The sequence below is a fragment of the Rosa rugosa genome, chromosome 6 (genome assembly GCF_958449725.1).
Source record: "Rosa rugosa chromosome 6, drRosRugo1.1, whole genome shotgun sequence".
NCBI classification, from domain to species: domain Eukaryota; kingdom Viridiplantae; phylum Streptophyta; class Magnoliopsida; order Rosales; family Rosaceae; genus Rosa; species Rosa rugosa.
The window spans coordinates 45,999,537-46,121,432 of record NC_084825.1 but is presented as its reverse complement, the minus strand read 5'-3'; the positions used below and the strand labels follow the sequence as shown (position 1 = coordinate 46,121,432).

Sequence of the window (121,896 nt, the reverse complement as noted above, 5' to 3'; positions counted from 1 at the left end):
CCATTCAGTTTTTAGGTACTAGTGTATAGATCGTCTCTGCAAATTTTCAGCCAAATTGATGATCATTAAGGTATCTAACTTGCTTAAACCAATGGACGGACTGAATCTGTCAACCTGAACCGTACTAGCTTTAAGGCAGTTATCAATGCCTTAACAATCATCATTTTGGCTGCAAATTTGCAGAGATGATCTAAGTACCTAAAAACTGAACGGTCAATATGTGGATATGCGACCGAAAAGTGACCCAAAACTCAAACTTTACACGTTAATTTCAAAGCGGAGCTCCTCTCTAGATAGGATCTGTATATATATACTTAAGGGTTTTTGGCTCAAAATATTGTCTAGACTTGAGCCCATATAGCCTCCTACTTTCTTTCGCCCCTGAGAACGTATCTATCCAGACACTGTGGATGGACGTAGACCCTCCCTAGATAAAGAATCACTCTTGATACATTAAGCTTAATCCTGCTTATTAAAGAGACATAAGCTAGGCATTTACACAAACACTCCACACATATACGCATAACCAGCACTTTCAATAATCAAAGAGAAGACATTAATTGAGATGTTGATGCGGTAAAACCGTAGGGATCAATACGATTGGAGAAGTGGAAATCGACCAAATCTCCAAGTTCAAGTTCAGACATACGAAGGTAGTCATAGTCTACCCACCAGGTAGATCGATCATCAAATCAGAGAGATAGAGTACCCACTTTAATTTGACTGTAATATATCACTTTCATTTTCAATATGCATGTATTACAAAGAACATGTGGCTTAGCTATTTCTTTCTCCAAACCATTATATATATATATATGCATGGCACCCAAAATGGAATTAGTTTTAGAGAAGATCTTGCGTGGGGCACCCGTAGGGACACGTGGTGAGGAGGGTCAATCACTGCCCAGCAGGGGGGTGTTTTGGATATTTCACTTTAGGAAGCAGGGGCAGTTTTGAAAGAGATGAAAAATTTCCTTTGTTCTGATTGGGTAGCCGTAAGGCCACGTGGTGGGGAAACCGCCACCTAAGTATTTGCCTTACTTTTAGCACTACAATCATTAGCTAAAAATATTAAGTCCAGAAACACTTGATGAATCATGAATGTAACATCTCCCAAAAAAAAAATATAATAATAATAATAATACCTATCAGGAAACAAAATGGAAGAAAATATAGTTGAGGGAACAACGAGTCTATATAATTTGATTATTTAAGTTGCTGTCATGTCACAGTACGTAGTTGTCTTCACATTAATACTTATTCTATCTGCATCATGGGTTATTCTATCTGCATCATGGACTCATGGGTGACATACATATGATGATATACGACGTATTATATGATTTATATCTTATAAAAAAAATACACCCAATTTACACGAGTGTAAAGAACAGTATATTAGCTAGGTTCTCAACATAGCGAAATATAAAAAAATATATCGTATTTATCCATTCATATTTATATCAATGTTTTCTATTTTGTAAGACTTACTTTTTTTAATACGTTGATTGAATGGTATTTATATTTACAATTGTAAATCAAGTTTCCAATTCTCCTCCAAATTTTTTCTGTTTAAATAAACAAACAAATGAAATAACTTTTTATTGAAATAAATGACTACATTGTAAAAGTGCTTTCATGCATTGATTAGTAATAACACCAGTTCATTAGTAATCCAGTTGCATTGAATATCATGCGCGGTAATGCTCCACCATGAACATTTCAGAGATTTTCTTTATGTGAAATAAAAAAACGTGTTTGGTTCTTATTATTTTGTTTCTTGTAACGTGTTTGGTTTATTTAATTTAGAGTGGACCGCAGCAAACAGCATTTCTCTGTCCTATGGTTCGACAACGACAAATCTTACCAGCAATTCACTACGTAGGGATCAAGACGATCGTGAACGGCCACAAACAAGAAGAGTGACAAACAATGCACAATCACGTGCCTGATTTACATAACAATTATTATAAAGGTGTTTATAGTGTTTTAGAGTAACGAAATTCTGAAATTTGAAGCCGGTATATTAACTTACTGCTTATAACACGCTGCAGTTATATATATGATCCGTAATTATTGCATAAAATTAAGGTAATATATATGTCGAAACAGTGGGGGAAATTGTGAAGGGTGGACAGAAATCACATAATAGGGTTCTTGATCAATAATCACGTACCATGAGAAAGTATTGTTTCACGTAAGGTTATGACTTTTGAGTGATGATTCATATGACAAATCTGGTATATACCAAATCAATACCAGAATAATTATATCACTAGACAGGATATAAAAACCTTTTGTAAAAACCGTTCTATTTTCTACATTTTCTCCAGAAATTAAATAAAAGCAAGTTCCCAGAAGTCTCCTTTCTCAAGCTATACACATATAGTGCATTTGAATGTTTTTGTTTCAATGTGGGAGCATGAAGCAAATTGGAGCAACTTGGATGTTTTGTGCAAGCATACGTGTGTTGGAACCCAAAATCACTTTTATTTAAAGAGAATGCCTACCAAAACTATATCATTCAACGATGGAATAATTTGGATGCTAATGCACTTGCACCCATTACACTATTCATCAACTTTTCATGAAATTTATTATTATTTTTACACCAGTCATTGCGTACTATAAATTAATCTAGAGATTAAATGATAATTTAGAGGCAACATTTTTTTTTTTATTCTAGACGCTCACCGCAGCAAACAGCATTTCTCTGTCCTATGGTTCGACAACGACAAATCTTACCAGCAATTCACTACGTAGGGATCAAGACGATCGTGAATGGCCACAAACAAGAAGAGTGGTGACAAACAATGCACAATCACGTGCCTGATTTCAAAGAGACTTCCATGGACCAAGGTCCACCTGCACCTAGGCAAAAAAATCAGATATTTTGCCACCAAATGCCCCATTTTGCCCTTCATTTTGCCTATGGTCCACCTACACCTTGGTCCATATTAGAATTTTTGGCCTGATTTACATAACAATTATTATAAAGGAGTTTATAGTGTTTTAGAGTAACGAAATTCTGAAATCTTCAATTAACTTACTGCTTATAACACGCTGCAGTTATATATATGATCCGTAATTATTGCATAAAATTAAGGTAATATATATGTCGAAACAGTGGGGGTAATTGTGAAGGGTGGACAGAAATCACATAATAGGGTTCTTGATCAATAATCACGTACCATGAGAAAATAACATGCACTGTTTCACGTAAGGTTATGACTTTTGAGTGATGATTCATATGACAAATCTGGTATATACCAAATCAATACCAGAATAATTATATCACTAGACAGGATATAAAAACCTTTTGTAAAAACCGTTCTATTTTCTACATTTTCTCCCGAAATTAAATAAAAGCAAGTTCCCAGAAGTCTCCTTTCTCAAGCTATACACATATAGTGCATTTGAATGTTTTTGTTTCAATGTGGGAGCATGAAGCAAATTGGAGCAACTTGGATGTTTTGTGCAAGCATACGTGTGTTGGAACCCAAAATCACTTTTATTTAAAGAGAATGCCTACCAAAACTATATCATTCAACGATGGAATAATTTGGATGCTAATGCACTTGCACCCATTACACTATTCATCAACTTTTCATGAAATTTATTATTATTTTTACACCATTCATTGCGTACTATAAATTAATCTAGAGATTAAATGATAATTTAGAGGCAACATTTTTTTTTTTATTCTAGTGAAGAAACTTTATAGGCAATTTTTTTTGTCCAAAGTTTACTTGAGAGATGAGTCAATGACAAGGAATTAGGATTTACCATGAACTACTTTTTGAATCTCTAATGGAGTATGCTTTGGTGAAGAAACTTTATAGGCAATTATTTTTTTTTTTTTCCAAAGTTTACTTGAGAGATGAGTCAATAACAAGGAATTAGGATTTACCATGAACTACTTTTTGAATCTCTGATGGAGTATGCTTTGATGAAGAAACTTTATAGGCAATTTTTTTTTTCCAAAGTGAGTCAATGCTTGAGAGATGAATCAATGACAAGGAATTAGGATTTACCATGAACTACTTTTTGAATTTTGAATCTCTGATGGAGTATGCTTTGGTGAAGCTTTTCTGATTAATTACCACAGAGAAAACATGTGTGGAAAAGCTTGATACCTGAAGTTGTGGCTTCAAAGAAAGAGCCAAAACTAGTGGTTGGAGGCTAACTCAGACTGCCTCTTACTATTTGTACTAAGCAGTAAAGCTGCCTTCAATCATAATCCTCAATCAAATGCCAGATATTCCCTCTTCACAACTCACCATCCCTAAACCCCTTTCCTCTCTTCTTTTGTCCTCCCTACTCTCTCCCATCTTCCACAGCCAGCCAAACCAAAGCACTTAAAAAAGGTGGAAGAACAAAGAACAACAATTTCAATCAAAACCCATCACGTACCATTCTCATTTCTTCACAAATTAACACCACCCCATTTCTTCTCTCCTCCATTATGGCTCAAAGACTCATCCTTTTCTGGCTTTTGCTCCTCTTCCTCTCAAACCCAGCAACCTCCGACGACCTCGAGCTCATGTACAACGGCTTTAACGGCCCCAACGGCAACAACATGACCCTTAACGGCGTTGCAGAGATCGAACCCAACGGAATGTTAAAGCTCACAAACGACACTCTCCGAGTCCTCGGCCACGCCTTCTACTCCTCCCCAGTCCGATTCCGCAACTCCACAAACCGCAAAGCCTTCTCCTTCTCCACCGCTTTTGCATTCTCTATTCACCCGGAGTATCCAAAACTCGGCGGCCACGGCCTCGCCTTCGTAATCTCGCCGTCAAAAGAGCTACCGGGCTCTCTTCCGAGCCAGTACCTCGGGATTCTCAACTCCACAGTCGTCGGAAACTTCTCCAACCACATATTCGCAGTTGAGTTCGACACAGTACAAGACTTCGAGTTCAATGATACTAATGACAACCATGTAGGGATTGATATAAACAGCTTGACTTCTAATGCTTCCACTGCAGCTGGGTATTACGAGACTGGGAATTCGACAAAGAAAGTGCTCAATCTTAAAAGTGGGGATGTGATCCAAGCTTGGGTGAGTTACGATGCAGAGAAGAACCAGGTGACTGTGAAGCTTTCACCTACTTCTGTACAACCTAGAACTGCGATCTTGACGTTTGATGTAGATCTCTCTCCGATTTTTCAAGATTATATGTATGTGGGGTTTTCAGCATCAACTGGGTTGTTGGCTAGTTCTCACTATATATTGGGTTGGAGTTTCAAGATGAATGGAGAGGCAAAGTCTCTGTCTTTGGAGACTCTGTCTAAGTTTCCTAAGGCTAAGAAGACACACAAAGAGGTAATAGTTGGTGTTTCAGTTGGTGCAGCTTTGGTGTTTGTGTTTGCTTGTGGTGTTTTGGGGTTCTATATAGTTAGGAAGATCAAGAACCGGGATGTGATTGAAGCTTGGGAGCTTGATATTGGTCCTCATAGGTTTGCATACAAGGATCTGAAGAAGGCCACAAGGCATTTTAGAGATAAAGAGGTGATTGGGTTTGGTGGATTTGGGAAAGTCTACAAAGGCACTTTGCCAAATTCGGATACCCAAGTTGCGGTGAAGCGTATATCTCATGAATCCAGGCAGGGTTTGCAAGAGTTTGTGTCTGAGATTGCGAGTATTGGCCGGCTTCGCCATAGGAATTTGGTACAGTTGTTGGGGTGGTGTAGAAGAAGAGGAGATTTGCTGCTTGTGTATGACTTTATGCCTAATGGGAGTTTGGACAAGTACTTGTTTGAGAATCCGAGAGCGATTTTGAGCTGGGAGGAGAGGTTTAAGATTGTGAAGGGTGTGGCTTCAGGGCTGTTGTACTTGCATGAAGGTTGGGAGCAGACTGTGATTCATAGAGATATTAAGGCTGGGAATGTGTTGCTTGATGCTGAGATGAATGGGAGGCTTGGTGACTTTGGTCTTGCTAAGCTATATGAGCATGGTTCAAACCCAACAACAACTAGAGTGGTCGGCACGTTGGGTTACCTTGCACCTGAGCTCACCAGGACTGGGAAACCAACTCCAAGTTCTGATGTGTTTGCTCTTGGTGCTCTTTTGCTTGAGGTGGTGTGTGGGAGGAGGCCCATTGAGCAGAAAGCGCTGCCCGAGGAGCTCGTTTTGGTCGATTGGGTTTGGGATAAGTGGAAAGCTGGTGCCATTCTTGATGTTGTGGATCCAAGATTGGAGGGTGAGTTTGATGAGTTTGAGGTGGTTGTGGTGCTCAAGTTAGGCATAATGTGTTCCAACAATGTGCCAAAGGCAAGGCCAATGATGAGGCAGGTAGTGAGGTACTTGGAAGGCGAGGTGCCGCTGCCCGAGGCAGTGGCGTCTCCGGGGGCTTATGAACGGTCAAAAGATGGCGGTGATGGTAGTACTGGTGGTGAGTTTGAGGATTATGTACATTCCTATTCGTATCCTCCATCTTCATATTTTGACAAGGCAAGCACTTGGTCATGTGATGATGGGGATGTTGATTTTGAAGCTGGTTCAAGCTCATCACCTCCCTCAGAACCTGCTAAAGCTGGCGGTAGCTACCCAAGATAGTGTCAATTTTCTGTGTGTTATTTTTTTTGTTCTCTTTTGAATCTATATTTTCTTGCTGAATATTATAGAGCTATCGTAGTTTGTATGTGAATTTGATTATTGTCCTACCCATTCTGGGATTGTAAATTATCTGGTACATGATGTTCCTCTGATCTAGAGTTATAGAAAGCTGCTCTTCTTCCTCTTTGAATTTAAATTTTTTTTTTTCTGATGATAATTTGAATTTCATTTGGTGTTGATGAAATGATTGATTCTAAGTTTCCCTTGTAAATTGTGTTGCTGTCAGAATCCATATGTAAGGTCAAATTGGTGCTCGGTGTAGATGGTATTAACCCAAAATCCATGGACTTAAAGCTATTCGAATCATCTTTGAAACTTCTAGGTTCAATCACATTGAATCATAATTCCCCACATCCTCATCAGTGGAGGTCTCCCTGTCTTGTTAAAGAAGTGCAGATGTGTTAACAAGATAGCTTTGCTTTATTTTAAAGTGAAAGAGTTGGCTGCAAACTTCCAACCACCAAAGTAGACTTTGCGCGACTTTCAGATTAAACATCTTGCAAATGGCAGCCTAATTTTTAAAGCGGAAGATTTCAATTACTATCGGTATTCATTGCAAGTCATATTCACTAGGTCAGTTATCATAAAAAAATAAAAATAAAAAATAAAAAAAAATACTCACTAGGTCAGTCTAAAAGGCTTATGCAGTTATTTAAAGTATCACATCAACAGTAACAGTTCCCCTCCACATGTCATCATCAATCATTATGGTTTAGGAGTTGTGTTGGATGTGAAGACTATAGAGATAATTATTCAAACCATAATAAAAAAGCTTTAGTGAGTTTTCATTTTTAGCTGAATATAGAATCCTATTCTCATGAAAAGCCTATTCATGACAACTTAAGTTCGATGGTTCTTCTGTATGAAACTTGAATAAAAAACCAGTCTTTTTTGTTTCTTTGTTTTAGTTAAAAGGTAGTTTCATGTAATATCAAAACCAGAATGATAGTATATGCATCAACCATTTAGAAACAATCGTCTAGCACTCAATTCGCCTGAGCAAACATGAAGAAGTGACTGCTTAGTTCTTCGACATCTAGAAAGCTCGATACCATACTGACATGGATCTAAATAGTACACCGACAAATTTAACTTAATTTTAGGTTCCTATGAATGAAGTCAAATGTATCACGTTGCCTAGGTTTTTAAGGACATGTTTGGTATGGGATATGGAAAGTCTTCGAGTTGTAGACTATTTCCCAATGCCAAAAAGTAGAGCAGGTTTGAGATTGAAAAATGAGGATTGCGTATCTACCCTGATAACTGAAAAAGACAATATTCGCAAGCAATCAAACAATGCGTAATGAAACTAAAGGAACTGCTCACATGTAGATTAGAACCTTACTAACTCCCAAGTGAAGCAAATATGGATAGAAAAAAGAAGGTGATCAAACATGCTAAAGTTCTTCACTGCATATACAACATTACACTGTGATGATTCTAATGGTTCGAGCGAGTATTAATTACTCGTAAGGTCGTAAGCCACAACAACAGATGAGGCATATAAGTACTAACTAACATTAATGGCTACAAACTATCTGCTTCTAATTATCAGAGTCTCTAAAACTAAAACTACCCGTCTTTGAGGCTTCAAAATTTTGTCAGACATCCCCATGCACATTTACTTTACAATATCGTCACTAGGTTGATTGCAGAGAACAAGGTGGTGATTCGTAACCACGGGACTAGCTCATGGATGCAGTGCTAATGATTTTCTACATTGTCTTCAACAATTTCATTTTCCCCGTCTTTCCCCCTACTGAAAATCTCACCATCATAAAACCCTGCATGTCGACCAAGATAAACAATGTAATTAAAAGAACCAAGCTCATTCAGTAATTACTAACACTCCCATTTCCAGGTATAAAATTACCAGAGCCCAAATCCTCGGCATCATCATTTGAGGGTCCTAAAAGCATCGTGCTAGCAGAGGGTGAGTCAAGTGCCATCCAACTTGAACTCTCAAGGTCTTCCGAGCACACGTCTTTCCCTGTAACCCAGTCTTCAACAATGCTAATGCTTTCAAATGATATAGGATCCATACAATCTTCTCCAATGTTTTTATCAACCCTGTTAGAAAGATAAATTATAATTAGCAACAAGAAATGAATTTTTTCCTCTTCCCATTTTTGGCCCCAGTTGATAAAATCATACAGGCTCAATTGCTTTCTGCTTACATTTGTCTCAGTCGTAGGTTGTACTGAACAAAGACAAGGTCCCTGAGACGTTGGCGCTCTAGGCAGTTCCTTATGCCGTGTGCTTTCTCAAAAGGAATCTGACTTTGCCTATACCCAATTGAACCACAAGTTTGACTGAGAACGCGAATTGCCAAGCGAGCTAGATTTGGGCAACCTCCACCGTATGTTGACCACCATTCAGCTAAGACAAGTATGGTAAAGGAATAAATAGATAGCAGTTGAACAATGGCAAATATATTTCTGTCCAAATATTACTTGCATGACAAATACAGTATGCACAGAAGGTACTTTCCCTTGGCATCAAGAGTTGGACCAAATACAACCAAAAGATCAAAGAGCTTCCGTCTACCAATCAAATAAAAATAAAAGTCCTGGGAGCTTCTTCCAAATGACTATCAATATCTATCAATTAGAGTTCAGAAACAAAGCACAATGATCTAATATATAAAAGTGCTTATAGATGGTCATGTATACTATTTTGATTGAGAAAGGACCCTTCATCCATTGACCTGTGTCTGTAAAGCATATCAAGCAGCTTATATATGTTTCCTTCAATGGTAGAGGTACTCTATAAAGTGCTAATAACTAAAGCACTGTAAGATATGTCATAATATACAGTTGGAATTAAATATCAACTTTAATATAATGAGCTCTCACCAGGAAGCAGAGTGTCTCTTGCCCGAATGGCCATCTTCCTCCGAAAATCCCCGGCAGCATTCTTGTACGAAATTATCTCTTTCATGATTTTATCTTGGACTTTTATATCGGGAACCAATCTCTCTATGCAATCATACATTCCTGACTGGATACTATTATGGATATCTCCTTCAATGCTATAAAATATTTTAGGGTTAAGGTAGAACCCTGCAGTATGAAGAGGAAAATTCCAATGCTGTTCCCATCGATGATCTATAATATTCCAGTACACCATGTACTCCTCTCTCTTGACAAGTTCTTTCTTAATTGCTTCTTTTGCCCGATACATTCCAGCATAAATAAAACCCATTGCAGGCCTCTTCTCACAACCAACCATTCCCAAAACTCGCAAGAGAGGACTTGTCAGACGAACAACCAGGGTGCATGAGGACCAAAATGATTGATCCCTGTCACTTATAAGATCTGACATCTCCAATCCCCCTGGTTCCTTTGAATATGGGCAATCCATCCACTCTTGCGAAGTCACCATGACCTGTAAACAGTGTTTCAGCTCAGCCAGTCGTTTCAATGTTGTAAAGTTTGTACCAGAGCGAGTGACTCCTGGTTCTACTATATCATTGCCAAAAGTGGACCTTCTAACCATATTTAAGACTACATTGTGATTGTACACAAACTTTGTGATGGATCTAGCTTGCTCAATTACTGCATGTATCCACTCAATGCTACAAAAATCCTCAAGCATCAAGTCCAGACAACGAGCTGCACATGGAATCCAATACAGAGTAGGGAATGTATCAGTCAACCTTCTCCCTGCAACTATAAATTGCTCTTCACCACTAGTAATCACTTGAACTACATCTCCTACTCCAACATATTCTACCACTCTCCTAAGCAAATCGTAAAGAGCATCTGAGGAATTTATAATCGCTGATGCATCCACAGATTCCAAAAACACAGTTCCTTCGGGACAGGACACCAGAAAACTTAGCATAACATTATCTAACTCGGTGTTCCACTGATCAACCAAAATAGAGCAACCAGTCCTTCCCCACGTTGCCCTATGTTTATCAATATTATTCCTCGCTTCCTCAACCGAATTCTTCAATATCCAACTCCGAAGATCATGATACGTGGGAGGCTCAACCCCTTGACCTCCCGAAGCAATTGCATCAATCATCGGTTGGAAATAAGCTGAGTTCCCTGCCTCCAGAGGTGCCCCAATATCAAACAAAAATCTCCCAATTGCCTCGTGAACATAACTGTTCACTTTTCTAGAAACCAATGCACCACTATTACAGACACCATGAGCACCATGGGACGATGAAGAGCTTTTCCCTCTCCCCCTCTTCCTCCTAACACTCATTATCCCCTCTCGATTCACCAACAACCTCGAACTAGTCTCAAGTGGAACTCCAGTCAACTCAAGCGCATTATTCACATCACTCTGAATCCCACCAAGTGAGTCCACCTCACCATCCGGTGGGGGAGTAATGTTAGTAATCTCCTCATCAAGCTTCTGCCTATTCCTCTTCTTAACCACAACCCCATCTAAACTCTGCTGCATTAGAGCCCGAACATCCGGCGGAACCCTCAAACAAGTGGAAGCATTGCCCTTCTGGCCTGCAAGGTGTTCCTTAATCCTATGAATCCCTCCACCCCTAAACAACTTGCTACAATATATACACTTGAGCTGAATTCTATCCCCACTCTTAAACATTTGGCAATGTTTCCAAGCCGGGTCATGTTTCTGCGACGTAATCGCCACAGGCTCCATTACCAAACCTGTAGCCATTTCAGAAAAAACCAACCTCAACAAATTAACCACTCCATGTAAAAATTGCCAAAACCCATTACAACACAGTCATTTTTCTTCAATTTTCGATTCAAAGATTCAAACTTTACCAAGAAAATCAATACAAGACTGTAACTTTTTCACTGATTGAATAAAGGAAATGAAAAAAACTGAGAGAGAAATGATAGAGAGCTTACTTGTGTTTTTGGTTTCTTTGAAAGCTTCTGAGACAGAGAACCCAATTTGAGGAACAGAACCGAGTTAAGGTGGTTAAGGAGGATTTTTATAAACCGTGGGCGGGTGACTGGACGGGCCGGTTAGGGTTTGGTTCAGCCGGTTGTGGTGGACCAGATTTAACCGGTGATCCGGTCAGAGATTAGTTAGAGGTTCGAACGGGTTTGGGGAACGAGGTTACCTAACGTTCCGGTTGCCTCGCTAACGAGCCGTGACTAGAGTTGAAACTCGGACCGACCGCCGCCCCGCGAATTGACTGAACCGGCGATCCGTGGTAGTTATTTGTCAAAGCAAATACTTCGTCCGGGTTGCATATTGTAACGCTACAATTGATCAGGTTGAGCATTTGGGTGAATAAAATGGTTAATTATGTTCTAGGTTTTGATCCAAAAAAAAATAAAAATTGTGTTCTAGGTGTCTAGTTAGAAATAATTTTTCTTAGAATAACCTATTAATTATTAATTATTTAAGACAGAGGCTCGAACTTAAGACTTATTTTGATATTGGAAAAAGAAATTGTAATAGATTAAGAGTTAGTTCATGAGTATTTGTCTAGATGATTCAACATTTTACAGAGATAAGAAAAAAAGCAAAGAATGATTCGGTGCATTGAAGTGGAACTAGTTATGTGATCTCGTAATCTTTGACTCATAAACGTAGTTGAGGTGGCGAAATTATTTAGTTCGATAATAGTTTCTTAAAAAGTCAGACATGAGAATTTGGGAGTTTAAGGTGAAGTAAACTCACGATGCTCGAGACCTTTAAATATATTGTTTTTTAAATAATTATATTAAATAAACTTAAAATAAAGATTGCATAGCACAATAGATGAATGCATTCCAATCAAATTTTTTTTTTCTGCAATTAAAAACCAATGTCATGAAAGACCCAATTCTAGAATTCAGATTCATGAGATGAACTTCAAACTTCTTTATTTGAGAATTAAAGAAGTTGAAGTTCAACTAGGGATTCTAATTCTCTTCTATTTATAAATTGTTGTTTTTTGTGAGGCCTTTATCGATGAAAAAATAGTCAGCATATGAATTTTTACTGAAAAAAATTTAATGTCATAAGAGAGTTTGTCAATAAAGTTTCGTCGGCAAAAGTGTGTCCGTTTATATTTTATATTATGGGAAGATTTTGCCCACAAGCAAAAATGAACACCACGAGACTTGGAGCTACATAGGATTTGTAATCCCACTTCAAACTTTGTTGGTGTATCCGTTGAGCCTAATTATGCAGAAGATGATTGATGACTGCTGAGAGTTACATAGGATTTTGTAATTTCACTTCAAACCTGGAGAGGTGGAGCTTACAATCAAAAAAGGTTAGTAGAGCAAAGTGCAAATCCATTCAAGAACTCGAGGCTTGCTCGTTAACAAAATCTAAAATAGAAGAGCCTCTGATAACAATGTATTTTTGTTCGCTTCTTTTTCAGACAAAGGCTCATGTTCATAAGGCTAGTAGATCCAATCCACAATAAATTTGGTATTCTATAATGAGACTCTGAGCAAAAGAGGATGGAATCTCATGCTAAAAGAAGAACTAAAGTTGGAGGTTTTACTGATTACTTTGAAACACTTGCTTTGCTAATTTCAGTCCAAAACGAAAGCTTTTTACATGCAAGTGAATTTTCACTTTTTAGCAAACTTTACAAAATAATACAAAGTAAAAATTGGAACTCTCTTGCAATTGGTAACCGTTATTACATGTGCAGTTGTTCTTTAAAGTTACCACTCCTTTCATGATAGCGTGAAAGAAGGAATCGCCTATTTAAAACACTCTGATCCATCATATCATATCATCAAATGCCAATCTCACAAGTCCTCTGTTTCCTCTGCTTCCTCATCTCCCTCTCCTTCACTGGTATACTCTCATCTTCTTACTTGGTTTCTATAGCAGTTCTGAATTTCCAAGGCTTGCATTATAACATTATCTTTTATGTGTTAATGTGTTGCAGATGGGACTCAACTCATCATAGTGAACAACTGCAAGGAGAGCATATGGCCGGGGATCCTCGGCACTGCAGGCCACCTGACTCCTCAAGACGGCGGCTTCCATCTCCCCAGCGGCCAGCAACTCCTCCTTGACGTCCCTGAGAACTGGTCCGGAAGAATTTGGGGGAGGCAAGGCTGCTGCTTTGATCCAAGCACTGGCAAGGGCTCGTGCCTAACCGGTGGTTGCGCCGGGCTCTTACAATGTAGGGGACTCGGTGGAGTCCCCCCTGCCACACTCGTCGAAATGACACTCGGAACTCCTAAATCCGCCTTGCATTTCTACGATGTGAGCTTGGTTGATGGTTTCAACGTTCCCATTTCCATGGTGCCGATTGGTGGTGGTGTTGGATGTGGTGTTGCTGCTTGTGAGACTGACTTGAATGTATGCTGTCCCCTTGCCTTGGTGGTCAAGAAACAAGGTCGGGTTGTGGGTTGTAAGAGTGCTTGTTTGGCTGCAAAGACAGATAGGTATTGCTGTACTGGGGAGTTTGCAGATCCAAAGAGTTGTAAGCCTAGTGTTTTTGGGCATCTTTTTAAGGCTATTTGTCCCAAGGCTTATAGTTATGCCTTTGATGACTCTACAGGGCTCAAGACCTGTGTGGCTCCTAGGTATGTCATCACATTTTGTCCCCCTAACTTGGGATGATATTTTAGCAGAGGAAACCTCTGGTACTGTTGTCGCTAATTGTCAATGTTATGCAACATTTGGTTCTTTGTTGTCTTTAATTTATTTCCTAGTATTGGAAATTTGGAAGAGCGGCATTCAAACTGGAGCCAGACAGATGTAGGAGTAACTATATCTACCAGTTTGGCCTCAAAAATGGCTAAAATGAGATGATTTATTTTCCTACAATTGTTCAACATATCAAGAAACGCAGCATAATAGCTACAACAGCCTAGCAATACAGCAAAAACAATATTTGTTTTTCTTTGGACTGAAAGTGAAAACAAAACGCCAGTAATTTTCATGATACCTCTGGCGTTTTATCAAAATCAGAGACATAAACCAAAGATGGGCAGCTAAAAAGAAGCACAGACAGCAAAGAATTATCACTGAATGAGCATCAAACACCCAATTAGATGATCTAATATGTCAACATAACTCTATAGTATAAGCAAAGCATTTCATTTCATATAACAGCCATACAGCATAGCATCATCAAAATAACTGAAATAAAAAAATTAAAAAGGATTCAAAGCCTTTAACTGGAAGGTTCCTTAATTAGAAATATAAAATCATCAATACCATACATCAAAGAAAAAAACTTATGGAGGACTCCACCTGGTAACATACTTTTTGTACAGTCACGACCACAAAATCTACTACCGCCTTGCTTTTTACACCCTTAAAACTTGTACACTAAAATTATCTCCTCTGCAGGGGCCTCAGGTGTGTTCACCGTCTGAGCCGCGACTACTCTAAGGTATATCCTCAAACTAACAATGTACAGTTTTTTAAGTACAACCAACAATCTTTATTTTCATTGCTCCTATCCATTTGAATCAATAGACAGAGCCTTTACTAGAGACATGAAACAAAGAGAGAGGGGCTCATATTATCCTCAGTTAGCTGTACAACTTCATTCCCGCGCGCCCCATCTAAGCAGTAGCAGTAGCAGGTGGACATTGTGGAGTCAGGATGCTAATCCTCTTCTCTGCAAAACATTCAGATTTTTGTTAGTTCCCTGCAAATCATATGGCATATGTAGAAAATCATCATTTCTTTTTCAGCATGTATTGCAGAAACTGAAAATTGCATTAATTATTCTTATAGTGGGGAAAACCCAAAAGGTGACTTGGAAGTAATTTTCTGTGTCATATGAAACCATCACTGCAGGTAGAATGGATACAATTACATTTCTTATCCAAATGCTATTTCATTGAAGACAAGATATGCCGAGGTATATGCTAATAGTAGATTCATCACATGAATAGGTAAGATACGCGTGTGTGTGTGTGGGGGGGGGGGGGCAGCATATGCATGTTTTGGAGTATGATAGTTGATCACTAAGTCTCTATATAGTCTGCAAGTGTAGCAGAGCACCCATACTGAAAGCACCATAAACATGTGCATTGATGGATAGGACAACAACATGCAATACAATCAGATAAACGTAGAACATATGAAGTTTGCGTCTCAAGTACAAACAAAGGCAAAGAACAAAATTAGAAATAAAGATGAAAGAGAAAGAAAACAGTACCTCCAGCAGCAACAAGTTTCTCTACACGTGCAACTATATGCTTCCCATAAGTATACTTCTTCAGAGCATTCAGATGAACCTTAATACGGTTAAGTATTAGTTCAAGTTGCTGGTCATCACAAGTTTCCAAAACTTTCTGTACAACATAATTTGCGAACTGGTCCTTCATCATTGCCTAAATTCATACAAAGAAATTGAAGAATGGATATTAGCAGTTGACGTAGACGTGAAATTACATATCTTAAACTCCTAGAAAATCATTATCAGAGACGCACAATATCAGCTAGTGGAATATCTCACAACAACAAAGCAAAGAAATAAATTACAAAAGCTTCAACGTGTAAACGTTGTATGGAAATCTGTCAAAACACTGCATTGACCTTGTTAACCTAAAGTAAAAGGATAGCCATCGATTACAGTTCAGTATCATTCATACTATATGGAAGGATGTCATTTATTCAGTTTAGCAAGATAGATAGATACATCAACCCATAACATGAAGTTGAATGTCATATTTAGCATTGGATGAACACACAACACGAACAGAAGGATCAACTATCTAATCAGGAAGTAAGCCAATGAGTCTTTGGTTTCCAGCCAGTTAGTTTCACCCATGGTTAACCTAAAGGACCACCATTTCAGCTAATTGTATAATCAAAAGATATGGGAAAGTGTATGGAATAGCTTCTTAAGACATAAACTTGACTACAGAGTCAAATATTGAAGATTGATCAATGAGAAAAGACAGGAATTAAAAATATAATTACAATAAGTGAATATGTTCAGAAAAAGTTCATGCTTTAAACTTATAGAGCCAAATAAGAGACAAACCTGAAGGGGTTCGTTTTCATCAGTGGTACCGAGCATCTCAGTTACAAGGGCCTGGCGCTCAGCAAGAGTTCCAAAAGTTAAACACTTTTCTATAACATTGGAGGCAAATTTCTGCTGGCTCATTTGAACAATCTGCCCAGTTAGTTTCCTAATTATATCTGAGCGCTCATCTGGCTTTCCATGCTCCAGCACATGCTGTAAAATGACATATAAATCAATTAATAACTAAGTTCAATGTAATAGATAGAAGTGCAAAACAGAGATAAATACAGCAGCACAAGGGGGTAATATGATTTTTTTTTTTTCAAATTAAATCACAAATTACAATATATGAGTTGGTGATGGTGGGTTGTTAGCAAGTAGGTGCACTTCAGGTTAACATTAAACTATTAGCTTATAGTGCTTAGATTCAACTGTAGTCGCAGCATATTTGTTGTTTCAAGGTTTATGAGTAGCAAAGCAGCTTTGACATGTAAAAGTAATTCACAAGGCAAAGGAACAGATGTGTTGAAAAGGTATTCAGTCAAAACAGATCTGCCCAAAGTTGAAAGAGAACTCGCCAAAAATACAGGCAAATCAAATATATGCGTAAAACAACTCAGCCATCGAGTTCAAGAACTCCCCAAAATGGGTCTATCATCTTTTTACTAAGTTCCATTCAATCCCTACATTAAATCAGTTGATTTTATAAACACCAGGAAGCCTGACAAATATCATTAACCAACATTATAATTCATAATTAAGCTTCAACCCAAAAAGAATGGCTACTAAATCGAGAGTTCTATACGAAAGTACTATATGGTACAAATATCAAGAATGTGCCTCAATGTGGAATTATTCTAACCCTCCCACTATTGAAGAACCAACCAAAGTTGAGCTTAAGATGAGAAGTAAAATGTGGAGAGCCAGATATTAAGCCATGTTACCATGTCATCAATATCCAACCCAAGCTTAGTCTATTGAGTAATGAGGTCCATTGATACTGTGGAGTCTATCTAGCCAATGTGAGATTATTATCTTTATGAAAATGAAATGACAAGATATAAGTTTCCTAGAAATGCAACAAACCTGCACAACATAATTTCCATACTGATCTTGTGCCAAAGTGCAAACAGCATGCAAAATCTCATCCATCATTATCTGCTGCGTTTTGAGATCATGGCAGTGCTCCAAAATTCTCTGTTAGATAAAAAAATATATCATTAAGAATCACAAGTTACACCATAGATGATTGGCAGGCATGCACAGATAAACATGATTGGAAAATGGATATTACCTGTATGACACGACAACCATATGGATGAGTTGACAGTGTCACAACTTGATCATAAAAGGTTGAAACGACAAACTGGATAGCATCTTCAGGTATACATTCAATACACTTCTGGATGACATGGTTCCCATTTTGATCACGAACACAACGCATAATGTGACCATCCAGTTCTGTGACCATTTGAGTCTGCTGGTCCAGATCAACAACTTCTATAGCCTAAAAAATAAAAACGACAGTGTATCAAACCCATGTTCTATGGCATGCATACCATGTAAACAGTTTACAACTTTTTACAAATTCTCACTGAACCATATAAATAAAATTTTGTACTACTATGCAAGTCAAGTTTAGATGATCTATACCTAAGGTCATATCCCACTTCCGTGGAAATAACTGGAGAAAATCCCAAATAATAGTGTTCTTTAAGAGCCTATAAACCTCAGTGATATACCCAAATTCAATTACCTAAAGGCAATTTGCTAAAATCATGCTGCTAACGTAATCCACTAAAAAGAATAAACCTGTAGCATTCCCCCCCCCCCCCCTCCAAACAAAAGTTCAGAACCCATAATAACATCATTAGCGTGCCGCCTCATTAGACATTTTTTGTGTACAAACTTGTATAAGTTCCTATACCTGTTTTATACACAAGAAACCCAAATAGCATATGTGGAAGATAGTCAATATGACATGTCACTGCCACAACTGACTGAACATACCTTCTGGATCACTCGACAGCCATACATTTGAAGACTAAGTGTCAGCACATGCCCAGTGAGCTGGTCAGCCAGTTCTCTAATTTGTGCTGCAGAACCGTGCTCGAAAAACTGAACTCAAAATGCAAAAGTTAGCCATATGAAGAACTATTAAATATCTCTTTTCAACCCTGCACATCATGAACATGCTAGTACACATGACATATGCAACTAGCAGACGAGGGTAAATCAATCTACAAGGGAGTGAGGAATCACCTTCTGAATCACATAATTACCAAACACATCGGTCATCAAAGAAAGGGCTTGGGGCATAATTTCATCAAAAACCATGTTCTTTTCTTCGGTTGTGGCAGTTTCAAGTTTCTGTTGAATGAACCTACTCCCATACTGGTCCGCACTGTTAAAGGAATTGTATGAGTATATTACATTGTAGAGATACTGGAAAGTATTAAAGGGAAAAGTTTAAGAGAGCATCTAAAGATATATACCTGAACTCAACAACATGACCTGAAATTTCTGAAAGTTCAAAACATTTAGTCTTATTGCTCTTGAACTCATCTAGCAAAGAGGATGCAAAACTTTCATCAAAATTTCCACCAGTTTCAGAGTGCCAAGCTCCCATAAGACCTCCACTCATGTTCCTCATCCCCGAAGAAAAACGCAAGTTCCTGTCACTGTGCCTGACAGGACTACCTGGTCCAACGGGAGAGTTTGGAAGAAGGGGACTTCCAGAATAAGACATACCAAGCCCAAATGCTGGATTTCCATAATAACCATGATTCAAGCTACCAGACTTACCCATGTAGGGAGCACCAAACTGTGATTTTTGAGGCGAAAGTAATTGTCCCAGATAAGCTTTTTGCAACCCCAGTAAGTCCATATACATGCCTTCCCTGTCTGCTGTGGGGTCATGAAGGGATGCAAGCTGTGCAGCAGCATACTCATTTGATCTTAAATACTGCAGATACAAGGGGTCCATCAGGGGCATCTGAAGAGCACCTCCGGCAGTGTGATTTCCGCCCCTCCCCATATTCTGCAATTCAGCAGCTGCTGCTAACAAATTTGGTCCCAGAGACATACCTCCTCCAAAGGCTCCAGAGTCCAAGCCACCCATTGCAGAAACAGCAGCAGCATTTTCAAACAAGGGTGGTAAATTACCATTACCCAGTGGGCTCCCCATCATGGAGGGGGACGATGGACTAACAGAATACCCAGCTAACCCATAGTTTGCAAATGAGGAATTCATACCGTCTACATTCTGATAGTGAGAGACTGAGCTTCCTCGGCCATTAAGAGCTGGGGCAGAGGGTCCTCTCAAGTATGAGTTAGCAGAAGATACAGCAGGATTGTTAATTTCAGCTAGCCCATCAGACATCAGTGAAGGGTTGTTCTGGTCCCTCCCAAATCCACTGCCTTTGGCCATATTCTGATAAGAGTGTTTGGTAGACTGGGAAACAGAATGCAAATGATAATTCCCTGAATCAGGCTTGTTCATATATGAATTTTGTTTAATATGGTTCCGATCCCCTTGCATATCAAAGTGGTTATCACCTTGAATCTGTGAATGTGCATGATTCTCTTCATGCATCCTGCCGTTTTTTGACAGGTTCATACCAGATAAGGCAGCTACCAGATCTGCAGACTCTTTCACATTGGATGCGATACCATTATATGAATTTTGACCACCGACACTATTTTTATCAGTGGAAGGAGCTCTTCCTCCTCCAACTGGTGGAATCCGGGGACTAGGAGCCCTAGATACAAGCTGAGGATCTGGTGTGGTGCTTCTTGACAGTGAACCACCTAGAGCAGAAGCATAAGTATGAGAGCCCGAGGAACCAAAGTTCTGGGCAGCAGACATACCCTGCTTATTTCCACCAGAGCGCAAAGCATCTAAAGATGCCAAATCACGATGCATCTGAGCATACTGGGTATCTGAAGTTTCAACACCATCATCAAATGCATTCCGGCTAGCTGGACGAGAAGGGTGCCTTGAGCCAGTTGTATTCTGTATATCATCCTGCATCGCAACACCAAAGGTAAAGACAACAGCTTTGATGAAAATATTGAAAAATCAACCTTATTTTTTCAGTCAAAACAAAAAACAGTAAACAAAATCAAAGTTAACCAGGGAAAACTTCACAAAACCAAAAGACCACAGAGGACCAGATCCCAAAGCACCCCCAACTCATAGTAACAATTCAGACAAGCAACTGTCACTAACACAATTTATGAACTTCCTCATACTTGATAAGAATGAATAACATGTAAACTAAGGTTGAAACATACTCACTTAATAGCAGTACTCATCAACTATTCAACTAGTTCCAACACAAACAAACACCTTCATCAACATAGAAAGATACAGATAACAAAGAAAACCATTCAAGATAGCAACTTTACTCGACTAGTACTACAAACATCGAACCACCTTCAACACCCTATTCAGATTCAGATAACAAACAAAACGATTCAAGATAACAACTTCCCCCAACTAGTTCAACAACACATAAAAACATTCAGATAACAAAGAAAAACCATTAAAGATCAAAACTTTACCTGAAGAATCTCGGCAATACTCTTCTGCCTACTCCCAAGTCCCAACCCGGGCAACCCAATCAGCCCATCTCCGCCCCACTCTCCATTCCTCGCCGCCGCCCCATTCTCCGGCTGCACCGAAAAAAGCGACCCTTCACCGCCACCACCCCTCCCGCCTTTCCTCCTATCCCCAATGCCTCCGACCCCAGAACCTCCTCCGGCGCCGCCCCGCTGCGCAAACCGCCAGTCCTCCTTGGACCTCAGCGGCGGCGGTAGCCGCGGATTGAGATTGACATTGGCGTAGTAGTAGCTATGATAAGCCGGATCAGCCCTTAGCTCCTCCTCGCTCGCAAAGCCATTAACGGCGTCAAAAAGACCGCCGACGGCGTTCAGCGACCCTTCTACGGTGGGTGGGGCCGACCCACTTCTGTATGGATTGAGCTCCTTCTCTCGCTCACTCACTTCTTGCCTCTGCTGACGAATCAGAAGGCTCAAATCTTCACTGTAATCGCCGTTGTTCTTAAGCATGGATCGCATTGACATCTCGGACATCATCTTCGAATACGTATCAGTAACCATGTCAGACACAACTGTAAGAACTCATCAAACAAATTTTGAAGACGATAAACCCAGAAACTGGGGAAAAAGATTGAAGCTTTGAGTTGGGTTTCAGCTGAAAAAGCCAAAAGAGCCCAACTGGGATTGTCGCTCAAAGTTTTGGGTCAGAGAAAACTTGGGGTTTCTTAGTTAAAGATGTGATTTTTATGAGGATCGGATTGAGAGCAGGGAAGAACTGGGATGATGATCAAAAACGGAGGCAGCCATTTTTTTTTTGTTTGCTGAGGAGCGAAAGAGAAAAGAGGGAGGGAGACAGTGAAGTGAGGAAGAGGGCAATGATAAGCACGAGCAGTGGGGGAGTCTGAGCCGTTGGATGTGGAGAGGGACGGCTAGGATTTGTAGTGTTTTAGGGTTCTATATTTCATGGACTAACTGCTGCCTGTTTTGTTTTGGGCTTTAATTTCTATGGATTAACTTGCTAAGCATGTTTTTCACCTCAACAATTAAGGCACGTTTTAGATTTTTCTTTCTTTGTTAGGGTTTCGTGTATTTGGGGGAAGAAATCTCAATATACGTATCTTGTAGTCAATACTAGTCTAAATACTAGTTATGAGAATATACGTGTCTTGTGAATCACATATATTCTCATTCATTCTCCAATCCAAGATTAAAGAGCCATATAATTCATAGAGTAAATCTTGCTTGGACTGCTTTCACAAAAGAATATGTTTGTATCTTTTCAAAAAAAAAAAAAAATATGTTTGTATATTTTCAGTTATGATGAATTGCGCGAATAAGATTTTAGAGTAAAACCCACCACTAGGGTCAAAATTTTCTTGCACCGGACAAAATGATACCTAACTTTTAAAAGTGATCAAAATGATACCTAAATTTTTTTAACGTGATCAAAAGGATACCTAAATTTTTAAAAACAAATCAACTTGATACCCAACTTTCAAAAGTGATCAAAATGATACCTAAAGTTTTAAAAACAAATCAATTTGATACCTCAGTTTATTTTTTTTAGGGCTAAATACTGGTTACTACCCTGTGGTTTAGGTCCAAAATCAATTCAGTCCTTGGACTTATAATTTCATCAAAAACACCTCTGTACTTTCAATTTTGATCTAATAGGATTCATTAATATTCTGTTATGAGTTCAAGTTATAGTTGGATTATTTGTTCAAAAACTATTTATTTGATAGATTTCTAATAGTGGGACTCACTCCAAAATTGACTATGCAGACCACCTCAACACCACATCATAAAACACAGGCCATATATGAGCCACGTCAACAAGTTAAATGACTCAATTGTCGGAAGACTAACAAATTGGACCTATTAGATCAATATTGAAAGTTCAAGGGTGTTCTTGATGAAATTAGAAGTTTAGAGACTGAATTGATTTTAGACCCAAACTACAGGATAGTAGTCAGTATTTAGCCTTTTTTTTTAAACTTCTTTGTTAAATCAAATGCAAAATCAAGCACAAAAATTGAAGTGATTTGTGGTCAGAGGGCCATCAATCATCTATAACCCAATCTTCTTCTTCTATAGAATTAAAAAAAATCTTCCATTCAATTTCAATTCTACCATCGATCGTAGAAACAAATAAAGTTTGGATGTTTCCCAACTTCTAAAGAAACAAAGAAAAATGGGAAGAGAGAGAGAGAGGCAGAGATAGAAGAAGAAGAAGAAGAAGAGAATTAAGAAAGTAAAATAAAAAATAATTGAAAAATAGTTTTTTGTGTAAAATATTATTATAACCCCACAAAATACTGCACAACACGTGATCAATTTTAACAAAAAGTTACAAAAAATTAAACTGAGGTATCAAATTGATTTGTTTTTAAAACTTTAGGTATCATTTTGATCACTTTTGAAAGTTGGGTATCAAGTTGATTTGTTTTTAAAAATTTAGGTATCATTTTGATCACTTTTAAAAATTTAGGTATCATTTTGATCACTTTTGAAAGTTAGGTATCATTTTGTCCGGTGCAAGAAAGTTTTGACCCTAGTGGTGGGTTTTACTCAAGATTTTATTCCGGTAGGAGGAAAAATTTATCATGTGTTTGCATTCCCTCACACTCGACGCCAATGAACTTTGTATTTAAATGTTTTTCTTCATATATAGACTTAACCCTAAATAGATTGAACGAGACCTTTTATTTTTTGAGTAGGGAACTGGATATATTTTTTCTTCTTCTTTTTTCTTTCAAAAGAGGAAGGCCATAATGATGGGATCTATAAAAGATAGTCAATATCAGATTTCATTTTTGATCTTATTTTGGATCAAGTTGATTAAATCTATATGTCGAATTTATGAATTGGAGATTTCATACAAAGTTTTCCACATATATAGGTTCCACTATGATTATAATAATTTGAATTATTGATCATAATATAAATTTGTATTTACCTTTAATGATGAAGCCGTTATAAAATCTCTTCTATAATATTTGACTAACCAGGGGATGCTAGAATTTCATGACTCGATCAAGAATTCACAAGAATTCAGTCCACAGTGATTGATAAAGTTATTACAGACTGTTTTTCAAGGCTTTAGTATAACATATTAAGTTTCGATATAGTACTCTTTCTTTCAAATTTGATCTTATTAAATTTAAATGAGACAAGTTATAACAAGATGTCTAGTTAGAATCATGTTAAGTTGTTTTGTAAATTAAATTCAGTAGTAACTTTGCCACATTCATCCTCTTAATTTATTGGGTCAAAAGCACATTTACCATCATCATGTCTTGTAGAGTTTAGAATATCACCTTCATTTTGGGGAGAGGGGACTTTATCATTACAAAGATCATCCCAACTTGATCAAGAGGATTGTCTGTGTTGCAGAAAAAGATCAGATTTGTTGTTGCACTCGTGGTGTCCCGCCACGTCATCGTGAACAAATAACAATTTTTTTTTTTTGGAATTTGTCATTTTTGGTCGCTTGCTTTGTTTTTCTCTGCAACCTGCAAACCCTTGTTGTACGTATATATGTCATGTTGGCAAGTGCCATTTCCGAATTGGAGTGATTCTTAATTGCTTATCGTCATCTTTGAACTGTAAATTCTTCCTCTGCTGCTGGAAACTGTTTTATCCGAAACTGTATCTCCAACGAATTGAATTAGTTGGAAAATAATTAATTTGACTGAAAGTTCAAGGAAAATTTAATGGTGCATTGAAGCTTATGTTACCTACTGCACAGTAATGTACGTGCTCGTTTAGTTTGTTCTTAACTTGTTGTGTAACCTTTTGTTGACAACGCCCGAAAGCATTCAAGACGGGAGTCGTGTACGTACATACGCATTATTATGTTGAAATTATGCATATAGTGGACAGTACAATATAGCCATATAATGTGAAGGTAAAATCGTTGTGGAATTACAAAACAAGCAGATTTCTGAAACAATCAGAATAAAAGAAATTAAAATTAAAAGCTTGTAAAACTGACAAGAAATTATAATTTTCTATAAGAGATGATGATGTAATTAAAAGTGAAGTTAACATCGCGAAATTATATTTTAAAGATATTGATATTGTCGAAGTGAGTAGCCAAGTATTGACAGTACTATGTGGTGCATATATTATTAACAAAGTCAACATTAGTTTAAAGTTAGTCATCTTCCATTTGGAGTATAGTGAGATTTTCCAACGAGTGCATAGCAAAAAAATCTTTTGTTACGACAAGAGCCTCATATAACAGGACATATGACACATAATTTTTCATGAAGTTTGCAAGCACAGAATAACCTACCTATCATGGTTTCTAATGACAATTCCAATAGCAACACCCAAAATTTGTCAAAAAGAACTATCAAAATAAATATCATGAAGAAGGGATGATAAGATTATATTTTAAATTCAGATAGTACTTTTAAATTTTCATCTTCACATATAAGTTTTAAATAAACATTTCATGCTATTTTTTTAGTGAAAAATACATTGATATAAATTTATTTAGTTATATCTCATTAGAATAATGTGGAATGTTTATTTACAACGTATTCGTCTAGATGAAAATTTATATATACCATATTTTAAAATTAAATGTGTTCGTAATGTTACGTGCTAGCTTCTCGTCCCGCACACCCATACTCAATTTTTTTGTACCACTATAGGTCTCTTGCAAACATCCTAACCCAATTAGCTCTTCTTTATTTCTTATTGTGAATTGTAATTAAAATTTCACAAGCTGGAGAAGTGCAGCCACCCACTAAAATTAAAAAGCCTGTGGAATATAAACTTTCAGTAAATGCAGGGGAACCAGCCAACAAAATAAACCCAAACCACGGGCTAAAGATTAAAGAAGAAGATGCCTTTTCTTATTTGAATACACTATACAGAGTCACACTCTGAGAAGAGAGAGAGAGAGAGAGAGAGAGCGGGGGAGCATGATGACAATGTTAGTTATCTGATTATGTCAGCCAATTAGTTAATTGGTTTAGATTTATATTGGCTAGGGTTTTGCTGAAGAAGAAGAAGGAGAAGAAGAAGCAGTAGTGGATAACGATGATGTTGCAGATGACATGTGAAGCTCGATGATGTGAGTCAAGGTCATTGATCAGTCACTCCCTGGGTTATTAGGGTTAGGAACCCTAATGTCACGTGACTTGTCTGTGCTTCCCTCTACAAGAATCATTATTATGGACTCCACACGTCCGTACTTCGTGTATAACAATAATCAAATCAAAATATCATACCTGCAGAATGGCTAAGTTAACCCGAGAATCTCGAACCCTAGATTAGTTATGCATAAACATTTTGGTTAGGAGAATATGTTGGTTTTTCTAATACATTGCTCAAGTGTCCGAGACTCTTAGGTGATTAGTATTACTATATATGCAAGCATATATTTATAGCAGGAAAGCTAAGCCATTTGTTTATGTTATCCTTCATTCCAGTATTTCAGTGTGGTAATTGATTGGTAGTGTATATAAAATTGAAGATGAGAGGGTGAGGCAGAGCCTCGAAATTTGGCAGAGCGCAATTCATGGCTTAAGTACATGTCACCTAGACCTAGCCGACGTGCTTCAGAAAAAGATACTTGTTGTGAGATTAGGGTTTACAACTGAAACTGAAAATCCAGCCCATTTATTGAACTTGGTGAGAATTCGGTGGGGATTGTTAGGATGGTTTGGGATATAGAGATGCCAGCCCTGGTCTGTTAGGACTATCTTGGGCTTTGAACTTTGAAGTACTAGATATGGTAGGGTGTTTGCCTAATTCATATCGGTCATTTTACAATTACATCAGAATTAACATTCAACACAGCAACTCATTGCGGGTGAACTAATTATGGCCTATTGGTTAAGTTAAAATCAATACGGTGGAGATCACATATTCGAATTTCACTGTCATGAAAATGGATGGGTGCAGGATCAAAGATAAATAAATAAATTGGTATCTTAACAACTATAAATAAAGATTCTCTTTTGGTGTCAAAAGACTTCAAGTCAATAAAATATAAATAGATAAACATAATCGACCAACAAAAAAAGTAAAAACTCTTGATTCATGGCTCGAGAAAATAAGAGAAGATTATAATAGCAGTACACCCCTTGTATCTAATGAGCATCACCATGTCACATCTCCTATATTCGAGCTTAAAGAGTTTGTTCCTATTGTTGATTCAACACCTAGAGACTATGTTCCTACTGCTCCTGCATCCAATAATGATAGTACAATACTCAATGATCCATAGTCAATAATTAAAGATTTTGCTTCTATGCAAGAGCGCATGATACAATTTGAGTAGGTATGTTCTTTTGTCTTAGACTTTTGTTATCAGATTTCTATCAAACATTATAATATTGGATTTTTGGGTCAGTTGGCTATTTGATTATTTGAGATATGTTTATTACATGATGTGGATTTGATTATTTGAGATATGTTTATTACATGATGTGGTTTAATTTAAGAAGAATAAAATATGTTAATTGTAACACTTAGAAGAATTAGTAAACTTTTATTAAAATATATGAAGTATTTTAATTAATCCACCTCATTCTAAAAAACTCAAAACATACCCATATTATGCTGAAAAAGGTTTTCGGTACTTTCTCATCCTCCTTCTTTTTTCTCATCCTCCTTCTTGGGTTAACAAGAGGTTTTCATTGTCTTCAAACCAAACCTTTACCTAACTATAGCTTTGAGCCGAAAAATATTGCATGTCAACTTGACAGGCCAAATTTATAACCAGCATGTTTGTACGCAAGAAGTTAGCAACACTAGGTTCTCAGTTTTCTAACCTAACTCCAGCTGGTTTAATTCTTCTTGATTACAAGCTATGTATATATAATGCATGCAGCTCTGGGATTCAATGAGACTTGCCCAAATCATTTTAATGAGCACTGGTTGGGCTGGGCAATGTGCTTAATTGGGTTAATTTTTGAATTAATTTTAAGTACGTTAACAACTCTCTAACATAGCTTCCAGAACTTATAAATCGATCAGCTGATCGATTTATTAGGTTCCGCCTTGGGTCGTTTATAACAATTTTTTTTATTTTTAAAGTAGGGTAATTTATATTTTTATAAGGAAAGAGATGGAGAATTAGAGAGGTTACCGGCTGCCTTACGTACTTAATTAGTCCAAAAGCTGGATAGATTGTGGATTTACCAGTAACAAATCACGTATTATATTGAATCAGCTCAACAACTTGATATTACAGCTAATTAGCCGGGATATTTGATTTTAACACACTTAATCCCTTTAAGTCTCATAACTGATGATATTCATTAGCTAATGTAAATATTTGAGACCACTTAATATCTAATTAATGAAAAAGCTGAAACTAGCTAGTCACGAGTGATAAACAAAACTCATAACTAGAGTTGGGATAATACAGGGTTCAGAATGAAAGTTGCGAATTATTTAGTATCAAAAAAGAAAATCAAGGACACCCAAACAGACAAATGGTACCTAATAGACCATCATGCTCTCATCTCAATCTCAATTTTCACAATTAATGGGGTAGAGTAGAAACCAAGGTACGTGATTGAGAAGGGAAAAGAATAAGACACCTGTGAAGTCCACGTACTGTACAATCTGATTGCTTGGTCTGTTGGTCAGGCTCTCAGAGAAGACACATTTGTGCTCTCAACCAAGCTAGCTGGGTTTTCAGAAAATGTTTGCAGACAATGTTAAGAGAAGTTATTTAAGATTAGAGTTTCGTCTGTATTTTAACATCGCAGGACGATGAGGGATTATATATCATATTGGCAGATAAGGATTAAACCGATCAGTGGCTCTAAAGCACGAACCAAGAGAAAATATCGACATGTGAGTGTGTCTATGAACTCAAACGTACATAGCATTGAAGTAATAACTTGTGTTCTGTTATTCTGAACAAGTTGACAATAGAACTTTTCATTTTGGTCTAAATTGACGATAGAACGATGAATACTAAAACATGGCAAAACCCAAAAGAGATCGACAATGGAAGTTTCCCAGAAATTTCCTTAACGCAGTAACATCATTTTAGGGTGATGAGTTTTGTCACACCTACAAACTTTTCCCAAAGCTTATATAACATGAATAAACCAACATGTTTACGTCTCGTCACCGTTATTGAAATGTTTAAAGCAACTAAGTAAGCGACCTAACTAAGTAGAATAACCAATTAGGTGTGAACAAGTGGACTTTGTCATGATCACTTCAGGAAGTTGTTGTTGGGGTTAAGAAAACGATCTTTTATGTATATATAACATTGCGTATAATCCTCTTTTCGTTGCAGATACATCTACTCAAAACCCAAAATGAGTAATTAATACAGATTTTGGTGTGACTAGTTTGGCAAACTGTTTAAACTGCTTTATTGTGCCTTATAAACCGGGAAACATAGAAAACCCATGCAAGAAGTTATACAAATGGATCATTCTTCTGTTGTTTCAGAGCTAGAAGGGACACTCCTCAAGGACACCGACCCTTTCTCCTACTTCATGTTGCTGGCATTCGAGGCGTCCGGGTTGTTCCGGTTCGCCTTGTTGCTAGTCATGTGGCCGGTGATCCGGTTTCTCGAGATGATAGGTAGGGAGGAGGCGGGGCTCAAGCTCATGATCTTTTTTGCGGTGGCAGGAGTTAGCGAATCGGAGATCAAATCAGTGGCTCGAGCTGTGCTGCCGAAGTTTTACGTGGAGGATGTCGATATGGAGGTGTGGAAGGTGTTCAGTGCTTGTGACGAGCGGGTTGTGGTGACAAAGATGCCGAGGATAATGGTGGAGAGGTTTGTGAAGGAGCATTTGCGTGCTGATGAAGCTATCGGTTGCGAGCTTGTTGTGAACCGATTTGGGTTAGCCACAGGGTTCGTTAAGGGTGAAGTTGGATCCAGTCATTCCTGTGACCGGGTGGCCAAGCTGGTTGCAGAGGAATTAAAACAACCTACGTTAGGGTTGGGAAGGCCTACATCATCACGTTCTTCGTTTTTATCGTCATGCAAGGTAGGTTATGAATATTTGCGTCATTGACTGTTCCCTAAACTAACTCTTCCTTATATTGATATATTTATCACCTAACAATTCTAATCGGTAATAATGTGCGGAAGTACCACCAGATGACGAATTGTTATTTGGCATAAATGTTATATTTAGTAACTAGGATTGCAGAGAACTAATGGGCAAAGTTTCATACTTAAGATTTAGAAAAACAATTTCCTTGTAATTTATGTGATGTACAAAATAATTGTAAGACCAACAGCTAGCTTTCATTTCACCTCATGGGAAACTGGCTTATCTACAGGAACAAATGCACCCACCATTCATGATGACCAACCAAAAGAACGAACAACAGCTCCTCCGCCCCCTCCCCGTGATCTTCCACGACGGCCGACTGGTCAAGCGCCCGACCCCATCCACCGCTCTCTTAATCCTCCTATGGATGCCCCTAGGCATCTTACTAGCCTTCTTTCGTATAACCGTGGGCTTGATGATGCCAATGTGGGCTAAACCCTCGGTGTCCCGGTTACTGGGAGGCAAAGTCATCGTTAAAGGCAAACCCCCACCCCCACCCGCAGTCCCCGAAAACAACAACTCTGGCGTACTATTTGTCTGCACTCACCGAACCCTAATGGACCCCGTCGTCCTGTCCACAGTACTCGGCCGTAGGATTCCAGCCGTCACATACTCTGTCTCTCGATTCTCCGAGATCATATCCCCGATCCCCACCGTCCGATTAACCCGAATCCGACATGTGGACGCCGAGAAAATCAAGCGTGAACTCTCCAAAGGAGATCTAGTGGTCTGCCCCGAAGGAACGACGTGTCGCGAGCCTTTCTTGTTGAGGTTCAGCGCACTCTTTGCCGAGCTCACGGACCGAATTGTCCCCGTGGCCATGAACTATAGGGTTGGGTTCTTCCATGCAACCACCGCCAAGGGCTGCAAGGCTTTGGACCCCATTTTCTTCTTCATGAACCCTAGACCGGTGTATGAGGTCACGTTCTTGAACCAGTTGCCAATTGAAGCTACCTGTTCGTCGGGGAAGAGTCCTCACGATGTTGCTAATTACGTGCAGAGGATCTTGGCAGCCACATTAGGGTTCGAATGCACCAACTTCACCAGGAAGGACAAGTACAAGGTGCTCGCCGGGAACGACGGAACCGTCAGTTGTACTTCTTTAGCTGACGGAGTTAAGAAGGTTGTGAGGACCTTTATGCCGTTTAACACAAAGACAATGAAGGAATAATGATTCTTCGTCTGGTGCATGCTTTCTGAGTGTTGAGTTTGTAATTTTTTTCTGTGTGTGTTGATTTATTCTTTTTCTGTTTTCTCAAAATAAAGTACCAGTGTAATTGATGATGATGGTATTATTTGTAAATGGTTTTGGGTCTTGGAATTAACAGAAGACATTTGATTTGGTAGATTAATCTTGGTCATCCTAATTTAGGTTTGGCTCCAGCTTGAGGATGGTGAACGCACATACATGAACTTCTAAATTCACCCAGAAATTTGATTAGCACGTACATACATACATGTTTTCTGATATCTAATTTGTTTTGTTTTTATTTTCATATTTTGGTGGGATTGGTTGGGCTGGTTTTAAGTTGATGATGGGTTGTCGGTGAGCCGTAACCTGTTGGTTAGCCAGCCTAACTAACACTGTGGAGGTCATGAGTTCAAATCTCACTGACATCAGGAATGGGGTGGGGTGGGGAGTTACATTGTCGTCTAGAGTAAAAAAAAAGTTGATGATGGGTTCGTATTTTGGTGAGATTGGTTTGAAATTTTAGTTTCATATATTTGGTAATGGCGCCAGTTGTGTTATGTATACATATCTAATCTTCGTGAGTGCTGGGCAATTCACATGCAGTTAGCTCTTCTTGCAGATATGCATGGTAACCCTAAAGTTCAAATAAGTACGTTGAACTTTTTAGTAGTGGTCTATTGAGCTGTCTGGTGGATGCACTCTAAATTGAGTCTAAAAAAAAATAATTTAAAATAATTTGTTTATTAGGAGTTATGCAGAAAAAATTTGTACTTCTTCATAAATCACACAATAAGTAGTCGTTTATGATGAGTCAAATTCAAGTTCACGCACTTATAAATAAGACTTATACCATAAACTAAATGAGCTAAGACTTGAATAGTTTTTTTTTTTTTTTTTTTTCACAACCGAAATGATAACTTTATTAGCTCAATACACCAATGAAGGTAAAACTATCCTAAAACAGTACAATCACCACTGGTGTCCATTCATAACATCGTGAAACAAAAAAAGACTAACTTCTCTATATAACATAAAAATTGAGGATTGGATTAATGGAGTTCGAAGAACTATCGTAATAAAAATTGAATATTCCAAATTTCTTTCTCCATGCTAGACTACAAAAGTATGATTGGCACTGAATGAAAAAAAGGACAGGGAAGCAGGCGATGTGAGCAAAATATAATGACGTATTGGACACTGGTTTTCTTGATGAGTCAGCTCGTATGGCGTGGCACGTTTGAACGCCCAGCCGAGCCATTCTCAAGTCGAGCCTAGCTGCCTCACTCACTTCAGCAAATTTTTTTTGGTCGTGAAACTGATATTCATAAAGCCAAAAGGCATATGGAGGCCCAAACAAAGCCAATGGCAGGCAACAAACCCCTCAAAGTCAGAAATTCATAAGAATTAAGACATGAGTATGATAATAACTAAAAAACCAAATTACAACTTAAAAGCCCAAGCAACCCAAAAAAAAACCCAAGCCCTAATCAAAGCTTCTTCTTCCTCTCCACTTTGCAGCCGCCATATCAGATTCGTCACCGGAGCTCCGACGGAAATCGTGAGCAAGGATTGGTAACCAATGGTGGTCTGCAGAGGTGAGGATACGGACAGAGCCGCCATACATTCTCCAGTTGACCGATTACGAAAAGATCTCGCATAAAAGGATAACAACAACTAAACCAAAATAGATCTTAGCAAAGAAATTTGAGATCTGAAGAGGTGGTTGCAGAGGTGTGCGAAATCTTCCATGGCAGGACAAGGTAGACAAGAAGAAGAAGATTTGTTCACGGTTTGGGAATCTTGAGGAGCAAAGGAAGAACAAAAACTGAGAATGACCATGAGAACAAAACTGTCCAGATCTAAGATCTAAACACAACTTTGATCTGTGAGGGTTGAAACTCAGATGCAAAGGAAGAGGAAAAAACAAGGAAATCAAGTCACCACTTGGGTGAGGAGTCACCACAGGGGATGAGGAGTCACCACAGGGGATGAGGAGTCACCAGATGGGTGAGGGAATCAAAAAAGAAAGGTTTGTTGTAGAGATGAGAGAGCTTGGGTTAGAGAGAAGCTCCTGCTTCTCTCTCTAACAACAGTCCACTCACTTCAGCAATTGGATGCCAATTTGGTGGTCTTAAATAATTTGGCTCATCCAAAACATTCAGTTTATTACTTAAGCCACCTGCCCTTTTTTTAATAAATAGATCTCCTATTTTCTTTTTTAAGGAAAAAAAATATCATTTTGGAAAGTCTAGTAATTTATTGAATTAATTTTTATATATTTTTTTCAACTGCAATGGACTGTTGTTCTTACATCAAACTATGAACTCTACTTATTAATAAAGAATTTATACTCTAAAAACAAATTTTAGTTTCATATAATTAGTTATTAGCATTTGTCCACACATGCTCTCTATGTGTAAGTTATTTTTTTTTTTTTTAGAAAATTAAAAAGAAAAGAGTTGGTTATTGCTGAGAAAATAAAATGGGAGAGAGAAAAGTGGGTTATGGATTTGTGTGTATTTTTTTTAATAATAATACATTTTATAAATGTCTTAATTATCCTTGTGATTTAATTAATTCTCAAAGTTTATTAATTTTCTGAGGTCAATTCTGTCAAAATTTTAGATTTTAGCTAACAAAGTCTCTTCTCTTAATAATAGTATAGATACAACAGCGTAATATAATTTTCACTTTCACACTACTTGGATCTTACGGTGTTAAGCATCTTCACCAGTCATAAAAATAAGAATATAAACATGTAAGTAAGACTGAAATTGATGTAAACTTTTACAACACAAATATAAGGACTTGAAGGGATCTCTTGTTTTAATTTTTCTTTAAATCGTCAACAGCGTCAAGTATAATTGCTAAACAATTTTTGATTATATACTTGATATTCAAGATGTACGTTGGTTGTAATCAAATTATTCACCACCTCACCTTATTCGAAATTCGTAAAACCTTAATTTAACTAATTAAAAATTTGTAATTATCAAATATAACCGCGTAAATAAATTTACAAAAAATGATCCTATATACACTTTAATAGATTTTAATATATAGCTGACTCAGTTTTTTCTTATATAAATGTCATTTATATTTTAAAACACTCCGAACACAAAATTAATAAAAAGACAAAAATTGAAATAAAAAAAATAGCAAATAAAGAAAAAATAACTTAACTACATTTTATAAGGATCACATCCATGATCCATCCAGTGCCATTGTTAATTTGGTTAGGAAAAACAGCCAAATAGAATCTAATATTTTCCACCTGAGCCGAATCTTCGGCTAAACCCTCGCGCCGACTCCGTTCCGTTCCGTTCCTACCTCACAGTCCCACATCTCTAACGCTACTAAACGTCGTAACCACTCCGCCCACTCACGCCCCGCCACGTACCCCTCCCCATGAGCGTTACCGCCACGCCAACTCCTACGCGCTTTTGCCGTTAATAACTTGATCCCCTCTCCATAAAATCGATTTTTCCCTCAACACGCTAACACTCAAAGTCGAACTCCGTCTTCTTTCTCTCTGTGTTTTTACCAAACAGTCCTTTAGAGTTCTTCTTGATCATAATTTGGATTTGGATTTGGATTTCAAATTCAAATTTGTTTGCTCGATTCATTCATTCAGTGTTGATTTTTGGTGTTCGGATCGCGAGAATTTGATCGTGTTACATGTCCGCAGCGACGACGTCATGGTACTGCTACAGATGTAGCAGGTTCATTAGAGTTTTCACCGACGCCGGCGACTCACCGGTGGTGTGTCCGGACTGCGGCAGTGGCTTTGTGGAAGAGCTCGGCAACCCGGCCCGCTCCGTCCACGTGGATTTGCGCCGTTCCGCTGCTGCGATGTACATGATTGGAGCCAACAACCGCTTCGGTTCCAATCATGATCTCCGACGACCTCGCAGAAACAACAACGGCGGTGGCGATGACCGATCGGTGTTCAATCCGGTCATCGTGGTGCGCGGAACTGAGGGGGGGAATGAGGGAAGAGGATTCGAGCTGTTTTATGACGATGGATCCGGGTCGGGTCTTCGGCCCTTGCCGAATAACATGTCCGAGTTTTTTCTCGGGTCCGGGTTCGACCGCCTGTTGAGTCAGCTTTCGCAGATCGATTTGAACGGAATCGGACGGTACGATCAGCGGCCGGCGGCGAAGTCGGCGGTGGAGTCGTTGCCGACGATCGAGCTGGACGATTCGCACGTGGCGGAGGAGTCTCACTGCGCCGTGTGCAAAGAGCAATTTGAATTGGGAAATGAAGTTCGAGAGATGCCTTGCAAGCATATATACCACTCCGATTGCATCCTGCCGTGGCTTGCGCAGCGGAATTCGTGTCCGGTGTGCCGGCAAGAGCTGCCGGTGGACTCTCCGGCGGTGGTGAATCCGGCGGCGGCTCTGAGTGAGGGCGAGAACGCCGCGCTGACGATCTGGAGGCTTCCGGGAGGCGGATTCGCGGTGGGGAGGTTTGCCGGCGGCGGGAGAAGAGCCGGCGGCGGCGATCGGGAGCTTCCGGCGGTTTATACGGAGATGGACGGCGGGTTTAACGGCGGCGCGCCGAGGAGGGTTTCGTGGTCGAGGAGCGGCGGGAGAGGAAGACGCAGAGGTGGAGTCAGGCGGTTTGTTAGAGGCTTGTTCTCGTGTTTCCACGGTGGCAGCGCAGTTGCGCCTCGGTCGTCTTCTCCTCCGAGTTCGTGGCCGGAAGTGAGGCCTGCGCCGATGAACGACAGGAGGGTGAGGCCCTCGAATTCGGAGAGGCCAACTCCCACGGCCCGGACGCACAGGACTTGGTCTATGGAGGTTAACAATGGGGTTGTGACATTGTAAAAAGTAAAAGCTTTTGGCGCAAAGCATTGGTGATTGGTGTTTGGTGTTTGGTTGTGAATTCATTCACCGTAAATATGGAGGGAAAGAATGAATTCAATCTCGGCTCTCGTTTCGACTTTCGAGCGCATAAATTTGGTGACAAGGGAGATTCTTTGAGATTGAGAATCGCATGAGAGCTCGAAATAGTTATAGTTAGGAAGAAGAAGCACAGCAGCAGCTGCAGCATAAAAGAGCGGCTCTAGCAAAAGGTATAGGTACCTTGTTTATCCTAGAGCCTTATCACGTTTCATGAGCTGAATTGGAGTTAGATTACCTGCTTTCTTGAGCTAAAATAGCTAGATTGTTATAGCTTCCATGAAATTGTAATTGGAAATGGAAGTCAGATTTAGTTTACTGTCCATCTTACTCTTCCTGTCATTATTTCTTAAAAGATAGCAATAATTCATTCTGGATTATATTGTAGTCTACAAAGCCTCTTGCTCAATGTTCTTAGATTGATTGGGAAATTACAATGATGCTGAAAATATTGTCTACCCAGTTCACAGATCGAGATATCGACAAATTTAAAGTACAGAATGAACTTTGAGATTAAACCCAAGCTTGTTTCATCAATGGCTCTGCAGGGCTGGCTTTTGGTTAGTTAGCCGGTCCTGCATAGAAGTCTTGAGTAGATATTTCTTCTTCAGCTCAACAACCACGGCATCTATATTCTTTTAGATTCTTATTGTTAGTTCCAACCAATAAGCATTGAAGATAAGCCCAACATAGCCAACAGATTAGGAGGAACCAAATGGCTCACGCTGGGTGTCTGGAACCGGATATTATTCGATCCTTAGCTTGAAGCAGAAGTGCTTTAGATATTATTCAAGTGCTTATGAGTCATCTTAGAATACGCATCCCCCTGAATGGTGCTTGGTTAGCTGTAAGAATGAAAACCTCTCATGCCAGATGTATTGATTTAGACAGAAGATCTTAGATATTTGAGTGAATTTGCATTCCAGGCCATCTGGTTCGGAGTGCGACAGGTGATGCCACACACCATTCTGTTGAGGATTTATTCTTAGCATATGCCAAAACCGTGTCACACCATTGAAAACCCTCTTGAGGGAGGAATCGGATTTCGCGGGTTGGGGTGTTATTTCGACATTTTGTGGAGAAATCTTAGTATGCCTCACAAGTTATTTACTATGTTGGAATAAATGAAAATACAAGTAAACACTTGCTAATTGTCGTAGTATGATGAATTTAATATGTTTGTGATGTTAGAATCTCATAAATTTTTCACCGAATTGGAGTTGAAATTTTTTTATTGTAGATTCCATACCTACTTTCATGGGAAACTTAGTTTAATGCTTACAGAATAAAATCACGTTTTTGTCTGTCAATCCGATTCTTAACCTTCTTTTTTTTTTTCTTTTTCTTTTTTTTTGAGAATAAGGTTAAGAATCTCTTAATCATAGAATGTGATGAAAACAAACTCAGCCACTATCTTTAGTGGTCCAATCGACTTGGGCCTGCTTGTCAATGTTTCCTGGGTTAATCATTTTGGATTTTTGGAGATCTGGGTCTCGATCTCAGGTTGAGCCCAAACCGAGACGTCCTTGCCAATTGATAGGGGCGTCGCCCTATTTTACAGAGTTGGAGACTTGGAGTTGATTTGAGATTTTGAGTAAACTACGAGTTTTATCATTTATAAGTAACATTTTGGCGAATACATTTTCAACGACCTCTCTCTATAGTTTGCTTCAAATGTAGGACATCATTTAAATGAGAAAGTAAAAAAGATAAATTTCCTACTTCTTTTCCAAGCATTACATATGAAATGTACGAATAACAGGAAGTGTCGATTTAAAAACATAAAACCACGGGATTCATGTTAAAGTCGGAGACTAGATGAAGTTGGCATCGATTTGAGTAGACTACGAGTTTTATCATATATAAGTAACATTTTGGCGATTACATTTTCAACAACCTTTCTCTAACCGTTAGAGGCTTTCCGCTCGAAAAATTCTCCATGACCGGAGTCCGGAGATGGTCACCAACTCTCACATTCCCTCCCTCTTCCTCCACTCTTCTGTGGACTTAATCTTGCTAGTCGACATGCATTTAGGATCGTTCATATCAAGTTTAAGTCTTAATCAAATCTAGTCACTGAACTAATCCACCTTGGAGATCGATGCCTTATTGTATAAGAGTTAAAATTTAAAAATCCTAATTTCTTCAATAGAAGTTTCTTATTGTTTAATTGGTTCTTTCATCGATGCTGATAGTGAGGGTTGGAGACTAAGACTAAACAGAGCTTGAATTTTGGGAGAAAATAACAAAATAAGTGGGTGAATGGAAGGAACTAATCGCCTTAAAATTTACAACTGCATGCAACTGAGTTCGGCCTTGGTCATGAGGATGACTGATTGAGAGAGAAAGCATACCGAACTCGTTTATTTTTTCATATTGTCTTTGTTGAAGCTAGCTAATCATCATCATCCATTCGTCTAATCAATTCCTACACAAATTATGAGTCAATTTCGAGTGTTGTGGGGGGATGTTGTGGTTCATAATCATATACAACTACGCATAAGCATACAGTTAAGATATACGTGTTTATTCTAATTAGAATAATGATAGGTGAATCATTTTTTTAGATATCACATACATCGATCTTATCTTATGTGGCTGTTAATATAACACAAAATCAAACATATAAAGTTTCATTGAATTATGTGGCTCTATCATGTTAGCTATCAAATAATGTAAGATGTATTATACTGAAAAAAATGATTACTGCTATTCTTCTAGTTATTGGATTGTGACATTTAAATAGGCTTGGAAGCTCCAATTGATACTCTTTTCCACCCTAATCATAGAATTAGCATGTCTCTAAAGTTGTGAATCTTGTCAATAGAGATAAGGTTGATGTGGTTCGAATTATGTATGGTCGAGAAAATTAGGCCTATCAGCTTAAGTGAATGTGTTCCACTTGAGAGATCGAATTTAGTACAATTATTCATCGTCTTGCACTCTTGCTTATTGATCTGCAAGAGCCTAATTGGCTTATAAATTGTGTTAATAAGTTAATTACAATGTTACATCTTCCAATTTGTACTCTCATCTACCACTGTGGGAGGGTCTAGGCTTCTACCACCGTCCATTTAGCATGCCAAAATCTTTGTCCCATTGTTTGGAAAAAAGGAGTCATAGGCTTTTGGATTTGCAATCTGGTCCATGCGTGCACTTAATTCTGTTCTTTGTCAAATACACAGAAGTTTGAAACCCTAAAAACAGAGGGCCTCCCTTATTGCCTTGATTTTGACAATATTCGTAGATATGGTCCCAAATAGGTTGCAAACGGACAATTGGGGATGACAATTTGATAGATGCAAAGGGACATGTGGTTGGACCAGAAAGCTTGAGTGCTTGACTTGAATGAAAATAATCTCACCTATTGAGTCTAAGATTTGAGCAATTTTAGTCATTGCATGTTGCTGTCAAAACCCGCACGATTCCAATTAGTTTCAGTCCCAATCTGTTTGGCATTAGGTACAGCTATAGCATTGAATTTAAGATTATAACCCTAATTAATTCTTGTAGAACTAGCATGCAATTGCTCTTCTTTGATTTGATGCCTAATTGAATACACCAATCATTAGTCAACAAAAATCTTAGATCACAATGTAAAGTATGTTATCTTGAATATGGTCACACCAACAAGTTACTTTAGTAGTTAGCTCTGATAACAGTGTAAACATCGTGGTCACATTAAAATTTTGTTAGAAAAAATGAAACTACTATGATTTATATTTAGACTAAACAAATATAATAGATTTTTTCAATAAAAGAGAGTTATGAATAAGATGTTATGTTGTTTAGAGATGTCATATGGAAATTATTCTATGCACCGACGGTGCAAGTGACCCAACCCTTATAAAATAATCTCAACCCTTGATATTTATTATCAACTTTATTTTTAATAAACAAAAAGTGTATTTAATGCAATCTAACCATTCATTTATGTTGGTGCAAGTGCACGGCGGTGCTCTGAATAATCTCTCGTCATACAAATAACTTAATAAATAGATAGTAAAAATCAGGGTGAGTAAACAATGTGGTCTAATTAAAATTCTATTGGACGAGAATAAAAGTGTACAAGTACCTTCCACTATACATTTCAACTATACAACTTTTCATTATGAATAAACCGAACTATTCTTCCATAAGTGAGTTCTTATTGGCGTTTGGAATGTTAAATAAGCATTTTCCGGCAAAAGTTCCCAAAGGGATTTTATTTGACTTTACTAGAATATGGGAGCACCCAGCTGTTCTAAAGACCAAAGTCCAGATTATCGGTGTTTGCCGAAAGCTCAAACAGTCAAACGAGTGTTCATATTTAATAATAGTTTGTGTTTGGAGTTTTTTTTTTTTTGAGGAGTTTGTGTTTGGAGTTGACAATATAATTAATACACACTGATGAGTCATTGAGTTGTTAATCTAGCAAGATTATCATTAATTGTCTAATTATAAAGTTCATGGGTCAAGGCTTAAACTAATAGAAAAGTTTCCTCATCTCCATGCAAGAAGTTTTTGGTGGGTGTTGGGTTTCTTCCCGATTTAATTAATTTTCATTTTTACTAATCATGTATTAATTTTTGTTGCCAGTTGTATCTTCCAGATGAACGCCTTTTCAAAGAGCATGTCGGGCATTCACGAATCACAAAAATTAATTAAGATTGTTATTCAAGATTAGAGAGATCAATGTCAAGACTCAAGTAAATATATAGCAAAATGAGGGAAAGCTATACAAGAGAGAAGATGAAGAATCGGAAGCGTGCAGTCAAAATCAGACAGAAAATCGCAATGAAATCTATGCTTACCGTGTTGATTAGGGATGGAGTCGAGACGTCGAGTTAGGTTTAATCATTGAGAAAAGAAAGATATATAATGAAGCAGTTAGCACAGTTCATCCCATTTAATATATGGAATATGGATCGACTGATAGCAATTCCCAGCTAGCAAGAGAATAACAAAATTAAGAAGCATATAACGCAAGAATGCTTATGTCGGTACCAAAGCAGTCGGTGCATGAAAGAAATCTGTACAAAGTTGGGGCAAATCAGAATTTTGCATTAAAAGATTTGCACTTTATATGATAAAATAGAATACAGACAACAAAAAAGAATCTCGTGAACAAAGTTCATCCTAGAATATAGGAACAGTTACAACACGAGAGATATCGATCAAAAGCTTTTGTTTTTTTGGTTTGGAGTAATATTGAAGGAATCATAAAGAATTGTGATTTTGGTTTATATGTTTTGAATTTTGAATTTTTTTTTTTTGGTGAACTGAATTTTGAAATTTTGATCAAAAGCTAAATAATATTGTATAGAAATAATTATATAATAGTTGTAATTTAGTCATTTTCATTATTACGTTGTAAATGATAGGTAGTGGCTCTATTCAATAGTCATACCTAGATGGGTTGTTATGAGTAGCTTCACTAAATTTATAGTGTCTTCAACTCCAATGATTTCTTGGACAAAAAAAAAAAAAACAAACAAACAAACTTGTGTAAACGATCATTTCATAGTGTCTTCAACTCCAATGATTTCTTGTTGATCTTACGATTGGTAAAAACATATTATGTTGTGATATACACTTTCGATTTCAACATTAAAATGACACAAATATTAAAATTATACGATGAAATTCAAAACACATGTGTCAAAATTTTTATCTAACCAAAACACAATGACCTTTATGAACATAACTACGTGAGGTAGCTCCATCCATAGATCGACAATGTTGTTCATCATTTCGCTCATTTCATTTCTTGGAAATATTTTTATTTGATTAGAGGAGTTTTCTTATTTTCACATGGATATTCTAAGAGCAAGTGCAGCGGTTGCACTTTGACTGGGCAAAGGGAGGGATTTGCTGATGTGTTGACCGGGTAAGTGAATTTTTTGCTTCCACCGGTCTTGCTTTGCCCAGCCAATTGTTGGCTTTTCTTGACTGAGGCAAAAAAAAAAGGCAACAGCCTGACTAAAAGCTTGACCCAGCTTGCCCGGCTGCCACCTCAGGAAAGCATGCAAGTTGGCTGACGTCAGCGACAGAAAAGCAGAGAGAGACGAGGAGGGCTTTGCTCGTGGAGGAGATGCACGAATGAGAGAACAGCAGCCGCATTTGCTGACCGGCTGTGTTGGAAAGTTTGTCGCCTAGCGGCTGTGTTGGAAGCTGCAGAGAGGATGCGTGGCAGAAGCCGTGGGGTGAACAGTGAAAATGAAAGCAACGGTCAATTAATCCCAGCCCTTGGTTTCAATTAAGAAGAGAATCCCAATTAAACAGTGAAAATGATGAACAGTCTTGACCGGTCAAGAAAAAAAAAAAACGGGTGGAAACCCATGTCCAGTGGCAGTGAATAGTAACTTGACTGGTCGAATTCTTGACTTCTCGAATTTGCTTTTTCTTGACTACGGGTGAACTTGCTCTAAGAGACCATCGTAACCATCAATCCTCTTAAGAATCGCTTTACACACAGCAGGCATAATTTTTTTTTTTTTTTTTTTTTTTTTTTTTGTTGATGACAACAGCAGGCACAAGTTACTATCATGGCAAAACGAAATAGTAAAAACATATGTGCAAGTAAAGGATCGACATCAGACAGAATCAAGTAATTAAAACAAGCAAAGACTCAAACTTTAAGATTCGATTACCTATATATTACACCACCTTGATTTGCACTTAAAACCATTTCTTAAACCAGCTTGATCGACCCTGTCATCTTCCTCCTCCAGCTAGCCGGCCAGCTCGTACTATATAAGAAACCAAACAAAAAGCGTACCTTTCACCACAACTCTCATCCCAACACCAACAACAACACAGACAAAAAAACCAGACCTACCTCTCTCTCTACTCTTAACAATTCAAATCCATACTCAAACCAAACCCCATTATATATTTGAATTTGAAATCTCCATTATTTTTTGTATCATAGCTTCATAACTCTATAACCATGCCACTTCTTCTTCTTCATCTACTCCTTCATTTTTTCACTTACTACAGTCTCTGCTTCTCTTCTCCACTACCTAAAACCCTCATTCTACCTCTCAAAACCCAGACACTCCCACATGGGTCGATCCCAAAACCCTCAAACAAGCTCTCATTCCACCACAACGTCACCCTAACCATCTCCCTCACAGTCGGGTCGCCCCCACAGAACGTTACCATGGTCCTCGACACAGGCAGTGAACTCTCTTGGCTCCACTGTAAGAAAACCCCGACCCTCACCAACGTCTTCAACCCACTCGCCTCCAAATCCTACATCCCCGTCTCCTGCTCCACCCCCACTTGCCGCACCCAGACCCGGGACCTATCCATACCCGTTTCTTGCGACCCGAAAAAGCTCTGCCACGCCATTCTCTCCTACGCTGACGCCTCCTCCCTGGAAGGCAACCTCGCCTCCGACACTTTCCAACTCGGGTCGTCGGGTCAACCCAGGACCGTATTCGGGTGCATGGACTCCGGGTTCAGCTCCAACTCCGAAGAGGACGCCAAGACAACCGGGTTAATGGGCATGAACCGGGGCTCCTTATCCTTCGTAACCCAAATGGGCTTCCCGAGATTCTCTTACTGCATATCCGGTCGTGACTCCTCCGGCGTCTTGCTCTTCGGCGACGCCAACTTCGCGTGGCTCGGGCCGTTAAACTACACGCCGTTAGTCCAAATGTCGACGCCGTTACCGTACTTCGACCGGGTCGCGTACACGGTCCAGCTCGACGGGATCCGGGTCGCCGGGAAAGTACTCCCCCTCCCGAAATCCGTGTTCCTACCCGACCACACCGGGGCGGGTCAGACAATGGTGGACTCGGGCACCCAGTTCACGTTTCTTCTCGGGCCGGTTTACACCGCTTTGAAAAACGAGTTCGTTCTCCAGACCAAACCGGTTCTGAAGCTCCTGGACGACCCGAACTTCGTTTTCCAAGGCGCGATGGATTTGTGTTTTCTGGTTCCGGTGAACCGGCCGGGTCTGCCGGTTCTGCCAGCTGTGACGATGATGTTTAAGGGAGCAGAGATGAGCGTAACGGGGGAAAGGCTGCTGTATCGGGTACCGGGAATGGTGAGGGGGAATAATCAGGTGTATTGCTTCACGTTCGGGAACTCCGACTTGCTGGGCGTAGAGGCGTTTGTGATTGGTCACTATCACCAGCAGAACGTGTGGATGGAGTTTGATCTGGTGAAGTCTAGGATGGGAGTGGCCGAGGTTAGGTGTGACCTCGCAAGTCAAAGGCTAGGTTTGGGTACCTAGGGAAGGTTAGGAGTATAGGACACCCCAGCTGTGTGTGATGTTACTGGCAACATTTCGAGTGCCCAGCTAACGAGGTCTATGTTCTGTAGTGCTTTGTAGTATTGAAATTCTATCGTCATGAGTCGTTAGATTAGCTCATTATGAGGACCATCTGCAAACAGTGACTGATTTAATGATTCTGACTTCAACTATAGAATTTCAATACTTCGAAGCAGTATGGAATTTCCGCAACAGTATCAAGTATCAACGATAGGCACGTATGAATGGAGGTGGGTCATTGTTCAGGTTAGTGTGTGGTCATGGATGGAAAGTTGGGTAAATATCAGAGTTTGGATTTGAGCTTTCCAGTTGTTCATTTGTTACTGTATCGTTTGAAATATTATATGGAAGATTCTCTGAATCTCTGTGGTTTTAAGGGTTGGTGGAGTAGAAGAGACTGGGGTTATTTTATTGGGGAGCAGGTGGGGTTTTGGGTCCAAGGATGATGAAGCAGCAGAGATCTGGTTCCATTGTCCTGGATTTCCAAAGCTTGATGAAGGGTGCAGAAGGTTGGGGGTCTATGGAGAGTCATGGAGGTGCAGTTCACTGGGTTTTTGGTGGCTCTGTCGGATCAGTGATTGTGGTTCAGAGAGAATCATATAAATTTTGAGAGCCGCAATGGCACACAATCATGAATCATGTACTAGCAGAAGCATGCCTCGTGCTTATTTAAATGAACTAGCTTGTAGATTTGTAAATGATCTCATACATCAATTCATGTTCAATTCTATTTCTCCCATGCTGGCCAAACTTCTCTTTAAAATTGAGTTATAGTTTCACGTTGACTATGCAAAATCATAGATGCGATTATAAGAGATTTGCTAATTTTGTTTTTGTTAATCATGAACTTGAAAGATAGATGGTTCAAATTATAATATTAAGTTGTATGCATGATAAACATTATAACAGTAAAAGTGATGTTTGATAGAAGTCATAGAACTAAATGATTGAATTTTACTTGTTTTGTAACTGTCTAATCAGATAGACCCGTATATAACTTAATTGTTGTAAATGTTCAAAATAACTTGCGTTTGAGTTTGATTATAGTACAATATATCCATACAAGATCGAGAAAATGGCTTGACAAATTATATCATATAGTATAAATGTATAATTGAGTTGATCAAAGATATGACTGCGGATGGTCATTGTCAATTGATGTATGTTAATGTGTTCAAGTCAAATAAAACATCGTCTTATCTTTTGGCGAACAATAATTGAATAAACAAATCTAGTGAATTTACAATGCCAAAGGAAAAGGTTTGAGTATTATGTAGCTCAACTGCTTAAGGAAATGTTACTCAAAGCTCTAATGTTGTGCTCGCTATATTATTTGAGATCATGAATCATGACTTCTCTTTAAAATTGAGTTATAATTTCACATTGACTATGCAAAATCATAGATGCGATTATAAGACATTTGCTAATTTTGTTTTGTTAATCAGGAACTTGAAAGATAGGCGGTTCTAATTATGAAATTAAGCTGTATGATAAACATCATAAAGAGTAAAAGTGATATTTGATAGAACAAAATGATTGAATTTTGCTAGTTTTGCAATTGTCTAATCATATAGAAATGTAGATAACTCAATTATTATAAATGCCCAAAATAACTTGAGTCTGAGTTTGATTATAGTACAATATATCCATACAAGATCAAGAAAATTGCTTGACAAATTATACAACATAGTATAATTGAGTTGATCAAAGATAAGACTGTGGATGGTCGTTGTTAATTGATGTATGTTAATGAGTTCAAGAAAAATAAAACATCGTCTTATCTTTTGGCGAACAATAATTGAATAAACAAATCTAGTGAATTTACAATGCCAAAGGAAAAGGTTTGAGTATTATAAAATATAGCTCAACTGCTCAAGGAAATGTTACTCAAAGCTCTAATGTTGTGCTCGCTATATTACTTGAGATCATGAATCATGACTTCTCTTTAAAATTGAGTTATAATTTCACATTGACTATGCAAAATCATAGATGCGATTATAAGACATTTGCTAATTTTGTTTTGTTAATCAGGAACTTAAAAGATAGGCGGTTCTAATTATGAAATTAAGTTGTATGATAAACATCATAAACAGTCAAAGTGATATTTGATAGAACAAAATGATTGAATTTTGCTAGTTTTGCAATTGTCTAATCAAATAGACATGTAGATAACTCAATTATTATAAATGCCCAAAATAACTTGCGTTTGAGTTTGATTATAGTACAATATATCCATACAAGATCGAGAAAATTGCTTGACAAATTATACAACATAGTATAATTGAGTTGATCAAAGATATGACTACGGATGGTCGTTGTCAATTGATGTGTGTTAATGTGTTCAAGACAATTAAAACATTGTCCTATCTTTTTGGCGGACAATAATTGAATAAACAAATCTAGTGAATTTACAATGCCAAAGGAAAATGTTTGAGTATTATGAAATATAGCTCAAGGCAATGTTACTCAAAGCTCTAATGTTTTGCTCGTTTTTTTTTTAAAGAATGTTGTTGTGCTCATATATGACTTGAGATCATGAATCCATGATTTTGAGTTAGATTTCTGTCCTCGTAGGGGAATGCATCAACTTTGTGAAAGGATTTTCTGTTTTCCATCCAAAGGCAGTAAATTACTCGCTTTTGAGATTAGCTCAAGTGGTGAATCAAGATGTGAAATCGAATTAGAATTAAACTATATCAAAGTTCGGATATAAGAAAATAAAAGAAAAACGAGTAATTATTAGTGATGAAGAAATGAGCGACTAAACTCTAGGCGACTTCGTGCTCCTCCATCCCGATGGTGACTTCACACGCCTCTATCTTAGCCACGATGATGCCCACCTTCTTCGTGGTAGTGACGACGCATGCCTCCTTCCCAGCAGTGCTTCAAAGCAGCCAAGCCTAGTGGCCTTCCAATAGATCGCGACTAGGAACACTTTATGTGTTTGTTCATTGACATACATATGTGGATTTATCTTTGTTTTTGTCCTTCATTATCGATGTGAGGATTGGTGGATTTCAATTTGGTTGGCGACGCTGATTAGATTGCTCCGATTCGTGCCTTAATCCCATCATGGACTGCTTTGCGGCTATCATCTATCTCATCGAAATAAGCTGATCTTTGATGGAGGTTTTAGGGTGGGGCTGCTACTGTTGGTGTCGATTGTGGTGGTGCTGGGCGGCGGTTGGCTTCTAGTTTGGTGGCTGATTGGAAGTCGGCTTCACTGGGTTGACAATGGCAAGACAAATATGTTGTTATCGAAGGCGGAGATGCAGAAGGTCGCGCGACGCATTGCTAGGGTGCCCAACAGTGGTTGGGTGTACAAATCAAATCTAGCTAGTTTGTTGGGTTACTTTTAGGTTCAAAACATAATCCTTTTGTTGGGTTTGGTTTCCCAGAGCGTTGGATTTGGGACCCATGAGATATCTTGATTGAATTTTTGCTCAAGTTTGCTCTTATCTCTATTTTGGGTGTGCTGCCTTTATTTTTAAGTAGATTGGTCATTGCTACATTCTACAAAGAGTCTCAATACAATCATGCTGTGAGTACCACAATTGCATGCCTTGGCGAGCAGTGTGCTTTAGGCTATGGTGAGTCTAGTTTTGGTTGGCTTGCTGATTTCTTACATACCCATATTGCATATTCTAATGGTTTGGTCTACAAATCTCAAGGTTGTGACAGTTCTATTATTGGTAATTATCTTGAGAAGACTGAGGAATTTATCTTATAGTTTCTTTTTACGTGTTTCAGAGCAGTGTTTTATTATATAAAAACAACTTATTTGTCTTTTTTATGTGTAATACTAATACACCTATTAGTTTGTCCTTTCTTAGCTCTAGGGTTGAGTCGGATTTGGCTTTTGTATGCTCCCTATTGAGATGTCCTCTTGAGCGATTTCTATCACTAATTCAATGAACTTTTCCTTAAAAAAAAAAAAAAAACAAACAAAATCGAGAAAACAGAAACGCAGCGTGTGGAAACTAGAAAGTAGAAACTCAAAAAGCAGTCAAAAGCAACCTTTTTAAGGCGACCAATAAAACGGTGTCGTTACGCAACAGAAATTTTACAAATATTGGAGTGTAATACATTAAATATGTTGCTACAGCTACTGCGTGTGATACACAACACACAGCTTTAAGCTCAAACGCGTCCGAGTCGAATCAGATCTCTCTCCTCACTCCAACTCGCTCCCTTTTTCTTCTGCCGAATCAACATTGTCAGTTAAACGCCGTCGTTTCGCTGCGATCTGAACCACCTCCACTCTTCGCTTCAGGTAATCACCAACCTCCCTCCCCATTTCTCACTCTTGTGTTTAATCTCTGATCGCTCTAACTTTCTGTATCGAAGCTCCCACTGTTAATTTTGTACATTGGATTAGCTCGAGCGAATGTGATTTCCAAATTAGGGTTTTGCTTTGTCTCCAATTCTGTATTCCAAACTTCAATTGGGGTTTTTGTTCGTGGATGGAATTGGATCATCTTGGTTTTTATTCGGTCTTGTTTGCTAATTGCTAGACCTAACAAGGTTGGAATTTACATAAAAATGAATTCTTTGAGGGAAATTTTGCTGATTTTCTACCATTATTTGCATTTTAATGGCGCTCATGGGTGTTTTTAGCCGGAAATCTCAGACATTTGGGCATTTTTGTGAGTAGGTCAAATGGCTCCAAAATTCTTGAGTTTTCTGAATGCATGTCATCTGGACTCTTTGTCTAGGTTCCGCATTACGCTATTTTTCATTCGGTTAGCTTCTTTTAGTTTAGTAATCGTTTTGGATACTGAAAAATGTACATGTTTGGCTTTTACAGTGAACTGGAAAGTCGGTAACTTGATACTTTCAGCACAGTTTTTTTAAAACTCGGCAGTCATGAGTTTTGTTTTCCGGGGGACAAGAGGCGATATTGAGAGTGGGTTTCCCGAATTCATACCAGAGCGGCGCGCAATGGTAAAGATTTGTTGTGTTTTGGAAGTTTTTCATGTGTTGTTTTTTTACTTAAGGTTACTGTTATTGGTTTCCATATTGATCCTGGTTGTGTTTTATGTCAGCGTGTTCATACAGCACGCTCTGTCAATTCCAACTCACTTGCTTTTCTCGTCACAGGTACTAATTTACTGGTTTATTTTTTTTTTGTCTTACGATTTTGATTGTTTTGTTAATTGCTAATTTCTGTTTATATGTTGTCTTATTACCAGTTCTACTGCTATTTATGATACTGAACTCGCACCAAATGTCTCCTAATTTCCTGGTATCGTCCTTCTAAAGTGTAAATATTTCTGTTTGTTTTACTGGTCAAGGTCACACTTGTTTTGGTTTGATATAATAAGGGATTATAATAATAACAATCCTTCTTTTCAATTTTGTATGTAGCTGTGGCTAGTCCTCGGGGTCTTTTTGATGGCTACAACGTTAAGGATGTATGCAACCTGTCAACAGCTGCAAGCTCAAGCACAGGCTCATGCAGCAGCCGCCAGTGGCCTTCTTGGTCATACTGAATTGCGGTTGCATATGCCACCATCCATAGCACTAGCAACAAGAGGCCGCCTTCAAGGTCTCAGGCTTCAGCTTGCACTTCTTGACCGTGAATTTGATGACCTAGGTATGGTACTTATATCAGTTAGAAATAACTTTCATATATGATATCAAATATATAGCTGTTACATCTTTCACCAACCTACCTTATCTCTATATATGTTTCTTTCAAATTTTAGAATGCACCCGTTGTTTTACATTGAAAGTTTCTCATGTTGAATACCAGATTATGAAACTTTGCGAGCTCTAGACTCCGACAATGTTCCATCAGCATCTTCTATGAGTGAGGAAGAGATAAATGCTCTTCCTGTCCACAAATATAAAGTTGCGGGTCCTCAAAAGTAAGTTCTTCAATTTTGATCTTAGCTTGGCTAGTGCAATAGTGTTTATGCTTAAATAAATTATGGTTCAAATGCAGTTTCTTCTGTGTTGAATTAAAGTCGCACCACATTGCATCTGTAAAACTCTAGCCTACTTATAATAAGACAATAAGAGAAGAGATTGTACTACGCTATATACATGATTGAACGTTACGGACCGCTATTTGGGGGAAAATGGAAACTTAATTGAATCATAGTTATATAGACTCTAGGTTCAGGCACACTGACTTTTATGGTTTTCTTTCATGCACAGTGGTACCTCATTGACGCAACAAGCTTCAACCTCAGTACCTGCTGAGGTATTATCCCGTTGTCCTTTATTTCCCCTTATTTGACAGCTTTCACTTGTAAGAATATTGTCCGTATTTCAGTCAGGCTTCCCAATCTATGATGTTCATTGAGTAGTTCGCTTGTTACAAAAAGAAAAGTATATTCACTAATAAGTTTCATATTAGTAGTGTATGCAAAATTCTGATGTTTGAGCATATAATATGTCAAATAACTAGATTGAATATTCTTTGATCTTCCCACTGTTTAGCAGAAGAAGCAAGAAACTGCTGATGTTGGGAGCACCAAAGCCATTGAAGATGAACTGACCTGTAGTGTCTGCTTGGAGCAAGTTAACACGGGGGAGCTCATCCGCAGCCTTCCTTGCTTGCATCAGGTTCAGTTTCTTTTTCCATCGACTCATTCTTAAGCCTTTTTACTTACAAGTTAGTCATATGAGTTGTGGGGAGTTCATAATTGACTGTATGTGCATAGAAGGCACTTCTCTGGAATGATATACGTCTGATTAGCAAAGAAATAGTACACTTAGTATTTTTTTTTTTTCCATTTTCTTTGTTTCAGTTTCATGCTAGTTGCATTGACCCTTGGCTAAGGCAACAGGGAACATGCCCAGTGTGTAAATACAGAGCAGGTTCTGGATGGCATGAAAACGGACAAGGTGCAGCAATGGATGCTTCTTACATGGTTTGATCGTGACAGTGTAACTAGTAGAATACCTGCCTGCTGAGTTAGGCACATAAGTTGAAAGGTTATGGCCCAGATTGGTGTAATTACATTGATATAGGTATTGGGGTCGCACGGAATTATGTCATCAAAACAACAAGTTTGTATATTTGAATTCTTGTGATTTGAATTTATAGCATAATCTGATCGACCTTCAAATTTAGACAGAAGCTTGTTGACTCCACAAGTCCACATGTGCATTGATGCATTATTAAGACTTTAAGAGAGAGCAGAGACTGATTAAGCACAATTAAAGATAGTTTCTTAGAGCAAGTTTAAACGTTGAGGTTACTGGGTCAATACTATTCACTGTTTTTTGCGTTTTATTTTCACCATTTTGATAACTGAGTCAGATACTATTTACAATAAGTTACTCTAAGTCACTTTCTGGGTCAATTTCGTGACCCGCAAACTGACATTTGGTGACCTTTTATGAACAGTATCTGACCTAGTGATTTAAAAAGTGGAAATGAAAGGCAAAAAGTAGTGAATAGTATTGACCCAATAACCTCAATGGGTGAACTTGTTTTTCCAATCAGGAATTTATAGTACCAATTTAGTCAAGAAACTCTGGTGGAAAAATGACCTAGTGACCTAAATGGTGGAAATAAAAAGCAAAAAATAGTGAATAGTATTGATCCAAGAACCTCAACGGGTGAACTTGTTTTTACAATCAGGAATTTATAGTACCAATTTAGTCAAGAAACTCTGGTGGAAAAATGTGCAATTTCTTGTAGCAAATTCATTCTTATCTACAAGTGTAGGTCCATTTTACCCAAAAGTCCAGAATGATGGCTATCTTAAGCTTTAAATACACCTCCCCATTATTTGCAACTTCAAATTTCAATCCATAGTTAATTCACTTAATTGCAGAGTAAGCCAATAGAGGTTTTCATGGAGAGTAGGAACCACCACTTCCTTGTCATCTCCTGCACAGCACAAGGCCATATGAACCCTAGTCTCCAACTAGCTAAGCGGCTGATAGACATTGGAAGCTCACATGTCACCTTTGTCACCGACGTCGACCATGGCCTTGCCCAAATCAAATCCTTACCTTCTCTAGAAGGCTTATCATTTGCTTCGTTCTCCAATGGCTTTGACGATGGAGTCAGACCCGCCAATGACCCAGACCACATCATGTCTGAGCTGAAGCGGGCGGGATCACAATCACTCACAGCTTTGATTGAGAAGATCTCCAAATCCGATAAGCATGGCCCCATCACTTTCTTAATCTACACCATCCTCCTCCCTTGGGCTGCTGAAGTTGCTAGTAGTTTTGGTATAGCTTCTGCGTATCTATGCATATTATCCACCACTTCCTTTGCTATTTGCCACCACTACTTCAAAGATTACTATAAGAATCAGAGTAGCCTTCCATTTCCGAGTTCCATAACAATAGATGGTTTGCCACCTTTTGCTTCTGATGAGCTACCTTCCTATCTCCTACCCACCAGTCCACATGTTTCGATTCTCCCTACTTTGCAGGAACACTACCAAATCTTGGAACAGGATCCCAACTCTTGTGTGCTGCTTAACACCTTTGATGGGTTAGAGGAGGCAGCAATTAGAGATATGAGAAGTCATATGAATCTGATTACTGTTGGTCCCTTGATTCGTTCCAATGGTGTCGAAGTTTGTTGCGACTTGTTTGACAAGTCTGGGGACGATTACCTTCAGTGGCTGGACTCAAAAGCAGATTCTTCTGTGGTTTATGCATCGTTTGGGAGCATGGTGGTGTTGTCGAGTGGTCAGATGGAAGAGATACTACATGGTTTGGTTGACAGTGGACTCCCAGTTCTATGGGTTATCCGCAAGTCAGGAAATGAAGGGGGTCAAGAAACTCAAAATCTGATAAACAATACACTAAAGAAGGAACAGGGGTTAATAGTGCCATGGTGTTCACAAGTAGAGGTGCTGAACCACAAGTCAGTTGGGTGTTTTGTGATGCATTGTGGGTGGAACTCTACTATAGAGAGCTTGGCAGCTGGTGTTCCGGTTGTCGGGTGCCCTCATTTTGCAGACCAGACTACAAATGCCAAGCTCGTGGAGGAGCTGTGGGGGACTGGAGTTAGAGCCAGAGCGAATGAAGAGGGAGTGATCGAGCGTGGCGAGATTAAGATGTGTTTGGAAGTGGTGATGGGGGATGGAGAGAGAGGGGAGGACATGAGAAGGAATGCTCAGAAATGGAAAGGTTTGGCTGTGAAGGCTGTGAAGGAAGGTGGTTCTTCGGATGATAATCTCAGGAACTTCGTCAGAAGGTTGGGCTGAAATGGGTTGTTGATATACATCCAGCCATAGATGATTGATTTCATCAAGGTTCAGAATTCAGCTCCTGACATCCTGTGGTTTTTTTTGGTCGATCTGACATCCTGTGTTGGCGAAAGTAAATCCAGTGTTGTCTGTTTAATTTCGTTCAATCACTTCTTCACCACCTATATAACTTTATTTCGATCCAGCATTCTAGCCATTTCAAATTCACGTGTTAACCAAGTAATTACGCATGAAATCAAGGTAATTGAGAATCATAAAAGCCTTCAAATAGTTGCTTCAAACACAGAGATTCAGAAGAAAAGCCTCACTTGATTGAAATTGACGACTAAAACCATCCAAATCTGAAATTTGCTTCAAATGAGTTATCGTGACATTCAAAATCATAGACCACTCATACTACGCTATTGCATAAACTCCACCATTCTGTCTAACTAATGAGTAGACTAACTCATTTATTCCATCTAATCAATTATAAAGGTTCATAGTAATAACATGCTCAAGGGCCTATTTTCCTTTGCCTTTTCCCTTTCCTCCCTTCTTGGCATCTAACTTAGCTTGAATACGGGCAGCAGCGACAGCTTTGGCCTTTTCTCTCTTCTTCTTTTCCTCTTTGGTTGCAGCAGCAAGTTCTCTCTGCTTCTTCAGTTCTCTGTGAGTTGCAAAATGTAACATAAGCCATCAGAATTCTTATAAACTTGGTAAATCTCAATGGATTCAACAAAGAAACAATTATTACAGAATATAGATAATAGATAAAGTAGTAAATATCTTACTCTAGCCTATTCATTTCCTCTGAAGCACTACCCAGACTCAATCCCTTCCGTGGGTTGCAGGCAACTAACTCCACTTCAGATATGAGGGTTGCACTGCAGGATATATAATATGTATTAGTTTCCAAGGAAATTATAGAGGCAGCATTTGTGACAAGGAATGAATATCATCGACAAAGCACTGAAGCAGTATGAACATTTGAATACAATCATAAAGCAACTGATAGATGCATAAATTGGTATGGGTTCAGTAAGAAGGCCAACCCTAGAGGAAGCCTTACCACTTCAACATGCTTCTTGACATTGTAATCTATATACCAAATATGTCTGTTTACAGTGGGGTGCAGATGACCACCAATGATGCAATCATTTTTTTTTTTTTTTAAAAAGAAAGTATAATTTCATTCCTTATCCATGATCAGAAGACACGTACATCAAATGTTGTCTTATACCAAAATCATAGATGACACAAGCCGCCGAGCAAATTGACATGTAACCCTCATCGTAAACAGGATGAACTCACTTATTTGAGCCTACAAAACAAAGGACCCAAACCCTCACAACCTAACTCCCCTAAATAGTAAATCTAGTCACCTAGAGATCTCAATTGGTGTACAACTAGAGAAAGTAAGAATTAAGCCGATAAAGACCAAAATCAATTTGATAGGCTAAAACTAGCCACTAAGACCACTAAAAAAGGCTAGACAAGAAAACTCCAACCCACATGACCAATAGACCTGGCCCAAGGACAAAGCCCAAATACCCAGCCCCAACCACCAGGACCAGCCCAACACTTTGGTGACGGGCAGATACTAGCACCACGAACGCCTTCACCATCGCCGCCGCCGCCACTGGCAGCCATCGTAGTCGCATTCGCCGTAGCACACCGGGTGGCCATCCCACCATGCCATCACACTAAAGCCATCGACCAAGCCAAACTAGATTGCGAGAACCTCCATTAGGACGGTCCCAGTAAAATCCGTCCTTTCGCTGCCATAACCGAGCCTCGCAACCACCTCCTATATGCATTTGAGCCACATCCTCATCCAAATCTAGAGGTCACATCAGATTGCACCCCACCACCAGTTGTCGCCAACCACATGTAGTTGCCAAACAGTTTCAATCCCATCACCAGTCCGTAATCAAATCGGAATCGATCTGGTCACCAACTCGATTTGGGTCTCCTTCATGCTTGCTGCCTCGTTGTCATTCAGAAGCATCCCATAAAACTAGTCCCGTTTGACCACGCACGGAGCACGTCGGCCATCCCTGAGGCCTGCCTAACATGGCAGCGTAGTCGGAAGAGCGGAAAAGCCAATGATATTTCATGCAATCATATTTCATATTTTCACTAAGGGGACTGAAAATCACTCTCCTCATTTTACAATCCACACTCCTTTTTTCCCTTTTTGATTGAAATTCTTTTAAAAAGACAAAATTAAGTTACGCAAGACAAAACTTTAACTTACTAAAAAAAGAAATATGAAGTGTGGATTATAAAATGGGAAGTGAAATAGTGTGAATTTCACTCCCATTCCACTAATTTAAATTGTTGCCAATAACATTATTTTCGCATAAGGACAAATATTTTCGTAAGTTTACAAGGTAACTAACACTTCAACTTAAAGAGCAATATCAATAGAAGAATAAAAGAAAATCATTACTCCGGTGGGAATGTGGGATAGATATCTGGTGGTGACGCTGCACTGCCATAAGCATATTCGGGCTTGCAAGTGATCTTAGCAATCTCACCAACGTAATGAAACCAAGTTAACCAACAAAAGAGAAACCATGTCACAAGAAGCTTCAAAAATTACAAAACTCCCTAAAAATGAGAAAATCGTATTGTCCTCATGAGTCGTATCACATACTTCCCCGGTTTACACAAGAACGCCTTCATAATGAACTGCCCAACACAAAGTACATGATCATTATAAAAATTCACAAAGCAAACACAAGCTTCCATACTATTTTCCGATTTAACTACAAAATGTGGCCACTAGAGCAATAAAATTTGAACACCAGAATCAAAATTACAGTTTCTACCTACCATCGACTAGAGGAAGGTCTTATTATTCCTTCTAAAGTGTAAATAGTTCTGTCAGTTTTACTGGTCAAGGTTGTTGTAAATGATAATGAATATTCATGCAATAGATATTGCTTAATGTATGCGATTTCATACTCGTAATGTATGCGATTGACATACTTGTAATGTGCGATTGACAGACTCGTAATGTGCGATTGATTAGTATAGCTATTATGTATTGCCTTTTGTATACATGACGTAACCCTATATAAACCTCATGGTGAGATGAATACAATACAATACAATTTTTCCAATTCTCTACAACACGTTATCAGCACGAGCTTTAACCTTAGCCTAAGAACAAACCAAAAACCAAAAACCCGAAAATCTTCTTCATCACCGCAGCTCCTAGCCCACGCTAGCCTCACCTGCGCGCCTTCCCCTGCAGCACCTACGCGCCCCTGCGCACGCATCCCTGCTGCCCCTGCAGCACCAACGCACACCAACTGCATCCTTCTCCTTTCCTGTGCACGTCCTTCTGCTTGCAAGCCCCAAAATGTCTAGTTCGGAACCTCTGATCAAAATACTTTCTTCATCAAAGTTGTTCGTCTATGTCTCTTCCATCTGACCTCCGAATTTCAGCCTTATCGGAGTTATTTTGAGACCTGTACACCAATCGAAGTGAAAGCTGTTCAGAAGAGAATCTGCTCCGAATTTCAACAACCCACTGCAGCAAGTGCTGCAGCTCCGTAGCCGCAAGCCTCCTGCAGCCCCTGCTGCCCCAACACGCGCGTGTTCTCAAGCCTTGGACCATCACGTAAGTTTTTATAATTAAGGTTGCTGCTTTATTGTATTTTAAATTCTTTTATTTATTGCAGAATTGTGAAATATATGAACATTTAATTTTGAGTATTTAATAAAGCGGAATTGTGGGGATTCATGCTTAACGAACTAAGAGCGTTCGTATGAACTAAGAGTATTCATAATGCTTGGACTAAGAGCGTCCGTAAGCATCAAATTGTGACCATATTAAACATCATTGTTCGGTCTAATCCAAATATTCTTGGAAATCGATTTCTTGGTAGCATTAAGGCTCGGAAATCTTATATTAGTTGCCGTGGAAGTTTTTACTCCAAAACTAATCTATTCTCCTTTGTCTTTGAATGTCGAATGCAAACGTGCAAAAACTCGACTTCACTAAACCAGATTCAAATGACATTTGTTATCACCGATGGGTGAATGACGTCAAGAATCACCTCACTACTAATGAGATTCTGTGGAGAAGAGCTCACAGACTAAAGATTAATTGAGAAAAATCCTCTCAACCTTCCCCGTCTCAGCGTTAATGATTGCCAAGCAATAGGCTTGTGTGCAATGCTAGATGGATTACGAGGTTTCATCAACTTATGTCAGTTACTGAGAAAGCTAACAACATACTCATGAAAAACTATAATTCAAAGGCCCGTTGGAACTAAGAGCGTTCACGAGGTGAATTATAATAGCGCACCTAAAGAAGGGCGCAAGGAGCGGAACCCTAAAAGTTAGGGGCCAACGAAATGGACGTGTGGGTTCATACAACCGCCCTACAAAGGAAGGAAAACCGCGAGATTGATAAGCGGACACGTGGCAATATTGGCCAACGTGGGAGAGGCAAAACAGGAGCCGCCGGTAGTGGTGGTGTCGCCACCAACGTCCATGGACGATGTCCAAATCCACAAGGTGCATCTCAATTAATGGGTGAGGTAATACTATAGATGTGGATCTTTAAAGCATTGGTTTAAGCACTAGAATACGAGTGGAAAAAAAAAGCTGCACAATACAAGTGTATAAAGATATGAGAGAGCATGAGGCTTGTTTCGCAGCTGAAGGAGATGATGGAAATGACAATGACGTCAATCTCATCATTACAGACTTCAAATCTGACGAGGAAAACAACCATGTTGATGCCGCAGATTTTGATTAAATAGTCTTTATTTTCCAAGAATTTTGTAATGGCAATATGCCTTGGTCAATAAATGACAATTGTATTAACTCTTTCTCATGTGGCGCACCCAATGAAATATGATGTCTAGGAAAGTCATTGAGATTAGTGGTACTTAAGAGAGCCTCGCTCCACCAACATCTCTCTAATTCCCTAGTCATATTTGATTGGAGTTACCAAACGGATTGAGTGACTACGATTCGTCTAAGTTTGATTTTTATTTTGGATTAGACTTTGGAAACTTTGATGTAATCATTGGCTATTAATAAAGTGTCAATTCTTTTACTTAATGTCTTGGACATACCTTAATTTGAACTTTATTATATAAGAGCCAATGGTTTTCATGTGGAAACACATTATGAGAATGGACAGAGTTCCTTTGCATCACCTCTAATGACTACGGACATAAACGAGTATTAGAGAAACTTATGTGTCGCTCTAGTGGGTTGTATGCAACCACTATTCGAGTTATTGAATCCAACCATGTCATGAGAGACGACTTATGGGATTCTGACACATATAGGCTTTGGCATGACCGTTTGGGACACCCAAGTCGTGACATGATGATCCGTGTATTAAAAGACTTCACACGGACATCCATTTTCAGAACAAAGAAAAGTAAGAACCAAGAATGGTTCGAGGAGCTGCACATGCGCCTCATGGCGCCATGATTGTGCAAGACCGGCCACACATGGCCGGTGCCGCCTACCCCCTGCGGCAAATACATGGCATTGACGCCATAAACCCTAATTCAACTCCTCTCTCTACTTCTCAAGTCCATGTGACATTGTGGCTTAACCAAAACCTTCATTGGTTGATTATAAGGCCCATGTTTCGTTCTGTAAAGCCTGTTCTTTAGGATTGAGACCATCCTATGCAAAGGAGATTGATGAAATAATTCCATTCTTACAAAGAATCTAAGGGAATTCTGTGGATTTGATCAACCAACTTGCGGACCGTATAGATGTTTTATGGTGTTGGTTGATACGCAAACATGTTGGTCACGTGTTGTGCCATTATCCACTCGTAATGATGCTTATACTACACTCCTAACACATAACATATGGCTACGGGCTCACTACCCAGATCATCCCATTCAGTCAATTTGACTTGATAATGCTAGAGAGTTTACATTGAAAATTTTCGATGACTATTGCATATCATTGGGTATTGATATCAAGTATCATATTCCCATGTACACACCCAATTGGTCTGGCGGAAAAGCCACCATTAAAAGACTACGATGGTAGCCCGGACTTTGGTAATGCGCACCAATATTTCCGCTTGGGTTATGCAATATCGCATGCAGCTATGCTCATTCGTCTACGACTCATAGCAGCCACTCAACTTTTATTTGCGTTACAGCTAGTGACTGGGTTCAAGTTTAAATATCTCGTACTAATGCATATTTGAGTGTGCGGTTTATGTGCCAATTGCGCCGCCACAGCGCATCAACATGAGTCATTGCAATGAATGCATATATATATTTGTGTTGGACATAGGCCTCCAACTATAAGTCCGCTACGTAGAACCCTTGACAGGCGATCTCTATTTCATTGGATTTGCGAATTGTCACTTTGATGAGACAGTCTTCCCGTCGTTAGAGGGAGATTAGAACGTCAATGTTCAACAGAAACGACAGGAATTGTCGTGGTCTGTCCCCATTATGTCTCATCTTGATCCCCTAAAAGTGATGAGATCACATATTCCTGCTGCAAACATGCCTGCAAGGGTTGATGTCCCCACAAGAGGACATGGTGCCACCCAGAGAAGATGGGTACGGCACCACCACCATGGATGGTGGTATGGTGACGCCACAAGGTGGCATAATGGCGTCATAGGCCATGGGTTCCGCTAGAGAGTGTAGGAGACCCATAGGTTCGATGGATTCTCGCCCTAAGAAGAGAGCGAGTTTGGCACAACTTGATCCATTGATCATTGATACTCAAAATCCGTCTCATGAGAATATTTTGGATTGTGGTTATGTCCAAGAGACATCGTTGGGGGACGCCTCAATGTTAGAACCAATTCCTGAGAATATAGAGATCTCTACGAACTACACTAGTGTACATGAGGATGTGGAATTGTTGAGACCAATGACATCGAACCTTACTCCGTTGAAGAATGCCAACGTAGAGAAAATTGGCCTAAATGGAAAGATGCGATCCAGGTTGAATTGGATTCACTAACGAAGAGGAAGGATTTCGGACCTGAGATGCCAACACCTCCTAACATAAAACCTGTTGACATTAATAGGTCTTCGTTAGATAGCGTGATGAGAAAAAGAGATGATAATCTTGCCTTATGGCGCAAGGCTTCTCACAAAACGCCCTGGAATCGACTACGAGAAGACATATTCTTTCGTAATGGATGTCATTGCACTCCACTACCTTGTCAGTTTGGTAGTTTCTAAATAACTGAACATGCAACTTACGAATGTGGTCACTACGTATCTCTATGAGGATCTAGATACGGAATATAATGAAGATTCTTGTGGACTTCATTTACCCAAGTCAAGTGGCTCTAGACCACGGAGCGTGTTTGCAACGAGGTTGAAATGCTCACTAAAATGACTACTTGATTGGGAAGGGATATGATGAACTATGCCCACGCGTTTCCATGACAAGTTCCGGATTTGCAATTGTCGCGGTTTATGTTGATAAACATAATTGGAACCCTTGAGAGTTAAGGGAAACCGCTGAACACCTGAAATCCGAGTTTGAGAGAAAGGACCTTGTGTAAGACCCCGAAAATTCGTTATTAATTCCTAAATGTTTCCTGGGATTAATAAAGTGTTCGTTTGTATGATTTCGTGGTTCGAGGGTGGAGTAGAATTATTTTCGGACGAATAATTATTCAAAGTGCACGTTTTAGGGGGTTCACAAAGTTGGACTTTTTATACGTTGGGTTTCTCCGAAAACCTCCTTCACGAAAGTTGTAGAGCACGTTGATACGAGTTCGTGGACATGTGGAACGCGGAAATCGGAGTTCGTATGAGAAAGTTATGAGCGATTGAAAATTTGGGAAATTTCTATAAATATGAGAAATTCCGGGATTTTTCATTAAATCCCAAAATTTCCCATTTTCTCATTTTCTCTCTCAAATTCTCTCCGTTCTCTCTCCTCCGCGCAACCCGACCTGAGGCGAAACCCGGCATCCCGACCCGACTGGATCTTTCATCTCCGGCCACCTCCGGTGTCGGGACAAGCCAAGGAACACTCAGACTTGCCTCGCTGACTTCCCTGTGGTGGTGGGTTGATCGGTGCCTCGCCGGAAGTAGTAGATCGGAGCGCCCAAAGTTTATTCTTTCGGGATCCGACCGGTTTTCCGATCTCTGGCGACTTCCCGGCCTATCTCTTCACGGTTCTGGGATTGCCTCTTCCTGCTGATCATCCCCATATAGGCCTTGCATCTCGATTTGGGGTGTAGTGCGCTAGATCAAGGTTTGACTTTTTCGATGGTCCTGATTCGATCTAGGATCTGATCAGACGCACGAGAGTGATCCAACTTCCAAGCTTGATCTAGGACGATCTAGACCGAATCTCACTTTGCTCCAGGTATGAAAGTGACTCATCTCTTCATTTTGAACATGTTTGTAGTTGGTGACTTTGGCATCGGAGGTGATTGATCCGGCGTTGACCGTCGTGGTTGACCACAATCTGAACCACCGCTTGTGGCGGCGCGTCTGGCCTTATTTTTGTGTTCTGTTTTCAGTTTATGCATCTACGCATCGATACAGTCGTTTTGATATATTATAAGGTTATTTTGGAGAAAGTTGATGCATGTTAGGATTTTAGGGTTTTCGATTCGTTTCGGTTTTCGATCCGTGAGGATTTGGCCGTCCGATCGACTTGTAGTTTTGATTTGTTGATCGTAGAAGTGTTCCGAAGACGTTGGATGGTCTCGGACGAGGATCCGACTGTTGGATCGTCGTGTAATTGTGTTTTGTGAATTGTGTTGTATTGAGTGTGACCTTGATGTGATTAGGTGATTGACGGAATTGTGTGAGCGGAGTTTGGATGATTTTGTGCTTGTCTTGGTATTTGTGTGAAGACGCAGCTGGAGTTAGAGGTGAGTAAATCTCACGGTGTTTCGGTTGATAAATTAGTTATGTTTAATTTAGTAGATTTAATTGTTAGCATGCAAAATCATATTTATCAAAATAAATTATTTGTTTTAAAATATATGAACTTGATCGACAACGGTTCATGGGTAAGTTAAAACAATGTTTTGATATAAAATGATTTTCCAGAAGTATAATTTATAAAACTATAGTTGGTCTTAGTGGTCATTCCTGCGTGAATGATTACGTATATATATATTTACGTGGAATATATATATATATATGGATGGTGTGACATTGTGATGTGCGTATGAACTGTGAATTATTTAGAATGTGGTTTTGTGCGTTTACTCTTTGTGGAAAATTCGTTATATCAGGGGCTTGTTGATTTGTCGTGTTGAAAGAGTAATTGAGTTGGGGTAACATTTTGAGTCATGTGGGATTCTTTGTAAATGTTTGCTGATCTTCGGATCTGGAGTCACTGTGGGTGACCGTTTGCTGATCTTCGGATCTGGAGTCACTGTGGGTGACCGTTTTCTGATCTTCGGATCTGGTGTTTATTTGGAGTTGATGGGTGATCATCTACTTTAGTCAAAGTCGATGGGTGAACATCGACTATCGACTTTAGTTTGGAGTTGATGGGTGATTATTGACTTTAGTGCGAGTTGTTTGACTTCTTCATTTATTTTCCTTTTCCTTCTAATTGTTGAATTTTATGTAATCTCCTGAACTAAGTCATATGCAGGGATTACTGTCTTTTGAATTGTTTGTTTTAATGTAATCTTCTGAACTAAGTTATATGCAGGGATTACCGCTTTTTGTATTGTTTGTTTTAATGTAAATTCCTGAACTAAACTCTATGCAGGGATTTATATGATTTCTATTGTTTGTTTTTAATGTGATCTCCTGAACTAAGTTTCCATGCAGGGATTACTATGAATTCTTTTGTTTGTTTTCATGTGATCTCCTGAACTAAGTTTCTATGCAGGGATTATTGAATTTGCTTAATTCTTATTGTGGGTACAGTTGTGGGTTGTGATCTGTAGTGATTGATAAATGAGTTGGGGTGGCATGATTTTGGCAACCGCGTTATGTTGAGGGAAATGAGTATGATTTCCTGATTGTGTCGTTGAGGCAAAGGAATAGTGATCTAATAGATTGTGGGGACGTAAAATGAATTGAGAGACAGAGCATGTGGGTTTTTAGTTGGGTTGAAATTGTTGAGCATGTTATTGATTAATTTGAACTTGACGTTTTGTTGTGATAATTGCATATTGTTTTGTTAAGCTAAGATTGTGAAAGCATGTATTTTGTGGAATTAAATATTGTTGCTTTAATTATCTCACGAGTTGAGAAATTATAAGCATGAGTGACGTGAGTCACTTTATTTGAGTTTACTCATACGGGCTGAAAAGCTTACCGGGTTTGTTGTTTACATTCCCGGTGCACTATTCTATGGTGTAGGGGTTATTGTGCAGGTTAGAATATCGGGTGATCGTTATCGAAGCTGAGGTGGACTTTCCGTCACGTGGGTGTAGAAGGGCGCTTATACTCGTAGTCTTCCGCTGTGTAGTGAGTTGGTGAGAGTGGTTACACTTTGAATTGATATTCAGTTTAATTTGTAAACTATTGTAATGTAATATGTGACTCTAAAGAACGAGTCGGTATTGACATTGTGAGCTCAGTTTGTTTAGTTGCTTAATTTATATGAAAATTTTTCTAAGTGTCTTCTTGTGATTGTTTGTTCTCGCGTTTCGGATTTTGAATTCCTTTATTCAAAATTCGGGGCATGACACCTTGGGAGAACACGGTTTTGTCTAGATTCAAAACTTGTATACCGTGTCAATAGATGCTTAGGCATTTTGATAAAGTCAAAGATGCACTCCCATGGTCGTCCGTAGTCTTGGCCCTAAAAGGGATCTGTTTCGTCCCAGGGATGATGACAAAGACGTGTTAATAGCAGAAGTGCTTACTTATGTACAATAGGCGCATTATTGTACTTAGCACAATACAAGACCGGACACCTCAATTATTATGAACTTGTTGGCTAGATATAGCCCCGCGCCAACGCAACACCATTGGATTGGTATAAAGACAATCTTTCGATACTTGAGAGGTACGATTGATATGGGCTTGTTTTATCCCTACAGAGAGAAAAGAAATGACGGAAGTGTGGGATCGGACCCCACAAGGCAAAATGCCACCTTCCGTGCTCCTCCTCCCCTCCATCAAAATGACAACGATGTCTTGATGGGTTTTGCTGATGCAGGGTATCTCTCTGACCCTCACAAAGGTCGCTCCCAAACGGGTTATGTCTTTACCATGGGAAGCACAACGATATCTTGGAGGTCTACAAAGCAGACCCTTGTTGCTACTTCCTCAAATCATGCAGAGATTATTGCTCTACATGAAGCCGTGCGAGAATGCACATGGCTAAGGTCTGTAGTTAGACACATTCGAGGAACTTGTGGTTTGAAGTCCACCACAGATGAACCTACATGCATTTATGAAGATATTGCAGCTTGTATTGAGCAAATGAAATTAGGTTTCATCAAGGGCGACAACACCAAGCATATATCGCCTAAGTTCTTTTACAATCAGCAACAACAAGCACTTCTAAATATTGAAGTGAACCAAATCCGATCAGAGGATAATGTAGAGGACTTATTTACTAAGTCGTTACCAAAATCCACATTCGAGAAACATGTGAAGAGCATCGGATTGAGAAAGTTATCGGAACTCCCATGATTGTAGCAATCAGGGGGAGATATTGACATTAGGGGGAGGCATGATGTCTACATGTTCGATCTCGAAGAGTGAAAGACGTGTTGTGCTCTTTTTGCCCTTCGACCAGGGTTATTTTTGTCCCACAGGGTTTTTGTTACCTGGCAAGGTTTTTAGTGAGGCAACGATCAAAGCGTCATCACCGAGTTTGAGCGGCACAAGGGGGAGTGTTGAAGGATGTCGACTACATCACATTCACGCGCGTTGTGCTCTTTTTCTCCTTCGACCAAGGTTGTTTTTTCCCACATGGATTTTATTACTTGGCAAGGTTTTTGACGAGGCAACTTAAAAACGCATAGCAGAGGCAACACTATTGACATGGAATATCCAAGGGGGAGTGTTGTAAATGATAATGAATATTCATGCAATAGGTATTGCTTAATGGATGCGATTGACATACTCGTAATGTATGAGATTGACAAACTTGTAATGTGCGATTGACATACATGTAATGTGCGATTGACAGACTCGTAATGTGCGATTGATTAGTATAGCTATTATGTATTGTCTTTTGTATACATGATGTAACCCTATATAAACCTCATGGTGAGATGAATACAATACAATACAATTTTTCCAATTCTCTACAACAAAGGTCACACTTATTTTGGTTTAATATAATAAGGAAAAATAATAATCCTTCTTTTGAATTTTGTATGTAGCTGTGGCTAGTCCTCGGGGTCTTTTTGATGGCCACAACGTACGTTAAGGATGTATGCAACCTGTCAACAGCTGCAAGCTCAAGCAGAGGCTCATGCATCAGGGAACATGCCCAGTGTGTAAATAAAGAGCAGGTTCTGGGTGGCATTAAAATGGACAAGGTGCAGGAATGGATGCTTCTTAGATAGTTTGATCGTGACAGTGTAACTAGTAGACTACCTTTCTGCTGAATTAGGCACATAAGTTGAAAGGTTGTGGCCCGGATTGGTGTAATTACATTGATATAGGTATCGGGGTCGCACGGTATTATGTTACTCAACATAACAAGTTGGTATATTTGAATTCTTGAGATTTGAATTTTATAGCATAATCTGATCGATATTAAATTTTAGACAGAAGCTTCTTGACTCCACATGTGCATTGATGCATTATTAAGAGGGAGCACAGACTGATTAAGCACAATTAAATATAGTTTCTTACAATCAGGAATTCATAGTACCAATTTAGTCAAGAAACTCAAGTGGAAAAATGTGCAATTACATGTAGCAAATTCATTCTTATCTACAAGTGTAGATAGATAGTGTAGGTCCATTTTACACAAAAGTCCAGAATGATGGCTATCTTAAGCTTTAAATACACCTCCCCATTATTTGCAACTTCAAATTTCAATCCATAGTTAATTGCAGAGTAAGCCAATAGAGGTTTTCATGGAGAGTAAGAACCACCACTTCCTTGTCATCTCCTCCAATGCACAAGGCCATATGAACCCTAGTCTCCAACTAGCTAAGCGGCTGATAGACATTGGAAGCTCACATGTCACCTTTGTCATTAACGTCCATGGCCTTGCCCAAATCAAATCCTTACCTTCTCTAGAAGGCTTATCATTTGCTTCGTTCTCCAATGGCTTTGACGATGGAGTCAAACCCGACAATGACCCAGACCACATCATGTCTGAGCTGAAGCGGGCGGGATCACAATCACTCACTGCTTTGATTGAGAAGATCTCCAAATCCGATGAGCATGGCCCTATCACCTTCTTAATCTACACCATCCTCCTCCCTTGGGCTGCTGAAGTTGCCAGTAGTTTTGGTATAGCTTCTGCGTATCTATGCATATTATCCACCACTTCATTTGCAATTTGCCACCATTACTTCAAAGATTACTATAAGAATCAGAGTAGCCTTCCATTTCCAAGTTCCATAACAATCGATGGTTTGCCACCTTTTGCTTCTGATGAGCTACCTTCCTATCTCCTACCCACCAGTCCACATGTTTCGATTCTCCCTACCTTGCAGGAACACTACCAAATCTTGGAACAGGATCCCAACTCTTGTGTGCTGCTTAACACCTTTGATGGGTTAGAGGAGGCAGCAATCAGAGATATGAGAAGTCATATGAATCTGATTACTGTTGGTCCCTTGATTCGTTCCAATGATGTTGAAGTTCGTTGCGACTTGTTTGACAAGTCTGGGGACGATTACCTTCAGTGGCTGGACTCAAAAGCAGATTCTTCTGTGGTTTATGCATCGTTTGGGAGCATGGTGGTGTTGTCGAGTGGTCAGATGGCAGAGATACTACATGGTTTGGTTGACAGTGGACTCCCAGTTCTATGGGTTATCCGCAAGTCAGGAAATGAAGGGGGTCAAGAAACTCAAAATCTGATAAACAATACACTAAAGAAGGAACAGGGGTTAATAGTGCCATGGTGTTCACAAGTAGAGGTGCTGAACCACAAGTCAGTTGGGTGTTTTGTGATGCATTGTGGGTGGAACTCTACTATAGAGAGCTTGGCAGCTGGTGTTCCGGTTGTCGGGTGCCCTCATTTTGCAGACCAGACTACAAATGCCAAGCTCGTGGAGGAGCTGTGGGGGACTGGAGTTAGAGCCAGAGCGAATGAAGAGGGAGTGATCGAGCGTGGCGAGATTAAGATGTGTTTGGAAGTGGTGATGGGGGATGGAGAGAGAGGGGAGGACATGAGAAGGAATGCTCAGAAATGGAAAGGTTTGGCTGTGAAGGCTGTGAAGGAAGGTGGTTCTTCGTATGATAATCTCAGGAACTTCGTCAGAAGGTTGGGCTGAAATGGGTTGTTGATATACATCCAACCATAAATGACTGATTTCATCAAGGTTCAGGGTTCAGAATTCAGATCCCGACATCCTGTGTTGGCGAAAGTATTTCCAGTGTTGTTTGTACTCTGTTTAATTTCGTTCAATCACTTCTTCACCACCTAAATAACTTAATTTCGATCCAGCATTCAAGCCATTTCAAATTCACGTGTTAACCAAGTTACACATGAAATCAAGGTAATTGAGAATCCACAAAAGCCTCAAAAAAGTTGCTTCAAACACAGGGATTCAGAAGAAAAGCCTCACTTGATTGAAATAGACGACTAAAACCATCCGAATCTGAAATTTGCTTCAAATGAGTTATCATGACATTCAAAATCATAGATCACTCATACTACGCTATTGCATAAACTCCACCATTCTGTCTAACTAATGAGTAGACTAACTCATTTATTCCATCTAATCAATTATAAAGGTTCATAGTAATAACATGCTCAAGGGCCTATTTTCCTTTGCCTTTTCCCTTTCTCCCTTCTTGGAATCTAACTTAGCTTGAATACGGGCAGCAGCGGCAGCTTTGGCCTCTTCTCTCTTCTTCTTTCCTGTTTGGTTGCAGCAGCAAGCTCTCTCTGCTTCTTCAGTTCTCTGTGAGTTGCGAAATGTAACATAAGGCATCATAATTCTTATAAACTGGGTAAATCTCAATGGATTCAACAAAGAAACAATTATTGGGTTCGAGTCACCATGGGGGCAGGAGTGAAACATTTTGATCATCTTTTAAAAAAGAGAAAAAAAGAAAAGAAAAAAAACAAAGAAACAATTATTACAGAATATAGATCATAGATAAAGTAGTAAATATCTTACTCTAGCCTATATATTCCTTTCCTCTGAAGCACTACCCAGACTCAATCGCTTCCGTGGGTTGCAGGCAACTAACTCCTCAGATATGAGGGTTGCACTGCAGGATATATAATATGTATTAGTTTTGACGCAGTCGGAAAGATCACCTAAGGTTTACAAGCAATAAACCTAGAACAAAGTTTCTGGAGTCCACCAGAGATAAAAGAGATAAATCTCAATTTAATTGATAATATGATAAAAGATGGTTTTGCAGCCGTTTAAGGTTGCTTATATATGAGAAAAGAAACCCTAGGGCGACTAACAATGAAACCTAAAGCCCACGGGTAAAAACAAAACAAACTAGGAAACCGAAAATTCTGAAAAACAGTAAAATGAAGTTTTGAGGCCCTAAACGACCCCAAAAGCCAGAAAAAGCCCACAAGATGTGGCATAGCGACGAGTTTTGCTCCTGGTGCGATTCCATTTCCGGAAAGCTGTGGCACGATCAAATCGGACACCGAATGCGAAAGTTGCAATAGTAACTTTCCTAATTTTGCACGATCCAACTGCTCTTCAAATCGGACTGCTATCAGTTCTACATCAGTCTCCTCCACCTCTGAAGAACTCGACCCCGAGTTCTCTTCAGGACAAAGAACCTCATCCTCACGAAACTCATGCAGATCAGCCACATTAAAGGTGTTAGAAATGCCCATGGAATCAGGAAGGGCAACAACATAAGCATTGTCGTTGATCTTCCGAAGCACCTTAAAAGGACCATATTTTCTTGGCTTCAGCTTGTTGTAGGTACCAACAGGAAACCTCTCCTTCCTTAGAAACACCACCACGTTGTCACCCGCTTGGAACACGTCGTCAACTCTTTGATGCTTGTCAGCTGCAGCCTTATACTTTGCATTAGTCTCTTCCAACTTGGCCTTAACTTCTTCTCTAACAGTCTGCACATCCTTAGCCATGCCTTCAGCAGCGACACTAACACCAGGAACTTTAGGAAGCTTCACTAAATCAACCACATGTCGAGGAACAGCAGTATAAACTAATGAGAATGGTGACTTCCCTATTGCACTATGCACATCACTATTATAAGCAAACTCCACCTGTGGCAAAGTATAATCCCACTGTTTAGGCCTATCTCCACAAACACTCCGCACCATGTTACCCAAAGTCCTGTTAGTAACCTCTGTCTACCCATCAGTTTGAGGGTGAGCTGTGCTGCTACGATTCAAAGCTGTTCCAAACATTCTCCACAATGTAATCCAGAAGTGACTAAGGAACTTCGTGTCTCTATCAGAGGTAATGGACTTGGGCACTCCATGTAAACGAACCACCTCCCTGAAAAACAGTTTGGTTATATTGGACGCATCAGCAGTCTTCTTACGAGCTATAAAGTGCGCCATCTTGGAGAACCTGTCAACTACCACAAACACAGAATCCACACCCCTTTGGGTACGGGGTAAGCCCAACACAAAGTCCATAGCAAGATCCTGCCAAATATCTTCAGGAACAGGTAAAGGTAAATAAAGACCAGTATTTTGGGACTGACCCTTAGAAACCTGGCAGGTGTAGCACTTCCTCACAATAGCTCCTACATCTTTCTTCAGCTGTGGCCAAAAATACCTCTCCTCAAGGCTAGCAATAGTTTTGTCTCGGCCCAAGTGGCCACTCAAAACCCCTCCATGCAGATCTCTGATCAGTTTCTCCCTCAATGAAGAACTAGGGATACATAGTCGATTGCGCTTGAATAGATAACCTTCATTCATATAAAAATCTGCAACTGCATTATGGCTACTGCACTTGGCCCAAATCTCCTTAAAGTCAACATCTTCCTCATACAATTCCTTCAAGAGATCAAACCCCACAATCTCCTGAGCTAAAGTGACCAGCAAAGAAGCCCTCCTACTCAAAGCATCTGCCACCTTGTTAAGAGTACCACATTTATGCTGAATCATAAAAAGAAATTTCTGCAGAAAACTCACCCACCTTGCATGCATCTTGTTTACAGTTTTCTGACTGTTAAGATACTTCAAGGCCTGATGATCAATGAACAATACAAACTCTCTCTGAATAAGGTAGTGCTCCCATTGCTTCAATGCCCGGAACACTGCATAAAATTCCTGATCATAAGTACTCCACCTTTGACGAGCTTCACTCAACTTTTCACTAAAGAAGGCTACCGGTCTCTTTTCTTGTGACAATACAGCTCCGACTCCCACGCCACTAGCATCACATTCAACCTTGAACACCTTGTCAAAATTGGGAAGAACAAGAACTGGTGCGGTACAAAATTTCTCCTTAAATAAAGCAAAACTCTTTTCTTGTTCTTCTCCCCACTGGAACTTGCCTTTCTTCAAACATTCAGTAATAGGAGCAGTAATGGTACTGAAATTTCTTACAAATCTTCTGTAGAAAGTAGCCAAACCATGGAAACTCCGCACCTTAGAAACTGTTTTTGGAGCTGGCCATTCTCTTATAGCTCTTATCTTCTCTTCATCAACCTGAATGCCTTCTTCTCCAACCACAAAACCCAGAAACAACAGCTTGCTGGTGCAGAAAGTACACTTTTTAAGGTTAATGTACAGTTTATTTTCCTACAAAGCTCCCAGAACCTGCCTCAAATGTATAAGATGTTCTTCTTTGGTCCTGCTATATATCAATATATCATCAAAATACACCATGACAAAAGAACCAATAAAAGGAGGAAGAACCTGGTTCATAAGCCTCATAAAGGTGCTGGGTGCATTAGACAACCCGAATGGCATCACCATCCACTCATATAACCCATCCTTGCTCTTAAAGGCTGTCTTCCATGCATCCCCTGGCTTGATTCAAATCTGATGGTAACCACTTCAAAGATCTATCTTGGTAAACACCTTGGAACCATCTAGCTCATCAAGCATGTCCTCCAAACAAGGAATAGGAAACCTGTACTTCACAGTGATCTTATTTATAGCCCTGCTATCAACACACATCCGCCATTGATTACCCTTCTTAGGAACAAGGAGGACTGGAACTGCACAAGGACTCATACTTTCACGAATGAATCCTTTCTTCAGCAAGTCTTCGATCTGCTCCCTCAAAATCTCATTCTCTTTAGGACTCATGCGGTAATGGGGCAGATTTGGCAAACTAGCTCCAGGAACCAAATCAATTTGATGCTGAATGTCCCTCATAGGTGGTAACTCGTTGGGCAGCTCATCCCAAATCAACTCCTCAAACTCTCCCAACATATTCTGCACTTCTTTAGGGATCACCATATCTTCATTTTCTGCCGCCAACAACCCTTTAATCACCATTGGACAAATAACTTCAGATTCTTTAAAGGCTTCCTCCATATCGAATTCACTGCTAGACAAGCTCAGAAAACTCTCCCCTTTCTTTCCACTAGACTTCTCAAATTGACAAACAGGAGCCATAGCAATTTTATGACTATTCCACATAAACATCATCACAATATCTCTGCCTTTGTAAGTCACATCCACATCATATTGTCAAGGTCGCCCAAATAAAATATGACAAGCATCCATACCGATAATATCACACAGAATGTCATCTTTATAATGCTTACCAATAGATACCGGTACTTTGCAGGACTCAACAACTCGAACCTGTGGACCTTTCTTGACCCACCCAAGGGAATAAGGTGCCTCATGAGGCTGTGTAGGTAACTGCAAATACTCCACCAGCTTCTTGGCTACAAAATTTTCACAGCTCCCATTATCCACAATCAAATTGCACACTTTGTTATTAATGGAACAAAGTGACATGAAAATATTGCGTCGCTGCCCATCTTCTTTAGGAGACAATAAAACCCGCTGCAACACAATATTAACCTTTTCAGGAGACTCCTCCACCGCAAACTCAGCCCCATCATAATCGTCATCTCTTCCAACTTCTTCTTCATCTTCATCATACTCACCTATAAGAGCAGCTTGTCTCCTCTCAGGACACACATTAGATCTATGCCCAGGCTTGTTGCATCTATATCAGACTTCTGTTGTAGGCCTAGCATAAGGATTATTAAGCCTCTGGTTTGGAGCCCTATTTGGAGCACCACTAGAACTGCTAGAACTGCCAGTCCCTTTAGAAGGGGGATTGGAAGCCCTAAAATCACTTCCTGTATTCTGCTGTAAGGTTTTACCCTTGTCAGTTGAGGCGTTTACCAAATCTGTGCTCCTTTGGTAGTTATATCTCTGGAAAGAAGAAGCTCGTGAAGGCTTCTCTAACAATTCGGCCTTCAATGCTAGATTTGAAGCTTCTGCTACAGTCCACACAGTTTGTAACCCAATTTTCTCCTGAATGAAAGGCTTCAGCCCACTGATATAGCGAGCCACATTCTGGCCCTCAGTTTCTCCTAGTTCATTACGCTCTGAATAACGTAAGAACTCAGCGGTGTACTCAGCCACTGTCCTAGTTCCCTGGACACATTCAATATACAACCTGTACAGAATCTGCTTATAATCATATGGCAAGAATCTCTCCATCATCAGCTGTTTCATTCTTCGCCATATTTTAACGCCCTGCTTCCTCTGCTTCTTTCGAGTACTCTGCAACTTATCCAACCAAACTGCAGCAATACTCTTCAATCTCCAGGCAACATGCTTAACCTGCTTGTGTTCAGGCACCTCCATAATCTCAAAGAATCTGTCCACCTGAAGCTGCCAATCCAGATAATCTTCTACACCCAAGTTGCCCGAAAAGAAAGGAATTTCAGCCTTGACTTTGTAATCCTGGTCAGCTTGTCCTTGTTGTTCAGGTTGCACAATTTCTTCTTCAGACTCATCTTCTGAATTATTAGCAACAACTTCACCACGTGGAGCCCCAGCTCGTTGGCCTCCTTCCCCGCCTCTATTCCGATTATTGTTGTTGTTGTTGCCATTGTTTCGTTCTCCCACCAATCCACGAATTTCTCCAATCCGATTGTTCAAGGTATTGATGGCAGCGGTAAACGCTGCGGTAAGAAAAGCGGTAAGAGCATCAAGATATGCTTTCGTAACTTCACCCATTGCTACCAAGGTAAAGAGACAGGGAAGACCTGCTCTGATACCACCTGACGCAGTCGGAAAGATCACCTAAGGTTTACAAGCAATAAACCTAGAACAAAGTTTCTGGAGTCCACCAGAGATAAAAGAGATAAATCTCAATTTACTTGATAATATGATAAAGGGCTAACTTCTGTTTAGTCCCTATAGTGAGCATTCGTCATCGTTTCAGTCCCTAACTTTTTAATTTAATCTGTTTAGTCCCTAATGTTACAATTTTACTCCAATTGATCCCCGCCGTTAGTATGCTGTCAACTTCAGCCGTTACATTGCTGATGTGGCCATCCAAGCTATGCCAAATCAGCAATCCATATTCCTGGTACTTTGTAAAATGTTTAGAATACCCCCTTTCGGTTCTCCCCCATTGTTAAGCAAAAATACCGTCCAAAGTGAATCAAACTTTCAGTTGAAACCCCCAAATTCAGCGGGAATACAAATGAGCCATATAAATTGCCAGCCAGCAACAACAAAAAAACCAGATTACATGAATATAAACCTGCTAGAGCTAAAAGACATTCCACTTCATGGAGAATAATCCGTTAACTAAAATGTGAATCAACTTCATTCAAAATAGGACATTGTATTTGCAGCAAGCTATGAAAAAGCTCTAATTGACCAAAAACAAAAATTAGAGCAATGCATCCACCATCAATTGTTCAAATATGACAATAATTTAGCTCTAATAATCTTAGCAAAAAATTAGAGCTAGCAACTAAGTGACACAACACATAGTTGCACAAAAAGGGATGTCTACATTCAATTGCTGCCTATGTTAACTCAAGAGGTCTATTTCACTACTGTTTTCCATCTCCCATACCTGACCTTTGTCGAATCCTTTGAGATGACCTTGTTGAAGTTGCAGCCTTGTTGCTTGATGTTGTAGAAGCTTGTGGAGGCCTTGAACTTAGTGGGGCAGTTGTGGTTTGTTGAGGCCTTGAGCTTGTAGGTGTTGTTGTGGTATGTTGAGGCCTTGATGTTGTTGAGGCAGACTTGTTTGCTGCCGGCAGCTTTGCTGCCTTGGCAGCAGCAAACTTTTTCTGGACACAAAAACAAAAGTAAACAACTTAAATCTGGTATTTGGACAAATTCACAAAACCCTTAAGCAAGCTAGGAATTCTTACCCTTTGATACTCAGCCCTTTCTTTGGCCTTCTTCCTCAACTCATTTGCAGACAACGTACTTTTTTTCCCTTTCTTAGACTGCAGCAACCAAGAACAATATCAAATGTGTTATAAATTTAGAGCAAGTCAAATAAATTCACAAATCACAACAAGCATGTGACAAGATTGGAATACCTGATCTTCGGTACCATGTCCTTCTTCATTGATGACCTTCCTTTTCCTAGAAACAGCAGCAGCTTTCTTTGGCTTTGGTGGTAAATGTCTTTGACATGTTTTAACATTGTGGCCGACTTGGTGGCAGTTGCTGCACTTTAAAGATGTTTGTTGCCTTCCAAGTTTTCCATCACCACTTTGAGCCATTTCTGAAGCGTCTTTAAATCTCTTTGTCTTTGGCCTTCCCGGCTGCCTTGAATATTCTGGAGGTAATATTGGCGGATCCTCACTTCTTGCCCACAAGTCCATGCTATTAACAGGCCTTATCAAGTTGTTGTATATAGCCATATAAGTCTTCTTCAGATAACAGTCTGCCACATAATCATCCGGGTCTTGCCTCCTCAAATGAATGGCAGAAACCGCATGCTTGCATGGGATTCCAGTCAAGTCCCACCTCCTGCAGCTACATGTCCTCAATCTAAGGTTGACCACATTCTTGTTTCCTTCGACATTTTCCACCTCAGCCTCATCACCACCATTGAAAGTGGGAATACAATCTGTCGCAGCCTTCAGCTTATTCTTCTCTAGCACCTTCCTTGGCTTAGGGCAGATGTTTCCTTGGAAAGCTTCCATTTTCTCTTTTCTCATCTGAATCCTCTTCATAATCTTGACTCTTATTTCTTCAAACATTGTCACAGGTGGTTTCTTCCTTGCTTCCACAATCCAACTATTGAAACTCTCAGACAAGTTATTGTCCATAATGTCACAGTTGCTTGTTGTGTTGAAGAAAGCTCTACACCAATGTTTTGGAGGCCTTTCATCATCTGCAAATCAAAAGAGTAATTAAATACAGTAAACATTCCTAACTGAAAGCCAAATTTATATTGCTGTACCTGTCATCCATTTGTATGCATCCTCATCAAGTGCCTTCATCTCCTCCATATCATTTAGATAATAGGGCAAAGTGGTGGACTTGGCACATTTCCACATTTGATCCTTCATCACTTTTCCAGGAAACAGTTTTGTGAAATTAGTCCACATATGTCTAACACAAAACCTTATATGTGCACTAGGAACCACTTCTTCAAAAGCAGGTTTGAGACCTTTTTGCTTGTCACTTAGGAAAACCCAACCTGCTCCATCTTCCTTGATTTCCAAATCCTTGCACAGTAGCTCAAGAAACCATATCCATGAGTCCTTGGTCTCCAATTCCACCATTGCATAAGCAACAACCCAACTTGTGTTGTTTGCATCTGTTCCAACTGCTGTCAAAAGCTGGCCACCAAAACAGCTTTTTAAATGTGCTCCATCCAATCCTATAACACTCCTACAACCAGCTTTGATTCCATTCTTCAATGCTCCTAAGCAGATATACATTCTTTTGAATACTGGATCCTTCCTTGTGTTACTGAAATCACACTTTATGTCTACTGTAGTTTCTGGATCCACCCTCTTCAGCTCACTGGCATAATCCTTGAGTCTTGCAAACTGGTATCTTATAGAACCGTCCACTTCAAGCAAAGCAGCCCTTTTGGCCTTATAGGCCATTTGCCTTGACACTCTTGCTCGAATCTTTTGTGACATTGTTTTAGCAAGTGAATCTGCAATCAAAAACCAATACCAACAAATCATGCTTCACTCAACCAAAACAGCTTCAAAAATACCAAAAAGGACAGAAAATATACCTGGATTCCATGCAGCATTGAGGGCAATCTGGTCCTTGAACTTTGCAGTTAAATAGCTCAATTTCACCATACTGTTGTTAAACTTCCTTGTGCATGTGTGTGTTGGAGTATACCCCTTGATCATTAGTGTGTTCTCATGCTGCATTTTGGAGGCAAACAACTTAAAAGGACAGTCATCCTCTTTGCAAATAACCCTAAACCTGCTTTTGTCATTTTTGATAAAAACATATTCCCAGCCACCTTGTATGGCCATCTCCCTCAAAGCATCTCTTAATATCTGAACCGTACCAAACTTCAAGCCTAATTTGAAAACAGGCCTCTTCATGTCTGTTTTGGGGTTGAATTCATTACCAACCTCTTCCTGCTCACCATCAGAATTAATAATGTAATTCTGTTGCTCCTCATCGGAACCATCATCAGCAAACATATCTTCATTATCCTCAAAGTCTGGAACTTGAGGTTCCCGAAATCGCTGCTCTCGAATACTTCCACTTTGAGGAGCAGTTCTGTGTGAACTATGTTCAAGCTCAACCTCCTCCAGCCAATCATCATCATCTACTCCGTACTGCTCATAATCATCATCATCTGCTAGAGGATTGTAATCATCATCCTCACTCCCATCTTCTTCTTCACTGCCCGGCTGCTCCTCATAATCCTCTTCATCTAACAAACCACCACCAAATGATTGTTGATAGTCCAAGAGTTCAATATCCCTCAAGCTCGGACCTTCTTGTTGTACATCAATGCTTTGACCCACACTTCTTGACTGTTGACCTAAACTAGACTGACCTAAACCTGACTGCCCATGTTCACTTGAACCTTGACCAACACTTGACTGCCCAACATGACTTGAACCAGCATATATAGTTGACTGACCTGACCCACTTGAAGTTTGCCTCCCACTTTCTTTATGCTTTGAAGCTGAATTGTACTCTAGCATCAACTGTTTTCCCTTGTCCCTTGGACCAATCCCACAAGCAATGCTACCTTGAGTTGGCACACAGTCCTCAGCCTCCCTTATAGAGACTCCCTTGTTTCTGCCAGGTATAGGCTCATCCGGCAGTTCTTCAATAACCACACCATTGCTTCCAACTTCACCAAAAAGGAAGTCTTCATACATGAATACATCATCATCCGGGTCAACCCCATAGACTTCATGCAGCCCCATGTGGTCCAAGTATAGAATGATGAGTCTATAAGCTGGAACAGCTGAACACATGGTCATGACATCCCTATCATTCTCCAACTTCAACAACTCATCATTCTCATCCCCAACCTTGTACCAGTAGTCAATTCTTTGACCTGCATAAGCCGGGTTCAGCTGCATGACCATATTATCCACCTCTACAAGGGACATGGTATCTTTGTTGACATTGTCGAAGTGACTTGCCATCCCTCCAACATAAGTCTGATCCCTTATGCACCCTCCATGCCAAACCTTCAGTGTGAAATAGTCTGGATCACCTGCAATTATCAATCAACAGCAAGAAAATTAATAACTCTTAATAGTGATTGAAGCACCCATAAATATCGAACTCAAACCAGCCAAAACATAAAGCACATCTGCCCTAAAAGTGCATGCCTTCATAAAGCCTACACAACCAACTGGTTTGCCTCCATAAAGAGGTATAAGCCAAAACCGAAAGGGGCCAAACATAGGGTCCCCAGCAAACATTTACCAACATCTTCACACATGGTCCCAACCAAATAATTCATTATTCATTCTTTACAAAGTGCTAGGACCACCCACAGCTGTACAAGCCAAACCTCAATATTAAAAGCCAACCAGAATAAACAACTTCTTGCAGACAATTTTAAAAGCCAAATCATGCTTCACATAACCCAGCCACCATTCTTTACAAAGTACTAGGACCACCTACTCAATTTCACTCTCAATCAGCCATAAAGCAAACATCGATATACCAGAAACTCGTAGAGACACAAAGGCCCGAAATTTTTTTTTGTCAAACCCTAGAAATCGAAATCAACAAAACCCTTTATCAACAACACAAGTCTTTGAAAAAGGAAAATTTCTACCAAAAACAGTTTTAGAATAACCCTCAGCCATTAGAATCGAACAACCCTCGAAAAACCCCCAACTTTTTTTACCAAACCCTAGAATGTTCGAAAACATCAATCCATCGAAAAATCCCCAAATTTGCATTCGAAACTCACCATAATCAGGCACATCATCCTTCTCCTTCTCGTCTTCAGCTCGGGGAACCCAGACATCGAGATTGTCTCCCACCATGTCGCCACTTCTACAGATCGGGCTGTACTTCGAACCTGGTTGCGTTAGTTCTTCAGTCTTATGGCCGGATTTCAGTTTTCGAGTTAGGGTATTTGAATTTCAATGGGATCGGAGTACGATTTCTGGGTTTCTCGATTACGGGGGTAGAGAGAGTGTTTCTGTTTTTGGGGAATTTTGATTTTTAGGGTTTGGGGTGATTGCGATCTGGGTCTGTCTGTGGGTGATTACGATATGTGTTAGAGGCCATGGTCATTTAGGACATTTCACATTGCATCGAGCTTACGTGGCGCTGAGTGGCGCTGAGTTGGCGTATGGTTTGCAGGCACGTCAGCCATGTCACGGAGCGTTTTGACGGACCGACCCAATTGGAGTAAAATTGTAACATTAGGGACTAAACAGATTAAATTAGAAAGCTAGGGACTGAAACGATGACGGAGGTAAAGTATAGGGACTAAATAGAGTTTTGCCCTATGATAAAAGATGGTTCTGCAGCCGTTTAAGGTTGCTTATATATGAGAAAAGAAACCCTAGGGCGACTAACAATGAAACCCTAAAGCCCACGGGTAAAAACAAAACAAACTAGGAAACCAAAAATTCTAAAAAATAGTAAAATGCAGTTTTGAGGCCCTAAACGACCCCGAAAGCCCTAAAAAGCCCACATGTCGTGGCATAGTGACGAGTTTTGCTCCTGGTGCGATTCCCTTTCCGGAAAGCTATGGCACGATCAAATCGGACACCGAATGCGAAAGTTGCAATAGTAACTTTCCTCCTTTTGCACGATCCAACTGCTCTTCAAATCGGATTGCTATCCGTTCTACATCAAGTTTCCAAGGAAATTAAAGAGGCACCGTTTGTGACAAGGAATGAATATCATCTACAAAGCACTGAAGCAGTATGAACATTTGAATACAATCATAAAGCAACTGATAGATGCATAAATTGGTATGGGTTCAGTAAGAACTAAGAAGGCCAACCCAAGAGGAAGCCTTACCACTTCAACATGCTTCTTGACATTGTAATCTATATACCAAATATGTCTGTTTACAGTGGGGTGCAGATGACCACCAATGATGCAATCATATTTAATTTTTTTTTTTTGAAAGAAAGTATAATTTCATTACTTATCTATGGCGAGAACACATGTACATCAAATGCTGTCTTATACCAAAATCATAGATGACACAAGCCGCCAAGCAAATTGACATGTAACCCTCATCGTAAACAGAATGAGCTCACTTATTCATGCCTAAAAAAACAATGGACCCAAACCCTCACAACCTAACTCCCCCAAATAGTAAATCTAGTCATCTAGAGATCTCAATTGGTGTACAACTAGAGAAACTAAGAATTAAGCCGATAAAAACCAAAATCCATTTGATAGGCTAAAACTAGCCACTAAGACCACTAAAAAAGGCTAGACAAGAAAACTCCAACCCACACGACCAATATACCTAGCTCAAGGACAAAGCCCAAATACCCAGCCCTAACCACCAGGACCAGCCCAACACTTTGGTGACAGGCAGATACCAGCACAACGAACGCCATCGCCGCCGCCACTAGCAGCCATCGAAGTCGCATTCGCCGTAGCACACCGAGTGACCATCCCACCATCACACTAAAGCCATCGACCAAGCCAAACTAGACTGCGAGAACCTCCACTAGAACGGATCCAGTAAAATCCGTCCTTTCGCTGCCATAACCAAGCCTCGCAACCACCTCCCATTTGCATTTGAGCTACATCCTCTTCCAAATCTAGAGGTCACGTCAGATTGCACCCCATCACCACTAGCTGCCGCCAACCACCTGCAGTCGCCAAACATTGTCGATCCCATCACCAGTTCGTTATCAAATAGGAATCGATCTGGTCACCAACCTGATTTAGGTCCTTCACTCTTACTGCCTCGCTGCTCATTCAGAAGCATCCCATAGAACTAGTCCCGTCCGACCACGCACGGCGCACGCCGACCATCCCTGAGGCTTTCCTAACATGGCAGCGTAGTCGGAAGAGCGGAAAAGCCAATGAAGTAGGGAGTAGGTCGCGGAGGCGCGTACTAGGGTTACAACTTTTATTTGGGCTAAAAAAAGTTCCCTTAACACATGCAATCATATTTCATATTTTCACTAAGGAGACTGAAAATCACACTTCTCATTTTACAATCCACACTCTTTTTTTCCCTTTTCAATTGAAATTCTTTTAAAAAGCTAGACAAAATTAAGTTACGACAAACAAAACTTTAACTTACTAAAAAAAGAAATATGTAGTGTGGATTGTAAAATGAGAAGTGAAATAGTGTGAATTTCACTCCCAATCCACTAATTTAAATTGTTGCTAACAAGCATCAGGACAAATATTTTCGTAAGTTTACAAGGTAACTGACACTTCAACTTAAAGAGCTCTGAGAGAGAGAGAGAGAAAAAGGTCGGCGGCGGCCCAACTAAGATATTGCTCTCGTCCGGCGGCGGCTATGGCATTTGGGCTGGCCTTTTGGCCTCACCAATGACGTGTGATCTACTGCCGGACGGGACCTGTGGCTAACATCCCGGAGGCTCTGGGGTGGGTTTGCTCGAAGGTCTTTGCAGGTGGTTTTTGGCTCAAGATCGACGAAATTCTCTGGGATGCGTGCGGTGCAGTTATGGTGGGTCTCGGTTTGCAGATCGACGACATTGCAGCTGTTAAGGAGCGTTTGGTCGTGGTTTCGACTTCGGCGGCGGCGTGGAATCGTGGAGCGATGGGTCGTGGCGGGGTTCTGTGGCGGTGTTTGCATCGGGACGGCGGAAATCCTGCCGGAGCGGGTGTGGGCATGGTGGTGACTGATGACTACTATGCTTGCTGCACGGGTTTGGAGATGGAAGTATGGTCTGGGCCAATCTTGGCCTGTTGGGCTTCAGTAGGCCTGCTATTGTAGCTCCTTGGGACATAAATTTGATGGGCTAGGGTTTTGCTCTAAGCCCATCCCTATGTTTTTAGTTCGTCTAAATACAACAAATTCCTTGTATTTTAAGGGACCTATGCACTTTTGTTTTTTTTTTTTGGGCTAATTACTGTTTAGTACCCTGTGGTTTGAGCCAAACATCGATTCAGTCCCTCGACTTTCAATTTCATCAAAAACACCCCTGTATTATCGAATATCATCTAATAGGTCATTCCGTCAACAATCCGTCAATTGGAGCTATTAACTCGCTGACGAGGCATGCCATGTCAGACCATGTGGGCCCCACCTATCAGGAAGAAATCCAAAATTGCCCCTGCCTCTCTCCCAGCTCCAGAAGAACTCGGCATTGGCTCAAAACTCTGCATCTTGCTATCTTCCCTCTGTTTCTGCATAATTTGGCTCGAAATTATGTGTAAGTTCCTTCATCTCTTCCTCTTCACTATTCATGCTCTTATTCGGCATCCCATTGGGACTAACCACCATTCCACCATTCTGCCCCATATTAGGCCTATGCCATCGACCTCAGCACCATCTCCACCGCCAGAATCCCCCCGGTGACCAGTGGCCCACCTCACGCGGCGCCGCCTTCGCCTCCGGCGAGGCCTTCACGTCAGTCTCGAGCTGCTTCATCAGCTCCGACGACTCCACCAACATAAACGGCACTCTATCCAGAAACCAAACCACAATCATGGCCAGGATCACCGAAAGCGGGTTCCCGCTTTCGTCCATGGAGCTGAAATCCAGGGTCGGGTCTTGGGTCTGGTCGGGTTTGGGAGAAAGGTTGGGGCTTTCGGGGAGGAGGCGACATCCCTCTGGTATCGATTTGGTCGTTCGTCGACCCTGGAGTGGGAATCGAAACCGTGAAGCTTCGTGTTTTCCGGCTGTTCTTCGACGAATTCCGGCAACGGAATGATCTGCATGAGGTAAGGAAATTGATCCCCTCGTCGTACTCTACGTGTTGGTGTACTTGGTTTTGATATTAATTGAGTTTTGATCGAGTTCCTGTTTTTGGGTGTTCTTGGCCTTCATCGGAGTTCACTGTTCACGATCGCTGTTCTTAAGGTTCTGGGTTCAATTCCGAAGTCGATTCTTGCTCTAGATGTTATGTTGGTACTCGGGTACACCAAATTTCATAATTTGGGAAGTGATGTGCAAAGCTAGGTGTTATTGAAGAGTAGCCGAATTTTGATTTTGGGTTAGGGGACATCTGCTTGGAGATTGTGTTCGCAGCAACCCAGACTCAATCACCATAATTCATGCAATTTAGGTAAATCTCAATTTTTCAACTCAATGTGTAGTGCTGTTGACTGATTGTTGCCTGGGAGAGAGGCAGCCAAGTTCTTCTGGAGCTGGGAGAGAGGCAGGGGCAATTTTGGATTTTTGCCTTATAGGTGGGGCCCACATGGCATGCCTCGTCAGCGAGTTAACGGCTCCAATTGACGGATTGTTGACGGAATGACCTATTAGATGAGATTCGATAATGCAGGGGTGTTTTTGATGAAATTGAAAGTCGAGGGACTGAATGGATGTTGGGCTCAAACCACAGGGTACTAAACAGTAATTAGCCCTTTTTTTTTTGTGCCTATTTACTATGACTGTTCATAGTTCATAGGCTCGCTGAATAAGTGAGCACTGGTTGTCTAATGGGTGGTGCTAGCATACCACGTCCTAAACTTGTCCTTGGTGAATGTATGTATCCGTGCCATTCTGGCTTGAGTATGAATGAAATTGATGTTTGGTTCAAAAAAAAAAAAAAAAACTTAAAGAGCAATATCGATAGAAGAATAAAAGAAAAGAGTTTTTTTTTATTGGAACCTCCCAATTTACTTACTTGACCTCCTTTGCTTTTTACACCTCCTATCAAATTTTCAAATACTAAATTTACTCACTAAACCTCACTGAATTTCCTCAAATAACCTCATATAATTTACAAACAAACTATTATCTTAAAAAAAAAAAAAACTTAGTTAATTTAATGATTAATTACTCTATAAATCTTAATTACATATCCATTCCTTAATCAGATAACATAAATATTTTTTTCAATAAAAAAAATTAAACACTAGGTATTGAGTTTTAAAAATTAATTTCTAATCAACAAGAAAATAACATGAACTATTTTGTGGTTTTTTTTTTTTTTCTGTTTTAACTCTGCAAAAAAAATATTGTTATATATTGTTATATATATGAATGCTTTAATGAGTATGTAGTGAAATTGGAAAATGAAAATAGATAAGGAAAATAATAAATGCAATCTAATATATATTATTGAATTGGAAAGTCTACAGAAAATCAATGTAATATTTTTTGGTATAATTATTGTCCTTATTAGTCATTTTATAGTAGGTTATATATGTCATTTAATAATTCATAACAGAGTGAGGTCAAGTGAGCAGATTTGGAGGTCCCAAAAGCAACCTGGTGGGATAGATATCTGGTGGAGACGCTGCACTGCCATAAGCGTATTCGGGCTTGCAAGTGATCTTATCAATCTCACCAACGTAATGAAACCAAGTTAACCAACAAAAGAGAAACTATGTCACAAGAAGCTTCAAAAATTACAAAACTCCCTAAAAAAAGAACGTACAGATCTTGACCTTCATGGTTCTCAATGCAACATCCCAAGCCTTCATTACACTGCCCTTCCCAATCTTAAATGAGAAAATCGTATTGTCCTCATGAGTCGTATCACATATTCCCCGGTTTCCTCAAGAACGCCTTCATAATGAACCAAAAATTCACAAAGCAAACACAGGCTTCCATACTATTTTCCGATTAACTACAAAATGTGGCCACTAGAGCAATAAAATTTGAACACCAGAATCAAAATTACAGTTTCTAGCTACCTACCATCGACCAGAGGGAAGGTCTTATTATTCCTTCTAAAGTGTAAATAGTTCTGTTAGTTTTACTGGTCAAGGTCACACTTGTTTTGGTTTAATATAGTAAGGAAAAATAATAATCCTTCTTTTGAATTTTGTATGTAGCTGTGGCTAGTCCTCGGGGTCTTTTTGATGGCCACAACGTTAAGGATGTATGCAACCTGTCAACAGCTCCAAGCTCAAGCAGAGGCTCATGCATCAGTGAACATGCCCAGTGTGTAAATAAAGAGCAGGTTCTGGGTGGCATTAAAATGGACAAGGTGCAGGAATGGATGCTTCTTAGATAGTTTGATCGTGACAGTGTAACTAGTAGACTACCTTTCTGCTGAATTAGGTTCATAAGTTGAAAGGTTATGGCCCAGATTGGTGTAATTACATTGATATAGGTATCGGGGTCGCACGGTATTATGTTACTCAACATAACAGGTTGGATTCTTGAGATCTGAATTTTATAGCATAATCTGATCGATATTAAATTTTAGACAGAAGCTTGTTGACTCCACATGTGCATTGATGCATTATTAAGAGAGAGCACAGACTGATATATTAAGCACAATTAAATATAGTTTCTTACAATCAGGAATTCATAGTACCAATTTAGTCAAGAAACTCAAGTGGAAAAATGTGCAATTTCATGTAGCAAATTCATTCTTATCTACAAGTGCAGATAGAGAGTGTAGGTCCATTTTACTCAAAAGTCCAGAATGATGGCTATCTTTTAAGCTTTAAACACACCTCTCCATTATTTGCAACTTCAAACTTCAATCCATAGTATTGCAGAGTAAGCCGATAGAGGTTTACATGGAGAGTAAGAACCACCACTTCCTTGTCATCTCCTGCGCAGGACAAGGCCATATGAACCCTAGTCTCCAACTAGCTAAGCGGCTTATAGACATTGGAAGCTCACATGTCACCTTTGTCACCAACGTCCATGGCCTTGCCCAAATCAAATCCTTACCTTCTCTAGAAGGCTTATCATTTGCTTCGTTCTCCGATGGCTTTGACGATGGAGTCAAACCCGCCAATGACCCGGACCATATCATGTCTGAGCTGAAACGGGCGGGATCACAATCACTCACTGCTTTGATTGAGAAGATCTCCAAATCCGATGAGCATGGCCCTATCACCTTCCTAATCTACACTATGCTCCTCCCTTGGGCAGTTGAAGTTGCAAGTAGTTTTGGTATAGCTTCTGCGTTTCTTTGCATATCATCCACCACTTCCTTTGCAATTTGTCACCATTATTTCAGAGATTACTATAAGAATCAGAGTAGCCTTCCATTTCCAAGTTCCATAAAAATCGATGGTTTGCCACCTTTTGCTTCTGATGAGCTACCTTCCTATCTCCTACCCACCAGTGCACATGTTTCGATTCTCCCTACCATTCAGGAACACTACCAAATCTTGGAACAGGATCCCAAATCTTGTGTGCTGCTTAACACCTTTGATGGGTTAGAAGAGGCAGCAATCAGAGATATGAGAGGTTATATGAATCTGATTAGTGTTGGTCCCTTGGCTCGTTCCAATGATGCTGAAGTTCGTTGCGACTTGTTTGACAAGTCTGTGGACGATTACCTTCAGTGGCTAGATTCAAAAGCAGATTCTTCTGTGGTTTATGTATCGTTTGGGAGCATGGTGGTGTTGAAGAGTGGTCAGATGGGAGAGATACTACATGGTTTGGTTGACAGTGGACTCCCAGTTCTATGGGTTATCCGCAAGTCAGGAAATGAAGGGGGTCAAGAAACTCAAAATCTGATAAACAATACACTAAAGAAGGAACAGGGGTTAATAGTCCCATGGTGTTCACAATTAGAGGTGCTGAGCCACAAGTCAGTTGGGTGTTTTGTGATGCATTGTGGGTGGAACTCTACTATAGAGAGCTTGGCAGCGGGTGTTCCGGTTGTTGGGTGCCCTCATTTTGCAGACCAGACTACCAATGCCAAGCTGGTTGAGGAGCTGTGGGGGACTGGAGTTAGAGCCAGACAAAATGAAGAGGGAGTGATCGAGCGTGAAGAGATCAAGAGGTGTCTGGAAGTGGTGATGGGGGATGGAGAGAGAGGGGAGGAGATGAGAAGGAATGCTCAGAAATGGAAAGGTTTGGCTATGAAGGCTGTGAAGGGAGGTGGTTCTTCGGATGATAATCTCAGGAACTTCGCCAGAAGGTTGGGCTGAAATGGGTTGTTGATATACATCCAACCATAGATGATTGATTTCATCAAGGTTCAGAATTCAGATCCTGACATCCTGTGTTTTTTTCTGGTCGGTCTGACATCCTGTGTTGGCGAAAGTATTTCCAGTGTTATTTGTACTCTGTTTAATTTCGTTCAATCACTTCTTCACCACCTAAATAACTTTATTTCGATCCAGCATTTTTCAAGCCATTTCAAATTCACGTGTTAACCAAGTAATTACACATGAAATCAGGGTATTTGAGAATCACAAAAGCCTCAAAAAAGTTGCTTCAAACACAAAGATTCAGAAGAAAAGCCTCACTTGATTGAAATAGACGACTAAAACCATCCGAATCTGAAATTTGCTTCAAATGAGTAATCATGACATTCAAAATCATAGATCACTCATACTATGCTATTGCACAAACTCCACCATCTTGTCTAACTAATGAGTGGACTAACTCATTTATTCCATCTAATCAATTATTAAGGTTCATATTAATAACATGCTCAAGGGCCTATTTTCCTTTGCCTTTTCCCTTTCCTCCCTTCTTGGCATCTAACTTAGCTTGAATACGGGCAGCAGCGGCAGCTTTGGCCTCTTCTCTCTTCTTCTTCTCTTCCTCTTTGGTTGCAGCAGCAAGCTCTCTCTGCTTCTTCAGTTCTCTGTGAGTTGCATAAGCCATCAGAATTCTTATAAACTGGGTAAATCTCAATGGATTCAACAAAGAAACAAGTATTACAGAATATAGATCATAGATAAAGTAGTAAATATCGATCTTACTCTAGCCTATTCCTTTCCTCTGAAGCACTACCCAGACTCAATCCCTTCCGTGGGTTGCAGGCAACTAACTCCACCTCAAATATAAGGGTTGCACTGCAGGATACATAATATGTATTAGTTTCCAAGGAAATTATAGAGGCAGCATTTGTGACAAGGAATGAATATTATTGACAAAGCACTGAAGCAGTATGAACATTTGAATACAATCATAAAGCAACTGATATATGCATAAATTGGTATGGATTCAGTAAGAAGGCCAACCCCAGAGCAAGCCTTACCACTTCAACATGCTTCTGGACATTCTATTCTATCTACCAAATAAGTTTGTTTATAGTGGGGTGCCGATGACCACCAATGATGCAATCATATTTCATATCTCCACTAATTGAAATTGTTGCCAATAACATTATCTTTGCATCAGGGCAAATATTTTCATATGTTTACAAGGTAACTAACACTTTAACTTAAAGAGCAATATCGATAGAAGAATAGAAGAAAATCATTACTCTGGTGGGATATCTGGTGGAGACCCTGCACTGCCATAAGCATATTCGGGCTTGCAAGTGATCTTAGCAATCTCGCCAACCTAATGAAACCAACAAAAGAGAAACTATGTAACAGGTAGCTTCAAAAATTACAAAACTTCCCAAAAAAGAGCAGATCTTGACCTTCATGGTTCTCAGTGCGACATCCCAAGCCTTGATTACACTGCCCTTCCCAATCTCAAATGAGAAAATCGTATTGTCCTCATGAGTCGTATCAAACACTTCCCCAGTTTCCTCAAGAACCCCTTCATAATGAACTGCCCAACACAAAGTACAACATCACAATCACAATTCAGTAAGAAAACACAAGTTTCCATACTATTTTCCAGATAACTACAAAATGTGGCCACTAAAGCAACAAAATTTGAAAACCAGAATCAACATTACAGTCTCTACCCACCATCAACAAGAGGAAGGTCTTGCGTCGGACCAGTTGCATCCGGTTTGGCATGCCTTACAATCTTCTTGAGCACACCTCCATCTCCAGTTAAATCAATTGCATCACTCATACTTGCAATCTTCAATGGTCTGTTCATAACATGAAAAAAAGAACAAAACTTTAAGCCTTAACACACTACTATAGACAATAAACAGAGCCCAGATTCAGCCAAAGCCACCACATCAGTTACCTAACAATCAGAAATCATCAAAACTAAATTACCCCTAAAAAAGCTAAGACTGAAATTCACACAACAACAAAATATCAGCATCCAAATTCCAAAAGCAGCTAGCTTTGTGATTTTAAAGCAAATCAAAATTAGGGTTTTAAGCAGAGTAGACCAATTTAGTAGTAATCATGCCAAATTGACAAGCGAAGCAAACATAGAGACAAGTAGAGAGTGGTTGAAGAGTGCAAGAGTTGGGTTGGACTGACCCGTTTCGAGGCGGTGGATGAGGTTCCGAAATTTCGGGGCGGGGAAAGCGGGTTGTCGGGTTGAAATTTTGACGATAAATCGGGTCGTATTGCTGTGAGCTGTGGTGGCCATGGGCGTCTGATGAAGTTCGTGAAGAAGACGAGAAAAAAGCTTAGCGTTTTATATTCCGATGCTTCGAGGATATCCCACGCGCGCACCCACAGCGTGTGATTGAATTCATTTATTTTAATTTTTTTTGTTGTTGAGGAAATGATAAAAAAGGTCATTTACATGTGTCTTACATGTGTGATGTGTCTTATGATTGGTTTTTTTTTTTTTTTAAAGAGGTTTGGAATCTAGTCAAGTTGGGAGACTCATTTCCACGTCTGACTTATTGCATTAAGATTAAAATCATGCATTGAGGGGGACATAGGGCCTAAATCTCGTGCATATATAATTATAAGAATCCTCATAGAGGATATCCTGAATAATAATAGATGCCTCATCTAACCATACATCATTTAAAAACTTAGAACGAGCAAAGTGAGCAAGTCTATTAGCTGCACCATTTGCTTCTCGAAAGATATGGAAAATCTGAATTGAGTGTAGTGATGTCGAGTAGACTTACGTACAATCATCGATAATGCGCCCAACATCAGATTTATCTTCCATTTGTCGACACAACCTAGCAACAACTAGTGAACAATCACTTTCAAGTTGGAACCCGTCCCATCCTTTGTGAATAGCCAAGAGAAGTCTTGCCTAGCTACATGCTTCTGCCTCCATGTGAAAAGCTGAAAAGACATGCGGGAAATATCGAGCCAAAGCGGCTAAACAAGTACCATTTTCATCACATATTACTACTCCAACACCAACACCAACACCAGCATCACCATAATCCAGCCAGTTGCTGCCATCTACATTGATCGATCTTGAGTCTTCCAGATGGTGGATTCTTCCATTTTTTCTTTCAATCTGTTATCTTTATTCTTGTTGCGAGGATGGACCTTCTGATACTCAGTTAGGAACTTCAGCGCCCACAACGCAGCATTGTGTGCATTGAAGAAGCTATTCTTTCAAATCAAATTGTTAAGCTCTGTCCAAATCATCCAAAGATAAACAAGAAATAACTAACGCTGTTGTACAGGTACGTAGCCAGGTAGGATATTAATCACATTTTTTTATCCAGTCTTCTATCTTGTTGCGATTACTCTGATAGGTTCCAAATCTAGAGCCCCAAAGGCCCAGTAGCTAGCAATGACTGCATAGTCCTTGAAGACATGTAAATCACCTACAGCTGCACATCTGCATAAGGCACACTCAGCCTCCATATGCACCATTCTCTTGCTTACTGCCGGTTTAGTGGGGAAGATGCCCTTTAATAATCTCCATGCAAACATATGAACTTTAGATGGAACATTAGATGCCAAATAAACTTCCAGTATTGCTTATTCAACCCAATAGGACTAGTAGAGCTAGAGGCATGATCAATGGCACCCTCTAAAACCCTAGCAACATGGTAACCATTTTTAACAGAGTAGTTACCTCTTGTTGTCATGGTGCCAGATCTATCTATCCTCAGATTACCTGATGCTCAATGGGATACGAGTTATGAGTTCCACCTCCATTGACAAAACCTGCCCCGAATTTCACCCTGAAATCTGAGGTGGCCTTGCTGGGCCTACTTTAGGAATAACCCTACCGAAAATTCGGCAGAGCCACCCCTAAAGATGGACTACCCAAAATCTGTAGAAAACACACTTACACTTCTAATATCAAACTTCATCGTTAATTAGTAGAGCCATCATGCTCCTTAAAGCACATCAACTCCAAATACATAATACAAGTCTAAACTAAAAATATTGATCATTATCAGAGCAATCTAATCCACAAGGTATACAAAAAAAATAAAAATAAGATAAATATGCAGAAGCTGTGATGTTGACTATGCCTTGACTCCAGGTACGCCCGACCTCAACTAAGTGCAAACTGGACATTTAAAACCGAAGAGCCTAGTGGAAAGTAATTGAAAAATGCGTTAAAATGAGTGGACAAAAATACATAATCGAAAATAAAAACAAAATTGAGAACTTGTCACTTTCTTACAGTATACACTTCAAAACCAATGCATGCAACGATTCAATTAAACTCTGCAAGTAATTATGAAAAGGGGGAAATTTAATGCTAGTAAGCTATGTCCCCAAGTAACTAGGAATCCATTGCCAAAAGTATATATATATATATATATATATATATATATATATATATATATATATATATATATATATATATATATATGAGAGATTATTCAGAGCACCGCAGTGCACTTGCACCAACATAAATGAATGGTTAGATATATATATATATAAGAACTCAGGAGTACCAACGTCGGTGGGATTCAGTCATATGCTTTATATATTATCCCATCGAATCCCCATTTTATTTAAAATCCCATTATTCAAGGAGTGGGTTTTGAGAAACTGAAAAATTATAAATCGGGCCAGCACCCCACTGGTCAAGTAGCGAAAGAAAACCTTGAATTCTGATAACTCGTAAAATGGGACTATCCCCGCTGATCAAGTAAAATCAGACTAGTCCCACTTGTCAAATAAAAAGTAAAACAAGGGGAAGAAGTATCAGCCATACAAGTGAGCCTCCCAGGCTCGGATAAAGGCCTCTCAGGCCAAAGGTACTCTCACATTCCTATACCTTACGCCACAGAGGCAGATAAGGTACTGGGTTTTAGTGATACCGCCACTAAGGTAGCACCACATCACCACAAAGGCGGAAAGGGCTTTCATGACTCCATCGAGAAGGTAGTAATCACATCGATCGCCTCGAAAGGCAGAACAACATGCTAGCATGCTAATATGATCACAACAAGTATGGCATAAGAAAATTATACGAAAACAGAAAATCAGAAAAGCTTCCACAACATCTTGCAATAAACGACAATCGTAAATCAAAACACCAACGTGGTTCCCAACCACGCTCGGAAAATCCCAACTAAGATTATTCTCCATAACAAAGAAAAGGCTGATGGTATTAATAAACAAAACACGATTCCCCAAATCGCTAAATAGTAAAAATGGGAGATTAAAGAAAATTCATAATTCAAGCTAAATATATTTCAGAAAATTCATCGGAAAGCTCATTGTCATTTAAAACTAATAAGCAAAAATAATTCAGACAGTCATAACAGAAATCAAGTCAGTAATCTAAAATCAATGATTTAAATGATTTATTTGAACTTGTTGAACCATCACAGGAACATGAAATCCGAGGATATTAATTACCCCCTCGAACAACTCGAGGACAACCAAAACCCCAAGACTTCCCCACTATCGTCAACTTATACTATAACTAGATCTAGTTGCATTTTATTGGAATCAGCAGATTAACAAAAAGAATTTATGCTTACGCTGGATGGAATGCCCTTAGCAAGTAGTGATAGTACCAATATCCACTAATTGTTGTTTCCAGATATGGTTTTCGGCTAACATCTCTTCTAATTCACTTCTGGGTGGATTTCCTTTCCCTGTAGATTCAGGTACACCTGGACGCACCCACCCATTCCTGACTTTCAGTCTATCGGGATGGGATTAGGATAACTGTCTCAAAAGTAAACCCAGGGGGCGATTAGTACACCAAGGTAGTAACTATTAGGTAGAAGTTTGGAACCACTGTTTCACTCAAACTCCATAATCTGAAACCAAATCATATGCTCAAATAAATAAAATGTTATTCACGAAAAATCATTGCATGCATATCAATTTAAAAATAAAATGTCCACTCACAGGGTTTCGGGTATGACTGCCGTCCGACAAATTTCTCCTCGAACTCGATATACACGTCGTCCTGAACAAATTGATAATTAGGAATAACGGATTTCGAGAAACAAAATTAAATTATTGATAATAAAATCAAACCTAAACAGTAATTCGGCGAAATCTTGAAATCATAATAGAATGAGCTTCAAACTCATAGATTACGTTGATTCAATAATTATAACAACCTATCGAAAAATGAGATCGATCCAAGGGTTGGATCTTCCAGAATTGAAAGCCGAATGACCTGGGTTTCGGAAACTCTTGATCGCTCACCAAAAGTACTCCAATGGCTATGAAAATCATATCAATATATGTGTTTTTAATACAGAACTGTATGTAATAAGCCAACAAAAAAGGCTAGAATAGCATCTATGCACCCTCACGCGCCACATTCCATACCCTGAATTGAATCATGAAATTTCATCACTATGATCCTCTCATCATCCCCAACAACTTTCTCAACTATGACAATGATCAATTTTAAGTGTAGAAATCATAATTTACCTCGAAAAGATTGTGGTCGAAATCGTTCAAATCTGAAATTCGTCTTCCTCGGGTTGAATTGAGATATGAAAACTTGGTGGGTTTGTAGGGCATCGCAAGACGAACAACGCCTAGTTAGTCTCAGTATCCAATTTGGCCGGAGTTGGCCGGAATTTGAAAAATATGCTTGGAAAAGGTCTTACATTTTTTTTCTTCAAGTCATTGTGTAAGCTGAATGAGAGGGTGCAAATCTTAAATGGTTGGAAATGTTGTTTCAAGACGAAGAGATTGATACCAATTTCATGGTCATAGGTGGCCAAAGGAGATGATGGCGACGCCAGAAAGCTATGACGGCGAGAAACGAAAAATCTGGAAATTTTGGGATACTTTCCGGAAATGTAAAGTACGATGGTACTATTTATAGAATATGATTTTAGCATTGTTAACGTTAGAGATCCGAGGGGTCTCTAGTTAGCTTTAGAGAGAGAGAGAGAGAGTGACACGAGATGTATAGTGGTTCGTCTCCCGCCTTAGCGGGAAACTACTTCCACTTGAATGTTACACTAGTGTGTTGAGCCTTGCGGCCCAAAGGGATTACAAGAGATGTAATGGGATGAATTGAGTTGTGGGAGGACGCATTCCTTTTATAGGTGAAGGAGTGCTCTTCCTTTACATTTTCTTAGATGTGGGACAAGAACCCACTATTCTAGTCTAGAAAGGCCTATTATGGAGGCAACTTGACAAGGCCGGGAAGGTGACTTCCCGGTGACGGATTAGCCATTTCCGGATACCGTGGCGTAGCTTGAACATAGGGCTACAAGATGTAAGTAGCGGTTGGGCCTCACCATGCCTTGTGGGTGTCCCAAAGGGGGTGTTACTTATGCTTGGTGAGATAGCAAACTAGTCATGCTAGTGAGAGGTATCTACAAGTCCCCGAAGTCCCTAAGTAAGAGGAGCTTCTTGGTTGGGGAGTTATAAGCATGAAGTCATCAAGCATAAGTAACCGGGCGGCACAGAGCCCCTACAAGTCCCTGAACTCCGTAAGCAAGAAGGGACTCGTTTAATCCTGCACAATGAGACAAAAAACGCGCATATGTAGAATGCTTGTTGTATTGGTTACCGTTCGTATTAATGGAATGCGAAAAGAATTCGATTTGTAGCGAACAACAAATGGTAGAAGAATTCAATATTCCATTAATGTGTATGAACATGTAAAATATTGGTAGTTGTATATGTGGATCTTATGGCCATATAACACGCACAATAGATAGTGGCAAGTGTAATAGGTGTCCAAAGTAATTTTGTGGGAGTAGTCCCGGTGACATAGAATGAAGCGTTTGTGAACTTGGGGCTTAAGTAAAGCATGTTGGACATGATCGAGCAAGTTGGGTGTAGTTGAGTGTGTAGGCGCTGTGCGAGCATGCGGGGCATGCCCCAAGCGCAAGTCGTGGCCATACTCGATACCCAAGCGAGTCGCAACCCGAGCAAGTCGTTTATCCGAGCATGTTTTAACTAAGTCGTAAGTGTGTCACAAGCTTCTAGATGAATGTCACATGTTTATTTAATTGAGTTGCAATTAAAATAGAAGCATGACATATGTGTATAGCATGTACTTGTAGTAAAGTTGCTAATAACATTTTTGCATTTTGTAAACATGCTTAGAGATCATTGAGATCGATATTTGAAGCATGGCATATCTAGCATGTAAGGCCTAGAAAGTGTTGCCAAATGTAAGAAATGTTGTAGGCATGCTTTTAAAAGTAGTAAAAGCATAGCCATGGCTCTAATTGCAAGAGCGTAAAAGATAAGATAGTGACTTATCTTATGCCGATTTGGAGGCTAGCGAAGTTGGCCGAGCATGGCGGTCCATTGCTTGTGGCGGATAAAGTACTCCGATAATGTCCGTCAACTCGTAGTTGAGGTTGAATGTTCGATAGAAATAGTTGAATTTCCTTGAAACAAAATAAATGATTAATATGTGGATTTGTAAAATCAACATCAATAATTTACATATGTACTTTGATAAGATTGTGAGCAAAGTGTATAAGCAAATGTGGTGGTTGATGACAAATAACATGTATATATGTCTATTTTGAATGTCCAATTTGCGGGGAACATACGAGCTCTCATTATTTCTACATAATACATCATTTATATGCAAATGAAATAATCATATAGCATAAGTGTGATGATTGGATACATAGCGGCAATGTGTATGCTCATAAAATAATGTAAAGATGGAGCATGCAAACTCAAATCTTGCCTCACAGTCTGTGATCAAGTAGAGATGGAGCATGTAAACTTAATATAATTTTCAATTGGACATATAGGCAGACCAATGTTTTCTATCGATGATGCCATGTGCCAAGATGTATAGCCGGACTCGGGGGTATATAGTTGAAGTCAACCATGCAAATAATCTGGGAGATAAGGAATTTGGTCAAAGCACCAACATGTTATCAACTTATCCATTCCGACGGTGCATGGAATCCTCTCCGCTTATCATATTACATGGACAAGCCTGCATGGGTTTGAACTTTTTGATGGTTGGTTTCAAGTTTCAACGACACATGTAGCATAATTATGAATATCCAATTAACAAGCATGCAAAGCATGTGGCCGACACAAGCATAAGGTGAAAGCATCATATTCTGCATGTATGACCATGCTTAGTTGATCTCAAAGGAAACATGCACACGTCCCTATAGCTATATGCTGTCGTGGGCTTGTAAGTGCCGTGCACTTAGAGGCATGTAGGGACAAGCTACAGGATGCAGCGCGTGCATATGATAATCAACCAGAGATAATGATTAAAGAAATAGACTTATCTGGTTGGTTGGTGCGTTTCCATGGATTTTAATCAGCTGAAAGCTAGTGGACTGATAAGAGTGAAACGTCCAGTTTCGACGAGTTGACGAGGGAGCTTTGCCCGTCAAGCTTTATCTTAGCTGGTTGCTGGGACCTTCGTCCGCATCTGTTTGCGCTTAGTGTGGGTAGCTGAGGTTTGGGCAGCGGTATGGAGCTTTGTTCAGCGGACTCTGGTCAGCGGCAGTTTGAGTCGGCGGTGGTGGCCAGCGGTGCTTGGGCCAGCGGAGCCTTGTTTTAGCAGTGGCTCCTAGTGGATCAGCGGAGCTTGCTAGCGGTGGAAGCTTTGGTCGGCGGTGGCTCAGCGGAGGAAGTTGGGCGGTGGTGCCTAGCGGAGGCAGCCGGATGGCAGCGGAGGATTATCCGACGAAGATGGCTAGCGCTCGGCGGAGCTCAATCAGATCAGTGGTGTAGTGGAGCTTGATTAGCGGTGCTCTTTGTCAGCGGAGCTTGTCCGCTAAGTTTTGGTCAGCGGTGCTCTGTCCATGGCCGATGGAGGCAGGCTAGAGGAGATAGTCCGGCGGAGCGGAGCCTCGGAGTTGGGCGAAGAAGCTGTCCAAAGGAGGACGTCCAGCAGTGGTTGAGCAGCGACTGTGACCAGCGGAGCCAGTCGGAGGTGCTCGAGGTCAGCGGGGCTCTTGGTGTCTATATGAGGCTTGGCTTGCTAGCGGAGCTTTGGCCAGCGGTGCTTTCTCCGTGAAGCTTTGGTCAGCGGTGAAGTTTGCTGCCGAAGTTTTGCTGTTGGGATTTGCTAGCGGGAGATGGCCGGTGGACTGCACTGCAGATGGTGGTGTACCAAAGATTGGCGGTGTACAGTGTGGCGGAAGATTTTCTGTCGGAGGTTGGCTAGCGATCCATTTCCGGCGGAGGATGGCCTACTGGCGGTAGCAGTAGAGCTTGCTGGCGGTGCCTAGCGGAGAGGAGGAAGTTGGGCGGTGATGCCTCAGCGGAGGAAGTTGGGCGGTAATGCCCTAGTCAGCTGGAGAAAAGCTTTGGCCAGCGTTTTGCGGCTGGCGGAGGTTTTGCCACTGGTGGTACTTGGCGGAGCCATTGGTGAAGGCTGACAACGATGAAGTAACCAAAGTGGACTTGTGGGTGTCCTGAGTAGATTGACACCCAAATTTTTTTTTTTGGTAGGTCAGCGTTGACCTTTGAGTTGGGCGTTGACCAACCTTTAGTTGGCGGAGCCTTGCCCTTGACTGGCGTTGACCGGAGTTGACCAGCCCTTTAAGTTGGCGAGGGACGTCATCTTGACCTGGAATTAAGCAAAGAGCCTAAGTTGCACTTGATGCAAAATTTTGCCTTTTGTTTTACCGCTAAGATGGCGCTAAGATGGGTAGTGGTAGTGGCGGATGTAAGGCTTGATTGAGAATACAAGGCAAGGAAGGTCGAATGCTTCTAGCGCCAATGTTAACGTTAGAGATCCGAGGGGTCTCTAGTTAGCTTTAGAGAGAGAGAGAGAGTGAGTGACACGAGATGTATAGTGGTTCGTCTCCCGCCTTAGCGTGAAACTACGTCCACTTGAATGTTACACTAGTGTGTTGAGCCTTGCGGCCCAAAGGGATTACAAGAGATGTAATTGGATGGATTAAGTTGTGGGAGGACGCATTCCTTTTATAGGTGAAGGAGTGCTCTTCCTTTACATTTTCTTAGATGTGGGACAAGAACCCACTATTCTAGTCTAGAAAGGCCTATTATGGAGGCAACTTGGCAAGGCCGGGAATGTGGCTTCCCGGCGACTGATTAGCCATTTCCGGATACCGTGGCGTAGCTTGAATATAGGGCTACAAGATGTAAGTAGTGGTTGGGCCTCACCATGCCTTGTGGGTGACAGAACCCGACCCCGGATTTCACCTCAAAATCCGAAGTGGGCCTGCGGGACCCACTTTTAAGGAAGATTTTACCGAAAATTTCGACAGAACCTCCCTTAAAAGTAGGCAACCCAAAACCTGTAAAAGATCGAAACACTTCTAAAATACCAACCAAGAACTTCCGGAGCCACCCTACTCCCATAATCCATCCATCTCTAAATCATCAAGGTAAATTAAACACTTTAATTCGAGAAACTTCATACATATAAGTAAACATTTCACTGAGATTAGGTCATAGACCTCAAATATAAAACATTACAAGTTCGGGTCACAAATCCCTTAATAATCAGAGCAACTAAACAGAATATACGATAGAATACAGTAGGTTAAACAGGTAACCTACAATATGAGATGGCGGAAAACTGATGCGGTCACTATGGCTCACTCCTAGTACGCCGAGCAGCAACTCTGAGAACTGGGCATTTGAAACCGAAGGGCCCAGGGGAAAGTACATAAAAACGTTAGCGTGAGTGGACAAAAATAAATAATTGAAAAGAAAAAGGATTTTATACTTTCCCACATTTATTTCATTAAAAACCCGATGCATGCAACAATTATAAAACATAATTCTTTAAACTCTAAAATCTCGTGAAAACATACCAGCCCCGCTGGTTAAGAGAAATCGGACTAGGCCCCGCTAGTCAAGTAATAATAGGATATGGGGAAGAAGGAATCACCATACGGGTAAAGGAGCCCCTTTGGCTCTACCTACCCTCGACTGCCACTCACACATAGATTGTGTGAGGAGGAGAACTAATAACCTCGACTACCACTCACGTGAGGAGGAGAATAAACTACCTCAATTGCCACTCACAAACACAAAGTAAGTGAGGAGGAGACCTAGTATTGGACCCCGGTATGGTAAGGAAAACATTCAAAAATCCCGAAAAATTCAAAAGACTTCCCCAATCTCTCACAAGACAAATAACCATTCCAATGACGTGGCCCCGCACGCCAAAATATTCTCAAAATTGGCTACCAAATATAATATGTAATCCGGAAATCATCTCGGTAAAATAAATCGTCGAAAAATCACGTAATTCATTTATTCCAAAACCAAATCCGAATCTCTCTTGAAATCTCAAGAATTGATAATTAATTATAATAAAAATTTCCGGAAATTACCACGGAATAATAACAAGGTAAATATCACATAAATCAAAATTCTCAAATCGAGCATAATGAATCTTAATTCAAAAGTTCAAACCAATAAATCAATTAATAATCCAAACCAAATTAAAATGCTCGATAATTAAATTGATAAATCAATAAAACCAAAATTTACGGAAATTAATTTGCATGCATCAATTAAAATCAAAAGTCCACTCACAATATGCGGTCAATCCCGACGTCTGCTCGGTATCCTCCTCGTATGACGACCCCTCTCGTCCTGTACGAATAATACTCGTAAAAACGCAATTACAGGACGGAAATTAAATTTACGATAATTAGATAATGAAAATCCTAATCATCCCCTTAAACCGAACTCTTTCAATCCATCTCGGATTCCCTCCAAACTACACCATAGAATCCAATTCATCGATTTATAAATTCTAGGTATTATACAAGAGAAATCCGATCGTCGGATTCTCGATATTCGATAACCGGTATTATAGTTTTCCAACAATTCGAAATCCAAACCCAACTCTTCCAATTTTCAGCAAAATCACAATTACAACCTCTATAACTCCTGTATATTTTAATTAACTAAAAATAGAAACCAAAACTCCACCCTACGCTCCATCACGCGCCACCCACAGTGGCGGCGCGTGGGCGCCGCCGGCAACACCACCACAGGCCACCAAATTTTGGCAGCACCACCTACTCAACCGTCCAAGCATTTTTCACAACCACAACAAGTTCCAATTTTACCTGTAAGTGATCGAAATTGGCCGGTGAAGTTTTTCCAGAAAAACCCAAGAACCCTAGGATTTGAAATCGTCGATTCGACCTCCACACTGCAAATCGTGGCTCAAGGCTAGGGGCAAAATGATCTATGGCAAAAACCGAACCTTCGACGCCGGTTTGGTGACCGGAGATGGCCGGAATCGCTGGAAATCGACGAAAATCCCAAACTGCTACAGTAGACTACACTGCTCAAAATCGAGCTCCTCCGGCCAAGAGAAGGAAGAAATCGAAGGAGGAAAAATTGGACCGAAGAGGAGGAAAGAATCGGGGAAGAAGAAGAGAGAGTTACCGAGCTGGGGTAGATTTCCGAAAATAGAAATCTACCAACAGTAACGTTCCATATATATATATTAATTACCATGAACAGTAACTTTTACAATTTCGGCCATAACTTTCACATACGAACTCCGATTTAAGTGTACCACATGTCTACGGACTCGGTTTAACATTCCCTACAACTTTCGTGAAGGAAATTTTCTCAAATTGTTAACCCATAAAAAGTCAACTTCTAGCATCCCTCTAATTGATAAAAACCAAAATCAAAGACGGTAAAACGTATAATAATTCCTTTAGACTCAGAAAAAGGTAAATCAGATACGGGGTGTAACAGTGGGTGTCCCAAAAGGGGTGTTACTTATGCTTGGTGAGATAGCAAACTAGTCATGCTAGTGAGAGGTATCTACAAGCATAATTATAAGACTGCCCCTAACTTGAAATACTTATAACTTCATCGTTACAACTCCGATTTTAGCCTGCTTTGTGTCTACAAACTCGGTTTAATATGCTCTACAATTTTCACGAAGGAAGTTTTCTAAAAAAATAAACAGATATAAAAAGTCAACTTTTAGTGCCCCTAAAAGTTTGAAACGAAGGTAAAAAGTGAAAATGACTGTCGTTTACCGTTAAAATGACTAGTAAACGGGTAAATTTAGGTGTGAGGTATAACATCCATAGGAAAAAAAAAGCTCCTCAAGAATGTCAATCTGCCACTCATGTTCAACCGGGTTGATAAGGTCTTCAACCTTAAGCTCATCCAGCCTCTCCATACGCTTAGAGATAGGTCAAAAACTGTGGGGGAGAGGTATCTACGGATCTGTCCATATTGTGATTTTACTGCCATCACCAACTTGCAGATGCATCCACTTTGCAATAATTCCCTACCATAGAAAATACTCTTCCAAGCATAAGACGACCCCTTCATTACCGGAGCTGTCATAAAGTCACAGTCAAAAAAGTATTTCGCTTTGTACAACCTTGCTATCAAAGAATGAGGGTTTTGAAGAATCCTTCACCCTTGTTTAGCGAGTAAAGTCTGTCACTTCAGATTGGATGGCCTTGTATTTTTCTTCATTGAAGGCCTTTCGCTTTTGTCGCACTGGTAGGCAAGAGAGATAGATGCTTAACCTATGTGAGATTATTTCTGGCGAGATCTGGGGCATGTTTGCATAAGATCAAGCAAACACATCCTGTCTGGATATGAGGAATTTGATTAAGGATTCACGGGTCTCGGGATCAGATCGTCCTAATCTTGACTTTTCTCTCAGGATGCTCATCCGAGATCGATACTGATATAATGTCTTCAGCTGAGCAAGGTGTCGATATTTGCTTTGTTCTCTTCTTCTATTAGGACTCGGTGTCACGATTTATCCCTGGGTCCTCTCGGGGATCATCTGATTTATCAGAGGGAAAGGGTTGTCCACCAAACGAGAGTGCTTCTTCGCCCCTTGGCGATAATTAAAGAATTGAATTGTCTGCCCAACTCCTGATCATCGTTGATTGTGAGGATACCGCAAGGTGTCGGTATCTTCATCATCAACATTTGCCCAGCGACAAAGCGTTGGAATCTCCAGATTGCATCTCTTTCAAGGATGATCTTGTAGGAAGAATGACAGTCCACGACATTGAACCTAGCCTTGATGGAGGTGACAGTTGGGGCTTGCCCGATAGTGATTCTCAATATGTCGATCCCAAAGGTTAGGTGAGTTCCCCAGAAAAGCTAATCAAGGGTTCATGAATCTGATAGAATTTCTTCCTGTCTCAGCGTAAGCCTTTATAGCAATGATTAAAGATTACACTTACCGTTGCTCGTGAATCAATTAAAACATTGTGGCAAACATAGTGATCAATCTGCATTGTGATTGTGAAGAGGTCATTTTGGTGTCGTTGGATGAGGTCCTTTCATAAGTGAAAGGAGACAGAATCCCAAGGTATTTGAGACTCGGTGTCATCAACCTGAATGTTAATTACCTCGTTACATGTGGGGTATCCGGCAGTGGTACAATGTTGCTTTGGTTGGCGATAGGTTCTCCTCTTATGGGCCCCGCCATGTATAGTCATGATCCTGCCATAAACTTCAATGACGTTGGCTCCGGTAGCGAGAGCCCTGTATTGTTGTAACTGGCTGTTAATGCTTGGATCCGTGGGGATCTAATTAACGATAAGTGTAGAGAGAGAGAGAAAGAGTTGACACGAGATGTATAGTGGTTCGCCTCCGCATGAGCGGGAGACTACGTCCACTTGAATGTGTACTAGTGTGTCGAGCCTTGCGGCCTAACAAGATTACAAGAGATGTAATGGAGTGAATGGAATTTAAGTGGGAGGAGAGTTCCTTTTATAAGTCAAGGAAGCCATCTTCTTTACTTGTTCTTCGATGTGGGACAAGCAACCATACAATTCTAGCTAGTTCAAGAAGCATGTAGAAAGCCATGTTGTGGAGGCATCTTGGCAAGGGTGGGAATGTGGCTTCCCGGTGGCGGATTTGCGACTTCCGGATACCGCCGCGTAGCCTGAACATAGGGCTACACGATGCATGTCTCGGTTGGGCCTTGCCATGTCTTGTGGATGTCCCAAAGTGGGTGTTACTTATGCTTGGTGATGTAGAGAACTAGCCTTGCTAGTGGAGGTATCTACAAGTCCCCGAAGTCCCCAAGTAAGAGGAGCTTCTTGGTTGGGGAGTTCAAATCATGAAGTCATCAAGCATAAGTAATATCCGAGGGGCGCACGGCCCCTACAAGTCCCCGAGCTCCGCAAGCAAGAAGGGACTCGCTATCCTGTATCACAAAAGACAAAAATTCGTATATGTAGTTACATCGGAGGTGCACATCCATAGACTCGTGGAGCCCGGAGGCTAGACCACATGTAAGAAAACGTGAAAAAGTGTGGTGCTCGGAGGCTAGACCACATGTATGAAGCATTGTGAACCGAGAGCGTAACTAAAGCATGTTGGATAACTGGAGCGAGTTAGGTGTTCGAGCAAGTTGGGTGTAGGCGCTGTATGAGCGTGCGGGGCGTTGCCCAAGCGAGTCGCGGCCATGCTTTGATACCCAAGCGAGTCGTAACCGTTTCGCAAGCGTTTATCCGAGCATGTTTAATTGAGCTATAAGTGTCACAAGGTGCTAGATGAATGTCACATGAAAGTGAATTCAAGCATGTATGTGTACATACATGTACATTTGCAAGCATAATTAGCTATAATGGGCCACGCTCATTGTACTGCCAAAGGTTCTAATTCCAACCAAAGGAATGACATGCAGACACACCGCCAAGCGGGCTACAACCCCAGCGGCAGAGCACCTCTAGATCGCCTCCGACGCGCCGCCACGCGCTGCGCCAAGATAGCATCAGAAGCTTCTGAAACTGGGAACCGAAGCACATCAGTCCCACATCAAAAACAAGGAGGAGGTCAGCCTCCTCCTCACCTATAAAAGGTTCTCTTCTCTCTCCTCATTAATTACGCATTCAATACTTACCTACTGTTATTCTGTCAACATAAATACATTGACTAACTTAGGCATCGGAGAGTTGAAGACCGCCCAGCGCGGTCTCCCTCTGACGCCCGTTGTATTTTACTTGACAGGTAGCGGAGGCTTTGAGAGCTCCACAAGTATCGATCCGCCCATCGGATCAACGTTAACAAAGGTTCAGCTACCGCCGGACTTTTAGACATTAACAGTATGTGTGTAGCATGTACTTGTAGGAAAGTTGCTAATAACATTGTGTAGGCATGCTTAAGGGTTATAGAGACATGTATAGTCATGGCATCGGCGGTAGCTCAAATTGCAAGAGCGTAAAGATAAGATGGTGTGACTTATCTTGTGCCGATTTGGAGCGAGTTGAAGTTGGAGGAATTGGTGTAGGTACCCAAATCATGTTGGAGTTGTCCAAGCATGACGCTCCATTGCTCCGGCGAAGTTCCTTAGTAGAAGGATGATGATTTCGCTAATCTTGAAAGGTGTTCGGAAATCTCCTAGCACCATCGCTTCGGCCCCCGCAGGTTATCGATAACCATCTGTACCCTCTTTTACCTCCTTAACATAAGATAGATGATTAGCATATAAATTTGTAACATTATAAATGCTTGGTAAGTGCATTGGTCGGAGAACAATGGTAGTGCATTCAATGGGAGCAATGCAATATACAAATGGTAAATTAATATACTTTTTGTACGAGTCATGTAGACAATGGCTGACTATATTGAACATGCCTATGACCACAATATGAATAGGGAGTCATGTTGCTTGTGCATCAGACTAATTGAGGCATGCTAGTAAATGGAAACTTTGATAATGATGGAGGGAAATGAGCTAAGCACCGATTTAATGTGTACATGAAGTTTTGCAGGGGGCGAGCAATATATATGTGCAGCGTAGTAGCTAGATTGTCGGTGCCCATGGTATGGCCCAGATTGTTTTGGCAAATGCAAATGTATATTGCTATCATTAGTGCTTAGTCAAATATAAACCAAGGCTCAGTGCCGCTGCATATATAATTATATATGACCAAGTTTACGCATGCTTTTGACAAACAAATAACATAGGCATTTATCATTCCTAGAACAAAGATGCTAGGCATATATAATTATATATGTCATATGGACAGGTGTAGGGATTGCATGACAATTATGCTTTTCATTATATCAGATCATGATGTGCAGCACATAAATATTTGTGGCAAGTGGGGGCCAAGTGTCAAGCATTCCAGACTATTGATAAAAAATTGTTTCATGCTAGATGGAGGTCTAGGCACGTGGTTTTCTTATAACGTTGAATAAGCAGATAGAGTACGAAGGAGAGGTACTTAGCTGTGTTGGTGGCTCTGACCGCCATCATAGAAACTCAGATTGGATGCTCGGAAAAGAACAAAAGATGAGTCTAGCGGTCAACGTAGCTGTGCTTGGCTGAGAATACTTCAGTGCCTGGAGCTGATCAGATTTGCTCGATGTTGATCAGAAATAGGTATGGGTGCCCAGAGCAGATCTAGGTGTGTTGGGTTCTATTATTTGCAGCGGGCATAGATGACGACCAGCGGATGAGCATGAGATTTGTTGATAGCGGTGGCTTAGCGGAGGAAGTTGGGCGGAGACACGCTCAGCGGAAACATGGAGCTTGGCGGAGACACGCTCAGCGGAAACACGGAGCTCAGCGGAAGCTTTGCCGGAGGAATTGCTCAGCGGAGCCTTGCCGGCGGAGGGCTGCTCAGCGGAGGCAGCTGGTTGGCGGAGCGGATCTTTGCCCGTGGTCTTGCAACCTGGCAGAGCTTGGCGGAAGATGCCGGCGGTGAACAGTCCAGCGGAGCGGAGCATGGTGCTCGGCGGAGCACTTGGTCGGTGGAGTTCTTGGCCAGCGGAGATGTTGCTCGGCGGAGGTTCTGGTCAACGGAGGTGTAATGCTTGGCGGAGAAAGCTTTGGCTAGCGGTGGTGCTCGGTCAGCGTAGAAGCTCGGCGGAGCGGAGCTGTGCCAGCTGTGAAGCATGGCGGAGTGGCGGAGCGGGGCTTTTGGCCGGCAGAGTAGCAGTTTGGCGGAGCGGAGCCGCTGGTGGCAACTAGCGGTGTCGTCGAAGGATGTGGCGGTGCGTCCAGAGGACTTGGCGGAACTGTTCAGCGGAGAAGAAGTTCGGCGGAGCTAGAGGGTTGTCCGGCGGAAGGGCTTGCTGGAGGAGGAAGCTTGGTGCTTGGAGCTTAGCGGAGGCGCTGGCTGTTGGTGTTGAATTGTTGATGATCGATCGAAAGAAGAAAGCATGGGTGCCCAGAGAAGTTTTCTGGGTGTCCAGAGTAAATCATCACAATTTTTTATTTTTTTTTTGAAGTTCAGCGTTGACTTTTTTGAGTAGGGCGTTGACCAGCCATGGTCATCGTTGACCAAAAGTTTATCAAGCCTTGATGGGCGTTGACCGACCCCGCCGGGCGTTGACCGAGCCCTAATTTGATGTTTACCGAAGTTCATGGTACGTGACGAAGCCATTGTGTTGGCTTCCCACAGACGGCGCCAATGTTAATGCTTGGATCCGTGGGGATCTAATTAACGATAAGTGTAGAGAGAGAGAGAGAAAGAGTTGACACGAGATGTATAGTGGTTCGCCTCCGCATGAGCGGGAGACTACGTCCACTTGAATGTGTACTAGTGTGTCGAGCCTTGCGGCCTAACAAGATTACAAGAGATGTAATGGAGTGAATGGAATTTAAGTGGGAGGAGAGTTCCTTTTATAAGTCAAGGAAGCCATCTCCTTTACTTGTTCTTCGATGTGGGACAAGCAACCATACAATTCTAGCTAGTTCAAGAAGCATGTAGAAAGCCATGTTGTGGAGGCATCTTGGCAAGGGTGGGAAGGTGGCTTCCCGGTGGCGGATTTGCGACTTCCGGATACCGCCGCGTAGCCTGAACATAGGGCTACACGATGCATGTCTCGGTTGGGCCTTGCCATGTCTTGTGGATGTCCCAAAGTGAGTGTTACTTATGCTTGGTGATGTAGAGAACTAGCCTTGCTAGTGGAGGTATCTACACTGGCCATTATGAATGAGGTGCTCAATGACATTCTTGAGGCACACGTAACAAAGATTGGTGTTGTGACCCGAGTCCTCATGTTAGGTGCAATTCAATTCTTACCATTATCTTTGTTGGCTTGTTTGTTCTTGTTAAACCTTTGCTTGGGTGGGGGATGATATGTCTGTGGTTGTTCGATATCTTGTCATAAGAGGTATTGAGTGTTGGTATGCACATACCTCCCATGCACAAGTATCAGAAGCACAAGACTAGTATCGCCAATGCAGAAGTAAGGAAAGCTCCTAGCTGAGGGTCCCGATACCCCTCGGGGTGATATCAGGAACCCTAAATGTCCCACACCGAAGGGAATGAAACCAAGCTCCCACAAATCTGCTACATTAAGGTCATCTCCAACAACCCAAATAGGTAACTGTTTACTATCTCTTTCCATTATCATTATCTTATATAACGATACTGACTTAGGCATCGGAGCGTTGAAGGCCGGCACACCCGGTCTTCCCTCTGACCTTTGTTGTTTTACAGATAAGCGAGACCGAGAGAGATAGTAGTAGATCAAGACATCTCGTGATTTAGCTGGATCAGACCCTTCCCGAGACAGCTGAAACATTTGGCGCTAGAAGGAGTCCCCTCGCTCCTTGTTGGCAGAACAACACACTCCTAAATGGCTACCAGCACTCCCGATACCAATAGTGACGATCCGCCCCATGAGGCAGCGACTCGCGAGGTCCAGCGCACTCTCGAATTCTTGAGCCCGAACACCGAGGCACGTTCGGTCATGACCACAGATGCAACCAGCGCACTTGAGATAGAGATGCGTGACCTAAGGGAGACACGTGCACAGGCTAAGGCAGAAAGAGCGGCAGCCGCGGCTGCTCGCCGAGAAATCGAGAACATGACAAACCAGAATCGCATCCTCTGAGAGGCACTCCAGCGGCGAGTCACGAACAATGAGGCATTGGACATGGCCCGTCAACAGGAGACCCCGATACCGACCATTGGTGGTGTCCCGACACCTGGATCCGTCCTCACCACGGACCCGAGCACCGGCCTCGCTGGTACATTCGTGCCACCAAGAGTAGAAACTTCTAGAAGCCCCACGGGCCCCTCTCCAGGTAGCACCAGCACGGGACCACAAGTGATTTACCTGAATTCCCCTCTTTTCCCTAATCAACTTGGCTCAGCGCCACCACCGCAGCCCGTACCCGATACAGCGGGAGCGTCGGGCACAAAAGCAGCTGCAACCGCCAATATACCTCTACCTGACCCCAACACTCGGTTGTTACTCCAAATGAGTGAAACCATCATCGCCCTACAGGCGCCAATAGAATGTGCAGAAAGCAGGACCGGTTGGCAACTAATCACGGCCGAATTCCAGGGAAAGATGGGACTATTCACTCCCCAGATACAAGCCGAGAAGCGCCCACAGGAGGCCAAACCCTTCAAGATCGAGAAGTATAATGGCACTCGAGACCCATACCACCACTTGGAAGTCTTCCAATCCCTCATACATGGAACCCGATACACGGACGCAATTGCATGCCACGGTTCGAGGAAACCCTGACGGATGAGGCCTTACACTGGTTCCTTAACCTCCTTGCTAATTCCATCGATAGCTTGCAGGAGCTCAGGAACAAATTCCTCCGCCGGTTCATTCAGGCTCAAACAACGGCCAAATGAGCGATTGCAAGACTTTGTTCACAGATGGCAAAAGCAAGCCACACAGTGCCGCTCCGTCGACCTAGCCCTAGGGGCATCGGCATTCAAGCAAGCCCTCCAGCCTGGATACTTCCTATTGCAAATCAACACCAATCCCCCTGCGACGTATGATGACCTCCTCGCCGCCGCCACCGCTTTCGCGCAGGCCGAGTACGACACTAGCACCAATACACACCCAGTAAATGTACCTCAACTCAACAACCCCATCGGGACCATCGATAGCAGGAATAAAGACACCAACAGAGACAAGCCTGTCCAACACAATGACAAAACCCCACGAGAGCAACCAGGTTACAACGATAAAAGGGACAAACAGTACGGGAAGAGCCCCGAGAAGCCAAAGTACAACTCATCAGGCAGTCGATATTGCGATGCGCCATATGGCGGTACCCGATACAGGGAAAACCAAAGATACGAGGCACCCCGATACGAGATTTACACCATACTCACCTATTCATACGAAGAAATTTGGAATCACCACAAAGACATCATCCCACGCCCACCGTGGCGCAAACCTGGTTAGGCCAAACCGTGAGACAATGGCAAATACTGTACATACCATGAGGAAGCCGGCCACCCCACCAATATTTGTTGGGCACTAAAAAATGCTATTGAGCACCTTATTCAAAGTGGCCAGCTCTCGCAGTATCGTACTCCCGCAATGGGAGCCAACGCCATTGAAGTGTACAGACAGATTCTAACAATACATGGAGGCGCCCCAAGAGCACCCGAGACTCTTCACGCACAAAAGCGGCAATGCCCTCGGGGCCAGGAGGTGTTGGGACTCAGCCATGGTTGCCACACCCCGCAGGTGGAGTAGGACTCGATTGCTTTTAATTGCAACGAGGACACGATACAGAAACATCATAACGACCTCTTCTTGATCACCATGGTCATCGACCACTATCGATGACATCGGGTCCTGGTCGATAGCGGGGCAGCAGTCAGTGTCATGTTTGACAATTGCTACGAAGGTTTGAACCGAGACAGGAAGAAACTCACCCAAGATCACGAGCCCCTAATCAGCTTTGCAGGAGAAATCACACATCCCTCGGGATCCGACAATTTGCAGATCACACTCGGTGGAGGCAAGACTATCGCCACTATGACAACTCATTTTATCGTTGTCGACTGTCCCTCTTCCTACAACGTCATCTTAGGGCGAGACGTCATTTGGGGACTCCAATGCTTTCTCGCAGGGCACATGTTACTGATGAATATACCTCCCCTGGGGGGCATCCTCACCATTCGAGGCGATCAGGAGCTAGCGAGACAGTGCAACTCCCTGATTGTCGCGAGGGGACATGGCAGGCGAGAGGTACTCCTAACCTCAGACTTGCCCTCCCCATCCGACAAGCCTGACAACCCAAGGGAAGACCCAGAGACCCCAGATGCCTGCGATACACGCAGCAAAAAGAAGGAAGATAAGCAGAAACTCAAGCACCCGAGACCAGATGCTTTGGAAGGCTTGATATCGATCTCAATATCCGATACACAACCAGAAAGAAAGGTCAAGATCGATTCCAAGATGGACCCACACTTCCAAACAGAATTAATCGCCTTCCTCAAGACTAGACATGAAGTGTTTGCATGGTCATACGTCGACATGCCAGGGATATCGCCAGCACTGCTAACCCACAAGCTCACCATCTCACCGGACGTTCCCCTGATCAGACAGAAAAGAAGGGCCTTCACGGAAGAAAAATACAAAGCCATCCAGGCCGAGGTCAAGAAACTCCAGGATATCGGGTTCGTCAGGGAAGTATTCTACCCGAAATGGCTATCCAATGTTGTGATGGTAAAGAAACCCAACGACAAATGGTGAATGTGTGTCAATTACACCAATCTAAACAAGGCTTGCCCAAATGACAGTTTTCCCCTGCCAAGAATCGATCAACTAGTCGACTCCACCGCGGGCCACAAGCTCCTTAGCTTCATGGACGCTTTCTCGGGTTACAACCAGATCGCTATGGAACGCTCTGATCAAGAACACACCTCCTTCACTACCAACAATTGTTTATATTGTTACAAGGTAATGCCTTTTGGCCTGAAGAATGCCGGGGCCACATACCAGAGACTAGTCAACGCTATGTTTGCAGATCATATCGGGAAGATAATGGAGGTATATGTGGACGATATGCTTGTCAAGAGCATCACCATCGAAGACCACATCAAGAACCTGGGCATCGTCTTCGACATCTTACTCCAGTACGGTATGCGACTCAACCTAGACAAGTGCGTGTTTGACATACTTGGCGGAAAATTCCTGGGCTTTGTAGTCAACAAGAGAGGCATTGAAGCAAATCCTAAGAAAGTTTAGGCCATCCTCGACATGGCACCGCCAAAGACGAGGAATGTGGTACAATCCCACACAGGAAAGGTTGTCGCTCTTGCCAGGTTCATATCGCTCTTAACCGACAAATGCTCTCCCTTCTTCAAGCTCCTTAAAACTCACCACACCGAGAAAATCTATTGGGGGGACCCGAGCATAACAAAGCTTTTCAAGGCATCCGAGACTACCTGGCATCAGTGTCCACTCTTTCCAAACCCATCCTAGGAGAAGTCCTGTACGTCTATCTCGCAGTATCAGTCACAGCGATCAGCGCTGCCCTGGTCAGAAGCGAGAACAGTGATGAGCTGCCAGTCTATTACACCGGCAAGGGGTTCAACGATGCCGAGTCCAGGTATTCCGACATCGAAAAGTTTGCGCTCGCACTCCTCACAGCCTCCCGGCGACTATGAAAATACTTCCAGGCGCACACCATACATGTCTTGACCAACCAGCCTTTGAAGCAGGTCTTCCAAAAACCAGAATCCTCGGGTAGGTTGGTAAAGTGGTCTATCGAGCTCGGGGAGTTCGGCATCCACTACACACCTCTTATTGCTATCAAAGGACAGGCTGCTGCAGATTTCATTGCAGAATTCATACCTCGAGAGGACAATGAGCCCCCAAATGAGACCGTATCGGGACCAAGCACCACCCCTACATGGACTCTTTACATCGACGGATCCTCTAATAGTAAGCTCAGTAGAGCTGGAGTGGTCTTGACCGACCCAGAGGGGCACACATACGAGTACGCGCTACAGTTCAAGTTGAAAGCCTCAAACAACGCAGCCGAGTACGAAGCACTCATAGCTGGCATCTAGTTGGCAAAGGAATTGGGAGTCACGAGCCTGGAAATCTTTAGCGACTCACAACTTGTCGTAAACCAGGTCGGGGGTGATTTCCAGGCCAAGGAACCACATTTATATCATTATCAATCACTCACCAAGGCCCTACTCCAGCAATGCCTTACCAGCCACACCATCGCTCTGATCCCCCGAGCACTATACACCAAGGCAGACGCTGTCGCCTGGTTGGCGACATTGCCACCAAACACCGACATCGGAAACCTTAAAATGGAAGTCCTGAAAAAGCCCAGTATCGACAAACCATTCTCAGAGATATTCCTTACAGAGAGCCAGCGCCCATCCTCATGGATGAACCCATTCATTGATTATCTCTCCAAGGGTATCGAGCCACCTGACAGGGCCATAGCCACCAGGCTCCGCAGAAGGGCAACACTGTACACAGTCTGAGAAGGCAAGTTGTACAGGAAAGGACAGTCATTCCCCCTACTGACATGCATATCCCTCGAGGAAGGACAGCGAGTTCTGCTATCTCTACACAGCGGGGTCTGTGGCAACCACGCAGGGGCAAGAAACCTAGCATTCAAGGCACTGCGTACAGGATACTACTGGCCCACAATCGAGCAAGAAGCAAAGAGTATCACTAGAGCCTGCCTCAAATGCCATCAATTCGCCAACTCCTCTCTCGCACCATCAGTACCACTTTCAATCATCATTGCCCATTGGGCATACTGGCAATAGGGACTCAATTTCATTGGAAAATTTCCAACAGCACTAGGACAGTTAAAATTCGCCATCGTCGCTGTCGACTACAACTCCAAGTGGGTTGAGACTGAGGCTCTAGCCACGATCACAGTCTCCAAGGTCATCAACTTCCTATGTAAAACATTTATTGCCGATTCAGAATCCCTGAAACAATCATCACCGATATCGGGGCACAGTTTGATAACAATACAATCAGGGAGTCGTCGGCCAATATGGCACAAAGATTCAATACGCCTCCCCGGCACACCCACAGATAAATGGCCAGGTCGAAGCAGTCAACAAGATCCATCAAGTAAAACCTGAAGAAGAGGTTGGACGACGCCAAGGGCTTGTGGGCAAAAAAGCTACCTGAGGTCCTCTGGGCGATCAGAACCACCCCAACGGAGGCCAATGGAGACTCCCCCTTCTGCATGTAGGGCTGGGCACGGTCCCAGACCGGCACCATATTTACAGGGACCGGGATCGAGCCCGAAATATTCTGGCCGGGCCCAAAATGTGATATCCATATTTTGAGACCGGAGTAAACCCGAACCGAAATTTTTCGGGTTAGGTTTCTGGGCTTTCGGGCTTAAACACTCCACAGAAGAAAGGATGAGGAGGAGACTCAGTGTCTCAGTCTGATGAAGACCATGGTCAGATTGCTATTGGAAGTGGGAGGAGACCATGGTTGAGAGGAGAAGCGAGATAGAGAGGACGAGGAGGAGAGCTCAGTGTTTCGTGGCTGGGATTGGGGTTGCTGGGATTTGATCGTAGAGGCGATTGTGGTGGAAGGCGAGGCAGGTGATCGGGGGTGGGAGTGAGACTGAGTGGTGAAGCAGATGTGAGAGATGGAGAGGTTTGAGGCGTCTCTCTCGGAGAGCATCTTCCGGCGGCAGATCTCGACGACGGTGACTTAACGGTTCAAATCTGAAACCTCAACTAGTTTTCGATCTGGGTTGGGTTTGGAGGCTGTGCTTCCACCAAGAGAGAAGAGGAACTAAGTGTTGAGGAACTGAGGGAGAGGAACTGCCGAACTGAGGGAAGAGGAAGATGGGAAAGAAAGAAGAAAAAGAGAAGAATAAGATAAAGAGGAGACAGAATGATTTTTTTTGAAATGAAATGGGAGATAGAATGATTGATGAAAGCGGAGGATGAAAAAGCAAGAAGAAAAAGAAAGAAGAAAAGTGAAGTCGTGAAGAATAATGAGACAGAGGAGAGAGAATGATTGATAAAAAAATAAAAAGATTAAAGAATGATGCATAATAAAAATATATATAATATTCGGGCCCAACGGGCTTTTATGTATTTCAAAATTCAGAACCGGGACCGGACCGCCAACTTTGAGTATTGGGACCGAACCGGACCGAAAGCAGTCATTTTCAGTGTAAAACCCGGCCCGGACCGGATCGGTTCCTTCCGGTTTTTCGGGCTTTCAGTCATTTATGCCCAGCCCTATCTGCATGTAATTCGGCACCGAGGCAGTGATCCCGGTTGATAGAGTGGCGTGCTTCGATGCACTCACCAACTCGGAGGGCCTGAACCTCGACTCTGACCTCTTGGAGGAGCGGCGAGAGCGAGCCCACCTCCGCAACATCAACAATAAACAACGTATCGCTCGATACTACAATGCAAGGGTAATGCCTCGCCTCCTGTCCGTCGGGATTGGGTGATGAAGGAAAAGATGCCTACTCCAATAGGGCTGAAAGCCACATGGGAAGGGCCACACGAGATCACTGAGGCTATCGGACTCGCTACCTTCTACCTGAGGGGAACGGACGGTATAACTCTCCCACACCCATGGAACGCCCAGCACCTCTGCTACTATACCAAGTAGAGCGAGACACCCCGGCTACGCAAGCTTCACCTCACTATCGCCTTTAACTATCGCCTTGCTCCATGACAACATGAACACCATCACCACCCCCTTTTATCATTTTAATCAAATATATTTTGCAACTACCTTAGCGCAGCAATGAATGAAATGCTCTTCTCGTTATCTTTCTCAATCACGCATAACGAATGCTAATGATTATCGCCATCCGACCCTTAAATGGTCAAATATTGTATTCCCATATCGCTATCGCGATCAAGCCCTACGCCGACCACCACAATGATTACACACGCAACAGGCAAGGACACGCTGTATAGCAATCCCAACTCACTGCCTCCGCGTTATCACTAATGTAAATGTGATATCGCTTGTGGCCGGTTCTGCTGATACAGCAAGACGCTGTCCCTCGCAAACCCTTGCGTTGCCAATTGCGATCAACGATAATAAATGCCAACGATATGCGATACATCGCCACAAACAAATGAACACTCTTTATCAACGATAATAAATGTCAACGATACGCGATACATCGTGATAAGCAAATACAGAATGTGCTATTATCAACGATGATAAGTATTAACGATTTGCGATACAATGCACAAACAAAGGAATCACGAACAAATGCGATACCAGTAAAGTAATGCCCAAAGAAAGCCAAACAGGAATGCCGAAAGTTCACAACACGTTCTCGCCCTAAGTCCCGATACAATACCAAATGTTAACAGTATAGTATTACTGCAAAGAATGCATAACGATACACGTCGACTACCAAAAGCAACGCCCAACGCTTACAAATACTCCAACTCCGTGAATGGCGATACATAATGAAAGGAAAATAACACAATGAAAGGCGAGTACAGAAATGAAAGACAATAACATAATGAAAGGCGATACATTCATTACTCCATAATGGTATACAAAGGAAATTTATTACAAAGGCTTTGCGGCCTATAGCGATACACTAATCTTTACTCTATACAAAGGCGATATACACTCCATGAAAATGCGATACACATCTTAACATACATGCGATATACATCCTAGCACACGAGTGCGATACATATAACTATCCTCGTCACCCCTCCAACCAAGTCTGATTCTTTGGAATATGAGGAGCTCCGAAAGAAGATCACTGCCCTAGGGATTGACGAGCTGGTCAAACTCTGGGGGGCAGTGCCACTCTCTGCCCTATTGCCACCCGATCTCCACCGTTGTAGCCCCGCCGTACCACTAGCAATCGGTGCCCTTGGGTCTTTCACATGGACGAAGACTCAATTCCGCAGGAGCATCGATTGCTCAACCCGCCAAGGGGTGACGAAGCCGATCTTGCCTGAGATTAGGCTATAAAGCCTATAACCCAGGGATGAGATTAAGCTATAAAGTAGGGCTGGGCACCTGAAATCGAAAAACCGAACCCGAACCGGGCCCGTACCGAAAATTGACGGGACGAAACGGTTTAAAAACTTCAAATTTCACTATTTGGGCCCGTCCCGACAAGTTCCGTTTAAACGGGACAGGCTTCAGTTCGGCTAGTTGGAATCTCATAAAGGCCTGGCCCGTACCGAAGTGTATATATTTATATACTTATCATCTTCCTGCGGCACTTTCTTTTCTTTCTTTCTCTGTGGCTCCCACTTTCTTTTCTTTCTTTAGTTTCTTATCTCTTTCTCTCCCAGTCCCACTTTCTTTTCTTTCTTATCTCTCTCTCCGCCCTTCTGCGTTCATCTCATTTCTGGGTCTCTTTCCCTCACCTTTTATTCCCAATTCTCTTGATCTCTTCTGAGTCTCTCCTCCACTCTTCAACCTCACAGTGTCGCCGCCGTTTCCATCTCCAGGTAACCTCAGTATTGATTTCAGTATTTGGAGGGAGGTGAACTGGTTGAAGGAGAGAGTGAGTTGCTGGAGAGATGGGTGGTAAAAGAGGTGTGCCGGGACAGAGTCTCCGAGTTGGTTGTGACTCAGATCGAAGACTTGTACAGAACCCAACTCTTTGATGGTTTCCGGGACAGTTCCGACTAGGCTGTTGTTTCGTATGGAAATTTGAATCAACGAGGCTAGGAGTGTGGACATAACTTGGAGGTAATTGTTGTCAAGGAAGAGCTCTTCAAATTTTCAATTTTGGTTATGGGTTATGGGTTCTGGGTTCATACTAAGGAGAAAACCTCTGAGGGATCAGTCGAGTTCATACTTCATCTCCAATTTTGGTTATGGGTTTATTGAGTGTAATACAGTTGGTGCAGTTTGGTGGATGTTTGAATGTTAGGTAGTAGAAATTGTTTGTTGCTGGAATTTGTTTAATTTACAAAGTTGATTTAGTCGGTTGCACTGAATTTTGTTAATCTGTGGTGTTGTTTTGAGGTAAAAAAGAAAGAAAGAAAAGAAATGCTTTTGATTATAGGAGGACAATCTAGAACTCCAGAAGTTGCAAACAGAACTTTGACATTTTTTTTTTCGGTTCAGTCCCATGATGGACCCGGGCCCGGCCCGAATCCGATCGGGTTCGGTACTGTCGGTATCAATTCTCAAAAAGTCTATTACTGTCCCGGCCCGTACCGAAATATATTTCCGGGCCTGGGATAGGGATAACCCAAAAACTGGCCCGTCCCGGCCCTTGCCCAGCCCTACTATAAAGCCCAGAATTCTGAAAAAGCAAACTAACAAATAGAAAAAAGGATTTCAGGAGCAGAAGCACAATGAAACACAAGGAGAATGCCATGTTGAAAATGTGATCCACCCCCTCCCTCACTCTGCCTATTTATAGGGGAAAGCCACCGCCATAAACCGCCTCAAGATGACCAACGGTCACACTGCTTTAATGACCTGCAATAATGACAACGCACCAAATCGACAAAGCAGTAAATACATTCAACGCACGGGGGACTATCGCCCAAAGAAATGTTTGTTCCCAATAAGCTTTTCATATTTCTAAAGCAAAATGGACATTCCAAAAGGAAGACCAATCAGTCAATGTCTCAACAAAATTCAAAGCATTTACACGTCAACGAGCCTATCACTAGCAAAACAAAAATACAATGAGAAATTATGTCTCTCCCTCGGCACTGTGCGCCTGCTCCCCTACTCGGTCTCGGTCCCCAACATTCTCGCCCTGCGGCTCGACCTCGGCATCCACTCGCATTTCCCATTGCTCGACCACATTAGCACCCTCCACCTCGCAATCGCCAGTCTGGCTCGAGAAGCGCTCCGTGGCAGTAGCCGGTTCACGGAAAACAATCCATTCGATACTACCGCCACTCGCGGCACTGGTTTGCGATCTCGCCGCCTTCTTCACCTGTATATCAAGTACCATTTTCTCCTGATCAATCCAGCCAGCGGCGATACCATCACGGATCGAGTGCAGGGCCCCATCCAAGAAGGCCTTATTTATCTTCTCCTGGAAATTGGACGACAGAAGATAATGATCCACCGCCTTTGCCGCGTCATCCAACTTGGCCTTCTGGAGCTTGTCAAAATGCGTCTCGGCAGCGGCACGTAGGTGAATGCATTCATTAGCGAAGGCGCTAACACGAGTTCGCTCTTCTACAAACTCTTTCCTCAATCGCTCCAACTCTGCATCTCTCTCACCAGCTTGACGCTCAACGACCCTCAGGCGGTCAACTTCTCCTTGCAAAGTACCAACTTGCCCTTCCAATTCCACAACGTGATCAGGATAAGGAGCCAAACTCGCCAAGGCTGTGCCACGAAGCTCCAACTCTGCATCGCGCTCCTGGACCTGCCTCTCCAACTCTTGTAGACGCTCCTCAGCAACGCCAACCCGGGTCCTGACCTCCTCCAAGGCCTTAAACAAACTTCGGCGCACTGCAGCTTACTGGTCAGGTCCAGATTCGACTCCCTAAGCGGGGCAATAACATCCTCAGCCTCCCGCCGATGAGACTCCTCCACTGCGAGGGATCGCTCCAATTCCATCTTTCTCGCGATCCCATCGTCAATCGCCCGCCTCATCTCCTCGCTCTAGTTGGCCGCGATCCAACGCATCCTGAAGCTCGCGTGCTCGCTCCCTCTCGGCATTCAGCTCCCCCTGCAGTCGGGCGATCTCCCGATCAAAATGCGCAAGCAACTCGGCGGATGCTTGATAATTCATGTTCAACCGCCTACGTAGCACACCAAACTTCAGAACATTCCCAAAATACAATGCAAAAGAAACGGAATGCATGTAAAGAAATAGTGATACATACCCTCATCAACCTTTCCTGAGCTTCCCGATACCCAAGACGAGGATCCTCAGCATTCACACGGCTGCGATCACGATGGCAATTGCGCAAATTGGCAACCATGTGTAAAATGGCACCATTTGTAATCCCAATCTCACCAAGAGTGCGTGCGAGACCCCCAACAACCTCGTCACGATAACCTCGAGAGTCCCCACTTGTAGATCTCGAACGCGCTACACCATCAACCCGAGACCTCTTTCCCTCGTGAGGATCGAAGGCAACGCCCACCTGGGGACTCCCAAGACGAAGCTGCAAGGCAGTCCTCTTCCTCGACCCAGCTCCATCAGTACGAGCACAAGTATCCGATACTCGGGTCCCATCGACCTCGCCAGCCTGGACATAGGTCTCCGTCTCAGCAACTTTACCCCTGATGTCGCCCTCTCCAACCTCCTATCGAGCCTCAGGAACCTCAGCAGCCAGAGTCGCATCACCAATGGCTTGGCTAGTCACCTCAGCTGCCCCGCTATCGACAGTAATAACTTCTTGCGACACCGACTACCGATATCATCACCAAAAATAGCGTCTAGCTTCTCTAACACAACATCTTGTACCAGGCGAGCCCTGGCACTGGCACTGGCACTGGCATCGCTCTGGCGCCGTTTAGCTTCCTCAAACAGCTCCTCAACAGAGATCTCCACCTCGACCCCCGGCTCCTATGTCACATTCACTGCACCATGCTCCACCTCTCCCGCCGAGACTAGGGGGACTGCTTTGCGCCTTCCGAAATCTCGGGGGACTGGCACTCCACAATGAATACTTGGGAACATTGACCTGCCTCATTCGCCCGCTCCAGGGAAGGCGCTACCTCCTTTACACCCGGCCCACGTGGGCCCCTCCGCACCCACCTCCTCCTCGGCTCGCTGGTTGAGGTACGCCAACACGCTATCGAGAAAACTCAAGTATACTTCATTGGGCAGCTGGAAGTTCACCCGATGATCAGTCACACGCTCATCCTTGTTGGGAAGCTCAACGTCACATCGCCTCACCGTCTTCGACTCCCGCAACAACTCCCTGATAATGACATCAGTGTCAATTTCGGCATATGGAGCATCGTTCTTGCTAGCGGCCTCGCTAGGCATATCCGCTACAAAACAAACTAACAATGTCAGCGAGATAAAAAATGAATGAACGATCGCATATTATGAACAATGAAGAAACCCCTCACCTGGACGCCTCCCTAGCTCAAACCTCTCGTATATCGGAAGCTTACACAGGCGATAGAAACCCCTTTTCCCCTTGGGGAACGCGCCCAAAACCCTCGCAACACGCTTCTGCTCTAGCGTGGTCAAGACAGCCTCCTGCCTCACTACGATACAAAGACACGCTGTTAGCACACACCAATGGCAAAAATTACCAAAAACGCAATCATGACAATCACAGATAGGCTGGAAACGAGTCAGAGCCTGCTGCACCATGTCCGGGTTCTGGCAAAAGCCCCCAACCAGGTAAGGCCTGCCCCTCCAGGGAGCGTAAATGTTCAACGGAAGGTCCTCAATAATCGTGCGGCCGCGTGCCCTAAAATTCACACACCCGCTGTCCCCAGCCTTCGTCGAATATTGCATCTTGAACATCGAGTTAAACTCGCCTATGCTGGGACATTGCTGCCTGGTAGGCTTCCACAACACCAAAACTCCCATCATTTGCCTTAGCGCGTTAGGCGACAACTGCCCCACAGAAATGTTAAGACACGATAGCAAATACTGCAACCCACACTTGAGCTGATACTCGTAAAAGCACGCCCACCCTATCTCGGGGTGACTAAAGCGCTCGCCACCTCTCAAAGGGTGTAATAGTACATTGTTTGGAATACCCCAAGTCGTCCTCATATCGGCGATATGTTCTTCTGTCATACTCGGACCCGGCTGGTCAATAGGCATATCGCCAAGGAGCAGCCTCCCACCTGGCGAATGAGGAATCTCCAACACCTCGACATTCCTTGCCTCGGGAACTTAGGGCCTCACAACATCCGCGGGGCGCTCAACCCTACTCGGGATCCCACGAGACGAACCCTCGCCATCTCCACGAGAAGCGCCAACACTAAAAATGAGATGGCCATGCGGGGACCATTTTTGAGAAAATTGAGCAGAACTTTCCCTAAAAATGGACAACCCTAACCTGAAAAGAAGTAAAACCACACTTCTAAGCAACCATCCTTATACTTCTGGAGCTACCCTGCTCCCCAATTACCAACAACTCCATTTTCACATTAAACAAAACTCATCTTAATAGTAATAATTCCACAGGTTATCAAAGCAATTCTACAATAAAAAAAATAAAGCGGATAAAAGATCTATAGACCCTACAATGCGGAAGCAGTGACAACTATGCCTCAACTCTATGTACGCCTGACCTCAACTAATTTCGCTTGCAAACTGGGCATTTGAAATGGAAGGGCCAGGGGAAAAGTATTGAAAAACACGTTAGAGTGAGTGGACAAAAATAAATAATCAAGATAATTTAAAATTAAAAAGCTTTGATACTTTCCCACAAATAAATTATTTTCAAAATCTTGATGCATGCAATATTTATAAAATATATTTCTCGCCACAGGAAAGATCGTGAAAACACACCAGCCTTGCTGGTTAGAAGAAATCGGACTAGCCCCGCTAGTCAAATAACAATATCATACGGGGAAGAAATTATCACCATACGGGTAAAGGAGCCCCTTAGGCTCTACTCTCGACTGCCACTCACACATAGATTGTGTGAGGAGGAGAACTAATAACCTCGACTACCACTCACGTGAGGAGGAGAATAAATCACCTCGACTTCCACTCACAAACACAAAGTTAGTGAGGAGGAGACACTATAGAACGACCCCATTATGGTGAAGAAAATAATCAAAACCAGTAAATCCATAAATCCATAAAGCTTCCCCAATTTCTCACGAGAAAAAATAAGTATATTCCAATGACGTGGCCCCGCACGCCAAAATATTCTCAAATTCATAACAAATAGGCGAGAGATAATCGATAACTATAGTTCCATTGAAAATCCCATCTCCGATAATATTTCAGAATCTCAAAATCGACAAATAAAAATATAATTATAATAAATTCCGTAAATCACTTCGGAAAATAATTCGTCGAAAATCATATAAATCATAATTTTAAATAATAATAATATATCGGAGATAAACATCGAAATCTCAATTTCCAAAAATAATATCACGAATCCATTTCCCAAATCATAATCGAGATAAATCATAA

At 41.3% G+C, this 121,896-nt stretch overlaps 12 protein-coding genes and 1 pseudogene across 14 annotated transcripts; 9 read left to right on the top strand and 4 right to left on the bottom strand.

Annotated features, from left to right (window-relative positions):
- The first annotated feature begins 4,223 nt into the window (after positions 1-4,223).
- Positions 4,224-6,749, top strand: LOC133714837 (L-type lectin-domain containing receptor kinase S.4). The gene has a single exon (XM_062141095.1). The coding sequence runs from the start codon at positions 4,466-4,468 to the stop codon at positions 6,557-6,559; it is 2,094 nt and encodes a 697-aa protein (XP_061997079.1). The 5' UTR covers positions 4,224-4,465; the 3' UTR covers positions 6,560-6,749.
- A 1,253-nt stretch (positions 6,750-8,002) lies between these two features.
- LOC133715466 (uncharacterized) lies at positions 8,003-11,760 on the bottom strand. The gene is made up of 5 exons (XM_062141975.1): positions 11,464-11,760; positions 9,475-11,256; positions 8,797-8,998; positions 8,493-8,689; positions 8,003-8,403 (listed from the first exon to the last, which is right to left on the bottom strand). Exons 2-5 carry the CDS (start codon positions 11,246-11,248, stop codon positions 8,324-8,326), a joined length of 2,253 nt encoding a protein of 750 aa, XP_061997959.1. The 5' UTR covers positions 11,249-11,256; positions 11,464-11,760; the 3' UTR covers positions 8,003-8,323.
- A 1,506-nt stretch (positions 11,761-13,266) lies between these two features.
- On the top strand, positions 13,267-14,359 carry LOC133715467 (thaumatin-like protein). The gene is made up of 2 exons (XM_062141976.1): positions 13,267-13,366; positions 13,461-14,359. Exons 1-2 carry the CDS (start codon positions 13,309-13,311, stop codon positions 14,141-14,143), a joined length of 741 nt encoding a protein of 246 aa, XP_061997960.1. The 5' UTR covers positions 13,267-13,308; the 3' UTR covers positions 14,144-14,359.
- A 328-nt stretch (positions 14,360-14,687) lies between these two features.
- On the bottom strand, positions 14,688-21,936 carry LOC133714001 (pumilio homolog 1-like). Its single transcript, XM_062140016.1, has 9 exons — positions 21,078-21,936; positions 19,007-20,538; positions 18,774-18,915; positions 18,522-18,629; positions 17,806-18,018; positions 17,598-17,708; positions 16,530-16,724; positions 15,699-15,873; positions 14,688-15,152 (listed from the first exon to the last, which is right to left on the bottom strand). The coding sequence occupies exons 1-9, from the start codon at positions 21,633-21,635 to the stop codon at positions 15,097-15,099; spliced, it is 3,090 nt and encodes a 1,029-aa protein (XP_061996000.1). The 5' UTR covers positions 21,636-21,936; the 3' UTR covers positions 14,688-15,096.
- Positions 21,937-29,444: 7,508 nt separating this feature from the next.
- LOC133715380 (glycerol-3-phosphate acyltransferase 5-like) lies at positions 29,445-31,412 on the top strand. Its single transcript, XM_062141867.1, has 2 exons — positions 29,445-30,058; positions 30,357-31,412. Exons 1-2 carry the CDS (start codon positions 29,471-29,473, stop codon positions 31,296-31,298), a joined length of 1,530 nt encoding a protein of 509 aa, XP_061997851.1. The 5' UTR covers positions 29,445-29,470; the 3' UTR covers positions 31,299-31,412.
- A 3,385-nt stretch (positions 31,413-34,797) lies between these two features.
- On the top strand, positions 34,798-36,604 carry LOC133714954 (E3 ubiquitin-protein ligase RDUF1-like). The gene has a single exon (XM_062141239.1). The coding sequence runs from the start codon at positions 34,998-35,000 to the stop codon at positions 36,147-36,149; it is 1,152 nt and encodes a 383-aa protein (XP_061997223.1). The 5' UTR covers positions 34,798-34,997; the 3' UTR covers positions 36,150-36,604.
- A 6,238-nt stretch (positions 36,605-42,842) lies between these two features.
- On the top strand, positions 42,843-45,226 carry LOC133715847 (aspartic proteinase PCS1). Its single transcript, XM_062142511.1, has one exon. The coding sequence runs from the start codon at positions 43,156-43,158 to the stop codon at positions 44,446-44,448; it is 1,293 nt and encodes a 430-aa protein (XP_061998495.1). The 5' UTR covers positions 42,843-43,155; the 3' UTR covers positions 44,449-45,226.
- A 3,356-nt stretch (positions 45,227-48,582) lies between these two features.
- On the top strand, positions 48,583-51,577 carry LOC133715111 (E3 ubiquitin-protein ligase SDIR1). 3 transcript variants are annotated; one of them, XM_062141473.1, is made up of 9 exons: positions 48,583-48,760; positions 49,295-49,431; positions 49,533-49,587; positions 49,680-49,732; positions 49,855-50,083; positions 50,243-50,357; positions 50,650-50,695; positions 50,935-51,060; positions 51,246-51,577. In XM_062141473.1, exons 2-9 carry the CDS (start codon positions 49,354-49,356, stop codon positions 51,372-51,374), a joined length of 831 nt encoding a protein of 276 aa, XP_061997457.1. In that variant the 5' UTR covers positions 48,583-48,760; positions 49,295-49,353; the 3' UTR covers positions 51,375-51,577. The 3 variants fall into 3 exon arrangements, with proteins under 3 accessions (XP_061997457.1, XP_061997459.1, XP_061997458.1); XM_062141475.1 differs by having other exon boundaries at positions 48,584-48,760; positions 50,938-51,060; XM_062141474.1 differs by lacking the exon at positions 48,583-48,760 and adding an exon at positions 48,826-49,011.
- A 660-nt stretch (positions 51,578-52,237) lies between these two features.
- On the top strand, positions 52,238-53,862 carry LOC133717490 (phloretin 4'-O-glucosyltransferase-like). Its single transcript, XM_062144212.1, has one exon. The coding sequence runs from the start codon at positions 52,302-52,304 to the stop codon at positions 53,673-53,675; it is 1,374 nt and encodes a 457-aa protein (XP_062000196.1). The 5' UTR covers positions 52,238-52,301; the 3' UTR covers positions 53,676-53,862.
- A 149-nt stretch (positions 53,863-54,011) lies between these two features.
- Positions 54,012-85,146, bottom strand: LOC133716874 (peptidyl-prolyl cis-trans isomerase FKBP20-1-like; annotated as a pseudogene).
- LOC133717491 (phloretin 4'-O-glucosyltransferase-like) lies at positions 66,632-68,188 on the top strand. The gene has a single exon (XM_062144213.1). It carries the CDS (start codon positions 66,670-66,672, stop codon positions 68,038-68,040), a length of 1,371 nt encoding a protein of 456 aa, XP_062000197.1. The 5' UTR covers positions 66,632-66,669; the 3' UTR covers positions 68,041-68,188.
- A 461-nt stretch (positions 85,147-85,607) lies between the features above and the next one.
- Positions 85,608-87,278, top strand: LOC133717386 (phloretin 4'-O-glucosyltransferase-like). Its single transcript, XM_062144089.1, has one exon. The coding sequence runs from the start codon at positions 85,749-85,751 to the stop codon at positions 87,117-87,119; it is 1,371 nt and encodes a 456-aa protein (XP_062000073.1). The 5' UTR covers positions 85,608-85,748; the 3' UTR covers positions 87,120-87,278.
- A 143-nt stretch (positions 87,279-87,421) lies between these two features.
- LOC133717387 (peptidyl-prolyl cis-trans isomerase FKBP20-1) lies at positions 87,422-89,481 on the bottom strand. The gene is made up of 6 exons (XM_062144090.1): positions 89,322-89,481; positions 88,848-88,975; positions 88,571-88,704; positions 88,409-88,488; positions 87,903-87,995; positions 87,422-87,784 (listed from the first exon to the last, which is right to left on the bottom strand). Exons 2-6 carry the CDS (start codon positions 88,954-88,956, stop codon positions 87,637-87,639), a joined length of 564 nt encoding a protein of 187 aa, XP_062000074.1. The 5' UTR covers positions 88,957-88,975; positions 89,322-89,481; the 3' UTR covers positions 87,422-87,636.
- Between the last annotated feature and the right edge of the window lie 32,415 nt (positions 89,482-121,896).

Coding starts and splice junctions, on each gene's coding strand:
- LOC133714837 (XM_062141095.1), top strand. CDS start 4,466: ATGGCTCAAAGACTCATCCTTTTCTGGCTTTTGCTCCTCTTCCTCTCA.
- LOC133715466 (XM_062141975.1), bottom strand. CDS start 11,248: ATGGAGCCTGTGGCGATTACGTCGCAGAAACATGACCCGGCTTGGAAA. Junction 8,690..8,796: donor AACCTACGACTGAGACAAAT/GTAAGCAGAAAG, acceptor TCTTTCTAACAG/GGTTGATAAAAACATTGGAG. Junction 8,404..8,492: donor TGCCGAGGATTTGGGCTCTG/GTAATTTTATAC, acceptor GTCGACATGCAG/GGTTTTATGATGGTGAGATT.
- LOC133715467 (XM_062141976.1), top strand. CDS start 13,309: ATGCCAATCTCACAAGTCCTCTGTTTCCTCTGCTTCCTCATCTCCCTC. Junction 13,367..13,460: donor CATCTCCCTCTCCTTCACTG/GTATACTCTCAT, acceptor AATGTGTTGCAG/ATGGGACTCAACTCATCATA.
- LOC133714001 (XM_062140016.1), bottom strand. CDS start 21,635: ATGGTTACTGATACGTATTCGAAGATGATGTCCGAGATGTCAATGCGA. Junction 17,709..17,805: donor ATGGTTGTCGTGTCATACAG/GTAATATCCATT, acceptor TTTATCTAACAG/AGAATTTTGGAGCACTGCCA. Junction 15,153..15,698: donor GAAACTTGTTGCTGCTGGAG/GTACTGTTTTCT, acceptor AATGTTTTGCAG/AGAAGAGGATTAGCATCCTG.
- LOC133715380 (XM_062141867.1), top strand. CDS start 29,471: ATGCAAGAAGTTATACAAATGGATCATTCTTCTGTTGTTTCAGAGCTA. Junction 30,059..30,356: donor CGTTTTTATCGTCATGCAAG/GTAGGTTATGAA, acceptor GCTTATCTACAG/GAACAAATGCACCCACCATT.
- LOC133714954 (XM_062141239.1), top strand. CDS start 34,998: ATGTCCGCAGCGACGACGTCATGGTACTGCTACAGATGTAGCAGGTTC.
- LOC133715847 (XM_062142511.1), top strand. CDS start 43,156: ATGCCACTTCTTCTTCTTCATCTACTCCTTCATTTTTTCACTTACTAC.
- LOC133715111 (XM_062141473.1), top strand. CDS start 49,354: ATGAGTTTTGTTTTCCGGGGGACAAGAGGCGATATTGAGAGTGGGTTT. Junction 50,358..50,649: donor AAAGTTGCGGGTCCTCAAAA/GTAAGTTCTTCA, acceptor TTTCATGCACAG/TGGTACCTCATTGACGCAAC. Junction 51,061..51,245: donor GCCTTCCTTGCTTGCATCAG/GTTCAGTTTCTT, acceptor TCTTTGTTTCAG/TTTCATGCTAGTTGCATTGA.
- LOC133717490 (XM_062144212.1), top strand. CDS start 52,302: ATGGAGAGTAGGAACCACCACTTCCTTGTCATCTCCTGCACAGCACAA.
- LOC133717491 (XM_062144213.1), top strand. CDS start 66,670: ATGGAGAGTAAGAACCACCACTTCCTTGTCATCTCCTCCAATGCACAA.
- LOC133717386 (XM_062144089.1), top strand. CDS start 85,749: ATGGAGAGTAAGAACCACCACTTCCTTGTCATCTCCTGCGCAGGACAA.
- LOC133717387 (XM_062144090.1), bottom strand. CDS start 88,956: ATGAGTGATGCAATTGATTTAACTGGAGATGGAGGTGTGCTCAAGAAG. Junction 88,489..88,570: donor TCGCACTGAGAACCATGAAG/GTCAAGATCTGC, acceptor TGGTTTCATTAG/GTTGGCGAGATTGCTAAGAT. Junction 87,785..87,902: donor GAGGAAAGGAATAGGCTAGA/GTAAGATCGATA, acceptor TGCAACTCACAG/AGAACTGAAGAAGCAGAGAG.